Genomic DNA, 144,179 nt, shown 5'->3' on the forward strand with positions numbered 1-144,179 from the left:
ATTAAAGTAGGGAAAGGAGATGGGGGAAACGGGAAGCAAGTTCAGAGTTTTGCACAGATAGAAGGCAATGCAGTTCACTGATGCTGTCTCCCAGTACAGTGGGAGGGAGTGAGAGAGAACTCTTTTCACAGGGTGACAGGGGACCAGACCATAGTGGTTTGCTTCCATTCCATATTAACTCTCAGGGACTATGGTTAGAGGAGATCCTGACCCTCAGTCTCTCAGAGTGTAAGTGCAACAGAGGCCATGACTCCACATTGATCCCTTCACCCTTGGCAAGCACACAGGTTCATTCTCAGAGGGCCCCCAGGGAGACTTGAGATACCTTCCTAGGCCCAAAACACTTGAGGAGCCTGATAGGTTGGGACTGGTCTGCTGGTGCCAAGAATGTTGTTATTGTCCCCTACTACCCATAGCCCAGTGACAACTGGAGACACTCCAGGAATGGAAGTTAACCAAGTGTGATCTTCAAGAATCATAGCCTTGAAGGAGGTTCCTGCAGGGCATGGTGGACTTCCTGCTCAGGTCAGCTTCATCACTGCCTTGACAAATTCCTCCTCCTCACCTCTAATTCCACAGAAATGATCTCAATCTGTAGTCAGCTCCTTCCTTTAGATCAAGGATTGGAGACTTCTTTTGACTGTATACAGAGCCAGATGTGAAGTATTTTTGGCTTTGTGACAGAACTGTAGAACATGGCCATTGCAACATGGAAGTGGCCACATGCTAGTTTGAAATTAATGAATGTGCCTGGATTCAATATGGACATCAAAACCAGAACTTTACATAGTTTTTTATGAATTATAAAGGTTTTCTTCTTTTTGATTTTTTCCCCATGAACTGGAAAATGAACATTTAAAATATTTTAAAAGTGTGTGTGTGTGTGTTTGTGTTATGCAAGCTTGTGTAGTACCTGTGGAGGAGACCAGAAGAGGGCATGAGAAGTTGTGAGCTACCTTTCTGGGTGTCAGGAATCCAGCCTGGGTCCTCTGGAAGAGCAGAGTGCATGCTCAACTGCTGACACTTCTCCAGCCTCTAAAAGAACATCTTAAACTTTTGGGGTACAAAAGTGGTCCATGGACCATAATTCCTGTGAGAATAAGAATGGTGTACTACTATATCCCTAGTGCCTATAACACACCTGATATGTTTACTAGGGAAGGACACAGTAGATGTTTGCTGGAGGAGTGGATTTCACTTTCTTCAAAGGAAGCCACACCACAGTGAGCCAGTTCTCTCAGGTGTAGGGTGAGAACTCACACTGGTGTGGCTGTGGGACCACTGGAGAGCTGGGTAATTGTGGTTCTTCCATGATCCATCTTAAACTACAGTTTCAGCATCCCCAGATGTTGTACTCTGATGCCGTACAGCAGGTCAAAAGTTTTGGAAGTGGGGACTTCACTTGAGCGGTAAACTTTCTTATGGGGTAGATTTTGTGTTGTGATCTGTTAATGTGATTAACCTGTAGAAATATCACTTTAATTCGTTGAGTATTTTGTTAATTTGTCAAATGGGGACCATGGCATGCCCAGTCTACCTTAGTGGTCTGTGAAGAATAGAGGTAGAGGTTCTGCAAATACTAAGATCCTCCAGGGGACTGAATCATTTGGATATTCTTTAGATTGGATGCTTTCTTTTCTTTTCTCCCCTTCTTTCCTTTTTTATGTTGTTTTATATGGACAGATTAAACTCATGATCATTCTGCCTTAGGTTCCCAAATACTAGGCATTACAGGTAAGTACTACCACGGGTATTTTCTTGCAATTGAAATGAGTTCTACAAAAATGCTCTTTGGAAACTGACACTTAAGGCCATTTAAAAAAAAACAACAACAATAAATAAATAAATAAAAACCCTGGTTATCTTTCAAAAACAGCCTGTATCTCAGCCTGCCTCTGCCCACACCTACACTTGATTTCAGCTTAAGGCTCTGTGCTGATTGCTGTACCCTTTCCCACCTCTTGTGACTCATTCCCACACTCTGTTCTCATCTGGGGTCCAGCTCAACCTGTTCTTCAGGCTCTGTGGTTAACCACAAGCCACCCCACATAACCAGCAAGTTAACATGGGTTCTTCCTCTGGGCATCAGCACATGGGTTTCTCTTGAAGCCTTGAGCATTTGCAAAAGTGCATGTCTTAGGTTTTCTTGAGACTCTAGCTGAGACCTTGGCTTTGGGCCAACACCACTAGAGTTTCCCCTTGGGTCTTTGGGTGCTGTCCCAACAAGCAGCAGCAACATAGCCAGAGACTAGACCTACGCGTCCCAATGCTGCCAAAAGTTTGCCCTGCCCAAGAAGTGTGGAATGCCATGGGGTGGGCAGTTGACAAGGCCCCTGGAGAATTTCTTCAGAAAGCCTGTTAGTCAATGGGTCTTGGTTATTCTGATTCAGGAAGCTCAATTCATTAAAACATGTTGCTCTATTGATTCTTTTTTTAAATTTATTGTAATAAACAAAGTGGGACATTTAAAACCACTAGTAAGCATAGCAAAAGTAAAATCTTGAGTGGCCATTCCATTCAGTAGCTAAAACCAGCAAACATTTCAGAAAGCATTCTAAAGCCACTTTAGATCCATGGTTTTCTGAAAGTACAGCACATAGTATCTCAGCCTTGTTTCATCATCTGTTTTGATTTACATAGTGTGTCATGCACACATGGCAACACCATAAGGAAACTTTTGCAAGTGGCTTTTTTATATGGCTATACTGGATTTGATGGTTGTGTATACAGTCTGCTTAGTAAGCAGTGGGAGCTGGGCATCAGCCTCGTTTATGTGTTCCTGCTGAGATGAGCATCTCTGTTAAATGCGTGAGCATCTTGTTGCTTTTTTAGGTCATTGTTTTAAAGATGGAATTCATTAGGCCAAAGGCTTTGCACATTTTTAAAGGTCAGATTGTCTTCTAGAGATGATCCAATTTTGTTTCTATCAATAGGGCAAAAAGTCCCTGTTCCCAAGGACCCTTGTCAGCATATTATTAGATATTTAATGACTTTAATTTTGATTGATTAAAACATATTTGAAAGCTCAGGAGACTAAATGTTTCAGTGTGTTCTTCTAGCTACTTGTGTTTCTCATGTGATTTGCTCTTTGTAAGTATATATAAAGCTTTGTTTATGCCTTCTTTAATTACATGTTAGGCAGCTCACAGATTCAGATTTTGCCTACCTGGAGACAAGGTTTCTTGAGAAGAAGGAGGGCTGTGATGAAGTATGAGGCTGGGAGGAAGAGAGGGTAGAAGGAGACAGGGAGTGTATGAGATACAGGAGGCACTCAGAAAGGTGTGAGGCAGCAGGGGGCTCAGTCAAGGTGGGCATGAGTCATCTGGGGAGTCAGGGTGGGCATGGGTGGGGACAAAGCAGGAGGTGCTAGGGTGGGTATGAGGCACAGGGCGGATGTCAAAGTGGGCACAAGACAGTGGGGGTGTCAGGGTAGATGTGAGGCAGCAGGAGTGACAGAGCCTGAGGAGATGAACTCTAGAACCCAGGAAAGTCAAGTGGAGAAGTACTGGACCTTATGGGTGGGAGGGGGAGGAAGACCACTTTCTGAATGTCAGCAGTCCTCTGTAACCAGATGACAAGTCCCACTTCAAGTTCCTGGCTTGAAGTTGTGACAGCTACCCTGTGTTCATAGAATTCACTTTCAGACAGGAAAGGAGATGTTTACTTCACACCCTCTCTTTGTAACACACACACACACACACACACACACACACACACACACACACACACACACAAACGTAATGTTGTTCTGGGGTCACAGGGAGGCACAGCCACCTCCCAGCTTTCTTACCTAGGATCTGGGGATTTGAACTCAGACCCTCATGCTTTGTACAGAGCGCTCTTATCTGCTAAGCCATTGCTCCAGTTCCAGAATTCTTTCTTAATGATGGGCGGGGGGTCTTTCTTAGAAGGGTGACTTCTTGCATGTGAAGTTGGGTTGTATGTCTATTGCCAGGCCAATGACTCAAAGGGAAGTGGAATCATCCCGACTGGTTTAGACCAATCACTACTCAATCCCACAAAAACAAAACTCGTTCTGTTAGTGAGTGAAGTGGAAGAGGAGGATGGTTGTTTGGTGTTTGTGCCACCACTAGTGTCCGTCACAGAATGCTGGCACCCCATTTACTTTATTTAGTGGGTTTCAGGGCAAAGGAAAGAAGAACAAAGACAAAAACAGAATAAGTGGACCACACAGAGATGGGAGATGTTATTCTGTAAATATGTTTCTCTTATTGGTTAATGAATAAAGTCCCTTTGGCCAATAGGAAAGCAAGATAGGCGGGACTAGGAGAGGAGAATTCCAATTCTGGAGGAGGTAGGAGGAGATTCAACATGTAGAGACTTGAGGGAGAACAACTCCGGACCCTCTCTCTGGTAAGATAAGACCACATGGAAACACTTAGATTAATAGAAATGGGTTATTATTTGAGGCAGAGCTAGCCAATAAGAAACACTAGTACCAGGCCAACAGCATTATATCTAATTCAGTGTCTCTGTGTGTTATTTGGGGCTGGCAAGGCTATGGGACCAGGCTGGTGGAAAAACAACTCGTAACAACACAGCACTTTCAGGGATTTGCAGTCTAACAAGGGATGAGACCAACAAGGACATATACTCAAGGGTATGAACCATGCAGAGCAGGAACGTGGACACAACCTCTAAAGGAGGCTCAGAAAGGTGTGAGGCAGCAGGGGGCTCAGTCAAGGTGGGCATGAGTCATCCGGGGAGTCAGGGTGGGCATGGGTGGGGACAAAGCAGGAGGTGCTAGGGTGGGTATGAGGCACAGGGCGGATGTCAAAGAAGGGAAGTACAGTAAGCATAGGCTGGACATGTCAATGACTCTTTGAAGTGCCCTTAGCTATGTGATCTTACCAAGTTTACTTATCTCTAAGTCTATCTTCTGTGCAATGGAAACTGTTAGACTTTCCTTTTAGCAGGTGACAGTGGCACATACCTTTAATCCCAGCACTCAGGCAGGCAGATCTCTGAGTTTGAGGCCAGCCTGGTTTGCAGAGTGAATTCCAGGACAGCCAGGGCTATACAGAAAGCCCTCCCTGGAATTTCCTCTTCTGTTGTTAGTGGAAGAAACAGTCCATTAGTTCTATAATATAGTTAATATACAATAACTACATACATAAATTTCATAAATGTAGAGTTAACGTATAATCCAAGAATTCCACCCCCAGGAATCTACCCAAGAGAAATGAAAACATACATCTGCACAAAAACTTGTCCACAAATGCTTCAAGCTGCTTTTATAATATTCCCAAAGTAGAAACAACCCAAATGTCCATCAGTGGGCAGATGGATAAACAAAGTGTAGTATGTCTACACTACAGAACATGTTGTAGTAAAAAGAGATGAAATAGCTGCATTATACACTGCAATCACTGTGAATCTTGAAAACAATACTAGTGGAAAGAGTTCAGACATAAAGCACCACATACTATTTGATACCATATATGAAAACTGTCCAGAATAGGAAAATTTATAGAACCAGGAAATAGGTTAGTGGTTTGTGGGTCTGAGAGAACAGTCTGGTATTTCTTTTTGCAATAGTTTAAAAAAAATCCTGAACTTGATCATGGTGTGGTTGTGCAAGTCTGAATATAGAAAAAAAAAATCACCGAATTACACACATTAAGTAGATAAGTTGTATGGTATGTATATAGTAAAACTGTTTTGGAAAAAAAAAAAGAAATAGAAAGGAAGGAAGAAAAGGGAAGGGTGTAGAAAAATGTCAAGTCAAAGGGCTTCACAGGTGTCTAGGACACCTAAATCCACCTGTGAGGTCCACATTGCCATGCCTTACCATAGCTCAGCACTTGGGGAATGTCCCATCCAATCTCTGAGAACTCATTTCTCAGGAGAGAAGTTGGATACCTTCTTTCTCAGACTCCCTTGCTGCCAGAAAGCCTATAGCAGAGCCAGAGTTGGTAGGACACAGCTTCTAGACTCTTTAGTTGATTGCAGGAGAAGGAAGGACTCTGTGTAGGAGGGAGTGGCATCAGGTTACACCCCCTTTCTCTGGCAGCATGGTAGCATTCAGTAGCTCAGGCTGAGTGTTGATGGGGTGAACTGTAGTGTCTGAACCCAGGAGTGGTGAAGTGCTAGCTCTCTAGGACCACTTTTGTGCTAATTGCCTAGACTGAAGGCCTGCTCCTGAGGCTCTTTCAGGGATTTTGTGAACTACCCAGCATCCTACAATAGCCATCTCTTGTGCTTAAACTAAGCAGATTGAATTTCTATTGAAGTAAAGGTCACATGGCTCATACATAACAGGCCTTTCCACCTTGAGCCACCTCTCCCGTGGGAGCAATAAACCTGGATTTGTGAAAGCCACAGAAGAAAAGAAAACACAACAGACAGCATGGCTTTATCCTACCTAAAGAGACCATGGCTTTTCCTTGTCTAGGAGTGGCCCTCTCTTCCTGTGGAAGACACTGAGCTCAGCCTCCACTTTCAAAATTATGGTGACCGAGTACACACCTGTTCCAGGTGCTGGACTGAGTCAGACACAAATCCCTGCTGTTGATGGATGATTTTGTGTGTGTGTGTGTGTGTGTGTGTGTGTGTGTGTGCATGCACAAGCACACATATGTGTGCACATGTGGATGTCAAAGGACAGCTTGCAGGAGTCAGTTGTCACCTTCTACCAAGTGGGTCCTAGGGACCAAACTCAGGTAGTCAGGGTTGGTGACAAGTACCTTTGCTTGCTGAGTCATCTCACTGACCTCTCCTCTCCTCTCCTCTCCTCTCCTCTCCTCTCCTCTCCTCTCCTCTCCTCTCCTCTCCTCTCCTCTCCTCTCCTTCTCCTTCTCCTCTCCTCTCTTCTCCTCTTCTCTTCACTCTCTCCCTCCCGCTTGGATGCTACTCCTTAAGTGCTGCTTTTTAAATTATTTATTTTTTGAGATTATAATTATATTATTTTTCCTTCCCATCCCTTCCTCTAAACTTTGCCACATTACCTCTCATTGTCCTCTTTCAAATTCATGGTCTCTTTTTTTCAATAGTTGTTGTGGCTTCATATATATATGTATATACATATGTATTTCTAAATACATCAATACAACCTGGTGAATCTGTATAATGTTACTTGTATGTGTGTTTTCAGGGCTGACCATTTGATATTGGGTAACCAATCAGTACCTTCTTCTCTGGGAAAGATTTTTTTTTTTTAAAGACAGGTTTTCTAACTTGAACTAGAACTTGCCAATCCTAGGTTGCACTGGCTAGTGAGCTCATGGGATGTGCCTGTCCCTTCCTCCCCCACCATGCCTGCCGTCATGTGCCCCAAGTGCCATCATGTCTGAATTTTTTTATGTGAGTTTTAAGGACTGAATTTAGGCCCCTGTGCCTGTGCAAACACTTTACTGCCTTTGAAAATCTTCCAGTCTGGTAGAAAGAGATGATAGACACTAGCTATAAAATCCATCACATCACAGGTGACTTCTGTGGAGAAAGAGATAGGGAGTCTTGGGCAGGGGGTGGGGGATATGAAGCATTTCTCCAGAAGGCCACACTAAGAGGGTGAGGATGGAACAGGTTAGGGACTAGGTGAAAGGGATTACTATTCTTACACAGTTGTCTGGTCAGACACCAGCATAACTGTGGGGACTGTGGGTAAATCTGGGGCATGTGGAGGCTTCATGTTCTAATGACATGAGAGTTAATTTGTCCCTAAGGTGACTTGCACCTCCTAGCTATTCAGGGCTTCCTGGAGGAAATGACTTTCAAAGATGGCAAGGCCAAGCAGCCTGTATGCTCACTGGGCTGGCAAAACCTTATTTTCAGTCTTGAGGCAGATTCCCTCCTTAAGGAGGGGAAAAAGCCCCTTCCTGCACTAGAGACTTTCCCCAGTAGTAAGTCTGCTGATGGCATTGGAAAATGCCCTCTGCACTTACTGCTTTGTTAAACAAACACAGACAAATCCCCATTTTGTATTCTGTCTAGAATCCAGATTCTCTTTGGGCCACCATGAGCCAGGCTGGGCCTTTCTTTCTAAAAAGTAAAACCTCCTTGATTGGAATAACCTTCACCTCTTCATCCTCCTCCATGCTGTCATTATCACTATGATGTAAGAGCTCAGATAGGAGATAGGCACAAGGCATCCCCTAGGGTGCCAAGTAATGGCAACACAGATAATCCCTGCATTATTTGCAGATTTTTATTAGCAATGGGCTTTATGCCTCAGAAAGTTTATATTAGGTCTTTGCTGTTTTCAGGAGGCATAGCTCTATATCTGGTGCTGCTCTATACCTGGGGACATGGTCTGAACCAGCACATAGTTACACCCGGCAGTGACTGCTAATTGGCTTTTAATGTATAGTCTCTCATTATCCACGAGGAACTTCTCCTACCAGGGCTTGTTCAGTTGGTCTGTGCAGGAAGTCTGGTAGAAATCCAGGAGAGGGAGGTACTCATGATTGGCTCGTTTTTTACTACATCCCAGAGAATCATTTACTATCTTCCCAGCTAAAGTTCTTAATTTCTTTGCCTTCAGCTTGATTATTGCTGATGGCTTTGTGACTTGAAAGCCTTTCAAGAGGAACAGAAATGGGAGCATGGGAGAGGCAAATTGGTGCGATGTAATTTTTTTTTTTTTTTTTTTAGTGTCTTGCCGATGTCTTAGATGTTGTCTAACCCAGTCAGATAAAACACCATGAGCTCAGGATTTTGCATTTAATACCTCTCAGAGAACCTGGTGGAGGACAGGGGGAAAATGTTAGTAAATATTAAGCTTATGTCTCCCCAGCCTTGGACCATATATTTCCTGAGTTATGATACTGGTAACTCATATCATAACTCTAATACTAGTACTCATGTCCAGTTAGTCAGTAGAAAAAAAGTTCATGCACCAGAATGGTGGAATGTGTCTGTAGTCCCAGCACTCAGAAGATAGAGGCAGAAGGATTACACTTTTGAGATAAGCCTGGGATAAGCCAAGTCACAGTCATAGACAGAGGGAGTGGAGTGAAGGGAGTGCTTGCACAATTGTTTGAGAGTGCATGCCCATAATCTGTTTACAGATATTTATTGATTATTCATTGTATAGAAGGCATCTGCTGACCTCTGGATCATAAGTCATGGCTTCACTGAGCTTTACACTTTGGTGGGAACAGCAGGATGACAACTAAAAAAGAACAAAGTGCCAAGTACAGGAGAAAGAGGTAAAGGGTACTAGAAGAGGTTGGGTGTGTTCAGGGTGGCATGGCTGAACTAGACTAGATGGGGGATTTCAATAGGCAAAGTGGCTACCCTCATCTCTGTGGTAAAAGACAATGGATATCAAAGGAATGTGGTTTATACATTGTGCTACCCATTATATTTGATGTATAATTTAATAACACAAATTCATAAGTACATATTATTCAGAAAAAATTAAGTCATTTTTTCAGAATCACATTGTAAGTACAGAAGTGAGGAGTGTGTGTGTGTGTGTGTGTGTGTGTGTATTCAGGTCTGTGCCTGTGCTTGTGTATGTGCCTGTGTGTGCATATCTCAGGATGTTTATCTGTGTCTGTGTGTCTCTCTGTGTATACCTTTGTTTGTGTGATTATGTATCTCTGTGTCTTTTTGTTTTTTTTGAGACAGGGTTTCTTTGTGTAGCTCTAGCTGTCCTGGACCTAATTCTGTAGACTAGGCTGGCTTTGAACTCACTGAGATTTGCCCCTTGAGTGCTGAGATTAAAGGTGTGCACTACCATTGCCTGGATTATATATTTTTAGATTTATGTATTTTAACTTTGTGAGTGTTTTGCCTACATGCTTGTATGAGCGCCACACATATGCCTGGTGCCCTCAGTGTTCACAGGTAAAGCATGGAATACCCTGGAATGGTTGGTTGTGAACCATGGTGTAGGTGCTAGAAACCAAACCCAGGTTATCTGTAAGAGCAACCAGTGTTCTTAACCACTGAACAGTCTCTCCAGTCACCTTTTTTTTTTTTTTTTTTTTTTTTTTTTGTTTGAGACATTGTCTTTCACTGAATCTGGAACTGACTAGGCTGAACTGGGGATTCCCCTGTCTCTGCTCCCCTGATAGGAATTTCAGGTTCCTGCCACCTGAACTGGGGATCTGAACTCATGTTCTTATGCTTGCATGACAAGCACTTCCCAGCCCCAGAAGTGAGATTTATAACCAAATTCAAGGCCATACTATTTGTTTGTTTGTTTGTTTTATTTTTTTGAGACAGGGTTTGTCTGTGTAGCTTTGCAGACCAGGCTGGCCTCGAACTCACAGAGATCCACCTGTCTCTGCCTCCTAAAGCTCTGGAACTAAAGGTGTACACCACCACTGCCCAGCTCCAAGGCCATACTCTAAGGATTAGTACTTGGTGGCCTAACTCATCACTATCACACATTCAGTTGCAGTGGAGAGTAAACTGGTTTAGATAGTACTGTCCACTGACTGTCGGTCTCTGAAACTGCCCAGAACAGTGTTCCATGCCAGGGATCCAGGGCCAGAAGGCCTGGGGATTAGTATCAACTCTAAAGAAGAGGAATGGCAATGCCTAGTTAGTATTCTTGCTCTAAATAGAGTGACTCTTGAAGATGTCAGTATTTGCTCCAGCTTTTCTATGTTCCCAGGTAGGTATAGAAAGTGAGCTGTTTTGCAATAACTCTTCCAAGTCTCCCAGAGACAGCAACTTCCCTCATCTGAAGATGAGCCCAGCTGCCTGTGTTCTTCCTGTAAAGGCACAGCTGCAGGCGAGCTTCAGCTGCATTGGCTTAGAAACCTTGAAATGTGGGTCAAGATCGTCAGGCTTGTTATTTTCATGGTTGTTATTTTTGACCCCCTTCTGCAGGGAGGGGGTGGGTCATAGAGACTGCAGGTGCAGGCTTTGGACACATGAACAAGCCAACAGATGGTGGCACTGACGAATTGCAAACAGGATGTATGGGCTGAGGTGGCTGTCTGGGTTCTTGTGTGTACTCCAGCTCCATGATATGTATTTGTGCCAGGACAGCTGTGAAAGAATTTACCTCTGTTCTCTTGGGACGACACCCAGGGAAATAGGAAGTGAGGCCCAGAAAAATCTGAGGATACAAACGATTTGTGAGCTTTTTGTGAAAGCTGTCTCTAAGGTACACTGCCACACTTTATGATCAGTCTTGTATCCCTGAAAGAGTAAAGGACCTGGGATTTTCTATTTCTTCTTTTGTAGTCTTTTATTGTGTTCCTAGTACAAAGCAAAGTTCTAAGCATGCTGCCCAATTCAACCAAGTCAAGCCCATTTGGAAAATGGCCTTTGGTTTGATGGCTCTAGAGGTTCATTGAGGTAGTCCTGCATCCTTGACAACAAAACACCAGACATAAGTGGGTGTGTGTGTGGGGGGGGGCGGGGAGGTGTTTTAGGTCATGTTTTCAGGGGCTTCAGTCCATAGTCTTTGCCTTCATGGATTCTGGGCCTATAGTGAGACAAGAACATCATGGCAGTGGAAGCATGTGTCAAAGGCTAACCCATCCTATGGTGGACAGGAAGCAGGGTTAGGGGCTGGGACCAAGTAGAAACTCAAAAAGCAAGCACTCAGTAGCTCATTTTCTCCAACTAAGTTGTACCCCTTAAGTCTTCTACCCCCAAACAAACAGTACCATCAATTGGAGAACAAGTGTTCAAAACATGAGCCTATGTGGCAGAAGGGGGCATGGCATGAGTGGTGCCTAGAACAGAGTGTGGAGGCTGCTCTGGAGAGAGTTCCAAAGAGGGCTTAAAGTGGACATGGAATGGTCCAGAGTTAGAGTCTGTAAGGTCTTCATTGGGTGTAGGAAAAGTAGACAGCTAGAGAGACAGAGGTAAGAACCCTTTCTCAAATCCAAGTCTTCTTGGAAATGCAATTTGTAGACCAACATTACTTTTCACTGAAAACTCAAACGGTATTGAAGCCCCTGTCTGGCAATGCCGCCAAATGCAAGGCCTCGAGTAATAGAATATGACTTCTGATAATAGACTGAGATTGTGCAGCTGGATTGAGAAGACAATTTGGAGACTTCTCAGTTTTATCCTGGAGAGAACATGTCTACTCATGTGAGATTTGAGTGATGCAGAGATGGCAGGTGGGAGCTGTGTTTCATTCGGGACTGACTTCTTCAAACTCATCCTCAGCATGATTGCTTTCATTTCCTCAGCTACTTTAAAGGAGTAAGCTGCCCATCTATCCTAAAATTCTTCTAAGTAATTCAAAGCTCCCAGTCCATCTAGCCTAGAATCCCTCTGGGTAATTCAAAATGCCAGTGCCTCATAGGAAGAGCAATTTTCCTGGCTGGAGACCCCATTCTCTAGTAGCAGGATGGTTCTGAAGTATCTGGCCTGTGTTCCTTTTCCTCAGGCAAATGCCCCTGGAGTCTGGTTAAAGTCACAGGAGGAATCTTGTTTCAGGGGTGTGCTTTTTGGGTTCAGGAGAATGAATGCAGCTTTTTGGAAGATGTCTCTCTCTCTCTTTTCTTCTGTGTTCAAGGGCTCTTCCTGTACCCATTGTTTTAATTGTTTCATTGTCTCTTCCCTTGCTTTCTGCATCTCAACTATTCATAACCTTAGCAGGGATGTCTTCTTTGCCCCAGGGGAGGAAGAATTTGTAGACAGATTGCTCTAGCTACTGTTTCTCCTTTTTGGGAACGTTGCCCTCAAGCAGGCTCTGACTGCAGTGCCAGCTCTCTGCTTTGAGTTGAGGGTTCACTCTCAAGGTTTATTCTCCTAAGCTTGGCTCCCAGGGAGCAGGAAGGATTTCTCCAATCCATCTCATTCATGGCAAGGGAGCCAGTAGGCATTGCCGGGGCCTGAGAGTTTTTGCCCTTCTGAAATTCCCATTAATCTTGCAGCACTTTTTTCTTAAAACACTGGAAAAAATTGGAAGCCTTGGGAGTCAGGAGATAGTTCTTCATGTCAGGGTACTGTTGTATAAGTCTGCAGACCTGAATTCAAACCCCAGGACCCATGCATGTAAAAAGCCATGTATGGCCATGCCTGTGCTTACTGGCCACCAGCTTAGATAGCCCAATGAGAGAACCTGTCTCAAGGGAGTAGGATGGAGTATGGCAGAGTAGGACACTATCTGGAAACTTCCTCTGGTCTCCAGATTACATACCAACACACACACATTTGTATCACACATACAAATGCAGGCACACACACACCCATGCACTCACATACATGAATGAATGCACACACAAAGAAGGTGGTTTCCTGGGACGATTAACATGGTAACTGCCAGCTCTATCTGAAGATTATGAACTAATGAGAGAGCTTTCTTCCTAACACCCAGAGACCATCCAATGTTCTTACAGGAAGAGGGTATTGGAAGATATTTGTTACTTGAGAGAGGCAGGCCCAGGAGAGAGCCCAGTCCTGGGAAGAACATCCCAGATGGCACGATGATAAGCCCCCTGTATTCTTGACAGGACAAGCTCACTCCCACTTTCCATCCTCAGTTGTTTAAAAGCTGCTCTGAGAAAATGTCTCACATACAATTCTCAAATAGGGTTCAGCCATGTTATGGATTGATGGGTGTTCCATGTAGTCCGGCACTCCAGTTCAGATAACTCGGGTGTGGTTTCTCAGTGCTCTGGGTGATGCTAGATGGTTGATTCTGACTGCCCTGTCATGGGGGCAGGACTATAGAATCCATAAGCTTCATCATCATCGTTGCAGACATTTCTATAGCATCCATGAGTTCAGCCTCCAGCCTCAATTCACCAAACACTCTTCTTAAATATTTCTCCTATGTATTGAAATCTTCTGGGAGCTTAAGATGGACCTGGAAGATGGATGGGAAATTTGACAGAATGTCATTGGGTGGGATTACATGTGTAAAGCAAGAAATACTGATCACAAAGAACACTTTCCCAAATACTGACAGAGGAATATGGAAGTGCTGCTACGGGACAACCTAGGCCTGTAGGTGACATGGTCATCTTCCCAGGCCAGGTGACTTTCAGAAGAGTTTTGTGAAGAGATATTGCTTTCTCTGAAGGAAGGTTAGTATTCTCAAGGGGTGAGATGAGAACACAAAGGGTAACCCTGAGGCACTTCACTCCATCCTACATTAAAAAACTGAGTTGTAGGCTGAGGAGTATTTGTGTTTAGGCATATGGACCTGAGTTTGGATGCCCACACACCTATAAGAAATTGGGAATGGACATGTGTGTGTGTGTGTGTGTGTGTGTGTGTGAGTGTGTGTGTGTGTGTGTGTGTGTGTGTGCACGTATGCATGTGCGTGTGCATAAGTAGCCTGGATTTTTAAAGAAGTGGGTGTTGTTCAGTCCTGAATATATGCATAGAGAAAAGGAAGGCTGAGATCAGACTTTTTCACCCCTTGGCCAATCAACCACATGGTTCTATTAATCCCACCTACCAAATGCAATGACATAATTAGAAAGATGAGAATTTGGCCAGGCCTCTGCTTATAGTCTCTCTGGGTTCCCTCTGGCCTGGCTTCTCATCATTTTACTTTCCCTAATCAAATACTTTCCCTCCCTCCAGCTTTTTCCAACCATGTTCATTATTCATATCACCGTTAGGGCTGTTTTCCTAAACTATAGGTTTTACTTACACATTTTCCTCATAGCATTTCTCAGAGGTTGATACGATATGAAATGTCATATTTTGAGTGCTGGCTTCTGGTTCTTGACACTCTGTTTCCTGATGTGAACAGACAGTGCTGCATAGTCCTCCCCCCTTGTGCATTCCCACCATGATGAACTGAAAATGTAAAACCGTGAGACTAAATAAATCATTGCTCTTTCAAGTTGTTTCCTTCAGATATTTGGTCAGAAGGAACAAACAATAGTCATTTCAGGACCCCCCCATCCCCTCACACCCTTCAAATGGCTTTTAGAAAAGGCTTTCCGTGTCCCTCTCCTTGTTTAACTCTTGAGTATCCTCTGCTACCACCTTGCACTCTGCTTTACACAAATGAAACCACAAGCATGTCACGTGGCTTCATGTCCTTAGTTTCCTTCCCTTCTAAACCCTACAGTATCCTGTCTTTGCAGCAAATACCCATTCATCCTTTACAGGTGGACTCTAGTGTGCCTTCTTCAACCTTACACTTCAGGGTCAACTGCAGTAATACAAATTTATGTTTATTTTGTTCCTCTTTCACTCTACCATTGTAACCAGCTCTTGGAAGTATGCTCCTCAGATGGATACTGACAGCTTCAGATTATTGACTCTCTTCCAAATGTTACAATGCATTCCAACTTTGAATAAGGGGTTAGATATTCCTTTTGAATACCAGGGTACCTCTTCACAGGTGACAGAAATGGACTGTTGGTTGCTCAACCTCTTGTACTCTTCCTTGGGACCCATTCTCCTTCCTTCCTTTCCCACAAGGCTGGGAACTTTCTGCAAGTCAACCTTGCCAGAAGCAGAGCTAGTAGCTGGCAACCTCTGAGATGAGGGACTCAAGATTTCACACTGCTGAACTGGTGATATTGTGTCTAGTGCCAGGGGTTGGGTCTGTTTCAGATCATTGGAAATGATTTCTTTCAGTTCTTTCAGGAATGAATGGCTTGTCCATATTGCATTTACTTTTCAAAATATCATGTTGCTCATTTGAGATACATGTAGGGATGTATCATTCAAGTGTTAACAATCATTTTGTAAAAAAAAAAAAAAAAAACCAAATATAAACAGATAGTGCTTCTCATGCTCTTTGCTGGCCAGTCTGCTGGAGTGGGATTCTCATGGGGAGCCTTTACTGCTGTGATTTCAGGCTTCCCTGTTGGGTGTGAGGAGATTCCTTAGTGCTTAGTCAGTGAAGACATAAGCCTCTTGCAGCCCCTGAAAGCAGTTTGTGTCAAAAACCACATAATATGATTTAGTCATGGGTGAGTCCTTGCCCTACAGGAAAGAATAAAGGCAGGGCCCATTATGTCTCCATCTCCATTTGAAATAAATTGTACCAGCCTGTCTCTGCACTTACTTGGTGCCTTGCAAATAAAAGCTCTGACTTGTGCAGAAACAAGCCATTATCTTGCCATCTGTTGTTCTGGTTTCCATATAGCCATGATGAAATGCTAGGGTTTTCTTGAAAGCCTGACACTTTGGAAGCAGATGAGAACACCTTGCTTTGAGAGGCATTAAATTGGCTCTCTCACTTTAAATGCCATGAAATCCAGCCACTTGCTGAGGTTTCAATTTCCCACTGTGTTGGATGCTGCATAGTAACTAGGGGGAGCCAATATGATTCCCTTTTCTTTTTCAGTTATCTACCATGTGGGGAGATTTTTTACTTCCTCCCCCTGTTGCATGGTAGATCAAGCTTTGAGAACCTTGCCAAGCTCCCTTGGTGATTCCACTGTGGGATCAGGACTGTGAGCCACAAGGCAAAGCCCTGTGCAGCTCACTCTGCCCTTATTTGAGGAAAATCATCCATAGAGACTCAATCTTCTCTTATGAGTCTGGCTTTTCAAATCCAGCATTTATTGCACTGTTGTGAGTAACATCGTGTGGTGCCAAGATGCATGTATCCAGATCTTTTTCATCTAGAAATTATAGCATCCTTTTTGTTTTTGTGTCACTATGTAACTCAGGATAGGACAGCACTGAACTCTCTTTTGTGTGGTTTTTTGAGACAGGGTTTCTCTGTATTGCTTTGGAGCCTGTCCTAGAACTAGCTCTGTAGATCAGGCTGGCCTTGAACTCAGAGATCCTTCTGCTTCAGCCTACATTGGCACATAGATTTAGTTAGATTTTTTTTTTATAAACTAGTATTGGATTTTGTTCTTACAAAGCAATCAAATTCCCAAACAACAATATCCTGTTTCAATCAAATGAAAACATCCCTGTGTAATTATTTGGTGAAATTGCTTTAATATTTACTACAATTTGTATCTTAAAATGTCCCCAAAGGCTCTTGTGTTAAAAGTTCAATCCCTACTTGGCACTCTTGGAGGATGATGGAGTGAGGTGGGGCCTGGTGGGAGCTCTTCTGGTCACTGGGATGTGTCCTTAATCTTGATATTGTGACCTCAGCCCATTCACTTCCTGTGATTTGTTTGCTCTATTACAAACTCCTTCTGTGAGGACTGAGCAGTCTAAGGGACCTCAGACAGTGGAGCCAGGATGTATCCCTGGTGCACAAAAGGACTTTGCGAACACATCCCCCATGGAGGGATAACTGCCTTAATCTAGAGACAGGAGAGAAGCCTTAGTCCCTACTTCACATGACCTGTCAGATCTACATGATCCCACCTGGATGGCATTCCCCTACATATGGAATTGGGGTGGGGGGATGGGAGGGGAGGGTGGTTAGAGTGCATGTGAGAGGGCAGAGAGGGTAAAAGGGAGAGGAGGAGGGAGGGAGGGAAGGAGGGAGGGAGGGAGGGAGGGAAGGAGAGATGGAGGGAGGGAGGGAGGGAGAGGGAACTGGGATCGACATGTAAAATAATAAATTAAATTTAAAACAATTGCTTTGACTCCAAAATTTAAGTTGAAGGACAAGTTACTGGGGAAACGGATTTCTATTTTTGTTTCCACAGAAAATGAAAAGATGTGGATTCCTTCCAGACTAATGTGGTTTGATCAAGCCAGACTGCCTGAAACAGAGTACCAGGTGATCCTACATTCAAAACAGCTGGACAAAGCAGCCTTACAGACTACAGCCAGGATTTCTGAATCTTCTTCGAATCCCCCATGACAGCGCCACTTACCAGCAGGAAGTAGTTTGGAAAGAACGACGCTCAAATCCCAAATATTGTATATAAATGTTTGTTTTCATTTAAATGGACTTTGTTATATAAAATAAATTAAAAAAAAATTAAAAAAAAACTCCTTCTGTGATGTGCTGCCCCTCCTCAAGGCAGGAGGAGCATCTCCTCATGGGCCAGAACCCCCAACACTGTGATCCAAAATGAGTCTTTTTCTTCATAAGTTGGTCATCTAGTGCATTTGTCATTGTGTTAAAATGTGAACTATTTCTTCTCAAGAAGCTCTATTGTGGGAATTTATCCTGAAGACAAAAGTGTGCACACAAAGAGGATGCCACCAGAACATTGCATTTCCTATAGAAATGCTGGAAACTAGTAAAATGATAACACAAATGTACCTCAGAACACTAAGTATGATTTAAAAATACAGGGCAATTGTTTTTTAAATAGATATGGATAGAGTTCACAAAACACTAAGGAGAAAAAAATCAGATTGTAAAGCAATAGGTACAATATGATCACATTTTGAACTAAAAGGGTTCTTATATCTTTATAGAGGAAAAATAAAGTCCTTGATTGGGAAGCATGCCAGTGTTGACACAGTCTCTGGACCAAGGGAGCACAGCCTGAGGAAGAAGCTATAAAAGGAGGTCCTGGATGACTCTTGAAGGCTGGCCAATTTTAAGACTCAGAGAATTTTCCAGGGACAGTCAAATTAGAAAGGGTTGATGTAATTCAATTGGGAAGAATCGGGAGTTTTCTCAGAGTCACAACATTATTCTTGCTAGATTGGAGGTGGCTTACCCAGCTCTCCAGAGTGCTGATGTGTGATCACAGGCTGCCTTGAGATGTGGAGAAGGACTGCTGTGGAAAGCGTGGCCGCGGAATTTCCCACAGAAAGGCTTCAGAATGGAAAGAAAGTCAGGAAGGCTGAGAGCCTTATCTTGAGGGTGAAAACAGAGTAGAGCCTGGGGAGGAATAATTAACACTAAGGATATTTGAAAAATCTATATGAAAACCTACCATTCTATAGGCTTCCTGCAAATATATATGTATACTTTTTCTGCAAATATAAATAAATGAATTACCCTACACAGGGGATAATGCATCTCCCAGAAGTCATAGGTTACCAAATAAAAAGTTCAGTGCCAGATGTGGGATATCTTGTCTCAAGCTTTTGGTCAAGGGTATCCCAGAGATCACAAAACAATACAGGTTTGTTGGTAGAGAACTTGGCAGAGAATTTACCAGAACTTGATGGTAAGATCTTATTGTTTATTATTTTGGTCAGAGGATATGGAGGAGCATCCTTCCCATTGGCTAGTTTTCACAGTATTGGAAGGCCTTGTGCAGGATGTTGAGGAAAAAATTCATTAATTGTTATGAGTAATTTTTCCCTGCTGGTCTGGCCCCACCGCCATGCCAGCTTCAAATAACACACAGAGACTCTGTATTTGATATAATGCTGTTGGTCAGTTACTAGTTTCTTATCAGCTAGCTCTGTCTTAATTATTAACCCACTTCTATTATTCTAAGTACTTCCACGTGGTCTTATCATACCGGAGAGAGGGGCTGGCGTTCTGCTCTCTCCGTCCTCCATCTTGGATCCTCCCTACTACTTCCTCTCTCCTCCTAGCCTCCTAGTCTCACCTATCTTGCTTTCCTATTGGCCAACAGTGCTTTATTCATTAACCAATAAGAGAAACATATTTACAGAATAACATCTCTCATCATCTCCTCTTTTCTGTCTAAAATAAAAAGAAGGGTTTTAACCTCAGCATAGCAAGATATATCACACAACAGTTATCAAATAAGAACCACAGTCAACAATGTTTAGTCCATTAACATTTAGCAAGATTTAAAGAAAATATTCCACCATCAATCCTATCTTTGTGAGTCTAAAGTCCTATATGTAACTTATCTTTAATCCTAACTAAGGAAAACTATAACCATGACTATTTGTCTTTAACTCCTTCAAAGACCACAGAAGGTAACTCTAGAATGACAGAGACATCTCGCTACCTGGTCAGGCACCTCATCCAGAATACAGAAGAGGGTCTGGGGGTTCAACATTTTTCCTTTTTGTTACTACATATTGATAGAAAAGGGATTGTCCTTATTGTAAGTCAGTGGTGGGAAAAGATTCCAGAAGTGGCTCATCTAAAAACAGACAGTACCCTCCATCTTTTGACATACTGAGACATGATAGAGAAATTCTCCTTTTTCTAGATGGGACTGATAGCTAGAATTCAGGAACAAGACACTGACCCTCACTTGTTCTCACCAATTATAGCAGTTCCTCTTGATGGGGCTGTCACACCATGCTCCACCTCCATCTCCATCAAAGGGCTATTAAGAGAAACCATCCTGAGAGATTTCTTCTGAGGACTGAGCATGACAGACAAGCAGAGAGTGGAGCGGAGGTACTTTCTCTAATGACCAAGTAGTTAGGAGTTGTTGGTGACCAAGTTCCTACCACAGGAGAAAGTTAGACTTCAGAGAGCAGAAACTTGACCTCTTGTGTGGAGAAGCAGAGGCAGACAGAGATATGGCTCCTGGTTTGGCTACATTTGAAAGACAGTTGTATTCAGCCTTCCTCAAGACTGGACTCTTCACTAGTGCTTTGACTTTTTTCCTGCCTCTGATACCATCTCTGCTGAAGCTTGTTTTAGTTTGGCCCTAATTCATCAGCTTCATCCCATCGCCTCTGAAGAGGCATTGGATCTTAGTTTCAAAAGAAGAGTGATTTGTGGGAGGTAAGAGGTACCCACTAGGTATTAAATCCACCTCTCCATGGGCAACAATGAGTAAAGGCTCAGAGATGTCAAAAGGGACCTCTGTCACCAGGAGTATACACTTGCATGTGATCTGTTGGAAGCTATTTTTCAAAAGGCATATTTACCTTACTCAATGGTCTTTGTAGCCTTATTGGCACAATGGATTGGGCATTTCTGGTTTTCCATGTTGTAACTGGACATTTAAAGGGAAGTGGAATTAATTTGTAGTTAGCCAACTTTGGTCGTAACATCAAGTTATCGTCCATATTTGTCCAACTCCTCTATGTGTTAAGTAGAACTTGTGTGTGTGTGTGTGTGTGTGTTTGTGTGTAGGGGCAATGGACAGACAGACTGGCATCCTTATGTTGAGGCATGGCTGTAAGGGAGTTCTAGGCCCAGCACAAGCCCTGTGTTGATTGCCAAAAGCAAAGAAACAGAACTGAATATTCCTCCAGGGTCTAAGAATAAGACAGAAAGCCCAGAGGATCTCAAATAGACTAAACACTCAAATAGTGCAGAGCCAGAACCAAGGAAACTGTAGGCGGGCATTTTAAGACAGGGGCTCCTTATGGAATTGGCATATACAACACCCGTTTGTGTTTTCCTCTGACTTAGGCCTGTCTGGGAGTCATTTGAAATTAACCTTGCTTACAGGTGGCCAGCTCAAGCCTCTACTCAATGATTTTCTTTCCTAGCTTCTGATGAGCTATGGACTCGAGCATAGACCTGGTATTTACACATACTGAACCAAGAGAAGGGCACCAGATTAGATTCTTACACAAATCTCTAGTTCCAGCAACTCCTCTCCTTCTTGTGTTGTTCATGGAAGCCACGCCGCCATGGAATGGAGCATGACCCACTAGCATTCTAGTCCATGTCAATTTCTGTTGAAGCAACAGGTAGGAGATTTCATATACCATCTTTATTTATGCAAACATTTGTTGAGTGTGGATAAAGTTAACAAGCATTATCTGGGCTCTCTCTGGAAGCTCCCATGATGAAAATAGCTGTGGTTGCACCAAAGTGTGATTTTCCTCTGAACACTGTCTGGAGCTCACTAATCAAGCTGGTTAAATAAATAGGGCTTCTCTCTGGCACTTACTAACAAGCATAGTATCTGAATATCTGTCTCTTGTCATAGATCAAAAAAAATAGTTCCCCATCTAAGTATAGAATTCTCTTTTCCTTTTTGGCACCAAGGAGATTAAACCAAGGGCCTCACACATGTTGAGCACAAACTTTCTCCCACTGAGCTATAGCCCCACCCCCCTAGAAATAGTTGTTGAATCAACAAACCCAGGGACTCCATGTTCCTCTCTTGTAGAGATCTGAAGGAGTAAAGATGGAATTTGTAGGTTGAATTGAAACAGTGATGGAACCATGCTGACCTTTGGGAGAAGTGACCATCAAATGAAGGTCAAAGTGGGCTAGCAGAGAGGAAGAACTCTCCCAGAGAGCACCTCCTTCCCCTGGAAAGCAGCCACCTGTGGTTCACATCTTAGCTCTTTGTGTTTTGCTCTTGGCTGCAGAGAAAGCTGTTTATAAGTTGAATCAGAGGGAAGATTGGACCCTTTTTGCATTGCCTGGAAATTAAAAGATAATGTTTTGCTTTTGTGGCTGTGAGCTATGGAGAAATCCTGCCTGGCTGGAGGTAGCAGAGACTTACTGTAAGGAAGTCCTACTGCTAAGTGCTGTTCAGGTCACAGTGCCTTCAGGGCCCCTTCCCTTCTCATGGATAGGGACAGTTACTCAGCTGAGAGTATTGTCTTCAGATCCCTAATGAACAGACTTCCAGGGCCTGGGATTTAGGGATGAGTTTACATCAAAGCAGGCAGTTAACATCAACCTTTACATGGAGCAGTGCTTGGCTGCAGATCTCTGCATCTGTTTCCATCAATCATTGGATAAAGGCTCTCTGATGACAATTGGTGTAGTTACCAATCTGATTACAGGAGTTGGCCAATTGAGGCTACCTATCTGCTACTGCTAGGAGTCCTAGCTGGGGTCATTCTTGTAGATTCATGGGAATTTCCCTTGTACCAGGTTTCTACCGGATTCCAAAATGCTCCCTGCACAAACCCCTGTCAAGACATCTCTTTCATTATTCCTCGCCCCTGTCACTCTCCCTAACCCCCATCACTGCTAGCCCCTAGTCTAACCAGGAGACAGCTTCTATTTCCCCTTCCCAGGGAAATTCATGTGTGCCTGTTCCCCCTTGGGCATTAAGGCATTACCTAGCCTCTCTGGACTAGTGGACTGCAGCATGGGTGCACCACTGGTAGCCACACATCTTGTTCCCTACTCCTTTCCTGTCTTCTGCCTGGTAATCAGAGAGCTTGGCTGTAGCCTCTTGCTGTGAAACCATCCCTCCCTAGAGAGCTAAATGAAAAGGACCCTCCCCACTTCCTCTAGACTTCTGCCACATGGGCCCTGATTCTTTGAAGTCTTTTCCATATTGTCTGTCTCTGGTGCTGGAGCCCTGAACTCTCCCTGAGAGTCCACCCATGATCTCAGTGTCTTTCTTCAACCTGCATCTGAGACTTTTCCTCCATCTCTCTTCTCCTTTTGTCTAAAAGCAGGCTTTGGCTCATGTGGCAAGGAATGACTCAGTCTCCTGAAGGTCACACTCCTCCCTGGTAACAGTGCCACCCAACTGCTACACAGATCTTCCCACCCATCTGTCACCTCAGCACCCTTGTTACTATTCTTTAGGACTCCTTATCTGCTACAAGGTTTACACATACAGGTCTTGTTTTCAACTTTCTTCAGTGTTATGCCTTTTTCCCCTGCAGCCTCAAACCTCAGGTCCTATCTACAGATGGCTCTTATGTCACAGAAGAACCTTGCTTAGTAACCTGTATGCATGTTGTTCCTTGTCCCAATCCAGTTAACGAGGCCCATTATTTTAGCTTATTTCTACTGCTAAAACTTAATACTATGGACTGAATCATTTACAAAGAATAAAGATCCATTCAGCTCACAATTTTAATGTCTTAGAATGTCTAAAGTCAAGGAACCAGTTCTGTTTGGGATTCTCTATGGAGTTTTGAGGTGTCACGGGACATCACATGGATCTCCTTTTCTCTTTCTATAGAGCCACCAATCCATTCGTGGTTGGGGGCACTCTTATGATCTCATCTTCTATTACATCATTACCTTTGAGCCTGTCTTACATACAGTGTGTGCTCTTAGCAGAAGCTGGGTCTTAATTAATTTTGTATAGTGAGTGAGTGCATGCATGAGTGAGATTCAGAAACAGCATTAACTCTGAAAGGCACCGGTAGCTGCAGAAGGTGTGTGATGGCATATACCTATAATCTCAGTACTTGTAAAACCTGTCTAAGAGAGAGAGAGAGAGACAGAGAGACAGAGAGAGACACACACAGAGTTTTGAAAACATACCATGTCTCTGTGTCTTGTCTCTCTTTTTGTCTCCTCATTGATTCTCCCTAAGAATCCACCACGTGGTCCCCCTTAGTTCATCCTAAGTCCTTCTTATGTCAGAAATGGTTTATGCACCTAGGTTGACCATTAGAATCACTTGGGAAGTGTTGGAAACATACTAAAGTCTATTCCCCACTCCAGACCAATTGGACGTGTGTGTAACTGAGCTAAGGCCAACTTTCATCCCAGGGCACACACCTCCATATCTCATGGGTAACAGACTTTTCAACATCATTGTTTGCTATTTATAGCTCTTAGAGTCCACAACAGAAATATAAAGTCCTCAGGAGAGTAACAAAAAGCAGGAAGGAAGTGAAGAAAAAAAATCTTTACTGTTTGGATAAGAGCTTGGTCTGCTATTTTGGCCTGAGCAGCAGCTGTACTGGGAATAAATTCTAGGAGTATCAGATGTACTTCTTTGCCTTGGAACTTTGGTCTTGTTATGGTTGCCTAATCTTCCCTGAGCCTTTTGGTCACTATGTTCCAACTCATGACCAGCAAGTTTACAGCAGTTTACTTCGGACTTAGTACTCTCTGGGGCCCAGATTAGCCACTTGGTCAAACTTAGGCAACCTCTTGTTAACTGGCATTGGTATGCTCTTAGGAGAATTGTTCAAAGACATGTGCCCACTTCAGAGGTCAGCTGGATAATCCATCATGACTAGGGCAAGGCAACCATGCCCCGGGGCTGGGACCACTGACTTCTGAGTCTAAGAGTAATTCAATTTGGGCTTTCCCACTGCTGCAGTGGCATAAGAATGCAGTAATTTCTACTTGAAAACTTCCTCATTATCTCTGTCATTTTGGTCTATCTTTCTCCAACTACATCTGGAAGGAGGCCAAAAACTACATTAAAAACCTCTAACCTTATTTTTGGTCATTTTAACTGGACTGCTTGGGTCAGGTTCTGCCAAAAGAAGCGAAGATGAAAAAGCAGTTTCTTGTTATTTATTCTTCAGCATTGTTGAACAAGAGGGACACAGACATCATAGGTCAGAAATTTCCTCAGGCCTGGCCACCTATAACAACCACCTTCAGAGTTTGTTTTTTAGAACCCATGGTTAGGTAGACGTATTCAATCCCATTTCCAGAGGCAAGACTCCTCTCTGGAAATCATGTGCTGTCCCCTCATGAGCTAAGGTGTAGTCAAGACTACAAAGCATTCATTAGGTAAAATTCTTTCACTTTTATGTGATACCATTGGGACTGAGATGCTTGGGAACTCCAGGGTGTCTGCGAAGCCAGAACAATAAATCATGACCAGAAATAGTATGCATTTTTCATTCCAGAATAACTCCTCACTCACTGTCTTGCCTTTTCTGATTCTACTTTTTACATTCGGAAGGAAAAACCATCAGAGGGTCTAGATTTTTCTCTGAGTCCCCCGAGTCCTATTTTACCCATTCAATATATGAGCTAGAACAGAGGCACCTCTGCTCTGAGCCATTTTTGGTCCACATTAGCAGCCACCTCCACTAGGGTTGACTGTGAGGACTGTACTTATTCAGCCCCATTCTGAAGCTAGAATTTGGAATCCGGCACTATAGCAAGTGTAACTGAGAGGAAGACAATGTTTGGGTGTTTTCTTGGCTCCTACTCAGTCATTGTGTCAAGATGGGGCAGGGCAGTGGATGGGGAAGGACACTAGGCTAGGTTAGAGTAAGCAAAAGACCTAAGTGGTAAGGAGTGCATGCTCCTTTACAGGCTGCATTCTGGTTCCTCACTTGCCTCACTGGCTTGCAGGCAAGGCAAGGAAAATGTGTCTGGCTCCATAGGAGCTGAAGACCTAAATCTAGAACTGATCCAAGTTAAATATAGTATGGTGTCACATAATTTTTTAAAGTGTGTGTGTGTGTGTGTGTGTGTGTTCATGTATGTGTCTGGAAGAATTACAGGTGCACATGTATGTATACCTGTGTATGTAGAAGACGGAGGACAATATCCACTGTCAGACTCAGGAAGCAAGCCCATGCTCTTTGAGACAGTGCTTCTTAATGACACAGCTCTCAACCATTAGACTTGACTGGCTAGAGAATCCCAAGGATCTGCTAGTCTTCAACCCCAGCCCCCACACTGAGATTATAAGTGTGAGTCAAATGTGAGCTACCACACCCACATTTTTCTGTGGGTACGGGGGATCAAATTTAGGTCTTCATGCTTGCAAAGGAAGTGCTTTACCAATTAAACCACCCCTTCCATCCATAAATTGTCAAATGACCAGAGTCACCAGTCCATGGAGCCATCTCTTCTGGGGTGGGAGAGGTAATTATGCAGTAAGAGACAGCTGAAGTACCCACATTTTTCTGTGGGTACGGGGGATCAAATTTAGGTCTTCATGCTTGCAAAGGAAGTGCTTTACCAATTAAACCACCCCTTCCATCCATAAATTGTCAAATGACCAGAGTCACCAGTCCATGGAGCCATCTCTTCTGGGGTGGGAGAGGTAATTATGCAGTAAGAGACAGCTGAAGTGAGAAAGTGAGAAAGTGGCATCAAAAAGGAATTTTTACAGTCTGGTCTTGGTGTCACATGCTTGTAACGCATCATTTGAAAGGCTGAGGCAGGAGACTCAGAGGTTTAAGATCATCTTTGATACATAGTCAGTTCAACAGTCAGAGGCTGGCCTACAATACTGCTGAGACCTGCTCAAAAAAAAAAAAAAAAAAAAAAAAAAAAGGAAAAAGAAAAAGCAGTTTACACCGAAACCAGGTGAGAAGCATGTACTAGTTTTAAACATTTTGAAAATACAGAGGATAAAGAACCGTTTTTTTAAATCACTCATATCAATTTTTGGGATGAGACAGATTACTAATATCTTGGAATAGTTATTTACATGAAAATAACATGATGATGAAATGAAGTTTTGTGTACAATGTTACTACTTATTGTTTGGCACTAAATACTGTGGAAGGCACGGTTTGAGTGGCTACATAATATTTACCACATGTTTATTCTATGCTTTATGTTGCTGTTTCTTTGTATCATGAGATTTTTTTTTTCCTTTGGAAGTTCAATAAACATATTTTTGACCAAATGACTTAAAAATCTACTTCTTGTAGTGTGTGTGTTCTTCAGATATCTGAGGACTTTATTTCATGCAAAACAAAAATCCACCCACACATAATATTTGTGAAAATCTCACTTGTTTTCTTAAAAAGGTCTGGAGACTCTAACAAATACCTACAGCGTCCTTCTATTCATTTCATGTGCTTTGTCTAAAGATTTCATAATTCCATCCCCACCCTGGCTATTTCCTTGGGTTATAAGAAAAAGGATTTTTTTTGTAGGCCAGGAATCGTATGCATTCTTTTTGGCATGTTCCTGCCCCCAATTCTGTATACTTAAGGATCTGCATAAATAAATACTATAAATATAGATGCTGTGGGAGAGGCTTTTACTTGATGCTTTTCTGGGGCCTGGTAGCAGTTTTGCTCAGATGTTGAATAATTGAGGCTGGTTTGGGATTTAAAATACATGAAACACACACACATACAGACTACTGATTTTCACACATGACCCCTTTGGAAAACTTGAGGGTGAACATAGTAAAAGTAAAAGAGGAAAAGAGGGCAAATGGAAGGAGAAAATATCATAAGGGCCCTGAAACACGGTCCCTGAGGACAGGTTAAAATACAAGTCCAGATTTGGTAGCTATGGGGAGGGTCTGAGGTTCTACATTTCCAAGAAGTCTAGCTTTGAACATGGTGCTGCTCTTGGACCCCATGTGAGAAGCAGGGCCCTTACCTGGACTGCAGCCTTTTAGCAATAGAGCAAAGGCACATTCTATTCTATGTTCTGCCCTCTCCCATTCCCTCTTGGATTAAAGATGGTTTTTGCTTTGTACATGAAATGAAGACAGCTTTACAAGGCTTCTCACAGCATTGCATAGAGCTCATCTTTCCTCCCCTAACCCTTCCAGCAGTTTCTCCTTCCCCTTTATCATGAAATTTTATTTTTGAAGCTTTATTTTATTTTAGGTTAATTACTTTATGTGCATATCTGTCTTGCTGCGTGTATACTCACTGTGTGCATGCCTGATGCCCATGGATGTCAGAGAAGGATGCCAGATCTCCTGGAGTTACAGAGGACTGTGAGCCAACATGTGGGTGCTAGGAACCAAAGCTTGGTCCTCTCCAAGAACAAGTGTTCTTTACGCTCTACAGCCCTGATTTTGTAGTTCCTTCATCTCATTTCCAGCCTCTCCTTAGCTTCCATCACTTACTCAATCAGTTCTCCCCTCCTCACTCTACCCAAACTAGTTCCATTTCTTAAGAGACTGCAGCACAGCCTTTATAGTAGAAGCAAACCTCCAACCTTTCTTCCGCTTCTGTCCACGAACTAAACCATAAATGGGATCACAGAAAGGTGGACACTTTTAGGTACCTTGGATTTATTACTTCTGCTCAGCACTTCACTCTGTGAAGTATTGTTTCTTACAAGTAATGCTTTCAGGCAGTCTGCAGGAGCCCAGGCCTTCTCCCTCCAGTGTGGTTTTTGTGGTACTGAGCTAAACTGGGAATTTTCAGACTAGCAGTCTGTGGAAGCTTGTGCAGTTCTCTCTGGATGAGACCAATTCTCAAGGCTGTCCAGCAGCTGCAACTGAGGATCTTACAAGATTTACACACATCCAAATGTTTACTCTTTGGCCTAAAAATAGTGATTTGGGTGTGAGTCACTGACCACATACTGTAGTGCCACTATCTCTCCAAGCCCACTGAGGACCAGTAAACAGTGATTAAGCCAAGGGAGCTGAAGTGAACTTATTTAGCTCTTGGAGTTCACTTAGCTCATGAGTGCTGAAAACTGGTTGGTTGTGATGTCATTAAGTAATTCCATTCAAAACTGACACAGATCAGTAGAGTACTGGCCTAACATGAGCAAGGAAGGACCTGGACTTGGTTCTCTAGCACTGGGGAAGAAAAAGATAAAACACTAATAAGAGAGCTAGCTTATGTCTCATTCTCTCAGGTGAAGCTTTTAATTGACTCTTGTTTGCACAAACTTACTGCACAATGGTAAATGGTGCTTATCACGATGAGCCCGAAGCATTTGCTCTTTGGTGTTAAATATATTTTAAGTTTATTCTTGGGAAGTTAGTTTTCTATGCTTACTATGCCTCATGTGCTTGATTACATTCCAATTTACCTACAATTTTAAATGAGAAAACTTCACAGTCCATAGTTGGAAGTTCAGATGAGGTGAATTGCCCATGAGAAGTAGAAAACAGAAAAACCAGAGTAAGAATCCAGGCCTTCAGATTTCTTTGATGGCAATGTGTTACTTCATGAGCCAGAACACCTACTTCTCTTACCACCACCAATGTGTAAAGTTGACTGAATGTTATCCTAGGTATAATTTGACAATACATGATGGAGGCATAAATCTACATCCTAACAGTTTTCATATTCAACATTCATATAGAAGTGGTCCTTTATCTGAGAGAAAATATTCATCATTCACTTTTCTTCTCAGACCTTTTATGAATCAGTTAAGAAAAAGAAAATGGCTTGTAATAGAGTCATGGCCAGTTTTAATTCAACTTAATGTAACAGACATTGGGTAGGTAATTACATTTATGTTTATGCATAGTTCTGGTCATTGGAAATAAAGAGGCAGATAAGACATGAACATCTCCACCTGGGGTGATTTAGATTTGATAAATGTGGCTGAGATTACTGGAGCTACAAAGGAAGAAATGGAGGAGGCAGTGTGGTGGAGAAGAAACAACTTAAGGATAAAAAGGTGATTTCCCAGGCACATGAGTAGAAGGGATCATTTCAAAGCGAAGTACTCTGAGAAGTGAACCACAAGCTGATAGTCCAGAAGTTGTAATAAAAGACAGGGTTGAATCAAGCCCATTTGTCACGATAAAGAGCAATGGCCATTAGTGCTTCCCCATTAAGAGATTGAAACCTATGAAGAATTTTAAGTTGGAGAGTAACTGTGAGCTTAGTATATGGCAGTTCCAGCATCTGGCTGACCCTCTTTTTGCATTGGTTACCCTTGCTCTCTGATAAGAAATCTTTTCTGCTCTTTAGGTTACTAATTAGCCAGCATCAGCAAAGTTGCCTGGAGCCATCCTGATTAGGGTCTATGCATGGTCTCACCGAATAGATAATGTGATTTGAGGTCTCATATCATACTATGTATTGATGACTTTGTTTAACACAGCAGTTCTCAACCTTCCTAATGCCACAACCCTTTAATATGTTGTCATGTTGTGGTGACCCCAACCATAAAATTATTTTTGTTGCTGCTTCATAACAGTAATTTTGCTACTGCTATAATTGTAATGTAAATATATGTGTTTTCTAGTGGTCTTAGGCAACCCCTGTGAAAAGGTCATTGGACCCAAAGGGGTCATGACCCACAGGCTAAAGGGAACTCCGCTATCAGTCACTTGTAATCTTCTCCTGCCTGACCATAAAGGGAAACAGATATTTGCAAGCTGCTAAATGAGAAGCAGAACAATTGTTTGGCTTAATACCTGCTTTGTGCTTATTTGAAGATAACTTAGTAGATTAGTTAGGTTCTTTGGACGAAAAGACTGTCAGTGTGTGTGTGTATTTGTGTGTGTGTATGTGTGTGTACATGTGTATGCATATGTGTGTAAAGAGATGAAAGGAATTGGCTCATATGATTGCAGAGGTGGATGAATGCCAAAATCTGAAGAGTGTTTCAGCCAGCTGACAACTCTGGAGAATGGAGAGTAGAATTTCAGTTTAAATTTAAAGGTCTGAGAACTGGGTCTACTGATGTTGTAGTTCCGGCCTGAAGCTTTGTGGGTTTGATACCCAACAAAACCCCATTTGATGTCTTCATTTGAAGGCAAGTGGACAGGAGGAATTCTCCCTTCTACTCCAGGAAATGCTAACCTTCTCTTCAGTCTTTCATCTGATTGGATGGAGCTGCAGACACATTAGGTAGGGATCTCTGCTTTATTCTGTCTACCAAAAAACTGTTAAGCTTATCATTAAACACTCTCACAGCTGCATTAATACTATGTTTCTATTGCTTTCTTTAAGATAGGTTCTCTCTATAGGCAGATTCATTTTCACTAGGAACATGTGACCTTGGGCAAGAACTCTTCAGCTACCTCTCAACTGTAGGGGAGACTCCATGTACAACTCAAGCTTGGCCTTTCACTGCCTCAAGGACTGGGCAGAACAAGCCATCAGGGCTTGGGGAACCTTTTCTTCCCATTCCAAAGAGCTTTCCTTTCCATAGCTTTGACTCCATACTGCTACTATTGTCTCACCTTTACCATTGATAATTTCTGACTGACATGAGCATTTTCAGACATGTTGTCACAAATCTGATGGCAGAGTAGAAAAATGAGTAGAGGGTGAACAAGTATAGATGAGTAAAGGGAGGCCAAGTAACTCTACACAGGTCTAACCCTGAAGGAACATGAAGAATGTCAGGGAGTTGGTCTCTCCTTCAGATAGTTGTCTTGGATGGAGGTTGTGGTGTGAACTTCAAGACAAGGTGCTCTTGTGCAGTCAAGGTCAATTCTCTAGAGAAGAAACTAACTGTAAGCCCTTCAAAGCCACCTAAGAGGGACGGATACTAATAAGGTTCAGCTAGTATATGGGCTCAACACGGGCTATGGAAAAAAGTTGAAACCATAAGAGGCTGGCCTTATCCTGGCCTCCTAGAATGAAGGGGAATCAGTATTAGTAGGAGAGAGAACCATATTTTTTTAGGCTATCAAGCTTATTAAGAGTGGAAACTTCCCCTTTAAAATACAGGGCATAAAATTTGAATTCAAAATTAGGTTCATGCTTGTGCGCTTGGTAGGTCTTGAAGCTTAAGCTTTGTTAGCTTCATCTGTCTCTGGCATCTCAGCAACCTCATGTGGAAGAGAAAATTGTCTTCAGGGTAAAATTGCCCAAGGGCATCTGTGAAGGAAGCAGCTAGAGCTACACCAATCTATTTTTGGCTCATAGTTTAATGTCTGCTCTTTGATGATGCTAGGCACATGCACTCTAGTGTATGGAGAAGGTCAGTAGATAGTGAAGATGCACTGTGTCTGTAAGGCATTATTATTAAATGAGCAATCAATCTGTGAGGTGAAGTGTCTGTGGGAACTTAGCTAATTTGGTCAAAAGTAATATATTTTTATTTTTCCTCTCTTGGGTCTTTTTCACTCAGACTTGCTAGATTTGTACATTTTTTCTCTTTACTTCTTTTAATTTTCTCATTCTTTTGGTTTGACTCAAAGTTGCAAGTTTCAAATCTGGCACAAATAATTGATAAATCTCCCAGGCTGGCGGCTATTTAATTGAGCATGAGAACAGGAAATGAAGGGAGCAGGTTATTACTGAAAACTCGAGTCTGTGCCTTATCACTCCACCAGAGAGTATAGTATCCATGGCAGACACTAAGTGTTCTTCAGGGGCAAGGCTGAGGAGATAAGGGAAGGAAGGGAGTGTCTCTTGGCTTTACAGTGCAGAGCAACAACAGAGCTGGTTTCCCAAACTGTTGCCAATTGAGGCTGAAGTCCTGGATGCTGCAGGTGATATCCAACAGGTTTTCCTTATCCACATTTTCATCAGCCATGCATTCGAGGCATGTTGGCAGTTGGGATTTTGTTGACTTCTTGACTCTCTTCTTTACTGTGCACTTGCAAAGATCTGTGTTTCATCTTCCTCTTGTTACATCAAATAAGCATATCTGACCTATTTCTCCAACACTTAGCTCAGTGCATTATACATAATTGATGTGGGGGAAGCATTTGCTGGAGAAACGAGTGAGTGAATGAATGAAATACTTTGGGTTTTTTTTTTGTTTGTTTGTTTACAGTACAGCTTTATAAATGTGAAAAGATAATTACTGGGCTGGCTTCCCAACAGATTTGCTCTCCCCTTCCCCCCTACTCACATGAACTTGTCAGTGCCTCTTCCTCTAACATTACTATTAAGCTGTAGGCATGGAATACTTGTAATTACCTTGTGGTCACTACTAGCCTTCATCTTCTTTTTTTTTCTCTAAGACAACCTCATTGAGACTTCTTCCTAGTATTTCCATGGAAAAATAAGGTGCCGGAGTTTTATTCCCTTACCTGTCCCTCTTTGGGCAAAGGAGTATACCACCACACTGGATTGGAGTCAGACATTCTTGAATTCACCCTGGGACTCCACTATTTGCAGTTCTGCTTTGGGGAAATTTCTTACCTTTTCTTCATTTTAGATTCAGCATCTTTCTTTCTTCCTTCCTTCCTTCCTTCCTTCCTTCCTTCCTTTCTTTCTTCCTTTCTTCTTTTCTTCCTTCCTTCCTTCCTTCCTTCCTTCCTTCCTTCCTTCCTTTCTTTCTTTCTTTCTTTCTTTCTTTCTTTCTTTCTTTCTTTCCATTTTGTTTTTCGAGACAGAGTTTCTCTGTGGCTTTGGAGGCTGTCCTGGAACTAGCTCTTGTAGATCAGGCTGGCCTTGAACTCACAGAGATCTGCCTGCCTCCGCCTCCTGAGTGCTGGGACTAAAGGCATGTGACACCACTGCCCGGCTTCAGCATCTCTTTTTTCAAAAGGTTTCTTTTTATTATTTTTAATTATGTGTAGGTGTGTGTGTGTGTGTGTGTGTGTGTGTGTGTGTGTGTATGTGTGAGTGTGTGTGTGTGTGTGTGTGCATGTGGGTATGTGCGTGTGAGTGTGGAACTGTGGAGGCCAGAGATGTCAGGTCCCCTGGAGCTAGAGATAGATGGCTGTGAGCCACCTAACATGGGTACTGGGAATTGAACTCAGGTCCTCTGGGAGAACAGAAAGTGCTCTTACTGCCTAGCCATTTTTCAAGGACTTGATGCAGTATCTTTTAACTGGGTATAATTATAAACATTTTTATGAAGATTAAATGAAACCATAGAGGTAAAGTTCCTGACATGTCCTGATGTGACAACTATGATTATTCTTCATGCTAGATGATTGGGGTGATATGGGAGTCATTTAGATAGAGGCCAGACTCACAGTTAGATAACATGATAAATATGCTGAATACAGTGTCTCTCAGGACTTTGGATATGAAAAATAATCAAAATGTATTTTTTGTTCACAAAGCACTGGCTACTCTTCCAGAGGACCTGGCTCTGTTGATAGTATTTCTACTGGAAATATTAGGATTTAGGGTGATATACCTGGCTGTGGTTTCTATAGAATGCTAATCTTTCTTCTTATATCTCCATTTTTAACACCATTCAGACTGAAGTAGGTCATGTGGTCAAAATGCCCAAACAGAGAGATTCTCTTCTCAGAGATCTTTGGATAATAATAGAAGTAGTTGGAACTAGTGCTTACTGAGCATGTGTGGTGAGCAGGCACTGTCTTAACTGTTCTACCTATTTTATATTGCATATTTCTCACTAGAATCATCTGTGATACCAACACTGGCAAAGAAGTTGGGCCTCAGATATTGTCATACAGCTAATGAAATCATATTATTTTGCTTTCTCTAAAGTCTTTATTAGATTTCCTATTCACTCTCATTCATTTCTGCGGTATTGTATTATCTAGTTTTTTTTGTTTGTTTGTTTGTTTTTTGTTTTGTTTTTTTTTTTTTTGAGATGACAAATGCCCAAGAAAAATCAACTTAGGGAAGGAAAACCTTATTTTGATTTTAGAGATTTTAGCCTTGTTGTTTCTGGGGAGAAACAGGGGAGGAAGGGGAATAACAGTGGGTATACAGGACAAGGTACACTGTTCAGGGAAGACCCCCCCCCCAAGGCTTTACTTCCTCCAAGTAGGTATCCTATATTCCACACTCTTCTGATTGTTTATCCAAAATTTGGATTCATCAATGGATTATTGGTTAGGTCAGAACTCTTACAATCTAATCATCTTTGGAAATGTCCTGAAGATATATTCAGAGGTATTTCTTACTAATTTCCTAAGGTTCTCTCAATCCAATCACATTGATAATCAAGATTACCCCAACTCCACACAATGCACACAGTTTTAGATGTTGCATAATCATATTTATTTATGGGAAATGGTGTGGTTTTGGAACTTGGCTGCAACCATCAGACCAGTGTAACCGACATAACCCATCACCCCAAACACTTATCATTTGTTTATATCAAAAATTCTCTTTTAAAGTAGACAATTGTTATTACCCATGGTGATCCTTCTAATTTATGTGCTCCTGGGAGGCAAATTTCCCTGAGATTTCCACTTTGCTATCTGTTAAATTCATTAGCATATCTACAAATTCAAGCACATTCAATATGATAAATCTTATCAGACTGCAAACTCTGAGAGAATAAGGACTTTTGTCTCTTATGTTTATGGCTATTCTGGTTCTATAGTAGGAGACTTCTATAGATTTGTCATTGAACTCTTCAATTTTTTTGAACTTTTTAGTTTAGTTTAGTTCTGAGTACATTGTCAGAAACTTAGATTCAGGGATATGTTTTTGGGTTAGGAATCTAACCTTTTGAAGTCCTGAGTTTTCCATGGGAAATGTCTTCTGGGATCCAGGCAGTCAGTTCTTCACAGCCATCCAGAATATGTGGCTAGGTTCTGAAGATGGCTTGCAATAATGGTTTGCAAGAGTAGCATAATTGCTTAGGAGAAGTATGCCTTCTCTTGGTTGTAGAGACAGAGTGAACATTTTCCCTAGATCCTCATATAGACAGTCTTGCCTAATGAATCTACCATATCCTCAACACATCTGTGATGGGATGTTTGTTGGCATTATCCAATGGCTGCCCTCAGTAAAAAGTGAGTGTTGTTTTCTGAAGGCACAACCAAAAGTCATCAGACATACTTTTGATGTCACTGGAGAGGCAGCTCCCCATCTTTCTGTTTTAACCATCTCACCCCTCTATGAAATAATGTGCAGGGTTTTAAGAACAGCTGGGCACCCCAAGGAGGATTCATTCTTGGGTTATTCTGAAAGTAGCACTAGAAGTTTATTTAAAAAATTTTTTTTGAGAAAGAGTCTTGATATGAAAACTCTTCATATGAATCTTGATTTGAAGTCTTGATATATCTGGCCTCCATCTGTGATCCTCCTGCTTCAGCTTCCTGAGTACTGGGATTGCATGTGTGCAGCATTAGAAATTTAAATACATGCAGGCTGGCTCACATACACTTTGTGTTTTCTTTCAGACTCGTTGCTCACCCTGAAGACATTAGACTGAAAAGATCAATCTACTTGGAGAGAACCCAAAGGAATGAAAAATCTCTTGTTGTTTGCTGCAAATGCAAAGCAACTCAGCAATAGCCACCCACTTTGATTTTGGTGCTCTTTATTTTAATCTAAGTTTAAGACAAGGATGGCCTAATAAAGAGAAAGGGTCCATCTAGGCCTGGCCCCACAGAACTGCAAGTTCTCCTCCTTGGCCAGCTCTGTTGGTGTGGCAGGAAAAGAGAGAAAGCCTACACTTCTGCAGTTCTCAAGTCCATGAGATTCTTGCGGTTCTCTTTGGAGAAGTGAAATAAATTCTAAATCTACTGCTTTGTCATTTTTAAAGTCCCCCAAGTCTAGAGCCAGAATAATTAGGAATGCTGGCAGAGTTGCAGGAAAAACATCTCTCTCAAGGCTTTGTTCTGTTCCAGTGAGTGTGCCAGTTCTGTCTACCATCCAGCTAGGGATTGTGTAATCCCTGGGAGTGTACCAACCAAATAAGGAGACAGCCTCCTCCTCCAACCTGGCCCAGCAGGTCCCAAAAACAAAGAACCACTTCATTGCTCATAGAACCAACTTGGACCATGTTGGGCTGGATTTAAAGCTATGATCCTCCCAGGCACAGGTGGCTAAGAAGTCATCATGTCTGCAATTATTTAAGTCAGGAATTGTTGAGCTGTGTTTAGGTTTTATGTTTCCTTTCATCTCTACCAAAAGAGAAGACAAAGAGGGTATGGACTGTGCTGCATGGCCCTGCTGAGTGACAGCAGCACAGGCTGCAACCTCAAAGGACATTGTAAGAAATATGATTACATTAAAGAAGAGTGTCTCACCAGGGTGAGTTGTAGACACCAGGAGTGGACTCTGCTTCCTGACAGTAGGTTTGGGAGAGGGGGTGAAGGTTCTGATTTTCCCTTTAGGTACATCAGGTAGACTGGTTTTGTTTTCAGAGTTATAATCTAAAAGGGATCAAGAAAATCCTCTCCCCAAATCTTTTTCTTTAAAGTATACACAGGACTCTGTTGAGTCTTAAGAGTGTACTATTAAAATGTATTTATTTTGTGAAGAGATTTGCCTGAAACATGAGCTGTTTTCTAGTAGGGACAATGGCTAGCAGGGAAGAAAAAGCTACAGAAGAAAAACCATTGGGTGGGTGAAGACATGGACTGGATGGCAACTCCCTCCCTTTAAAACTATGTTATCTTTCTCTCCATGACTAGCTGTCTTAGGCTTTCCCTCTAGAAACAGTTGGACACCCTGAGGAGGCTTCATTTTTGGATTGTTCTAGAAGCAGCACTAGAAATGGCCTGGAAGAGAGGAAGAGGGTGTTTAAAGTGAAGGAAATACTTTGTCTACACTTTTTGTCTTCCCAGAGCCACTGTTACACAAAACACTGTTTACATTCTCTCTTGTGCCACCCCTGAGTTGAGGACAGAAGTGGGTTAGAGAGAGACCAGAGAGGGGAAAGAGAAAACAAAAAGGGAAAGGGGAGAAGGTTATGGGCAGGAAGTGGTGGGAATAGCTTCAGCAAGTTTGTTGGAGTGCTGTTCCTAGCTGTCCCCAGCAAAGGCTCCTAACTTGTTGTACAAGAGGTACAAGAGGAGAGGTGAAGCAAAAGTGACACTGGCTAGGGCTACAGGGGCTCAAGTCCTGTCTTGTTGCAATTTTCTCTGACCTTTGGAGTTTTTTAATCCATAATAAGACCAGGTTGGCCACATGGTCTCAAAGGTTGCTTCCAGCTGGAACAGTCCTTGAGTTGTGAAATGATGGTCTTAAAAGCCTTGTGACTTTACTCCCAGTACAGAGCCACACCTTACCAGGGAGGACAGTCTGTTGACACACAGGAATGGCTAGCTTATGAGGCTTCTGTCTCCCTTCCCTCCTAATGTTGGGTTTCACTGTTTGGTAGAAAGTTTATAGGAAAAATGTCTGGAAGCTGCTCATTGGCAAACACTCTTGTTTGGGTCTCAATTATGTAACTCACTTTCCCTAAAACTCTGCCTGACTCTTTGCTATTCTGTTTTTTAGCTGCCCTGGATCCTGCCTTGTATTTATGCTATTTTTTTTTCCTTCTGGTCCTTTTCAGATCCTGACAGTATAATCACATTGTTTTGTGTAGTCAACACTGAGACCAGTGCCACTGCCCAGGGTTGACAATGGCTTGTGGCTACTCTGGGAAAGCTTTGCTTCAGATTAATAAAAAGGCCTTAGGGGAACAAACTCCCTACAACCCAGATCTTCTCCCTGCACCCCCCTCCCAGCCCATACCCCTTCATCCTTCATCCTTGTTTGCTGAGCATCTCTAGGGATGAGAGTCATTCATATACTCCTTGGTGTAGTCGTCTTTCTCCCAACCCATTGTCCACCATTCTTCCACAAGATTAGCTGTAAAGGTCTTATTTGCTTACTCTCAACTTTACAGAGAGTAAGGATTCTATAGAAACAACATGTGCACAAAATATGGAACCACAAGAAGATGAGTGTGCTGCCAGTCGAGTTTTGTAACACAAGTTCTAATAGGTCTTACTAATAAAAACCTGGAGGGGAAAATGCTGAAAGATCAGAGAGAAGAAGGAGCAAGCCAAAGCCACCTTTATATCAGTAGCTTCCCAGTGGAAAAGGGAACAAGTTCCTGTTTCCTCCCACCTATATTCCTTTATCTGCCTAGCCATCCCACTTCCTGTCTGTCTGTATAGACCTCCAGACCTCTATGGTTAGCTAGTGGCACACTCCATCCTCTGATCTTAAGATACACTTTATTTGTACAAACAAGACATCACCACAGAGTTTTGCTGAGGTGTAGTGAGGGTGTTAGTAGAGGAAGGGAGAGAAGGAAGGAGAAGGCAAAAAAGGTTACCTGGGGTGTGTTGTGGAAAGTCTGGGCTCTGAGTCTTAGTAAGGGAGAAAGTAAGTAGGTGGTCTACAGCAGCCTTCATGCTAGGCCTTCTGGGTCTGATTGAGAAAGTACCCAAGGCAGCCATATTTATAAACCTTCAGGACTCAACTGGCTAATGAAGTTGTGATGACAGAAACCTGCTATATCATTTGAGTACATTAACACAGGGCAGGTTGATGAGCATTCCAAAGCAAAAAAAAAAAAAAAAAAAAAAAAAAAGTATACTTTACCTAAAGAATGTGGGGTATCTCCTAGGACTGAAATGTATTAGCTTTCTGGCAAAGCTGCCTCTGAAACTGGTGTGCAATGTTATCAATATGCTAAGCTTTATGTTCTCACAGGGAGAAAAGTCTTTCAATTTTTCAATTTTTTTCCTCTCTAAAAACATGGCTTAGCTCTGTTTTCACTTCACTGTCTAAATCCTCTTACCTCTATATCCACATATCCACTTGTTAACACAATATGCAGTGTCTTTTTTGGGAGGGTGTTCCTTTGTGTAGCCCTGGCTGTCCCTGAATTCAAGCTGTAGACCAGGCTGGCCTCGAACTCACAGAGGACCGTTTTGCCTCCTGATGGCTGGGATTAAAGGCATGCCCCACCACTTTTAACCAGGGCTCTCTGTTCCAGTCCCACCAGACTTCCTCTTGGTCCTGAGGAGGGAAGGCCCCTCCTGCCTCAGCACATTTGCTTGTTTCTAGAACACTCCACTGTTTCATGCTCACATCCAGGACACAGGTCATATTGCATCTTGTCTTCTCTGGTCACCCCATCTAGAAAAGCCAGTTGGTCACTCTGTGGTGTACTGTATTGCTTCATTTTCTTCACAGCAGTTTTTACTGTCTGTTTTCTCCCATCAGATGAGGGTTTTTTTTTTTTTTTTTTTAAACAACAGGGACTTTGTACTGTTTACTGTGGTTTGTCTTCCTCTCTGGGAATGGCTCACCTTGATACCTGCTTGCAAAGGAAACAGTTTACTGATAACATTCTTATAAAATCACAATATTTTATAGGAGTTCTGTGTTAGTTTTCAAAACCAGTTTCATAGGCACACTCTGACTTCTACCTCAAAACAACCCAATGAGGCAGGTAAACCTGGGCTTATGTTCCTCTGGAAAGGTAAATACAGTGAGAGGTGTTGCTAGAGAAGTAGAAGGACTTGTCTAAATTTCTTCAGCTTGTTAGTGCCAAAGCATGGTCTTTCCCCATCAAGATCAATTCTTTCCACATTCTATTTCCTATTCCCGAAGTCTTGTGATTTCTTTTAACTTCCCAGAACTGAAGAAAATCTATCCTTGTGGGAAACAAGAAAGTACCCTGAGATGGAAGGTGAAGTATGCCTGGCTTCCTCAAGAATATTTGGACTAAGAGCCCAAATTTCACCCAGGGCTTCAGCAGAGTGTCAGACTGATTGATAGGGTGGTAACCACTAAGTTTGGATGCCAGTGCTTCTCTCATTGCAGAGGATTATGCTACTTTTACACAAAAATGGTGAGGGTCTTGAACTTTCATTTTTAATTAATATCAAAAGCATCAGCTGTGACCCAATATCACATATTTTTGCCTTTAAGGCAAACATATTTGATGATTAATGAAAAATGAAAGTCAACATCACTGTTCTTCTAGAATAGATGTAACACAAAAAATATTTTTCTTTTCTGTCATAACAATTTAATTTATGTGTGTGGTATATGTGTACATGCATGTGTCCACATGTGTACAGAGATCCAGAGGTTTATGGTGGGCATCTTCCTCTGTCACTTATACCTTGTGTTTTTTGGGGTTTTTTTTGTTTTTGTTTGTTTGTTTGTTTTTTGAGACAAGGTTTCTGTGTAGTTCTGGCTGTCCTGGAACTCACTCTGTAGACCAGGCTGGCCTTGAATTTAGAGACCCGTTTGTCTCTGCCTCCTTGAGTGCTGGGATTAAAGGTGTGTACCACCATTACCTGGTTATACCTTGTGTTTTTATGACAGGGTCTCTCACTGAAACTGGAGCTTGCATTTTGTCTAGACTGACTGACTAGCTAGATCCAGAGGTCCCTTGTCTCCATATCTTCCTGTGCCCTGTTTTTCACATGGGTACTGGAGTCTGAACTCAGTCTTCATGCTTACACAGCAAATATTTTATTTCTTGAGCATCTTCCAGGCCCACAAGCTTTTCTAAAATTACCTGGAGCAGAGGTTCTCAACCTTCCTAATGATGTGACCTTTTAATACAGTTCCTCGTAGTGTTGTGACCCCAACCATAAAATTATTTTTGTTGCTACTTCATAACTGTAATTTTATTACTGTTATGAATCACAATGTAAATATCTTTGTTTTCTGATGGTCTTAGGAAACCCCTCTGAAAAGGTCATTGGGCCTCCAAAGGGGTGTGACCCACAGTTGGGAACCATTGACCTAGAAGGTCTGGCAAGATGCCTCACTGATTAAGGATTTATTCTTGCAGTGGATCTAGGTTCAATTCCATTCCCCACATGGTGTTTCACAACCACATATAACTATAGTTCTAGGGATTCTGATACCCTGTTATTATGTTCCACATCATATATATATATATATATATATATATATATACACACATATATATGTGTGTGTGTGTGTGCAAAACACTCACATGTTAAATACAATGAATACATTTAATAAAAATTATCAATAAAAAATAAAGTTACCTAGAAAATCAGTTACAGAGTAAACACATCAGAAGCTCAGAAGGTCAAAATAGCTGGTCTCATGCAAAGATCATCAGAAGTGAATTTCTACAGCTTCTCTGGGCTCCAATTCTCCATCAATAAAAAATATTTTAAGAAGTGTTGATGTGTTTATAAGATCTGAATATGACCCTTTATGACATTTTTATGTTTTTGGTTGTGAGCCTAGCCTTTAATGGTTGAGCCATCTCTTCAGCCCCCTTTATGGCATTTTTATTGACAAATAACACATTAAAACAAAACAAAACAAAACATGTATGAGCTAGAGAGATGGTTAAGCAGATTAAAGCACTTCCCACAGAGCCTGAGGACCTCAGTGGAGTTTCCAGGATTCTTGCAAATTGTCCTCTCATCCCTGCCCATGTGTGCTCTAAACAAACGAGAATGTAAAAAAGCATGCAAATCTTATATTCACAATGTGAACTCACTCATATAACCAGCCCTGAATCAAGACATCAGTCCCTAACAGCACACTTGCCTCAACCCAGTGGCTAGCATTCCCAAACAAAGGTAAGCACTCTAAATTTAATCATGCACTATGGCTTAGTTTCATTTACATTTGGGCTTTTTTTTTTTAATTTTATTTTTTATCAATAGAACCATCCAGAACATAGATGGCTGTCTGTTCATCTGGCTTCAGATCATTTTGTGATACCCACCCATATTGTTGCTTATCAGTATAGTTTGTTTATTGCCACTACCTGTAGTGTATTACTGCTTATGCATCTACTCTTTGTGGTATTTGGGTTGTTTGTTAGAGCTATTATAAATAGTGTTTTAGTGAGCATTCTTGTATGTATATTTTGATGAAAACATGTATGAATTTCTGGTAGAAAAGTGGATCATAGAACATACAGACACTATTTTGCCTCTATGGAAATTGATTCCCAGACACCAAAACCTGATGATGCTCAAACTCTTGATATAAAATGGTATAGTACTTCATATCATATATCTCCTTCTTCCCTCCTTCCTTTTTTTCTCTTTCTCTTTCCATCCCTTCTTTGGTTTTCCTGTTTAGATAGGGTTGTTCTTTCTAGCCTTGAGTAGTTTTCAAGTCACAGCATAGTCTAGGATGGCCTCAAACACCTGACAGTATTGCTGCCTCCACCTCCTGAGTGCTGGAATTACAGGTGTGAGTCACCATGCCTGGCTTTTTCCTTATACATTACTTACGTACCTAATACAATGCAAATATTATATATTGGAGATTATTATTGTTTAGTCAGTAATAACAAGAAAGAAAGTCTGCAACATGTTAAGTACCAATGCAATAATTGCTCAAACATTTCCCATCTGTGGTGGGCTGAATCCCTGGGTGTAGAAGTTGCACATTCAATGAGCCTACTGTCCATATATTCATAAATAATGCCAGTTTCCCAATGTCATTTCACTAGCTTATCCTTCTGTCATTGATGCATAAGAGATCTAGTTGTGACACGTTATTATCAACACTTGGAATTATCTGTTTCCTCATTTTGGCTGCACTGGAATATAACCTATGCTAGATTCTGATATATTTAAATTATTATTAATTTAATTTGTTGTAATAAGTAAATATATCTGTGGGATAGTATATAAGAAAATCAAAATCACAAAGATACATGACCAATGTTGATAATCATTACACTCTATCATTATTCTTTGTTTTCTTCATATGGATAATTTTAGCCAACTAGCATGATGCAATATTCTTGAGGTCAAGAGTTCGCCATAGATGTATTTGATAGTTTATAAAGTCCTTAGCACACTGCTGGGCATATCATAACTGCTTAAAAATTTCTAATTGTATTGGGCTGACCTAAATGATAGCAGCAATTGAGTTAAGATCTATGGAATATTTCAATGTCTCCATTCCCTGACTAATAACCCCCTTCAGGTACATCTTAGGGTAATGATGACAAGACAAGGAGAGAGGTATTCTAGACAATGCCCAACTCCTTTGTGTTTCCTCAGAGCCTGCACTCCGAATGTTTGTGGGTAGAATGAACTTTCCTGAAGCATGTATGTCACACAACCACGAAGTCACCTGGATGCCAGGAAGGAGAATTGGTCAGATTCTATTGCGCTTGAAGGGGCTTTGAACTCAAAACGTTTGTTCTCAGTACACTGACCTGATTTCCCTACAGCCAAATCCAGTCTGATAGAAACGCCTCCAAAGGCCACAGTGATCTCTAGGAAATGTAATTCCCCATTTTGCTAATCTGTAAAAATAAGTCATAATTTTAAAACTTTATTTCACTCATCTTATAAAGGCTCTTTACTCAGTTGGCCAAGTTAATGTACAATATTGTGTCATGCTATGTACATTAAATTTTTTTCCTCTGTGTTAGTATATTGTGTGTGTGTGTGTGTGTGAATGTGAGTGTATGTATGCCTGGAATTCATGTGGCAGTCAGAGGACAGCCTTCTAATTTGTTTGAGACAAGGTCTCTCTTGCTCACTGCTATGTATGCTGTGATAGTTGACATGGGAGCTTCCAGAGACTTCTGTCTCCATCTCCCACTTCCCTTAGGAGTGTTGGGCTTGCAGATGTCCACTACCTTGCCTGGTTCTTAAATGGGTCAGGCATTTGAGACAAATGTTTTATCCCCTGAGACTTCTCCCCTACCCCTATGAACATTCTTATTTATTTTGAATACGAACCATTTCTGGATTGCAATCCTGAAAAGTTATCATTTTGGTGCTAATTTGGCCAGCCACCTACTGAAATAACTGACAAAAATACCCTTTTTGGCCTTGCCTGTCTTATACCTTGACCTTCAGAAAGAAAGATGAGTTCTAGTAGGCATAATCATGAATGTGGAGTTTACAAAAGGAAGGAAATGTAGACATGAGAAATGTAAAAATCTGAAAACCCTAATCTCCTGGAGGCAGTGTTCAGAGTTCGCCTTCGGCTACCTGCCATCAGGCCTATCAAGATAGGATAAGTATTCCCGTGTTTAAGGGATGGTGGACAAAGTAAGAAGTTCCTAGAAAGAGTGTTGTGGTAAGAACCAACAAGCAGAACAGATAGTAACTATATACTCTCACTAGTGGGAACTGGGTTGTTCTGCAAGCTGAAAGCATGATCAGCAGGTAATCAGACCCAGTGTTCTGGGCCTCTTGAGACACAGCGATTATTGTACACTAGACCAAGAAACGGGGGGGGGGGCTTAATTCTCTCTTCTTTCTCTCCTATCAGGGTTGGCTGGCTTCCCAAGACACATGGGGAGAGGGAGCAGGCTGTGAATTACAGGATGCTTTTCCTTTGGGGATGGGCTTTAGGCCTCTGGTCCTTTGATGATTTTTTTCTTCTAGCTACATATTTCCTTCTCGATGTCAGATTGAACCATCCTGACTCTTGAGTTTATTTTATTCAGGTCCATTGAACAGCCATGTGGATATTTTTGATTAGTTGGCAGCAAGGCTGAACTCACTTATTTAGGGGTGGCCCAGGCAAATGGCCAAATTCAAAATGGGGTTTGTGGCAAGCTGACCATAGGAGGCCCCATTACTCTATAGAAGATATCACTGTATAGGTGGGGAGGCCCAGTTGGTCTAACCTGAATTTTCAAGAAAAGACAGACATTTATATTTTTAAAAATATCTATCATTTCTTATTTTTTAGGTGTTACTTCAAAGATTTTGTAAGCCAGTTATTATTTGAGCACTAAATAAAACAATCTTTGACTCATCTAGCATCTCCATCCTGGCTGGATGCTGTAGATCAGGAAGCAAATAGACTTTAGGGTGGAAGGGAAGCTGGCATTAAGCCTCAAAGGGTGACCCACTTTTGCCATCCCTGACTCTATCCTTGGAGGTTCCACAACCTCTCCCCAAGCCTTACCAGCTGGGTGGCAAGTGTCTAAACACAAGTGTCAGTGGGCAGGGTGGGAAAGAGGAACAATTTCATATTCAAATCACAGGATGGAGGAACCTGCTCAAGGCTTAAAAGTGTTAACCAAGTTCTCACCAGCAAAGGAGAAGAGATCTTGTGTTTGTGCCTGGGTGGACACATGTGTGTCAAATGTGTGCAGGAAGAGGACATAGGATCTCAGGAAACTGGAGTTACTGACAGTTGTGAGTTGCCACATGGATGCTGGGAACTAAAGTTGATCCTCTGGAAGAGCAGCAAGTGTTCCTTACTGCTGAGCTATCTCCCTAGCCTCTAGAGCAGCAGTTTCTCAACCTGTGGGTTGTGACTCCTCTGGGATGGCATAGCAGATGTTTACATTATGATTTATAGCAGTAAAAAAATTACAATTTTGAAATAGCAACAAAAATAATTTTATGATTGGGGTAAGCACAGTAGGAGAAACTGTAGTAAAGGGTCGCACGTTAGGAAGGTTAGGAAGGTTGAGAGCCGCTGTCCTAAGGTTTTAAAAACAATACTGCAAAGTTCTGTGATGAGATATAACCTGCCTCTCCTTTAAAGCACACGTTCCCCACGTTCCCTATATACAATCATGGAACTTCCATAGTGTGTCTTCATTGCCCTGCATTTTATAAGTTCTCTCAGTTACCATCCATGAAGGACAGGATAAAAGAAAGCAAAATTGCTCACGTGGAGAGAGCCCCAACATCGGGAGCTGGTCTTGACCTTCAGATTTAAACGTGGCCCTAACTGAGAACTAAGAACACCAGCATCTCATATAGACATGGTTACTTTTATTCCTATATAACACAGGAGTAAGAGGAAAATATTTTATTCACATTGAAATTCTTACATATAATTATTTTAGCTATCTGGCTGGGACAAATGTTTAATGAATATATCTAGTAAGGACAGTGTTTTCTTTCAAGCCCATTTTGGCATTTGCTCACTCTTCCTAGTAGTATCTATTTGCAGCCATTGTTGTCACTCATCTACACAGTTTGGTACCAAGTTGATTAAACATCCAACACCCTTGGGTAAGAACAGGTAGGATGAGGAGGAGGTGAATGGTGAAGAAGACACACAGTTTTTCTCTAATGCTCACTTGCTAGGAGTGAGAGCCATCTGGTTAGAGGAACTGGCTACCTAAGACTTTGAGGCATCCCCAGCTGGGAGTTGAGAATAGAAGCTCTAGAACTAATCACAAGGACCAGATTCCTTAGACAAACAGAAACGCTTAGAAACAAAATGTGGCTCTGCGTGTAATTCTTATCATCTGTGGTACCCAGTGGACCAGAGACTTGGAGGGGATCAGCAATCTTGGTGTAACCTGTCTCGCTCCATGAGCATGGTGTCAGCAGCAGCACTGGAGTTATGGCTCTGTCTCCAAGAGATTGGAGGAAACACTCTGACAGGAGGAGAGTAGTGGAGGGGCTGAACTGACAAGGCAGAGGCACATTTCACGAATGCTTTCTCAAGCAAAAAGTGCACTTGAAGATTCTACATGAAAGAGAATTATTATGAGACATAATTTAAAAAACAAAGCATTGTTATAGTAATATGAATTTCATAGGAAGCAATGAATGTAATTAAAAGAATTAATGGAAGTTTTCAAGGAGTTTCCCTTATGGTTTGTAAATCTGGTTCTGGTACATTGAGAGACATTCTGGAGCACCAGCTAAAGGAACATTGCTTCAGACATGCTTCCTTGTGTGACTACTTGGCAAGGGAGGATTCTGAGATGGAGGTCTGGTTTCAGTGTTCTTGTCTGGCCTTCCCTTGTGAAGTACTTGCCCACTGTTTTGCTGGTGGAGGTCAGGACTGAGTCCTGCTCTGCTTCCTGGCTTGGATTAGACACTGTTATCACTACCATGACCTCAATTCTTAATTCTGCTGCTTTTCCTGGTCCTTGATAGAGTGTATGATACCCTCTGGGCCCTAGATAGTTTCAGGAGTGATAACGGAGGACCATTCCCTCTAACTATCATTTACCATCACTTTTAATCTGCTTTTTCTTTTTCTTTCTCTCTCTCTCTCTCTTTTAATAGAGAAAGACTATATTTTGTGGCCCTGAATTCCTTCCCTGAGTTTCACACAGAAGAAAGGGACACATATTTGCCTTGCTTTCTGTTTTCCCCCTAATCTATTTAACAACACCTTCTAGGATGCAAGTCTAACAAGGGAAAACCAGACCATAAGGGTCATTTGTCCTTCAGTGCCTTTGTTTTTGGACTCAAAGGCAATAGGAACATGTGTAAGTCCAGAGGCTAAAAGTATCTTACAATGCCCAGCTCCAGAAGTTATGTGTGTGTGGAGTAGAAAATAGTATTGTAAATATATGAAACAAAAGCAATCTATAAGAAATTCTTTCCATCATCACATGAGTAAAATTGTAAAAAGAAGATTTTGTCTTTATCTAGGATTAAAAATGAAATTTCTCTCCTATTGGTAATATTCTTAAAATCAACAGTATATACAACTATGAATATCTCATACATCTCAACCCAAAACATATTTTAAGTTTGTCACTAAAAGAAAATTTGTTATGTCCTGACATCTGAAGCTTCTAAATGAAAGAGCCCTTAAGAGATGTCTCCCCAAGTTTGACAGTTTATACTGCACTAACAATAAAATGTTATGAAGTTCAGAGTTCTAAGGGACCAATAAGTGAAAACTCATGGATTATACCACAGGATAAAATAAATTATTTCTACTTTCTTTTCAGAAAAATGATATCTCCATATTGGTATGGAATGAGGAGCTGATGGAAGATTCTACAGCCAAGAAGTCAGGGAAATGTTTAGGAAAACAATTCATGAAGTGAATCAGCTGAAAGATTATTTTTTGGAGTATATTTGTGATATCTGTGATATGTACTGGCTCCATGGAATTTGTGGTAGGATTTCTTTTTTAAAACTATTAAATTTTATAACCTTACTTGAAGAGATGCTTCATGTTTGTGGATGCTTAAAATTCTGGATTGTTCCTACTGGGAGCTGCCTGGCTCATATTCCAATTGACAATGGTCACCCAAATGCACATCTGTGGGACTGTGTTCTGCAGGTGAATGTTATATATTACTACTAGTCGTCAAACAAAACAAAAGTTAAGAAATGCTCCTAGAAGTGGCTCCGTTCCATCTTGAGTTAAGGTCAGAGAGTTTGAGCCTATTATTGCTCCTTCAAGGTTATACCATAGAATGTTTGGCCAAAGGTGTGGCTATTGTATGTTTTCTGTAGACATACAATAGGCTATCTAGTTTAGGGTGTGGTTACATGATGTTTTGGGTATTGAGTGTTGTGATTATGTTTGCTTGTTCCTTGTATCATGGTAAGGAAGTCTTTTGCCATCCTTTCTTTTGATTAGGGTATATGAGAGCTTGGAGCAATAAAGTTGGGGCTGATCACAGTATTTACTGGATGCCCTCCTGACTCTTATCTTCTGTTTCTTGTCTATTTCCTCAATCAACACTCCTCTGAATAACATGGATAAGTTGGCTGGACTGGACAGCTTTGTTGTGTTTTGTGACAAGGTTTCCCTATGTAATGTAGGTGGGCTATATACGTGGTTCTGTCTAGGCCTTTTGAGTACTCTGACTGTATGTGTACATCACCATGCCTCACAGAACCATTGCTCTCTAAAGCAGAAACTAACCAAGTGATTGCCAGTACCTGAACCCAGTGTTTATTGTTATGATGCATTTACTTGTAAGCGTACATCATTTTTATTTATAGATTGGTTTTATACTGTATATTTGTTATCTATTGCTGTATGAAAAACCACATCAAATTATCTATTGCTGTATGAAAAACCACATCAAAATGTCTTAAAACACTAACATTTCATTGTATTTTACTAAATCTTTCTTTTTGGGGTGATCAGGACAAGACTGAAAGGTATCTATTTCCTGAATCTATCAGCAGGTAGTGGCATTACATGACACTGTCTTTGATTAAGGAAAGAACTGTTGCAGAAAATGGAAAGAAGGTATTTATACTCTAATCTACTACAGTTGAAGACAGATCTCAAGGATATTGGGCAAGAGGGGACACAGCATTAAACTGGGGAAAGGTATTGTGGTTTAGGTGAGATTTAGCCACTAAGAAACAGTAATGGTTCTTTAGTGGGAGTGAAACCAAGAATTAAATAGGCTGTAAGGACATCGTGGAGGTGGAGTGGTTCTGCTGCCAGCAAGCCAGTAAGTTTTTAAGAGTTAATTAACACTTGGGTTTGAGATAGGAAGGTTTGGCTGTTCTGCAGTTATGAAGTATGCTGGTTATAATAATATGGATGTAGACATCATCTCAATGATAAGAGACACAATCTGTAGCTCCTCTGAGAAATCTGAGTTTCCTGCTAACTTCAAAGTTATTTATGGGCAGGCAGGCTGTGGAAACATGTTAGGCATTGTCAGCATGGGCAGTCTGAAGTAGAGACCATTCAATATCCTGTCTTATAGGAGCTAAAATCACATGAAAATGTTTATTTCATGCCAGAAGTACCATATTCTGTGTTACAGTGGCCATTTCCACTCCTTCATTATGTTTGGAAAAAAAAAAAAAAGTGCTACAGAGTGTGATATAGTTCCTAGAAAGTCTTGCCAGTGATATTTTGTATGAAAACCATTACTTAAAAACCATTCTGATCTCCAAAATATACAAAGAACTCAAGAAACTAGTCAACAAAACTCCAAATAACCCTATTTAAAAATGGGGTACAGAACTGAAGAAAGAATTCTCAATAGAGGAAATCAAAAAGGCTGAAAGACACTTAAGAAAGTGCTCCACATCCTTAGCTATCAGGGAAATGCAAATCAAAACAACTTTGAGATACCATCTTACCCCTGCCAGAATGGCTAAAATTAGAAACACCAGTGATGACTCATGTTGGAGAGGATGTGGAGAAAGGGGAACACTCCTCCACTGCTGGTGGGAGTGCAAACTCATACAGCCATTTTGGAGATCAGTATGGTGGTTACTCAGGAAAATGGGAATTAGTTTACCACAGGACCGGGCAATCCCCCTCTTAGGCATATACCCAAAGGATTCACATCCATGCAACAAAGACATCTGTTCAACTATGTTCATAGCAGCACTATTTGTAATAGCAAGAACCTAGAAGCAACCTAGATGCCCCTCAATTGTAGAATGGTTAATGAAGATGTGGCACATCTACACAATGGAATTCTACTCTGCAGAAAAAAATAATGGTATCTTGAAATTCGCAGGCAAGTGGATGGCACTTGAAGAAACCATCCTGAATGAGGTAACCCAGTCACAAAAAGAGGAACACAGTATGTACTCACTCATATATGGATTTTAGACCTAGAGCAAAGGATCACCAGCCTATAATTCACATCATCAGAGGAACTAGGATACAAGGTGTATTCTAAGAGATTCATACAAATTTCCTCACAGAACTGGTAAGGGACAAGTCCCCCAGAGCTCATGTGAAGTGGGGCGGGGGCAGCGAATGGAGAGAGAAGTAGGAGAAAATGAGGGGGAGGAAAGGAAAACATGTGCGACCAGGAAGATTGGGCCTGGTTAGGGATAGAAGATAGGAAAGAGAGAGAGAGAGAAAGAGAGAGGAAGAGAGAGAGAGAGAGACAGAGACAGAGAGATACAGAGACAGAGAGACAGAGAGAGAAACATAAAAGAGGGAGCCAATATTGGTTTGAAGATAAAATTGAACACAAAGAAAAGTCTAGAGAACTACAAGACTGCTCCCAACTAACAATTTGAGCTTCTGTGGAAAGGCTATCATAAATGCCCTTCCCGGAGAGTGAGATCAACAACTAACTTATCCATGGAGCCCTCAACTAATGCCTGTTGAAAACAGGATCAAACACCCATACATAAACACTGAGTCGAACTAGAACCCAGATGCAGATGGAGAGAACAAGACCATGTGGCAGAAACACATAGAGACAGCTTACCTGAACAAGGAGGAGCTAACGGGCCACCAGACTGATAGCTGGGAAGCCAGCATGGGACTGACTCAGGCCCCCCTGAATATGGGTCTCAGCCAGAAGGACTGAGCAGTCTAAGAGACTTCAGACAGTGGAGCCAGGTTGTATCCCTGGTGTACAAAAGGACTTTGCGAACATATCCCCCATGGAGGGATAACTGCCTTAATCTAGAGACAGGAGAGAAGCCTTAGTCCCTACTTCACATGACATGTCAGATCTGCATGATCCCAACTGGATGGCATTCCCCTACACATGGAATTGGGGTGGGGGGATGGGAGGGGAGGGTGGTTAGAGTGCATGTGAGAGGGCAGAGAGGGTAAAAGGGAGGGAAGGAGGGAAGGAGAGATGGAGGGAGGGAGGGAGGGAGAGGGAACTGGGATTGACATGTAAAATAATAAATTAAATTAAAAAAATGCTTTGACTCCAAAATTTAAGTTGAAGGACAAGTTACTGGGGAAAAGGATTTCTATTTTTGTTTCCACAGAAAATGAAAAGATGTGGATTCCTTCCAGACTAATGTGGTTTGATCAAGCCAGACCGCCTGAAACAGAGTACAAGCTGATCCTACATTCAAAACAGTTGGACAAAGCAGCCTTACAGACTACAGCCAGGATTTCTGAATCTTCTTCGAATCCCCCATGACAGCGCCACTTACCAGCAGGAAGTAGTTTGGAAAGAACGACGCCCAAATCCCAAATATTGTATATAAATGTTTGTTTTCATTTAATTGGACTTGGTTATATAAAATAAAATAAATTAAAAAAAAAACCATTCTGTGGTTAATGAAGATGTGGCACATCTACACAATGGAATACTACTCTGCAGAAAAAAATAATGGTATCTTGAAATTCGCAGGCAAGTGGATGGCACTTGAAGAAACCATCCTGAATGAGGTAACCCAGTCACAAAAAGAGGAACACAGTATGTACTCACTCATATATGGATTTTAGACCTAGATCAAATGATCACCAGCCTATAATTCACATCACCAGAGGAACTAGGATACAAGTTGTATTCTAAGAGATTCATATAAAGTCCCTCACAGAACTGGGAAGGGACAAGTCCCCCAGACCTCAGGTATAGTGGGGGAGGACAGCTAATGGAGAGAGAAGTAGGAGAAAATGAGAGGGAGGAGAGGAAGTCATGTGTGACCAGGAGGATTGAGCCTGGTTAGGAATGGAAAATAGGTAAAAGAGAGAGAGAGACAGAGACAGAGAGAGAGAACATAAAAGAGGGAGCCAATATTGGTTTGAAGATAAAGTTGAACACAAAGAAAGGTCGAGGGAACTACAAGACTGCTCCCAACTAACAATCTCAGCTTCCGTGGAAAGGCTATCATAAATACCCTTCCCGGAGAGTGAGATCAACAACTAACTTCTCCATGGAGTCCTCAACTAATGCCTGTTGAAAACAGGAGCAAACACCCATACATAAACACTGAGTCAAACTAGAACCCAGAAGCAGATGGAGAGGACAAGACCATGCGGTAGAAGTACATAGAGACAGCTTACCTGAACAAGGAGGAGCTAAGGGCCACTAGACTGATAGCTGGGAAGCCAACAGGGGACTGACTCGGACCCCCCTGAATATGGGTCTCAGCCAGAAGGTCTGAGCAGTCTAAGAGACCTCAGACAGTGGAGCCAGGATGTATCCCTGGTGCACAAAAGGACTTTGCAAACGTATCCCCCAAGGAGGGAATGCCTTATTCTAGAGATAGGAGAGAAGCCTTAGTCCCTACTTCACAGGACCTGTCAGATCTACATGACCCCAACTGGATGGCATTCCCCTACATATTGTATTGTGGTGGGGGGTTGGGAGGGGAGGGTGTTTAGAGTGCATGGGAGAGGGTAGAGAGGGCAAAAGGGTGGGAAGGAGGGAGGGAAGGCTTGGGGGGAGGGAGGGAGGGAGGGAGAGGGAACTGGGATCGACATGTAAAATAATAATAAAAACAAAACAAACAAAAAAAAAAAAAAACGCTTTGACTCCAAAATTTAAGTTGAAGAACAAGTTACTGGGGAAAAGTATTTCTATTTTTGTTTCCACAGAAAATGAAAAGATGTGGATTCCTTCCAGACTAATGTGGTTTGATCACACCAGACCGCCTGAAACAGAGTACAAGCTGATCCTACATTCCAAACAGCTGGACAAAACAGCCCTACAGACTACAGCTAGGATATCTGAATCTTCTTCGAATCCCCCAAGACAGCGCCCCTTACCAGCAGGAAGTAGTTTGGAAAGAACGACGCCCAAATTCCCAAATATTTTGTATAAATGTTTGTTTTCATTTAATTGGACTTTGTTATATAAAATTAAATAAAAAATACTCTATATGCATAAAAAAAAAATAAAAAATTTATTCTGAAAAAAAAAAAACCATTCTGGTATGTATTCTTCTGAAAATACTCAAGCAGTTCTAATGGATGGATTTGGATTTTTGCTGTTATCTCTACTAAACTGTAATACTTAAAGATTTAAAGCATTAACTATGTGTTGTGTGTCCTGTGGTACTTATGTGCAGGTCAGCAACAGCTTTTCAGAGTTAGTTCTCTCCTTTCCTTCTATCATGGGTTTTGGGGACTGAATTCAAGAGTTTAGGTCTGTGTGGCAAGCATTGTTACCCCTTAAGCAAACTGCTAGCCCCAAACTGCAATACTTTAGTGACTACAAGATCCTTTAGGATTCTGTAGAAGTCATTTGTTTGAGAGATGATCCCCATTCCATCTGGAAGAATGGTTCCCATAGAAACCTTTGGTCTGGGCTTCATTTACTCCAGCTGTCTGAAACATTCTTGTAGACATCTATTACCCATGCAACCAGCTGTCTAGGGCCCTGAATGAATGGCTGTTATGATTATAGACTTTTCAGTCTATGTTATTTAGAGATCATGGCATGTTTAAAGACATGGGCAATCCAAACAGACAGAAACAGGTTGGATCTCAGCTCCCCAGGTTACTAGAAACATGGACCAACCCTTTAAGGTTCAATGTTTTTTTTTCATAAAGGGTTATGAGTATGATGCCAGTAGTTCTTGTCCCATGGGATTATTTTTGCAGGAAAAATAATCATGATGGCTCTCACTTATTGAAGTGAGTCAGCTTTATTTATACTACCTGTGATCACAGTGAAAACTGCTGGGTAGAGACCTTCCTAGCAGAGGAACTGAAGAAGGTTAATTGTCTTTCAAGTGCATGAAACTAAGTGACAGAGCTGGTGTTCTTTTCACTTTTCACTTTTCAGGGCAAGTTCTAATCAGGTCCTTTACCCTCATCTCCCTAAGAAATGGCAAGGAAAGGTTTTATTTAGGAACAATGGCCCCTTTTGGTGGACAGTTCATATATAAAAATAATACAGGCTATTATTTAGAGATAGGGTTCCAGGTGGATCTTAAACTACTGCTATTCTTGCCTCCATATTTCAAATGTTGGATTATAGATTACAGACATGAGCCACTATGCCCGGTTTTGTTCACATATACATATATACTTAAAGGGGTTTGGGGTTCAAAATAAGTGGAATAGCAAATAGATTCTTAAATAGAATAGGGAAGGAAAAAAGGAAAAAAAAAAGGGAGATGCAGGGAGTGGTGTGGAGGGGTAAAAGGAACGGGGTGGGGGGAAGAAAACACAAGGGGTTGCAGAAGCCTGGATTAGTGGGATTAGACTCCTTAGTTAAGAGTGAGAAGGAAACCCATACAGGCTCTTATTATACTGGATGTCTGTATCTTTCAAGAAAGTTTACACTGAGCAGCAGAAGGTGAACTGACATGAATGAAATTACAGATTAGAATGTACTCTGATAGCTATGTGTTGCTAACTGTATCAATTTCAATTTAGCAAAAACTATGGTTTTATTTTGACATTAGAACTGCTTCCTAAAAGTTGGGATTTTTAACTATTCTATGCACCTCTCATTTAACCAGTAATTAACAGTACATAGAGCATTTTGGAACCATCCTTTCAAGGACCCCCCTCTGCTTTCTCTGCCTTTTTTTTTTTTTTTTTTTGAAAAGCATCATGTTCTTGAGGATAATAACATCCTGATAAAGGGAACTCTCCAAGTTGTACAGCACAAAGAGAGAGTATCACAGCTTCACAAGTGGGCAAAGAGCCTGACATAAAGGAGAGGGAATGTTAATTGCCCTTTGGATTATGTTGGTGGTTCAGATGTCAGAATAAGAACCTGAGTTATTTCTCAAATAATGCCAGGAGCATGAGTATATCTCTGTGTAACCCTATTATTTCCTTTTACCTTTAATGTTTCTCTTTCCACGTTTTCTTTTTTCTTTTCCTTTAATTTATTAGAAAGATAACATTTTGCTGTGTAAAATAAACAGCTACATTCTTTGTACTTTGAATAGTTGTGTTTGTCTACATGTATTCAGGTGTACTTGCCCATGAGGACATATGTGGAGGCCAGAGGTGGGTATTGGATTCCTCAGTTGTTTCATCATCTACTGTTTTGGAGAGACCCCAGAGATAGACTGGTTGATCAGAAGGCTCCAGTATCTGCCTGTCCCTCCCTCATCCTTCAGCTCTGCTGACAAGGTTATGTACATGTGTGCATCTGTGGGGGGTGGAGCATAAAGATGTCATCTTGTAAGAGTTTAAAACTGTCCTTAATAAATCAAAAGACTTAAAGATCTAAGTCTTGGCTTCTGCAGGATGTTTCAGCCTTGGTAGTGGATAGCTTAGCTAAATAGCAGACTTAGGCTCAGGTGTGTTTACTTTTGACCCTCAAGGCTGGATAAGAGTTGTGGTTACCAAATGCTTGGAGGATTAAGGGGGAAAAGTATGTTTACTCCTTATATATGATAATAGAAATCTTCTGGCTTGTCCCTCTTTTGGTTGGGGTACTTAAGAATGTTGAAGAATAAACTTGGGGCGTTCATTATTCACTGGATTGCCCTGTTTTTCTGTCTTCTTTGCATCTTTACCTGCCCTTTCTCAATCCATACTCCCTTTCTCAGGTACTGTAAGGATGGAAAAATACAGCCTAACTCTCCAATGACCCCAGGAAGCTAGAAGTTTAAAAATACTAAATATCTTAAATTCTAGACCCTGCCCTCAGCCAGTAAATAGGCGAAAGGTCACACTCCTTGCAGCTTACCTGACTTTGTAAACTGCTTGTGAAACCCCTGCCCCAATGATCTAACCTAACTACCATTTGTCACCCCACCTAGGAGCCCATGCAAATGCAGACCTCCAGGGCTATAGAAAACTGATTGGTTTATAAAATGCGGGCTTGGATGGTTTAAATTGATTGGTCTGCACCTCTTGGGCTCTGGATGCTATGAGATGATTGGTTTACAATGTGCGGGCTTTGTTGTAACCCTATAAAAAGCTGTCTCAATTCTGTACTCAGGGTCCTCAGTTCTTTACCCCTGTGTGACACATGACTGTGGACCCCAGTGCACTTGGAATTAAAAGTCTTCGTTCTTTTACATCAAGACCGCTTCTCGTGAGTGATTTGGGGTGTCACCTTTCCTGAATGGGAGCATGAAGGTCCACGCTCTGTGGGTCTTTTAGTAGGCTGGTTCCCACGTGCACCACAACACACAGCTTATTTTCATGGGTGCTGGAATCTTAATGCAGGTCTTCACACTTGTATAACAGGCACTTTACCCATGGAACCATCTCCTCAATTTTACTTTATCAAAAATAAATAACCCAGAACTGGAGAGGTGGTTCAGCAGTTGAGTGTATACTGATTTTACAAAAGCCCTGATTCTGCTTTCAGTATCCACATTGTTGGATGGATTACAACCAGCTGTAACTTTAGCTCCAGGGGATCTTCTGTATGTTGTAGAAATATGTGCGTTTTGTTATTTCAGCATATTGAATTTTCTGTAACCCCCCCCCCCCAATGTAAGAATTTCTTTTGAAAATCACTCCAGATCAATTCATAGGGATCTTCATTTTTTTCCCCCCTTAGGAGCATCATCCATAATGATGATTTATCATAGTTTCTCTAGCTTGAACATTTAGCTAGAGATGCAGCTGCAAGAGCTATGGCAATGGGCAACCTTGGGCTTAACATTCTGTGCTGTAGGGAGTTACAGTCTTAACAGCTTGTACTGAAATGGCATTGGTGCCTTGGTGGGAAAGCCATACAGGTTTCATGGACGATACAAATTCTTTCTTTAGGGTCACACCATTTTGTATTCTCATCAGCAATACATGAGAATAGTGTTCTCCACATTTGCCAGCATAGTGTAATCATAAACTTTTGAATTTTTGCCAAGTTGTGTGTGAAGTAGCTTCTATTTGTCATTTTAATCTGTTTCTCATATGAATAAAAAGGACATTTTTATATGTTTGAGGTCCATTTTTAGAAAATTTAAGGGGGTTTGTGGATGTCTTCTGCCCAGTTTTTCAATCCTATGGAGTTAAAAATCTCAAGTTGCCTATATAGCAGTATATCTTTTGATCTGACTTACACTAATTGGAGGCAGAACAATATAATTCTTGTGGATTAGCCATGAGTTGCACCCTGTAGACTCTCTTAGTCTGTAAGCAGGGCACTGGGACAATGACAACGGTTGTAGGAGGTGTTCTGTTTACCTTTCAATACTACACCTGCCACTTAGGCAGATCAGTTCACTCTTGCTGCACTGAAAGGGCCATTCACAGGAAGACAGCAGTGACAGCATTTACCTTTCAAGATTATTGTACAGATTCAATGACAACTTGTAAAGTACTTTAAACAGTGCCAGGAACAGCAAGTATTCCATGAATGTTTGTGTTTACAGTCAAAATCATATTCTCAGTGTGTTGATTTGATCCCATGAAGATGCTTAAGTCTAGCATCCTGGAACCTGGAAGTTTACATGCATTAGGAGACTCAGTAGGAGACTCAGAATTTTATTTAATTCGTTCATTAATGAACTCATTTGATCATTAATTCATTAATCATTTGGTCATTCCATGAACATTTATGAATCTGCTATTCGCTATGCACAGGTTTAGATGCTGGAGACACCACTAGACTGACTTTGAGCTCTTGCCACGTACTCTTTTGTGATAGAGGAGATGTTCTTCTATTTTATTATTTGCATCTTCAGTACCCCAGAGCAAGATTAATGCACAGATCAAAGAAGGAAGGAATGAGTGACTCATGGGAGAATGAAGCAGAGAAATAAGAAGAAAAATGGCAGAGTCCAGACTGTAACAGGCCCTGTAATACAGCTTAGACTTGATTCTGAGTAGAGAAATTGTGTGATCCTATTTTATTTATTTATTTATTTATTTATTTATTTATTTAGTGTGATCCTATTTATATACAAGAAACCTCAAACCTGTGGCTGGGTGAATAATCCACAGGAGAAGGAAAAACCTGTTACAATGGGACTAGGGAGAGATGACAAGGGTCTGAATGAAGCATGAGGCTGGCAGTGTGCTGGAGTTAGGGAGATATTCAGTAGTCACAACTGGCAATATGAGATGGGTTGGGTGGAAAGGGTTTGAAATTGAAGAGAGATAACTAAAGGCAAGTGGCTTTTTAAACTTGGATTTGAGGTGACCCTGGGTCAGTGTCCATTCTTTTGACCACCTGCATTAAATTTTTCTCTGTTCACTGGAGTCAGACGTTATGGGTCTATCTGGGGTGATATAGATTTCAGTGTCTGATAGTAATGCTCCCTTGAAGACCAATTGGCAAACAGTATAGCTTTGGGAATAACTAACTTTTCTGGGATATCTGATAGGGCAACTCAGTGCCATATAACTGCTAGCAGTAAATGCCCAAAGTAGACTGGATAAGCAGAGTATACAGTGTTAAACAGTCACCACATAGGGAGAATTATGAAAGCAAATCCAAAGCTGAGCATGGAATCTCAACACTGGCAGGAAGAGGCAGGCAGTATCTACAAAGTGGGTTCCAGGACAGCTAGGGCTGTTACACACAGAAACACTGTCTCAGAAAAAACAAAAACCAAACAAACAACAATAACAACAAAAACCAGAACAAACAAACAAAAACAAAAAAGAAAAACAAAACAAAAAAACCAAAACCAAAAATCTCAAAACAAGACAAAAAAGAAAAAAATCAAAACAACAAGAAAATCAACCAACCCCCCCCCCCAACCCCCAGCAAATCTTCAAGTAAGAAAGCAGCTGCATAGGCTGCTCAGGGAACATGGAACCAGGATACAGGGATTTAGTATAGAAGGAGTTTACAATCTGTTTCTCCAAAGACATAGAACAGGTGATTTAATAATCTCCAGACAGCCAGGAGGTGGTTGGTAGCACTTGCCTTTAATCCCAGGATTCGCGAGGCCAAGGCAGGTGGATCTCTACAATCCAGGTCAGTCTAGTCAACACAGTGAGTACCAGGATAGCCAGGGCTTCACAGAGAAACCCTGTCTTGACAGGGGCAGTATCCCCAGACAGTCTAACAAAAGCCCATCTGAAATGATGCCCTGAAATGTTTGATGACAATTAATGTTTTTGTAGAGATCTCATGGAATTAAAGGTTGTGATGTTTAGGCTTAAGAGATCGGGACAAGACAGCCATCTGGACACGTGGGCTCCCATCTTTACCAGAGAAAAGGAATTTCTAATGCCACTGTGGATGTGGTGAAAAGCCACGAGTTTAGGAACCATGTTCCACTGATGCCTCCACAGGATGGCATTTCTGTTATAAAGTTTACAGGACTTCCTACATGATGTCACTGGATCCCCACAATTAGGAAAGGACTTGTTAGGATCCATTTTCTAATCAGAGTCCTCCCCTGTCCCCCAGGCATGTATCGTTAAGAGGGCAAAGTAGGCTCTCAGAAGAAATGGCGAGCTAATGCAAACAAATTATAGGATAGTGGTGGGAAAAGAAATGCAGGGGAAAGAAAATACCAAGAGAAGCTATGTACTGGCGGCAGTTGGCAGGGGAGAGGGCTGGGGATAAGGAGAAGGGAAAGCATGGGAATGCAACCTCACGTGCAGGGCATGAGTCCACATCAGAGATGCGAAGAGAATTGGGGAAGGAGGGATTTGGTTCTCCGAATCTGCCTTCTCAGCCCTGAGGCAAGGGGGTGTGGTACCGAGCCCGGGAAGGTGGGGGCGGGAGCCAGTGGCACAGGCCGCAGTGGGTCCCCCAGTTTTTCCTAGAGGCTTGGAACAGCAGAGCGGGGCAGCAGGCTGGCTGGGCGGAGGCGGAGCTAGGGCGCGGATGGGCGTGGCGGGGGCGGGAAGGGCGGCTCAGTCTGAGGGCGGCGCTAGGACCCGCAGGCCGCTCCTCCGGCTCCCGGCAGGTTGATAAAGCGGCGGCGGCGTTTGACGTCAGTGGGGAGTTAATTTTAAATCGGTACAAGATGGCGGAGGGGGACGAGGCAACGCGAAGGCAGCCGCCGCAACAGGGGCTGAGGCGCCGGCGGCAGACTAGCGACACGAGCGTTGGGGTTAACCACGTCTCGTCCACGACCTCCCTAGGTACGGGCCGGCAGAGCCGAGGCCGCGGGGGCCAGAAGTCGGGACGCGGCCGCTTGAGCTGGAGAGCACTGGCCGCCCTGCGGGGTCCAAGTCAACGGCTGGCTGGGCTCGATTCTCGGCGCCGCGGCCGCTCGCAGGGCCTAGCCTCAGCCGCGCCCCGCGCTCCCTCGCACGGCCTCAGAGGGCGGCCCGCGGGCCTCAGCTCTCACAGCTGGCGGATAAACGGACGGCCCGGCCTCCTGCCCGCCGCCGCCGCGTGGCTGCTGCCGTGCCCGCCCCGACCCAAGGGGGCGGCCTCGAGCCGATTCTCCGGGCCGGGAAGTGCGCCGAGGTGGGCGGCGGTGTAGACTGGGTCACCCGGCGGGCACTTGCTGCTTTCGGTGCCTCGCGCGGGCCGGGAAGGGAGGGGAGAGCGGGACGCCCTGGGCCCCGCGGCGGTGGCGGAGGACGCGGGAACCGCTGGCACCTGGTTGCTAGGTCTCAGAGCTCTCCACACACACACCCTTCCCGTTGGGAGCCGCAGTCCTCAGGCCAGGGCTGTGGCCCGGGCTCAGGTTCCCGAGCATACCGATCCGCCAGACCCGTTCGCAGTAGTTGTGCTTGGCTGGGGTTCCAAGTGTTTGCTTAGGTTGTCAAACTGGGGTAAGGAGCCCTGGGGCTGCTGAAGTCATTCGCTTTAGGCTGAAAGTATCTGGTGTGAAATCACCTGATCTGTCGCGCCCCAGGTTTTGCTGAATGTGAGCGCCTACTGTTTGTGTATATGGCGACCCTGCCCCCTGGAAGACGCTGTTGCGCTGCCAGCATGGTGTTGTGTGTTGCTCTCACTCTCAGCGCCCTTACTTTTACGAGTTTAGCATTTGACCTTATTGAGAATTGTGGTGGTGGCTGATGTCATAAAGTTTTTAGAAGGCGTATAAATTAGTAAAGCCTACGATTAGATATGTGAAATCAAGATTAGAGTGTAGTAAACACACTGAGTATGAGATTGCTTTCATATTTCCTTTCCCACAATCTGATAAAGGTTTTACTCGGTGAAATTTAAAACATTTTGATTAAATATTAACCCCAGAATATCTTATAGAAAACTTTAGATTGCATTTCATCACATGGTAGCTCGTGGATGTATGTCAGAGGTGAGAATAGGTTAGACTTTTCTATGAGAAAAAGAAATGTTACCCATCGGTTAAAAACACTTGTCGGGTAGCCTTCTGCCCTTGAAAAATACTCCCAGAGGGGTGTTCACTTATTTAGTTGGCTGATGGTTGAATTTAAGTAATTATTTGTTCTAGAATGCTGGTGTGTGTGTGTGTTGTGTGTGTGAATAGTTTGAGATGTAGTGTCAAAAATACTTTATGTATTCATTAGGAAAAGCTTACATTTGATTCAGTCATGGTTAAGAGCATGTTTTTATGCCGTTGGATAGTGAGAAGAGATGGGATTCTTGGGACTGTTGATAAATAGTACTTGCCCAACATTTATGAAGTGTTCCTGTCTGCTACTCATAGATTCTGGCCTTTCTTGTGGTGTGGAAGACTTTCACTTAATAGCCATTCCTATCACATGACTTCCTAAGACAGCTCCTGCACCTGCTCATTTGCTTCTGAGTCACCTACCTATTAGTGTGCTCCAGAAATAAACTTACTAGGATTTGTGTCGAAGGTATGAACAGATAGACTGTGAATTCCTAGGAATTCCTCTATTTTGATGTTCCCAACTCTTCCTCCTCCTTGTGCTTTTTAGAGCAGTAGAGTTGAAGAATTGAGTTTGAAAGTAATAAAGTTAAAAAGTGAGTTGGGGTGAGCCAGATGTCACTTTAGTGACACAGACTTGGGAAGTTGCCCTGTGCCTCTAAGAGAAAAGTTTAAGTTGTTAGGAGTTTAGGATCTCTAGAAAACACGTTTCTTAGAAAATTGAGGATCGTTTTAGTATTTATTCACCATGAAATATAAATTTAGGGATTTCTTAAAGTTCACAGACAATTAAAATAAAATTTTATGTACAAGGAACCGAATATTTGCAAGGTTTCTGTTTTCATGGTCTCATATCTCACTTAGATGAAGACAGGAACCTGTGCTATGTTAAGCACACAGTAAGCAACCAGTGGAGTCACAGCTACTGTTTTGAAATTATTAGACCATTTCTGAGATCATGCCTTTTTTGCAGATGGTACCAGAGTGAGAGGAAGTCGTCCAGGGTGATGGTGCTGTAGTTGAAGACACTTTTTTAAAATGAGAGGCATATTTACAAATTCTTGTTTATGGAAGATCTGTTTGACATACAAATGTGAGCAAAGCTATATTTCAGGCAAGCTCTCAAAGTTAAAAGCCAAACATACTGGACAGAAATAGACTTACTTTTTTTTTTTTTTTTAATGTTCATTTAAGGACTTTATAAGGAGTGTTTTCTCTGGGAAAGGTACAGAGAAATAATTTCTCTTTTCCTCCTCCTTAAATGCAGTGGTATTCTGATATTTTTGTAGCCATTTGAGGTTTTTAAAGCCCATGTGTGTTACATCATAAAAATTGGCATTTCTTTTTTAACCTTAAGGAAGATAGATGTGACTAAAGAATAACTGAACTTGATCTCACAATAAATTCATTTCTGAAGTTTTGTCTTATCTCTTAGTCTCTTTTGCCACCAAGAAATGAAACAATGGAAGGCTTTCTCTGTTGTTTTAAAAGTGGTAGAAAAAACACTAACCTGAACATTTGATGACAACCAGGTACTATTTGGTGCTTAACAAAGCAGTTTAACCCCCCTGCATTTTATTTCTTAAAGCCCCTCCCCCCTTTTGGGGAGGAAGTTTAGCCACTATTCCCATGGGGGAGAGTGTGTGCTGTTTCTCTAGTTACAGGAACTTCGAAGGTACTTAATCCATTCCTCCCCACATTTAGAGGAGATAGGGTTCCTTCACTGGATTGCCCCATGTGATTAGAGATGACTGAATAAATGAAGTTTAAAATGCTAACTGGGAAGGTGTATATAAGGCAGTATACGAGGGAAAGTGTGGACAATTTAGTGTGCTGGACTGTTTTTGTTTACTTTTCATGTGATAAGTACTTAAGGTGAAGGCAGGTTCTTGCCCACAGAGGCAAGTGTTTGTCATGGAACTGTATTAGTTATACTACCCTAGCTAGATTTGAAATTAAAAGAAGGTGGTGAAAGGTAGATGCTGTAGAAAGTAGAAAAATCAATGAAGCAGAACAGTGCTAGTATTAGAGGGTCAAAGTGTTCAGATGTTAGGAGCTTTCAAGTGATTGTTACATATGTATATATCTGTGTGTTTGTGTGCACAGATAGAACTCGTAGTGAATTAGTGATTTGAACTACTTACTCTGGGATAAATGCCTATACAGTAGTTGGTTTGATGGGCATATATGATGGCTTCTAGAAATGACATTTAAGTCAGGGAAGACTAGTAATCTGTCACTTTCCCATTGAGATAATATGCACTTTTGACTAAGTTGTACATGGTTTTTTTTTGGGGGGGTAGGGGGTTTACTTTCTTACTTTAGTTTAATGAAGATTATTTTAAAAAAAAAAAAAAAAAACTTATCTTTGTGACAGATACTAGTGTTACCAGTTAGTGGCAGCCCACATAGCTTATTGCCAGAACTCTAGCTGGAGATACCTATCTGATGAAAGATGGTTATCTAGAAGCATCTAGTACATTTCACCTTTTTTTTTTTTCAAAATGTCCAGTTTTGACCATGGGCTTTAATCATAGAGGATAGTGATGTAGGGAAGAAGGGTTCAATAGACTGTGACTTCACCTAAGTTTTGAAGCTGCCATTCGTAGTATTGGGAAGCAGATAGCAGAGTATGTGTTTGTAACCTTTTAAAACTTATTTGTGTGTGTCTTAGTTTGCTTTCTATTGCTGGGTTATAACACAGATCAAAAGCAGTTAGGGGAGAAAGGGTTTATCTGGCTAACATGTCCTGATCACAGCCCATCATTGAGGGATGCCAAGGCAGGAACTCCAGCAGAGACTTGTCTACTGCCTTGTTCACTATGGCTTGCTCAGCCCGTTTATTTTTAATTTTAATTTTTTTTATTTATACCACCCAGGACCATTTTTTAGGAATGTCACCACCTCCAGTAGGCCCGGCCCTCCCACACCAATCATTAATCAAGAAAATGCTACACAGACATGCCTATAGGCAATATGAGGGAGGCATTTTCTCAATTGAGGTTTCCTCTTCCCAGATGATTCTAGCTTCCCAGGTGATTGAAGGTGATAAAGTAAGTAGCACTGTACATGTACATACATTCCTACTGGCAAAGAACCATTTGCAGTGAGTTGCTTCTCTCCTACCATGTAGGGTCTCAACAGGATTGAACTCAAGTTCTTCAGGCTTGGTGGCAAGGCATCTCCCCAGTCCTAGTGTGGGTTATATTAGGCTTTGAAGATTGGGTGGGTCATAGATAGGCTGTGTGTTGTTTAATCCTTCTACAAAATAATTTAAGCACTCTAGAAAATTTATAGTGTTCTTGAAATTCTTTATTTCTAAGAATTTTCAATCTAAAAGAGGCTTAAAAGTATTTAAAAGCAACTGGAGGCTACTGGGAAATCCAGTGGTATTAAGCATGTTTAATAGCAAAAGAATATCGGCTATTTTTCTGTAACTAAGTGGGACAAAGAATTGACCTCAAACAACTGAATAATTTTTAGAGAAACTCAGTAGCCCAAAAGTGGCTCACGAACTCTGGAGCAGTCTTCTCCCTTGTTTTTGAGCAAGTGTATTTATTTACCACATAGAATCCTGACATGAACCCTAAAATTGTCTTGGAACAAAAGAAAGAGTAGAGTGGGAAACTGACTAGTTGGTTTTAGTTGTTTGAGGCAGGAATTCTTTGTGTAGCCATTGGCTGTGCTTGAACTCACTCTGGCTAGCCTTGAACTCAGATATTGCCTGCTCCTGCCTCTCGAGTGCTGGGATCTAAGTAGGTGTGCCACCACACCTGGCTAAGGGGAAACTGATTTTTTAAAATCCTGTTTTTTTTTCCCCCCAGATTAGTTACATTTTATCTAGTTTGAAGGATAGTTATTTGAGGGACATTTCTTTCTTTTTATAATCAGCTTCATATGATTTGCTAGTATTGAGACAAAATTGAGCTTTGAGTATGTTCAGTTTTTGAACTGCTGCTGTAATAGACACACACACACAGACACACACGGGGTGGGGGGGTGTAAGGGGGGTTGGGGAGAAGAAAAGTACAAAATGGAATTCTGTGTCTTAAATTTTTTTAAGATTTGAGAGTTGTCATAACTCAGTTCTGAATTTAAGCCCAAGTCTCTTGTATGTGTGTACTCTGTATGTGTATGAGAGCACATGCATGCATATGTGTGTATGCACATATGAACACGAGAGCCTGCTCTGGCAAGTGCACACAAGAGATACTCTTGCTAAATGGTTATTACAGATTTGTTACTCTTTAACTACCAACTACCACAAAGTTGCTTTTTGGGCCAAACAGGGAAACTTTTCTGTTTTTTTATTTATTATTCCTGACTGTTATAAAAACATATAGACTCTCTACCAGTATTGGTTTTGGAAGTGAAAATAATGTGCATTGCCTTTATTAAGAAAGGCTTTTATGAAAACATAGTGCCCCTTATAAAAATATGGAATAATTTTAATGTTGACTCATTGTCTAGGTCAGAGAAGGGCATTGATGAACTGTGCTTGTATGTGTCTTTGCCCATTTTTATTGTCACCTTGGCTTTGGGCTTCTTGCCATAGATCAAGCTCCTCTGATTGCCTTCTGCCTGATCTCTCTGGTTTTAACTCTTTTACAGTTCTCATTCACTCATCACTTACAGTTTATCTCAGCATACCTTTGATCTTGTCAGTCCTCTGCTCCAAATTTTTTTGTGGCTTCCCTTAGGGATAATGCCCTATATTCTTAGCCTTCAGTTTTAAGGTTAGCCTTCACTTGCCCTCTCTGGAGACAGAGAGATGTCCTTATCTCTAGGATGTCTTTATTGACAACCTGATTTTTTTTTTTTTTCTTTTTTTGGTTTGGTTGTGAGGCCAACTTTTTTTTTTTTTTTCTTATTTTACATATTGATCCCAGTTCCCTTTCTGTCCCTCCCTCCCTCCCTCTCTTTCACCCTCCCATGCCCCCCAACAACCCTCCCACCCCCTCCCCCCTCCCCACTCCACATGTAGGGCCATGCCTTCCTGGAGGGATCATCTAAATCTGTCAAGTCATTTGGAGTAGGGACTAGGCCCTCCCTCCTGCCTTTAGACAACCTGATTTTTTAAAAACTTTATTTATTCAATGTGTCTTTCACATCATTCATCTTGATCTCATTCATTTGTCCATCCTTTTGCATCCACCCCCTGTGCCTGTTACCCCCTCACACCAAATAAAACAAAATTTAAGAGGAACAAAAAAATAAAGGAAAAAATTGTTTTGTAAGCTGCAGTGTGACACTGAGTCACACAGTAAACCCCTTTGTTCATATATCTTTACTTGCAAGCATTTGTTGCAGTTATTGGTCTGGTTCTGAGGCCTCTGGTTTCTGCTACACTATTGATGCTGGACCCTCACTGGGATTCTTCTTTGTTATCCTGTTGTTGACCTGTGTTGTGGAGATCCTGCAGCTTTGGGTCTGTGGGTCAGGCCCCTTCATGTGCTCCAGCAGATTGCAGATGGGGTGGATGACAATCTGATTTTAAATAATTCAAAATAGTGCTGCCACCACATCCAGGAACTTAAGTATATTTTTAAATCATAAATTCATCTAATACTTGTCTGTTGTTTAAAAAATTGGTCAGTATTACATGGCAGTCTTTGGAAAAGATAATTTGTGTCCACACATAATCTGTTTTACATTTTTCTTCATCTAGTTCCATAAATGCATAAAAGGATTTTATGCCAGTGTTCTTTAAGTGGGAACAGAAAAAAAAAGTATGGCATCAGTGCTGGTTGCTTTGGAAACAGGCTAGCTTTCAAATGGAAGATAATATGTGAATCTTATAGAAAAAACAACTCTTTGTTTCCTGGGTTGAGTATAGCGAAGGAGATAAACTATATTATATACTTCCCAGAGCATTTTAAAGGTCTTTAGGGTACTTATCCCTGACTATGGAGCCATACTAGTGGGGGAAAGTATATGATAATTGACATGCTAATCCTTTTTTGGTGTCTGAACCCCCCACTCCCCTTCATCTCCTGTTTACATTATAGTTCTAGTTTTCTATAGAAAAAATTAACTACAAATTCCTACTGGTATTTTTTTGTTGGAGTAAATAATGAATTAAAATGCTTTCCAATGCCCAATTGGCTAATAGCTGCTTGTCTCCTTCAATAAAGCATTTAGTTTAAGGTCAGGTTTGTGTGCTTGTATTCCCATTGCAGCCTGCACCAGGCTGGGAGGCAAGTCCCAGCACTACCATAGACGCTCATTAAGTGACTGATCACTGGAGCAGTTGTTTTTAGTCCTGGCTACAACATGTTGACATTTTAAAGTACTCTTTCCATCTTTTTTTTTTTTTCTTTCTTTTTTTTTTTTTTAAAGTAGAAGTTGTTTTAGTTTTTTGTCTCTTGTGCTTCTTATAGACTCAATAGTTTGACTCTGGTTGAATAAGTATCAGCAGCCTCCAGGAAGAATAGAACTTATGGCTCAACCTGAAAAGTCCCCCTTCTTTGAATACTTTGTTTGAACATTATTAGAGACTAACTGACATAATATAAATGCATTTATAATACTAAACTCCAGGAAAAATATTATGATCTTTGTTATCCACATGTTTTTAGGATTATAGTGTTGGCTTCATCTTGAAGTTAATTGCAAACTCAGTTTTTCAACCTCCACTTTATATTTAAGGAGTCAGAATATGCATTTTTAACAAGATACTTAGATTTGTATTAAAATTTTGAGAATGGGGCTGGAGAGATGACTCAGCAGTTAAGAGCACTGGCTCTTCAGAAGGCTTGATAATGGGATCTGATGCCCTCTTCTGGCATGCAGGTGTATATGCAGATAGAGCACAGCATATGGAAAATAATCTTAGAAAAAGAAATAAAACAAATATATATAAATTTTGAGAATGTTGTGGAAGACATAAGTCATGATCTAGTCTCCTGCCTACAACATTAATCATGTAGTTTTAGAATAAGTGAATTGGACTACACAGTCTATGAAGTCCTTGGTATTTAAGTGTAGAGGCTAGTTTTTAAGTGTATGTATGACCTATATGCCATGTCTTCTAGAGATTATATGTGTAGTTTATTGATGCTTAAGACAATCTTAAGACTAGGAAAATGCTCCTTCTTTCCTAATAAGAAAGGCTTAAGGAATTCTTTAAGAAATTAAGTATGAGTAACTTAGAATTAAATAACTTATTTTTTAGGTTTCTTTTTTTTTTTTAAAGTAGGTAAGAGATTTCTTAATTGTCACCACCAGAAACTTGAAAACTATATTTTCAAGATCCTGTAATTACTTCATAAGGAAATATTTTAAATTGAGGAGTGTTAGAATTGATGGACAGCTCCAGTTTTAAAATATTTATTTTTGTGTGTGTATGTGTATCTGTGTTCTGTCTCTGTGTCTGGGAGGGCTAGAGGCCTTGTATCCTGTTACTGGTGGAGTTCCTGGTGGGATTGTGAGCTGCTTGCATGGGTCCTAGTCAGCTCAGGTCCTCTCCAGTGGCAGTTTGTGCTTTCAAGCTCTGAGCCGTTTCTTCAGCTCCAGGTTTTAATCATACTGGTATAGTTTTGTGAAGTTGCCATAGAAGTGGACAATACTGATTAGATTGTTTTTGTTCTGCAGAATAATTTTTAAATTGGTAGCATTGATTCTATTAAGAAATGAAAATGCTAAGAGAAATTAGGCAGAATCTGATTTTAAAAAATATGGCTTGCTGAGATAATTTACATAAAATTCCATGATTTGGTAATATATTTGGATAATTATACATTTCGATAAATGTATAATTTATAATCTGAAATCGTGATGCAAAACAATACCTCAAAAGTTTTAAAAAAAGTTTTGTTTTAGTTAATGCATTTGTTCTATTTATCTTTATATAATTATATAATGATACACACACATATATATACATATATATGTATAAATCATATTATTATATAGTCAGTATGTTTATTCCCAGCTCCTGGTAAGAACTAATCTGTGATTGTGGTTTTGCTTAATTCAAGAATTTTATAAAATGAAATCATACAGTACAATAATGTATGTATGGCATCTTTCACTTAGCATATAAAATGCTGTTTAGGCTTAACTGTGTTTTTATGTGTATATTCATATACATATATGTGTGTGAATGTATTTGTATGATCCATTTCTTACATTGCCAAGTAGCAGTTTGTTTTATGAATTTAACACATTTTATTTACTTTCTAATATATGAACAAATATTTGTGTTATTTCCAGATTTTGGATATTATGAATAAATCTGCTATAAAACATTTGTGTTTTAAGTCTTGTCATATGTTCTCACTTCTCTAGCTACTTAGGGGTATAATTGCTGACAGGTATTTAGCTGTATAAAGGCATTGCTGTTGGTCTGGTAATGTGCAGTAGTATTTTGCTCTGGTGTTAATTTATACTTCTGTAATACCTAATAGTGTTGTGTGTCAATAGCATTGTCTGTCAGTTTATTATTTGTGTCTCTTTGAATTGTGTGGTAGAAATGTCTTGTATATTTAAAAATAATTCTTAGTTAAGTAAGAGTTTCTGTGTATTCTGAGTATTAGATTTTGATGTCTACTTATGAGTGATATGATATATACTTTTGTTTTCTAATGTCTTTGTCTGGTTTTGATATCAGAAATAGTTTTGGCTTCATGAAGTGTATTGACAAGAATTCCTTTTCCTTCTCTCCTAGAAGAGTCTATAGAATTGGTTTTATTTTTTTCTTTAAAGTGTGGCATAATTAACTGAAGCCATCTGTACCTATCTTGTTCTTTGAAGGCATTCAGTGGGTTTGATTTTAAAGCTGATTCTGTTCAGTCTTTCATACTAGTGAGTACCTTCTTTTAGTCAGCCAACTGTTAGTGAATTTCATTTTTTTTTCTTAAAAAAAAAAAATCTTTGCTTTTATGTGTATGGATGTTTTGTCTGAATGTGTGTCCTTGCATTACTTTTGTACCTGATGTCCGTGGAAGCCAGGAAGGGTGTCATTGGGTCACTGGAACTGGAGTTACAGATGGTTTTGAGCCACCTGGTTGGAACTCTAACCTGGCTCCTCTGACAGAGCAGCTAGTGCTCAGACCTGCAAGCCATCTCTCTAGCCCCTCTGCTAACAAATAACAGGCTTAAGTCTCATTGTCAATTCCTGTAAATGTATTGTTTCTAGATGGGATTCTTTTAGTAAATCTGTTTTGTTCTGTGTTACATGTGATTTAATTTGAAAATGATTATTGGAAAAGTATTGGCAGGCATTTACTAAAAAGAAAGCATATTGAATAATGATTACAGTTTTAGTACTAATACCTTTAGTCCTAGCACTTGGGAGGCAGAGGCAGGCTGATCTCTGGAGTTTGAGACCAGCCTACTTGGTCTACAAGAGCCAGTTCCAGGACAAGCTCCAAAGCTACACAGAGAAACCCTCTCTTGAAAGACTTAAAAAAGAAGAGAAGAGAAAAGAAAAGAAAAAGCAATAGAATGAACTCTTGAATACTTATGTGACATCCTTATTTGAACATGGAACAGACTTAAAACAACTTTAATAAAGTAAGGCTGACTAACCCTGCTTAATTCATTGAAAATTTAGTTATCTGACAAAAGTAAGTACTTTTAACTTTGTGTTTGAAATTTGAATAATCTAAAAGATACTTGCATTGTCTCTGAAAAGAGTACTCTGTTCTCTTTCTGTAATTTAGTTTTGGGTTGGTATAATATAGCTAACATTAGGAATATTTTATTGTAATACAGATTGGGAACATTTTGTATTGCCTTATAATTACAATTAAAGTTTGGTGATGCAGATAGGTAATTTCTGAAGTAATACATTTGGCTATTGGAATCCATGGTGAATAGTTATATTTGGTAGACTTAAGAGTAAAAAGATAGGTATCTTTTAAAGTAGATTTTATTTCTTAGAGTGATTTTAAGTTTAAGCAAAACTGAGTAGAAAGTAGTTTCTAAATGCCCCCCCCCACTTTATTACCAACATCCTGTGTTAGAGTAATTCACTTATTATATTAACCTTCACTGATGTATCCAGGATGGATACTTCACATTAGAATCCACTTCTGTTTTTAAAGTTAACTTGTAAATATGTAATGAGTTATTCACAATTATATTATATTGTTTCACATTCCTGTGCTCTGCCTATTTCTTTCCTTGCTCTGAATCTCTTGCAGCCATTTTTTAAAAAATTAAATAAGATAAGTGTTTTGTGTGTGTGTGTGTGTGTGTGTGTGTGTGTGTGTGTGTGTGTACACATGTGTGTACGTGTACGAACTTGTGCTAGGAATCAGTCTCAGGTGTCATCTGCCTCATTTTTTGAGAGGGTTCTCACTGGCTTGGGGCTTGTGCATTAAGCAAAGTTGACTGTTGAGTGTACCTCCAGAATCTGCCCATCTCCACCTCCCCAGATCAGTGGTTGCTACAAGCACACACCACTCCCTGCTTTTTAGCAGAGGTTCTGGCAGTAGAATTCAGGTGCTTTAGTGACTGAAATGTCTTCTCCAGCTAGGACAAGTCTCTTTGTAAGTCTTGTGGTAAATAGACCATTAGATGTATTTAGTGTTCAGCGGTGGAGAGAGATTTGAGAAGCAGGTGGTCATCTGTAGGCATTCTTTTAGCTTTGGCTTTGAAAATTCCACTTGGGAGCTAGGGGTGGAGAACTGACTCAGGACTGAGGGATCACGGAGAATATTTGTGAACTGAAATATCTCCTCCAGTATTTTGGCATAAAAGAATGATAATATCTATTTTATACACAGGATTTAATTTTCATTTTAAAATCTTGGAGTAATACTAAACCAAAAAAGACTGGATCATGATGATATAATTTAACCACTCTTCAGTATGATGTTTTCCCCCTAAAGTTGGAACAAATGCAGATAAAGTATTTCAAACAAATACTAACAAACAAATGAATAAAAGAAAGTTCATTTATAATTTTTTACTAAAATACTTGTTCAGGTTAATAGTTTGTGATTATTTACAATAGAAAGTCTTTTGCTGGTAGAACTATAATAATTTTTATTGTAATTTTTGAGTAAGTGTGCTTTCTTCCGAGCTGGTGTGTGTGTGTGTGTGTGTGTGTGTGAGAGAGAGAGAGAGAGAGAGAGAGAGAGAGAGAGAGAGAGAGAGAGAGAGAGAGAGAGAGAGAGAGAATGCTAGCTTGAGCTCACACAGTAACCTTTGCTTGCATGTGGAAGTCAGAAGAACTTTGGGGAAGTTGGCTTGTGCTTGCTTCTGTGAGTTCCTGGGGTTGAACTCAGGCTGTCAGGCTTGTGCACCAAGTGCTTTTACTCATTGAATCACCTTGTTGGCCTCACATCTGGTGTCAGGCACTCTCCTAGGTGTTAGGAGACAGCTAGTCAACAGGATGAGTGGTGATGCACTCTTTCCCTGGAGGGGGAGACAGGAGGTACACATGCAAATGTTACTTTAGAAAAGGAGTGAGTGAGTGTCCACAGAAAGACCACACTAAGGAGACAGCTGTTAAACTGACACCTGGAAGAAGGACGTGATGATGTGTAAATTTCTAAGGTCAGCATTTTATACAGAGGGAACTTCTGTACAGGATAGGATTCTAAGGTGGGAAGCAGGTCTGTTTGCTGAAGGGACACCAGTAAGGCCAGATGGCCAGGCCTTTGGGGATGGATAGGAATGTTGCAGGATGGATGAGAGGGGGAGGCAGAAGCTTGATCTAAGCTAAGCACTCTGGTGTCTATGGCAGGGAAACTAAGAATTTTCTTTTTTTATTGTTTTAAGTATTCTTTAGTTAAAGTACAGTGAAAGTTTTATCAGTATTTTAGCTGTTTAGGAGGGGATACATATAGTAAATATTCAAAAGATATATGAAAATTAACAGAGTATAGGAACATTAAATTTGTTTAGGAGCCTTAGGGAATTTTTTATTCTTGGGAAATGATATTTAAGTTGAAACTTGGGGACTATGAATTAATTAGGGGTTAACATGGGGAAGAGTGTATGATATTCCATGCAGAGGAGTATCATGAGTCAGAAAGACCCTTACTGTGTGAAGTCTGAAGGAAAACTGGCTTGGTTTACAGAGGGGAGAGCTGCATCAAATGACAATAGAGAGATGGGTAGGGAGGAGAGTGTAAGACAAATTTTAATGAGAGTAATGAGCAGATTTAGAGATGTGTTTAGTTGTCTCATGAAGGTTGGGTTAGTTTTGGGGAGGGGAGTAAGTGTGTTTCTGATGACCAATATGGTATAAATACATTATACATGAGATAGAAGATGGTGAGAGGGACACGTCTGATTAAAGGCTGGAAGAAAAGGATATATGTAAGGATGGACTCAGATTTGTGCCTTAGCAACAAGTATGTAGTGATGTTAGTGTGTAGCCACTGGTTGAGTGAACCAATAGTGTTTTGGCATTTCAGAGTATAAAAATTCCCTGTTAGAACATTTTAAATTATTTTTACCTTAGTAGCAAACACCTATAGAGCTTACTGTGTACCGTACTAAAACTCATTTAATGCTGATGACAACCGTATGAGGGAGACATGTAGTTGCCATTTACAAATGAGAATAGGCACAAGGGAAGCTCTCAAGTCGATATGGAAATTCTATTTTCTCCTGCTGGTGTTAACCTCTGATTAAGTTTGGAAACTTAATCACACACTTTGCATACTGTTTTAGCACTTATCTGGTCTTTCCTAATGATTTCTTGGGATTTTTAGCTGTCTGTACCTGTCCTGTAAAGCTAACTTTTTTGAATTCAAATATCCTAATGGGCTGTAGCCAGATGTTATTGAAAAAGGAAATGATAATGCCCTCTTTAATTAAATGTTGTTTGCTTTTACTTCCAAAAGTTCTGCACATTTTGAAATGATGGTGATTTGGCTGTACAGTGTTAAAGGTGCCTTTTGATATGGCAGGGGAGGCAAATCAGATAAGCAGATGTTTCCTTCTGTTAAAAAGTCCTTAACATAGATAGAATTGCTGATCTGCGGGTGGTGTTTATGTGGTAAATGTGTTGTTTCATTGTTGACTAATATGTTCTACTAAGTAGATTGGCCCTTCTCATGAGAGAATGGAAATGGAGAATGGAGAGTCATTACATGGAACACAGTAGGTATCAGGTCTTCTTAGAGTAGAAATTAACAGTGGACAGGTTCAAGGGAGTGTGGTTTATAATTTTTGATGTAGGAATGTTGATAGGGTCCCAATGTTAACTAGATTGCTACATGGCATCAGGAGGTTGGTAGAGAAACTGAGCAAGGTCCATATAAAGAGTTATTAGATACTTTCAGTATTTATTTTAAAGAACTGAAAACTGGGCAGTTGTCTCCATTACATTTTCTGTAGTTATTTTTTTTTTCTGCAAAAATTACCTTATGGTGTGTGGTAGTAAACAAAGGAACAGTCCAGTTGTTCATAGAACCTACATATTCTTAAAGTTGTAGCTGTGGTGTTTGAGAAAAAGCTCACTGGTATCGCAGTGGCTGTTTTTCTCCACTAAAACAGTCCTGTGTATTTTGCTTTGGCAAGGGAGTTTATGTAAGCCTTACTTGGAAAATTTGGGACTTGTTAGCTTTATTGGGTCATATTTGGACTCTCCCTAGAGCCCTAACTTTACTTGTGTAATTCCAGAATGAAAATCACTACAGTCTATCTGCTTTAGTCTTTGTGCTGTGGAGTAATTTTCTAGGTGATGAATACAAGGAGAGTTGAGCTCTAAAGAACATATGAGGTGAAGCTAATTTTTGTTCATGTCTGTGCCTAGCTGTGGTGTTCATTCCTAAAGTACTGAAAGGTGTTTGCAGAGTGCTGCAGTGCTAGAGAGCAGCTGTTGCACACAGTTAGTGGGTCAGTCAGTTCATCGGAGATGAGGACCTAGTGTAGATGCTTCTGGATCTCCGTATAAAATGGGAAATTTGACTGATAGTGTTTGCCCTGTTATAGAAGGATTGCAAAATGCAAAGGAGCTTATATATGTATGTCCTCAAACATTCTACAGAGAGAATTTCAAATTTTGCTTTAGGTGAGGTCCTTCAGGAAAAGTTGGTAATGTAGGGATTAAAGTAACATGTTCCTTTGTTTTTAAATTCTAGGTGAGGATTTTGAAGATGATGACCTAGTAAACTCAGATGAGGTTATGAAGAAACCATGCCCAGTGCAGATTGTTCTTGCTCATGAAGATGACCATAACTTTGAGCTTGATGAAGAGGCCTTGGAGCAGATACTGCTACAGGAGCACATACGGGATCTTAACATAGTCGTGGTCTCTGTGGCAGGAGCTTTTCGTAAAGGGAAATCATTTCTCCTGGACTTTATGCTTAGATATATGTATAACAAGGTGAATAGCATCTTTTAAATTGACCCTAACAAATACAAAAAAAAAAAATTGTCAACCAACTTAAAAGAAAAAAGACAGATGCCAAAATTATATTTTTAATTTCTAGTTATGTCCAAAATATCTGAGTATACCTTGAAAGATAACTGAGGTACTGTGCACCTCCTGCCTTTGTTGTTTCTTTATATATTTTCCTTTTTGGCCACGCACAGTAAGTACAGTAGATGATTAGAGACCTTTGTATAAGTATATCTGTATTCTTCAAATTGTTACTTGTGATAAAATTCAGTTCTTCAGAGTGTCTTCCGTGTTGTCTGAGCCCCATCTCTTCCTGTACGTAAAATATAATACTATAGTTTTTGTTTGTTGGTTGGTTTTGAAGAGTATGCCATGCTGTTTCACAAATGTTGTCATATTTGTGACTGATCTTTTCATAAGAAGCCTTCCTTTGCTTCTGAGGCTTCCCTACTTTGATGGTTCACATATTTTTATTAATAATGTTTTTTAGTTGTTTTTTTTTTTTTTTTTTTTAGCTGAGTCACTCTCTCAGGAAAGGTGCCCCCCCTTTTTATTACATATCATTAGCTTCTACCAAAAATGTTTTTAGTAGACATATTTTAATAGGTGCATTTCCCTCCTCTATACATTCTCACTATTAGACAGTATGAGAGTTTTTGTTTTTTTTTCTCACTGCCTTTGACGTTTTTCCCCTGAGGAAAAGTGGATGGAATGATTCATTTTAACCAGAATGCTTTTCTAAATAGCTAAAAGTTTAGCAGAGGGAAGGAGAATTTGACAGGAAGCAAGAAGAAGGTATTGGGAAATTTTAGAGTAGGACACTAAGATGGAATTGCTTTGCAGGGAAAAAGCTATATTCAGAAGCTACTAGAAATAGCACCTACCTGAATTATTTAATTATCTAAACACCTGTCTGACTACTTACTTATTTACTTACTTACTTCATCTGTCTTGAAAAAGAGAGAAGCTAAACATTCTCATTGGTTTTTCCTGAAAGCATTGCAGTAAATTCTTTTCATAGGAATCCTAAATGTACCTTAGTATCAAGATTGAAGTTCATATTAGTGAACAGTATTTTATGTGTTTAGGCTCTTCCATTGTTTTGGGTTTCCTTAAAACTTTACTTTTTGAAGATTGTTTTTTCATTTCACCATTTCCTCTGTGGTTTAGAAGTTTTTTGAGACAGGGTTTCTTTGTATTTCTTTGGAACCTGTTCTGAAACTAGCACTGTAGATCAGGCTGGTCTTGAACTCACAGAGATCTGCCTGCCTCTGCCTCTGCCTCCTGAGTACTGGGATTAAAGGCTTGCACCATCAATGCCCATCAATTTAGAAGCTTTTTAATTTCACACAATCCCAGTCATCTGTCCTTGGTATTCTTTCCTATCATTAGAATTTTTATGGTGACTATATCAAGTCTGGTGGTTATTGAATTTCACTGTCTTATGCTAATCTCTGAGCAGGATTTTTCTGTCTCCTAATATCTTCAATTTCTTCATTGTTTAAAAGTTTTTATTGTAGAGGTATTTTACTTTTAGATTTATTCTTAAGTATTTTTTTTAAATATGCTGATTGCTTCTCAGCATATTTGTCATTGTATGAAAAGCTACTTATGTTGATTATTGCATCAGGCTACTTTGCTGAAGGTGTTCATCAGTACTAAGAGTTTCCTGGTAGTCTTCAGGGTCTTTCATGTACAAGAGCATATCGTCTACAAGTGGGAATAACTGGACTTCTTCCTTTTCATCTGTGCCCCTTTCTCTTACAGATTTATCTTACTGGTCAAGGGCTGTATTGAATAAGAAAGGAGGTAGGGGACACTTGGCCAATTTTGATTTTAGAAGAAATGCTTTACATTTCATAATTTAGTATAATATTGGCTACAGGTTTATTTTATGTGGGCTTAGTCACACAGTTTTTCTTTCTATTTCTGGGTTCTTTGAGGCTCTTATCATGAACGGATATAGGCCTTTGTCAAAGGCCTTTTTGGTACCTTTTGAAATGATGAGGCTATGACCTTCATTAATTTGTTTATCATTTTATTTATTTTAAATTTTTTGAGATAGGGTCTTCCTATATACTCCACTGTGGCCTTGAATGTTCATTGATTCTCCTATTCCAGTCTCCTAAGTACTAGGATTACAGTGTCCTTCACTTCTTATCCCCCACTTCCACTCTGTACCCTAGACAAGAGGATAGAGGGGCCTGAAATTGCCTGATTGCACCTTCCCAGTTGCACATAAATCTCTGCTATCTCTGTCACAAGGACTGTTCTGGTGTATGTAATTGAAAACAATCATTTCCCCTCTAGTAATTTAAAAATGTCTTTTTTCTTCAACTGTGTCTTGAGAACTTTGGAGTTCTTTGAGCAAAGCCTACAAGTATGGTGTCTGCCTCTAGGCTTCCTAGATCAGTCTAGGTCTGTTCCTGCTAGGGAACTCAGCTGTGGGCAGTTCTTGGCCTCTCTGATTTTGGGGTGGTGTTTTGCTTGGAAACTCAGTTTTTTGTCCAAGGAAAAAGTAATAATTTTGAGTTTGACCTTTTTTCTTATAAGGATTTGTAAAGACTTAGGCTTTTACAAATGAAGCTGAAACTGAAAGTCCATTGCAAGATGGAAGTAAATCCCCATGTCAGACATCAACTCAGTTACTGGAACTCTTTCCCCGTTTCATTCTAGCAGCCCTTGGGATTCCCTCCCTCCCTCCCTCCCTCCCTCCCTCCCTCCCTTCCCACTGTGTTAACCATTTTCAAGTGAACAGTTCAATGGCATTAAGTTCAGTCACATAGTTTGTAGCAGTTGCCATCTTTCTGGTTTGCAGCTTAGAAACTTTGAGATATTAACTCATTTCCTTGTCTTGTAGACTCTGGAAGCCAGTGTTCGTCCGTCCTTCCTTCCTTCCTTCCTTCCTTCCTTCCTTCCTTCCTTCCTTCCTTCCTTCTTTCCTTCCTTCCTTCCTTCCGATTGATTTGTTTATGTATTTTATGTCTACAGAGTGCTCTACTTGTATATTTGCCTGCAGGCCAGAAGAGGGCACCAGGTCTTATTATGATGGTTGTGAGCTACTGTGTCAGGACCTGTGGAAGAGAAGCTGAACTCAGGGCCTCTGGAAGAGAAGCCAGTGCTCTTAACCACTAAGCCATCTCTTCAGCCCCAAATTCTTCTTTTCTTGACAACTCTGTGCTCTGTTTAGAAGTAGGGATCGTAGTTGCGTGTCTTCATGGTCATAGGTGCTCTTCATGATGAGCTTTTAAAAACAGATTGACTTAAATTCCTCTTTACCACGTAATCAGGTCATCAGAATTATCTCATATCTTGAGTTTCTAACCTGGGTCATTCATAATTTCTATTTGTCGAACCCCAGAATAGAGGAGTTGGACATGGGTGCACAGGTAACAAGCAGTTTTAAACTGTTTGAAATATTTATAATTTCTTCCAGTACTTCGTGTTCTCACATAGTCACTGGGCAATACTACACTACAGTAGGCAAATAAAGTGTGCACACTACGTGTTCTGTCTGCTATCTTGGGATTTTTATAGATTAAGATTTTTGCTTGTGATTATTTTTTTGGGAAATGCTCTGTAGTGAGGGAACATTTTCTTCCATCTCCTTTGTCTCTTTAATTGCTAAGTGTGATGAGTTATGGCTCTTAGACCATCATGAAAGGAGTAAGTGTGCTGGCCAAGGCAAGCTGGGGTGCTGTGAAGTTCACTTAGCTGCTATTCTGGTTTTTGTAGGAGAAAATATGAATTTCCTACTCTTTAGGTAGAGTTTGTTGCTGATAAATTGTATTATGTAGCTAAGTGTTTTGGGTAAGAGCTGTATCAATTGTTTGACAACACTTAAAAGTTCAGATGACTTTAGGTCCCATTTGTAGTTGAGATTCACTGTAGAGAGCTTGCTTCCTTCCATGAGGTGCAATGGTGGGAATTGGGGTTTTGAGATCCTTTGTCTCTGTAGTAGCAAACACTACCAGATTAGTGCTTTCTGAGTTTCTAGGTTGGCTTTCAATAAGTTTTGGGATGAAATAGGCTCTGTTAAAATAGCAAGACAGCTTCTAGAACCCACTAGAATGCTCTTCGAGCTGTTTTTGTTTATTTAGAGAACTCTAAACTTATAACAGTGTTCAGAATTTGGTAGAAGGTCAGTAAATATTTGTTGACTGAATTAATAACTATTTTTTGAAAGCCTTCAATATTCAGTATGCTAGAGAAATAATAGATTTTATATGTTTGATAATTTTCTTATCTAGGACTCCTGATTGATTTTTCTTAATCTTTTTACTAGATAATTAATTTAACATTTTAAAAGTATTTGCTAAGAAGATAAATTTCTGTGGGACACTTAATTCATTTAGTTTCTTTGAAAATGGGGGTTTATAAGCATCTTATAGGTCTATTATTTTTGCCTTTTTGTTTGCTTGTTTTCTTTTATAGACCAGGCTGGCCTCAAACTACAGAGATCCGCCTGCCTCTGCCTCCCGAGTGCTAGGATTAAAGGCGTACACTACCACTGCCTGGCTTATTTTTGTCATCTTTTAAATTTTAATTTTTAACTGCCTTTGCCTTTATTTCTAGGAATAGAACAATTGTTAGTGCTTCCTTATAAGCCAGGCAGAATGAAGCAAAACTTCAGTTTTCATGAACTTAAATTCTCATATAGGAGAGAGATAGAGAAATTGGATAACATCGAATAAAGGCAGATTCTCTGAGAATAGTCTTTTAACTTAATCTGTGTAGGTTAGATATTGGAAAAAAGAACCTATCCAATACCAGATATTGACTTTGACATTGTGGGAAAATGAACAATAGTTTCTTACATAATTTTATTTCTCCACAATGCCAAAAAGTTTTTGAGTTTAGGCAGGAAAAGGCATAGATGAGATAAACAATATATATGTAGGGTTTACCTGATCATGTTGGTGTGTTACAGACAGGAAGGTATATATATTGTTTGTGTTGGGATCTGTGGAATATTGGGAATAGGGATTGGACAAGTGAAAGATGTGTTAGGCAGCAAATCTCTAGATGGCCTTACAGGTAGTATGGAAGCCATAGATAGCTTTTCAAAAGATAAAGACATTTCTTGTGAAAATAAGTGACATGGACAAAGTGATACAAAGGGTCCAACTTGAAATATCTGAACTGTAGTTGTCTAGGGGCATCCTTGAGTTTCTAACCCTATGAAGGGAGCTTTGTGAATCTTAGAATGTATATCATTGGTAGCATATTGGGAGTGGAGCTTTTTGGAACAGTACCAGATTGATTCAAGTTCCAGGCTGTTTTTCTCAGTTGATAATGTTTAGGTATTGCTGTGTTTGTCTTCCTTGTGTGTGCCTTCATAAATTACATCATCCCTCATTGATCTTCTCTTAAATATATCTCTACTTCTAATTTGGATCTTGTAGTTCATTTTGGATTAGAGATTTATTAAAAATATTTCTGAGCTGGGCGATAGTGATGCATTCCCAGCACTCCAGCACTTGAGAGTCCGAGGCAGGAGAATCTCTGGGTTTGAGGCCAGCCTGGCCTACAGAACTAGTTCCAGGACAGCCAGGGCTACACAGAGAAACCCTGTGTCCAAAAAAAAAAAAAAAAATCTGAAACAAAGATTTTCTTTGAGATGTAAATAAAGGATATGTAAACTTTAAAATGTAGACATCTTGACATATGGTAGAATTGGTCATTTATATCAAATATTTAACAATCTCAACATATTGCATTGTGGCATACTAATTGTATTTATAATATTTATTTAGGGTGGAGGACTTTGAACCTAGGTAAGGCCTTATGTATATAGGCAAGTGCTCTCTCATTGGACTATATTCCAGTTCCATACTATATACATAATTATAGTAATCGTAGGCCTGCAACTTGACTTAAAAGATATTACCCACTCACCCACCCACACCCACATACCCCTACACCCCCCTATACTTCCCTTATCCCCACACATCCACCAGTGATGAAGATCAAATCCAGGGCCTTAGGCTTATTAGGTAGATGTTTTACTATTAAGCTAAAATCCCACCCCCCTCAAATAATAAATTTGAGAATTTATTATAGAAAAATTCTCAAAACATACCTCAATATAAAAAGAATAATATTATGAACCCAAGTGTCCTGTAGACATTGGTGGTGGTGTTTTATCTATTTCCTTTGTGTGTTTCCTAGACAGTTTTAAAACAGTTGCCAGGAAGACACACTCTTTTATCACTGACATTTAGGCATCTAATAGATAAAGAGTCAATTCTATTTTCCTTGCACACAAAATGTCTTTCTGCTGCTTTCTTGTTTTCTTTTTTAAATTATAGTTTGTGTTCACCTGTTTATTATTTTTTAAAGAGAGAAAGAAGGCATAGAGTCAGATGGGTAGGGAGGTAGAGAGGATATGGAAGATTGGAAAGGAGAAACTATGATCAGAATATAGTGTATTGAAAAATATTTTAAGTAAAAGAAAAATGTTTATGCCCATTTAACACTATCTTATAGGGAGAATAATTTGGGCTCAAATACCTGTTTGTTTCATAAAAAGCCCCCACCCCCAACCAGATTGCTAGAATCAGGTTCCAAATAAGTCTTGGTTATTTTTAAAGGACAGTCCCAGCAGTGTGAAATGTTTTGTATATACTATTTTAGGAGAGGGCTGCTGTTTTGACAGCTCTGCTATCTGGAGCTTGGTTTTACTGTTCTGTACAAGATACTAAAAGAGCCCGTCCCTATATTTTTATGATCTGCAAACACAGAAGAGCTTCTCCAAAGGGGAAGAGTGGGTGTGTGTAATCCTACTCACCTAGAAGTCCAGAGTGGAAGCTCAGAGTTTGACAAGGCAATTGGAGGAGGCTAGCATTCCACACAGGACTGAACTATTTTCATGATGCTAGACCAGGTGTTTTATCTCTTTGGACATAGGGTCGTCCTCTGTAAAATATGGAATGAGTGACATAAAGATTGCAAGTCCTGATTTTGTTGTGTTTATTTTACATTTATCCTTGATTTTAACAGGATTCTCAAGGTTGGATTGGTGGAAACAATGAACCATTGACTGGTTTTACGTGGCGAGGTGGTTGTGAAAGAGAAACAACAGGCATACAAGTTTGGAATGAAGTATTTGTGATTGACAGACCTAATGGAACAAAAGTAAAATTCCACTTATACTTTGCTATTTTCTCCTGTATTTTTTCATGAGCAAAATTTCTGGTACTAAAATTTAAGACAACACAAAACTATTTATGTCAGGTACTTTAATGATTAGTATGTTAAAATGTATACTATATAAATACTTTTCTTGATTTAATTACTGTTTTGAACTTTATTATTCAATGCATAATTTTAAAAGGCATTTTTGGTGATCATTTTACTAAGTATTTTAAACTTACAAATTCCTAGGTGGCTGTGCTGCTAATGGATACCCAGGGTGCCTTTGATAGCCAGTCAACCATTAAAGACTGTGCGACAGTGTTTGCTCTGAGCACTATGACTAGCTCTGTCCAGGTGAGAGTGTGTGCTGTGATAAGTTCATCCAGTCCTACCTTTGCACAATATCCACAAAATGCTTTTGATTGAAGAAAACTGAGTGAGATGTTAGAGAGAGCTAGTTGTACTTCTTGTTAGTTATTTACATTTCTGTGTGTGCTTTTCTGGATCATGGTGTAAAATACTTGACATAGATAGAAAGGGTAAAGTAAGTCATCTGTGCTTTATTTTTTTATCATCATAGAATCAAATTTTTTTATTAATTTTTTGACAATTTCAGTGTATTTTGATCAGTTTACTCCCCTTCTCCCAACTCCCCACCTTCCTACCAACTTTGTCTTCATTAAAAAAAAAAAAAAATCTACAAACCATTAAATCCAGTTTGTGCTGCTGGTATATTGTGGTATGTGTTCATTTACTGCAGGTTGGCTTATCTGTCAGAGGCCACACCCTTAAACAGAACTGACTCTTCCCTCTCCCAGTAGCTAGCTGTTAATTGTCAGTAACCCTTCAGCTAGAGGCAGGATTTCCTACCTAGTTCCCCTCACTGTGCTGGGATTTTGTCTGGTTTGAGCTTGGGTAGTTCTCTTTTTGATGGAAAAGTTCTGTTTTGGCCTCCGTGGGCACCTGGTGTGCATGTGGTATACATACATTCATTCAGGCAAACACTTTTACATATAAATAAAAATAAACCTTTAGAGGAAAAGTTATTAGATAATATTTGTAATTAACAAAAACCAAACCAGAACAAACCAAAACAAAATAAAACACCAAATAATTAAGTAGCAACCTAGCTTTCTATTTGGTATCTTTAACAGTTTTTGGTTATTTGAATTAAAGGAAATAAAAATGTAAGAATCAATATTTATTTTTTTAATTTAGGTCTCGAGATAGGGTTTCTTTGTGTAGCTCCAGCTGTTCTCACTTTGTGTATCAGACTGGCCTTGAACTTAAGAGATATTCCTGCCTTTGTCTCCTGAGTGCTGGGATCAAAGGTGTGTACCACCACTGCCCAGCAAGAATTAATATTTAATTTAGACACCCAAGTGATAGTTATGAATTTATTGCACTGGTTTGGTGTAGAAAGGGACATTGTCCCATGTGTCACTCACTTTAATTGTACAAGTTCCCCTTCAACTAGATTATCTTTGTGTAATCAAGAGAGTTAAGTTGACATACACCATTTTTAGTCCTTTTCTTTTTTGGGATTATTTGTGGTCGATGACTCTGTGGCTCAAATATAAATGATTGAAGTGTGGTCTCTCAAATCCTGCCGGTGATAGTATATCAGGAAGGTACCATCATACCTGGAAGCGACAACTTATTTAAGGAAGAAAACACCCTTCCAAGGCCTGTAGAAAGTAATACTGAATGGGAATGTAGCTCAGTTAGAGAGCAAATTTAATCCCTATTACCATGCCCCTCACAAAAGTATATATATTATATGCATCATCTCATTTAGATTTCATCTCTTATATAATACACAACTACATATGAAATAGGCAGGATAAGTAAAATCCTAATTTTATAGTCAAGAAAATGTCTGGGTATAAGTTGTCCAAAACCAAATCTCCTGTCATCAAAAACTTATATAAACAGGGATAGAAACAAAGTTTAGGATAGAGAGCTCCTTCATTATAATTTATGAAAGGCAAGCCCTAGCATTAGATAACTAAAATGAGGAGCTAAAATATGAACTACAACTAGAAAAAGATGGCTTCTGCCACCTCTCAGGATCTACTGTCATGCTATTTTGCAGTGAAAAAAAGAATAAAAACTAAGGATTTCTGAAGGTCCTCAAGAGTATGGCTTAATGAGTGGAGACAGAGATCCTTGGCTATAACAGGAACTAAGCTGAAAAGAACTCTTTGCACACAGATACCCAGTCTTCTTCCCACTCAGATGCTTCAAGTTTTGGAAAAGGAGGAAGGAACTAAATGAGACTGCTTATGTTTCAGACATTACTAGAAATCATCACAGAAGTTTTAAGATATTCTGACAGTATTGCGTCTGAACTACCACTAGTAATGACAGTGTTATCATGTTCAGGGTACCCTTCTGTAACCTTAGCACTTGGTGAGCTGAGTTAGGAGCTTGTGAGCTACATAACAAGAGTTAGTTAGAGGCTATCCTGGGCTACCTCGCAAGAGATGAAAACATTTTTTTGGGGCTGATAGACAGATGACAAATTGCTTGTTTACTTTTTCAACAGATTCTTAGGATTTACTTAGTACAAGGCAGTATACTAAGACCCAATGTTCTAAGATAACAAGTGCCAATCTTTGTTCTTACAGTCTACCCCTTACAGAAAAGGATCTACACTAGTGTTCTAAAAGTTAAGATCCACATGAATAAGAATAAATTGGTTATGTTGTTAGCTTTTTATATATTTTAGATATTTCATTGGGATTAACCAGTGACTAAGCATCCCCTTTTGGTATTTACTCTTGACCAATAAAGTTTACCTAGATTGTCACCTATTTGTTGTTAGAACAAATTGTTCTCTCTGGAATGACTGCTTTTACTGATACTGAGTTCTGTCATGAAAGCACCAATTTGTCCTCTCTGAGAACAGAGTGCAGACACTATTAGTTGTGCTCTATGTCTTGGAAAGCCTTCAAAAAAAATTCTAAAAAGGCCAATGATGCCACCTACTGTTCCTTTTACTAGTTTCTATGGCCTGGTAAAAATTTCATGTTTTTTAGGCTCATGAATTAAAGTAAAAAGAGACCATGCTGTGTGTGAGGATGCATGCCAATAATTGCAGCACTCTGAAATCTTAGCTCATGGGAGGAAGAGGCAGGAGAATTATAAAGTTCGAGGTCAGTCTAGGCTAAGTAGGGAAATCCTTTTTAAAAATTCAAAACAGAACCAAACAACCAACATACGCATGTGCGCGCGCGCACACACACACACATACACACACACACACAGTACTAAGAAGAAATATATTTTTCTAAAATTTTTTTCCTTCACATTCACCAACTTAGACAGTAAGTGAAATAACCTTCACCACCCTGTACTCCACTCCCAAACTCACTGTGTAGCTTAGGGTGGCCCTTGACTCTATCTGATTCTTTTGCCCCTACCTCCCAAATATTGGAATTTGAGGAGTACATTATCCCTGCTGCTTTTAGCTTGTCTTTTTAAAATGACCATGACAAAACATTAAAAAGACCAAGAAAGAGGAAAAGAAAGTATTTAATACACTTAGGCCCCGAGTATGTATACACTCATGAATTTACTGCTTCCTTTTTAATAAGAAATGTTTTCCATATACCACTGGTTAAAATAGTGGCTAAGTGATTAATTTATGCTGAGGTCTAAAATAACCCTCCTGATTAGAAGGGATTTTTTTATTCATTAAAACATTGATAAAAACAACAAATTTTATTTTAACAGGTATATAATTTATCCCAGAATATTCAAGAAGATGATCTTCAACACTTACAAGTATGTCTTAGAGAATATATGCCAAAGTATTAAAACGTAATTCTTTATTGTAACTTCATGTTTAGAAGTCTATAATATTTTTGAATTTTGTATGGCTTTAAATGTTTTGTATGTTGATTGCTTAACTAGAGGACATTTCTAATATGCTTGATTCATTAGCTAATGAAACATCTGATTTTCAGCTAAGAATAAAGACTGACATCTACTAGTCTGATACAGATAGTTTTATTGACATCTGCTACTCTCATATAGACAGTGTTATAAATGACTTCTTTCAGGCTCCTTGGCAGCATTGTTTTAAGTAACTTGGTTTGGTAGTTATTTACAGAGTATGGAAGACTTGCAATGGAAGAGATCTATCAGAAGCCATTTCAGGTAAGTGTTTTAACACTTTAAAAACCTACCATGAGAAACTTCAAAACCCAAGGACATAACAAACTCAATTTGTGCCAGAGTCAAAAGAAACTATTGACATATTATCATCAACTTACTAATAGTTGAAGCCCAACAGGATAGGAAACAAAAGGAATGACAAGATTAGTTTGCCATAGTTGTACTTGGTGAAGGATGTGTCTCTTAATTGGATGTTATTTAATTCCAGAACTTAAGACAGTAGAGAATTTAAGACAGTATGTCAGATTTATTTTACACCTGGTAATAAACTGTTAGAAACTTTTATAGTTTGCTGTTTTTGTGATGAACTACTAGTTGAAGTCATATTTCATATGGAAAAGTTTGGGTGGTTTATTTTTTTTGAAGCAGCTAGTTTGCAAGCTACTACCCATACTGTTGGCTGCAGTGAGTGGGAGAGAACAATTACTGTGTTTGCCTGTTGGTGTGTAGGGTTCTTCCTATGTGATGGCTTTGATAGTGATTATAATTAATATTAGTGGGTTTACATTAATTTTGCCTCATTTTTACCTGGCACTTCTGTTTTAGGCAATCACTTTTATGAAACTATTGGACAGATCATGGCTTCCATATATATATATATATATATGTTAAATAATATTTGTATTATATCATTTTTTTCTAATATAGAATAACTTACCCACCTAGGAGACATTTGCCAGTATCTGGGGATATTTTTGATTGTCACAGTTTTGAGGGGAGGTTAATACTACTGTCATGTAATGTAGAGGCCAGAAATACTTTACTATATAATGCAAAGGGCAGTCATATACAAGTAATTGTCTGGATCAAATTGTTAGTAGTGCCAAGAAATTAAACCTTGTATGGATAAAACATTTGGGAAAATGGTCTCTTTAATACTAAATCTATAGCCAATGTAGAATTAGCCAGCTAGAAGTAATTGTTCTGGTTATACAGGTTGATTTAAAATTATGATCTAAATTCTCTGATGTACCTATTGTTCAGTTTTGGTTTTAGGTATTATTGCTCCCATGAGTCATGATGTGTAGTGAGGTTCTCAAGTGTAGGTGATTGGTTGGTACGAGGGTTGGGCAGTTGCTTTAGGTGGGCCATTGTTTATAACCATTTGGTTACTGTAAGTTACTGTAACCATTTTTGTTTTTAAATTTTTGGTGCTGGGAATTGGACTGTGGACTTCAAGAACAACAGTATTCTACCCACTGAGCTACTCACTATAAAGATTATTTGTAGAAGGAAGTTTTCAGTAAACTTAAAATTTCGTAAGAAGTGATTTGTATTTTTTTCTGTATGTAGACGTTAATGTTTTTGATTCGAGATTGGAGTTATCCTTATGAACATTCGTATGGTTTGGAAGGTGGAAAACAATTCCTTGAAAAGCGATTACAGGTAAGCCCCATTTCCTGGAGAAGAAAGCATATGCCTTAGGTCAAGCAAAGGGGTGGGCTTCCTGGACTGCCCTGACACTACCAGTTGCTGTCATGGGAATAAATAAATGAATTGTTCCAGCATAGTCAAGTGTTGCTGGGTAAGTGGTGAACATTTGCCAAAGAAGACACTCTTAAATAAAAATTAAGGAACAGTGATTCCTCTTGAGAGTTATCTATAAATATTCAAAGACTGATGACTTGAAAGAGACTATATTATTATTATTACTGTGTGTCTAGTTGTGTACCTGTCATAACATGCCTAAGACAACTTTGTGTAATTGATTCTCTCCTTCTACCTTTACATGGATTCTTGATATCATATAGAGGTCATCAGGCTTGCATGGCAACCAGTTTACCTGCTAAGCCATCTAGGCCTTTTAAAAAGAATCCAGATAGCTTCATTCCTATACAGTATGTTTCACGAAAGCATTCCTGGAAAATGACCTCATGAACAAGGTCGTGACTCTTTGTCCCTAAAGACACTTTCCTGTGAGAATACTTGGGTATTTCCAGACTCCAGAAGACAGTGGAGAAAAGTCTGTTTATTATGTGTTTATTGTGATAAAATAAGAATTATTATGTATAGTAAAACGATAAATATTTTATTATTATGATCCTTTGTTGTCTGTGGCATGATATATTTCATTTCTCAACTGCATTCAAACAGAAGAAAGCAACACATAAACATATTATACTAACTGAATTCTGAAGGATATAATTCAAAGACATGGTCTTAAAGTTCTTACAGTGATACATCCAGTCACATAGATGTGTAACTTGTGCCAGAAGCACCCAATTCCATATGCTTACCCTCCTTAAAACCTCTGTCTATCACTTTTTTTTTCCTGGGTTTTTCGAGACAGGGTTTCTCTGTATTGATTTGGAGCCTGTCTTGGAACTCTGTAGACCAGGCTGGCCTCGAACTCACAGAAATTCATCCACCTCTGCCTCCAGAGTGTTGGGATTAAAGGCATGCAAAACCAGCGTTCGGCTCTATCACTCTTAACAGATTTTGTTTTTATACTTCATATGAAGTACAGAAAGGCTCGCATAGCTCTGCCTGCCTCTGTTTGCATCACCATTCCTAGCTCAAAATATATTCTTTTGTCTTGTTTGTTCAATATTTTGTTCCTGAGAAAAAACTATATTGTTACTTATAGTTTATTAATTCATTCTTGTTACTACTATAAAGTATTATACTGGCAACAACTGCCTTTCATTCTGTTGATGGAGATTTAGGTAGTTTCCATGTTTTAGTTATGATCAGTACATGTTTTGTTGAATGGCCTTCTAGTAGAATATTTGGGAGAATGCATGAATTATTTAATATCTAAGCATGCAGGCAGAGAGTGGTGGTGTACACTTCTAATTCCAGCACTAAGGAGGAAGAGGCAGGTGGATCACTTATGAGTTCAAGGTCAGTTTGGTCTATGTAGAAGGTTCTAGACCATCCAGGGTTACATAGTAGACCCTGTCTAAAACAACGTCCAAATCTAGACATGGTAGTAATTATTTAATTTTTCTTTTAAAGGTTAGGGCTTACTTTTAATGGAGGAAGGAGAGAACAATTCTTGAAGGTTGACATCTGCATGTGTGCCTTAGCATGCACATGCTCTCCCCTTTCCTATATGTGGGTGCACACATAAAATAAAAAATGTAATAAAAATATTTCCAAAAGAATGTTCTTAAAGAAAATACATAGCAGTCTCAAAGATCCAGTGACTGACATAAATGATAGATAATTATGTAGAGAAAGCATTGAATTCTTAATTCTGTTTGTTTAGACATCACTGGAGCTATTTTTAAAGAAATTATGTGTAAGTTTTTATGTCTGTGTCAGTATGTGCATGTGAGTGCAATGCTCTTAGAGGCCAGAAGTGTTGGTAACCCTGGAGGTGATGGGAATCAAACTGGCTCTCAGCAATAGCGGTGTGTGCTTTTGGCCACTGAGACACCTCCAGCCCCAAACCAATTTTTTTTATTTTTTATTGTTTATGTTTGCTCAGTGGCTATCTTTTAATTTTAGGCTAATTAGTATTTTGCTTTCTTGGCTTCAGTTTGTTTAGTGTAATTTTGACATAAGTACTTTAAAGGCAAATCCTTTATTAGTTTCTAAGTCATAATCACAACTTGTCAAGTAGTAGATATTATAATTAACTGTATGTTTTGGAACATCAGACAGCTTTTTCTAAGAAAAATATCAAGTTGATAAAAGTGACCAGAAATAAACTTTTAGTAGTAGTAAACAAAATGTCCCCTCTAGAGTAGCCTGAGTGTTTGTATGTATGTATGTGGATAGTATGTGTGTCCTTTTTTAAAATTAAAAAAGAAAAATCTCTTTACTATTCCACTCCATTTTTTTCTTTCAGGTAAAACTAAACCAGCATGAAGAACTACAGAATGTCAGGAAGCACATCCACAATTGTTTCTCAAATCTGGGTTGCTTCCTTTTACCACATCCTGGTCTTAAAGTTGCCACAAATCCTAGTTTTGATGGACGACTGAAAGGTGAGGATCTCCATACATGCTAAAAGTATTTATTACTGGTTAGCAGCTTATATTATATTTTGTTTTCATTTCTGAGATTATAATGTGATTACAACATTTCTTCATTCCCTCTCCTCCTTCAAACCCTCCATACACCCTTCCTTGCTCTCTTTCAAATTCATCTCTTTTTTCATTAATTGTTGTTATGTGCATATGTATGTATGTACGTACGTATGTATGTACATGTCTATTTCTATATATAACTGCTCAGTCTGTATAATGTTAACTCATATGTGTGTTTTCAGGTTATCCCATTTAGAATGGGATAACTAGTTGGTTTGCTCCTCCTTGGGGAAGATTAGTTCACTTACTCTCAGCATCCCTTAGTTGCCTGTAAATGCTTCCTTAAATTTAGGGATAACCATGTGATTGCTGTGTCCTTTTGTGTTGGTTCTAGCCTGCCTTGGTTGCTTTGTCACCCTTTAGCATACTGATTAGCTAGTCCAGTTTATAATGTAGTCTTGCTGAGGACTTATGTCTTGCAGTTTCTGAAGGCTGAGATTATTTTACAATTTCCTCTGATTGTGATCTGCTAAAAAAAATAGTCTCATTGTCTTATTGATGAGCTCAGAATTGTGTGTGTGTGTGTGTGTGTGTGTGTGTGTGTGTGTGTGTGTGTGTGAGAGAGAGAGAGAGAGAGAGAGATTGAGATTTCAGGATTATCCTAAGTGTGATGGCAAAGGTGTTGAGATTGATATTATTTATACTATAGCTAAAAAAAAAAAAAACAGTCTTAATACAGACATTTAATAGAATATCCTGTATGACTTGTTCATTTTGAAAAAGATATTTTAATTACTGTAAAATTTTTTTGAAAGTCCACCATTTGAGATGGAAGAATTACGGGAAAATGGGATGAATTGGAAAGTAGAGTAATGCTTTTTTTTTCCCCTATAGAAGACATGGCATATTTAGATGAACGTTTTAGAAAAAAGGATACTTAAATAATAGATGCTGTGTACTCTTTATAAACAAGATTTCATGATTCCACCAGTGAGAACTTGTTGGTGTTTTTGAACTAATATGTTGGCTAATTTCATGTCTATCAGATATTGATGAAGAATTTAAACGGGAGCTTCAAAATCTGGTTCCATTACTTCTTGCTCCTGAAAATCTGGTTGAGAAAGAGATAAGTGGATCTAAAGTCACTTGTAGAGATCTTGTAGAGTATTTTAAGGTAGGTGAACTCTAAGCTAAACAGCTCTGTCTAAAAAAGAAATGTAGTTAACTTTTAAAACATCTTCATGTAGAAGAAATTTACTTTCAAGCAAAAAAACATATATTTTTCTGTCTTGAATCCATTATATCAACCTATAGCAGAGTCTGGAGAGATGGTTCAGTTGTTAATTGTACTTCTGTAATCATGAGGACCAGAGTTCACATCCTAGACACATGTAATGAGCTGGGCATCTCATGTTTGTGACCAGCTTCGAGAGGACAGAGAAAGTAGGATGGTTAGGGTTTGCTCACTGAGAAAATATGATCCCCAAGTTTAGAGGAAGACATGAATCAGAGGAATATCAAGGTGTGAGAAGATCACATGTAACTCTTTCTGGTCTGTGCATGTTAGCGTAAATTGTGTATGTATACATCCAGACTCACATGCCCATAAAACATACTTCTGTATGTGCTCAGGTAAATCTTTTGTTTTTTCTTTTTAAGAGGTTACAGTACTCCGTGTCTTCGTTTAGTGATACTCTGTTCTCAGACAGAACTATCTTTTCTGCATTTCTGATGTGGAGAGGAGAGCCATTCTTCAGATTGTAACACAGCTCTGCCATTTTGAGTGACACCTGGAAGTGGCTGCATAATTCTGTATCTCAGAATCTCACAAAAATCTTCCCTTAGAGCTCTGAGAATTAGAGTAGCTGAAAGTATCTACTGGTTTGTGAGTTCAAATAAGCTACTTGTGGGATTTTTTTTTTCCTGTTAGAACAAGTTGATTATACAAAGCTGTATAGTTATAGAGAGATGGGTAGGAAATAGAGCTAGTGAAATTAATGTGTTTTGCTTACCTGTAGATACTCCATGCAATTACTGTCTAATTATGAAATAAGTTTGAGTTAGTAGAAAGTTGAAGACTCCTGTTTGAATGCCATAAACTTGTCCTCCTTACTCTTTTTCCTCTTTTGTTGTTTGATAATTTTATACTTTTGTATAATGTGTATTGATTAAATCTGTACTCCATTCCCTCACTACAACTCATTCCCTAGCCCCAACCCCCACTTTTCTCTTGAAAAATTGTTTTTTAAACCCAGAGTCTATTTCTTATGCTTTGACTACAAATTAGGATTTCTTTTTCCTTTGAGTTAAAATATTTAAAATAAAATAATGGGTTAAAGTGCTTTCTAACATATTTATTTGAAACATTGACAGTAGGCGAGATTTTCTTTTTTTTTTTTATAAAATGGATGATATTTTGCACACAAAACTCTTAAATATGAGGTACAACTTTAGATAGTTTGGAATTATACTTAGAAATATTTCTATAGTTTTTATTAGGCAGCCTTCCTGTGTGATAATATTCAGAACAAGATTAACTTTGTTCTAAGGCCTAGAACTTCATTTTGGTGGGGTGAACTATTATGTTTAATATGTCTTTGGGGACATAGTATAAATTATGTTTTATACCAATACAGTGAATCTTCTATCTTTTTAGGCATACATTAAAATATATCAAGGAGAGGAACTACCACATCCAAAGTCTATGCTTCAGGTAAGAGTAAGAAAGTGTGTGGGGGGTGGTGGGGTTGTATATGTTTGAGGGAGAATTAAAATCATGACTTTAGAGGGATACAGAAAATGGAGGGATATGAGCTTTATAGCATATAAATAAATTATTACATGTAGTAGATGAACTCTTAAGGTTTGTATAAGGTTTTTGTTTGTTTTTAACTGCAAATGGTAGACCCTGATCATGTATTGACTATTAGAAATGTGAGCCTTGCTACTTTATCTTCAGATACTGAAAGTATACAAAAATTCTTTTGCACAAGGTGTTTTAATATAGGCCCCTCTGAAAGAACTAAGTGCTTTTGCTCTCAGTCTTTCATGAAGGATTGTTGCTTGATCTAAGAATTAATTTCATTTGCTAGTCATGAACTGCTTCTAGTACAGGTAGACTTTCTCTGTGTGTTCTTTTGGGGTACTGTTATTTTTATATACTTTTCTATATTTTAAAATTTACCACTTTGGGCAATTCCTTAGTTTTATAAGTGGATTACTCCAGCTTTGTGTGTTTAAAAAAAATGACTCTTGTGTAAATCTGGTTGTTCATACAAGAATTTTTGATTCCGAGGACTCAGCACATTTTGGGATTGTGTCTGTTTATCTCTGTTCTTTCCTAAGTGCATGTGATATATTGGCTACAAATCTGTTTTTAGCATAACCCCTCTTGGTTCAAAATTAGACAGGGAGTCAGTCCTATTTCCCATCATCTCTGTAAGATCCTTTATATCGATACACATTTCCAAAGGAAAGTAAAATTAGAGGTTGATATTTTTCTGTTCATTTTCAGAAATATTTGTTGCATATAATCTGTTAATAGGAATTTACAGCCATAGGGTACTTTTCCCCCTATCGATAATTGATAATGGTGTATTTAATTTTATCTTTTAGGCAACAGCTGAGGCTAATAACCTTGCTGCAGTAGCAGGAGCAAGAGACATCTACTGTAAAAGTATGGAGCAGGTTTGTAACTAATGTTAAGCGTTATGCTATATAAGAGTAGAGGTTGTTTTATATTTAAAGTAATTGAACTAATTTGTACTCCTTACATATTGTCATGCTACATTATCCTGTAATTGTCTTTTTGTGATCTCTGCTGGAATAAACTATTAGAAAGGAAGTCACATGGCCAGCTAGTGTGCAGGATACATGAACTGCACTGCTGTGTTTTCTGACATAACTTAGAATGCTACTATTAGCCCATGATGGGAGTACCATTAGCTTAAGACCAGTAGCAGTTTCTGCACTAAGCTTGCTCAGTTTTAAAATATGTGTAATGTGTTCTTTAATCTAGTCTCCTACTAGTAATCTGTTGTGCTGCTTTGGTGCTTTTCTAGTGGGTAAAGAGAAGTCAGAGGGCATTGTAAATGCTGCATCATCAGTTTTGTTGCTTTAACCACATTTGGAAGGTTACTTGATTGATGCAGTTAAACATGAAAAATAGGATTTGATTACTTATTAGGTTTTTTTTTTATTTTATATAACCAAGTCCATTTAAATGAAAACAAACATTTATACACAATATTTGGGATTTGGGCGTCGTTCTTTCCAAACTACTTCCTGCTGGTAAGGGGCGCTGTCATGGCGGATTCTAAAAAGATTCAGAAATCCTGGCTATAGTCTGTAAGGCTGCTTTGTCCAGCTGTTTTGAATGTAGGATCACCTGGTATTCTGTTTCAGGCGGTCTGGCTTGATCAAACCACATTAGTCTGGAAGGAATCCACATCTTTTCATTTTCTGTGGAAACAAAAATAGAAATCCTTTTCCCCAGTAACTTGTCCTTCAACTTAAATTTTGGAGTCAAAGCATTTTTTTTTATTTAATTTATTATTTTACATGTCGATCCCAGTTCCCTCTCCCTCCCTCCCTCCCTCCATCTCTCCTTCCCTCCTTCCCTCCTTTTTACCCTCTCTGCCCTATCACATGCACTCTAACCACCCTCCCCTCCCATCCCCCCACCCCAATTCCATATGTAGGGGAATGCCATCCAGTTGGGATCATGTAGATCTGACATGTCATGTGAACTAGGGACTAGGGCTTCTCTCCTGTCTCTAGATTAAGGCAGTTATCCCTCCATGGGGGATATGTTCGCAAAGTCCTTTTGTGCACCAGGGATACATCCTGGCTCCACTATCTGAGGTCCCTTAGACTGCTCAGTCCTTCTGGCTGAGACCCATATTCAGGGGGGACTGAGTCAGTCCTGTGTTGGCTTCCCAGCTATCAGTCTGGTGGCCCGTTAGCTCCTCCTTGTTCAGGTAAGCTGTCTCTATGTGTTTCTGCCACCTGGTCTTGTCCACTCCATCTGCATCTGAGTTCTAGTTCGACTCAGTGATTATGTATCCGGGTTTGCTCCTGTTTCCAACAGGCATTAGTTGAGGGCTCCATGGATGAGTTAGCTGTTGATCTCACTTTCCAGAAGGACATTTATGGTAGCCTTTCCACGGAAGCTCAAATTGTTATTTGACAGCAGTCTTGTAGTTCTCTAGACCTTTCTTTGTGTTCAATTTTATCTTCAAACCAATATTGGCTCCCTCTTTTATGTTCTCTCTCTCTCTGTCTCTGTCTCTCTCTCTCTCTTTCCTGTCTTCTATTCCTAACCAGGCTCAATCTTCCTGATCGCACATGTTTTCCTTTCCTCCCCCCTCGTTTTCTCCTACTACTCTCTCCATTCGCTGCCCCCCCACTTCCCCTTTGCTCTGGGGGGACTTGTCCCTTACCAGTTCTGTGAGGGACCTTATATGAATCTCTTAGAATATACCTTGTATCCTAGTTCCTCTGGTGGTGTGAATTATAGGCTGGTGATCCTTTGCTCTAGGTCTAAACTCCATATATAAGTGAGTACATACTGTGTTCCTCTTTTTGTGATTGCGTTACCTCATTCAGGATGGTTTCTTCAAGTGCCATCCACTTGCCTGCGAATTTCAAGATACCATTATTTTTTTCTGCAGAGGAGTATTCCATTGTGTAGATGTGCCACATCTTCATTAACCATTCTTCAGTTGAGGGGCATCTAGGTTGCTTCCAGGTTCTTGCTATTACAAATAGTGCTGCTATGAACATAGTTGAACAGATGTCTTTGATGCATGGATGTAGATCATTTGGGTATATGCCTAAGAGGGGGATTGCCCGGTCCTGTGGTAAACTAATTCCTATTTTCCTGAGTAATCACCATACTGATCTCCAAAATGGCTGTATGAGTTTGCACTCCCACCAGCAGTGGAGGAGTGTTCCCCTTTCTCCACATCCTCTCCAGCATGAGTCATCATTGGTGTTTCTAATTTTAGCCATTCTGGCAGGAGTAAGATGGTATCTCAAACTTGTTTTGATTTGCATTTCCCTGATAGCTAAGGATGTGGAGCACTTTCTTAAGTGTCTTTCAGCCTTTTTGATTTCCTCTATTGAGAATTCTTTCTTCAGTTCTGTACCCCATTTATAAATAGGGTTATTTGGAGTTTTGTTGACTAGTTTCTTGAGTTCTTTGTATATTTTGGAGATCAGCCCTTTGTCGGATATAGGATTGGTGAAAATCTTTTCCCAGTGTGTGGGCTCCCATTTGGTCTTGTCCACCGTGCCCTTTGCCTTACAGAAGCTTCTAAGTTTGAAGAGGTCCCATTTATTAATTGTTTCTCTCAGTGTCTGTGCCCCGGGAGTTAAATTCAGGAAGCAGTCTCCTATACCAATTTGTTCAAGGGTACCTCCTACTTTCTCTTCTAAGAGGTTCAATGTGGCTGGATTGATGTTGAGGTCTTTGATCCATTTGGACTTGAGTTTTGTGCATGGTGACAGACATGGGTCTATCTGCAGTCTTCTACACACCCTCATCCAATTATGCCAGCACCATTTGTTGAAGATGCTGTCCTTGCCCCATTGTATAATTTTAGCTGCTTTGTCGAAAATCAGGTGTTCATAGGTGTGTGGGTTAATATCAGGATTTTCAATTCGATTCTATTGGTCTACCTGTCTACTTTTGTGCCAATACCAGGCTGTTTTCAGAACTATAGCTCTGTAGTAGAGCTTAAAGTCAGGAATGGTGATGCCTCCTGAAGTTCTTTTATTGTATAGGGTTGTTTTGGCTATCCTGGGTCTTTTGTTTTTCCATATAATGTTGATTATTATCCTTTCAAGGTCAGTGAAGAATTGTGGGATTTTAATGGGGATTGCATTGAATCTCTGTAAGTTGCTTTTGGCAAGATTGCCATGTTTACTATGTTTATCCTACCTATCCAAGAGCATGGGAGATCTTTCCATTTTCTGATATCTTCTTTAATTTCTTTCTTTAGAGCCACAAAGTTCTTATTATATAGGTCTTTTACTTCTTTGGTAAGCGTTACACCAAGATAGTGTATGTTGCTTGTGGCTGTTGTAAAGGGTGATGTTTCTCTGATTTCTTTCTCTGTCTCTTTGTCGTCTGAAAAAAGTAGGGCTACTGATTTTTTTGAGTTTATCTTGTATCCTGCTAGTTTGCTGAAGGTGTTTATCAGCTGTAGGAGTTCCCTGGTAGAGTTTATTGGGTCGCTTATGTAAACTATCATATCATCTGCAAATAGAGACAGTTTGACTTCTTCCTTTCCAATTTGGATCCCCTTGATCTCCTTTTGTTGTGTTATAGCATTAGCTAGAACTTCCAGAACGATATTGAAGAGACAGAGAGAGAGAGGGCAGCCTTGTCTTGTTCCTGATTTTAGAGGAATTGGCTTAAGTTTCTCTCCATTCAGTTTGATGTTGGCAGTTGGTTAGCTGTATATTGCTCTTATTATGTTTAGGTATGTTCCTGTTATCCCTGACCTCTCCAAGACCTTTATTAATGAAAGGGTGTTGAATTTTGTCAAAGGCTTTTTCAGCATATAGGGAGATAATCATATGGTTTTTCTTTTTCTGTTTGTTTATATGGTGCATTGCGTTGATAGATTTTCGTATGTTAAACCATCCCTGCATTCCAGGGATGAAGCCTACTTGGTCATGGTGGATGATTTCTCTGATGTATTCTTGAATCCGGTTTGCCAGTATTTTATTCAGTATTTTTGCATCGATGTTCATCAAGGATATTGGTCTGTAGTTTTCTTTCTTAGTTGTGTCTTTGTTAGGCTTGGGTACCAAGGTTATTGTGGCCAAACAAAAGAGTTTGGCAATGAACCTCCTGTTTCTATCTTGTGGAACAGTGTGAGGAGTATTGGTATTAGGTCTTCCTTGAATGTCTGGTAGAATTCTGCATTGAATCCATCTGGCCCTGGACTTCTTTTGGTTGGAAGGCTTTCGATGACTGCTTCTATTTCATTGCGGGTTATATGTCTATTTAAGTTGTTTGTCTGTTCTTGATTTAATTTTGGTAAGTGATAGTTATCCAGAAATTTGTCCATTTCCTTTGAATTTTCAATTTTTGTGGAATACAGATTTTCAAAGTATGACCTGAAAATTGACTGGATTTCCTCTGTGTCTGTTGTTATGTTCCCCTTTTCATTTCTGATTTTGTTAATTTGCATGTTCTGTCTCTGCTTTTTCGTTAATTTGGATAAAGGTTTGTCTATCTTGTTGATTTTCTCAAAAAACCAACTCTTCGTTGCATTGATTTTTTTTTGTATTGTTTTCCTGGTTTCTATGTAGTTGATTTCAGCCCTCAAGTTGATTATTTCCTGGTGTCTACTCCTGCAGGGTGAATTCGCTTCTCTCTGTTCTAAGGCTTTCAGTTGCACTGTTAATTCTCTTATGTGACTATCCTCTGTTTTCTTCATATGGGCACTTAGTGCAATGAACTTCCCTCATAGCACTGCTTTCAAGGTGTGCCATAAGTTCGGGTATGTTGTGTCCTCATTCTCGTTGAATATTAGAAAGTCCTTAATTTCTTTCTTTATTTCTTCTTTGACCCAGGTGTGGTGCAATTGCACATTGTTCAGTTTCCATGAGTTTGCAGGTTTTCTGCTATTTGTGTTGTTTTTGAGTTCCAATTTTAAAGCATGGTGGTCTGATAAGATACAGGGGACTATTCCTATTCTCTTGTATCTGTTGAGGTTTGTTATGCCACCTAGTATGTGGTTGATTTTAGAGAAGGTTCCAGTGGAGCAGAGAAGAAGGTATATTCTTTTGTGTTTGGATGGAATGTTCTATAGATGTCTGTTAGTCCCAGTTGAGACATAACTTCTGTTAGTTCTTTTGTTTCTTTTTGAGTTTCTGATTCGTGGTCCTATCTAGTGTTGAGAGTGGAGTATTGAAGTCTCCCACTATAAGTATGTGAGGTTTTATATGAGCTTTCAGTTTTAGTAGTGTTTCTTTTATGAATGTGGGTGACTTTGTATTGGGGGCATAGATGTTCAGAACTGAGACTTTTTGTTGATGGATTTCTCCTGCGATGAATATGAAATGACCGTCTTCATCTCTTTTGATTAAATTTGGTTTGAAGTCTAACTTCTTAGATATTAGGATAGCTATGCCTGCTTGCTTCTTATTTCCATTTGATTGGAAAATCTTTTCCCAACCCTTTACCCTGAGGTAATGTCTATCTTTGAAGCTTAGATGTGTTTCTTGTATGCAGCAGAAGGATGGATTCTGTCATCGTATCCATCCTGTTAGCCTGTGTCTTTTTATAGGTGAGTTAAGACCATTAATGTTGAGGGTGAGTAAGGACCATTGATTGTTGATGGTTGTTTGATTTAGGTTTGTTACTGGCAGTGGTATTGTGAATATATTAGTTCTGCTTTACCGTTGGTTTCTGGTGTAGTTGGATTATCTGTTGCCTACATTTTTGTGGGCGTGGTTACCTTCCTTGGGTTGGAGTTTTCCTTCCAATAATTTCTGTAGGGCCGGATTTGTAGATATGTATTGGGAAATTCTGGCTTTGTCATTAAATATCTTGTTTTCTCCATCTATAGTGATTGATAGTTTTGCTGGATATAGTAGCCTAGGGTGGCATCCGTGTTCTCTTAATCCTTGTAGGACACCTATCCAGGACCTTCTGGCCTTGAGGGTTTCCATGAAGAAGTCAGGTGTAATTTTGATAGGTTTGCCTTTATATGTTACCTGTCCTTTTTCCTTTGCTGATCTTAATATTCTTTCTTTATTCTGTATGCTAGGTGTTTTGATTATTATATGTCGAGGGGTCTTTTTTCTTTGGTCCAGCCTATTTGGTTTTCGGTATGCTTCTTGTACTTTCATGGGCATGTCCTTCTTCAGATTGGGAAAGTTTTCCTCTATGATTTTGTTGAATATGCTTTCGGCACCTTTGAGCTGGGCTTCCTCACCTTCCAATCTATGCCTATTATTCTTAGGTTTGGCCTTTTCATGGTGTCCCACATTTCCTGGATGGTTTGTGTTAAGGATTTGTTGGATTTATGATTTTCTTTGGTTGGTGAATCTATTTTTTTCTAGTTTAGCTTCTGCGCCTGAGATTCTCTCTTCCATCTCTTGAATTCTCTTGGTTATGCTTGCGTCCGTAGTTCCCGAGTTTTTGCCCAGTTTTTCTATTTCCAGCATTCCTTTGGTTTGTGTTACCTTTATTTTCTCTATTTCAGTTTTCAAGTCTTGAACCGTTTCCTTCACCTGCTTAATTGTTTTTTTCTTGGCTTTCTGTACTTTACTTAAGGAATTTGTTCATTTCTTCCACTTTTTTTTCCTCCATTTCTTTAAGGGATTTTCTCACATCTTCTTTGAGGGCCTCTGTCATTTTTATGATTGTAATTTTTAAGTAGTTCCCTTTTGATTCCTCTCCTTCGTTGTTGTGTTCCATTCTAGTTGGTGTAGATTCCCTAAATTCTGGTGGTGTCGTGCTTGTCTTTTTGTTGTTAGGTGTTTTCTTGTATTGCCTTCTTCCCATAGCTTCTTCCAGTAGGTGTTGGTGGGGTCTCCCCTTCTGTCTATGGTACTTCCCCAGTGGTAGTGGTCCTGCAGAGTAGGCGGACCTCTGGGAGTAGCCCGATTTCTGGGAGTAGCCCGGCACTCTAGCAGAGGATTGGAAGTGTGGGGGTCAGTGACCAAGCAGGTGGAAATTACGGGTGGTCCTGCGTGGATAGACAGGTCTCCTTTGGTCAGAGTTGATCTGAGAAGTCTCCGAAGTAGAGTGTACTGTTGGCTCCATCCTCTGTCCCAGTGCTCAACCAGAGCGGCAGGACCGTGGGCAGGGTAGGGGGGGGCAGGCTTGTGGTGGGGATGGGTGGGGGTGTATCAGAGCTCCAAGGGTGCTCTCGATGGGAACTGGACACAGGAGCAGCAGGATCAGGGGCCAACCCAGGGAGTTCGGGGTGGGGGAGAGGTTTTAGGGGAGAGGCAGCCCTGATTGGGCCCAGACTCACCTCTGGCCAATAGCTGGCGGAAGAGGATAAAGGCCAGTGAAACTTGGGAAGGTTTTGCAGGATTGTCAGATCTCACTGGAAACTGGAACTCTCCAGCTGAGGCCTCTTTCTTTAGCAGAGGCCTGGATTTGGGGGGTCAAGGATCTTGCGGGCAGGAGCTCAGAGTCTGATTACTTATTAGTTATTATGCTCAAGTTTAAAACTGAGCCATGTAGGTCCTTTAATTTTATGAGACTAAAATTTAGGAGCAGGGATACCTTTCCAGTATTACTTCTAGCATGTAACCTCTCATTTTAATTTGGCTTGTGCAGGTATGTGGTGGTGATAAGCCTTACATTGCACCTTCAGATTTGGAGCGAAAACACCTGGATCTCAAGGAAGTGGCACTTAAGCAGTTCCGTTCTGTGAAGAAAATGGGTGGAGATGAATTCTGCCGTCGGTATCAGGACCAGCTTGAAGCTGAAATTGAAGAAACCTATGCAAATTTTATAAAGCACAACGATGGCAAAAATATCTTCTATGCTGCTCGTACCCCTGCCACACTGTTTGCAGTCATGTTTGCTATGTATATAATCTCAGGACTGACTGGCTTCATTGGCCTAAACTCTATAGCCGTCTTATGTAACCTTGTCATGGGGCTGGCACTGACGTCCCTTTGTACATGGGCATATGTTAAGTACTCTGGGGAGTTCAGAGAAATTGGAACAATGATTGATCAGATTGCTGAAACACTCTGGGAACAGGTTGGTATCTATCTTTTGGGTTTTTTTAAGTGACTAATCTCACTTCTGTGTGATTTCCAGCACTCATTTCCTACCTTATTTGTACTTCTTTTCCTTTACATGAGGCATGACAAGAGGATGGGCTTTGGTTTTGGATGTTGTTTTGATTTTGTTTTAAATTTAGAATCTAATTTGCTTAAAAATTTGTTTTTTTATTTATAATTATATTTTACTTTGATTAGTTTCAATCTCCCAATATTTTTGGTTCATTTTTTAGTTACAAGTCTAATGATTATGCCAGACAGTGGGCAGGGCTTAGATTTACTAATATATTTTCTTTAAGAAAAGAAAATACTGTCAGTGTGAAATTTTAAAGGTAAGGAAAAGAAGTTTGGAAGAACACTCAGTGCTTTGGGGAGAAAAATGAGATTTCTCCTAACCACTATTAACAAGAAACAATATAAGAGAAATATTGCATGTTAGGTTTTCATATCTTCTGTGATGATGGTGGCAGTTTATTGCAGCACTCCAGGAATAATGCCACAGATTTTTCAGAGATAGAGAGAGAAAGAGAGAGAGAGAGAGTGTGTGTGTGTGTGTGTGTGAACAGAGCAGAGCACCACTGACAGGCCAACTTCAGTTGCTGTCTTTCACATAAGCCAGTGAGAGCTCTTGCTCAGCAGTTATCTATTGAGGAGAGCTCGTTTTTCCACCTGGTTACTTGAGTATAGGTAATTATTCTTGTGGTTAAATATGCCCATTAAGACATCACCTCATTGTCCTGAGAAGCAGAATGAAAACTCAGGTTATTACTGATGAACAGTAGAAGAAGTGTGCTCCATGTTGTTTCTGTGTCAGTGAAGTATCTGGCTAGGATGTGCATGTTCATCTCAGCTTTCTGTTCAAAGACCAAAGAGTTCACTATTTTTTTTCTGAACAAAGATGATTAGGTATTAATTTTTCTTATAATTATTATGACTGTATAAACCCATGGTTCTCAACCTCCCCAATGCTGCAGTTCTTTAATACAGATTCTCATGTTATGCTGACCCTTAACCATAAACTTAACTTTCATTGCTACTTCATAACTGTAATTTTGCTACTGTTACAAATAGTAATTAAATATTTTTTACATAGAGGTTTGCAGTGCGGATTGTGGCCCACAGGTTGAGAATCACTGATATAAACTAACACATTCTATTAATTTGAACTTCTTTCTTTCAGAAATTACTCTTATGTATTAAGATTTTCTTTGGAGCTTGTGTTTTAACATTTTGTTAAGTTCAAATTTTCACCTCTTAAAATCAATCTTACTGCTTTGTTGTCTTTTGATATTTTCTAATAGAAGATGGATTAAGAATTAATCATCACTGCTTTAAAAGTGATCTAACTTTAAATTTTTGAACCAGTACTGTTCTTCTACCACCTGGGTTTTGAAATGCTTTCTGTTAACATTGATTCTAGGACTTTAGAGGTGCCGCTTTTATAGAACAGTTTCACGTGAGTCTCAGGTGTGTAAAGTTATTTTCAGAGTAGTAGAGTAAGGTAAGAGCCACAGTCAGGATCCCCAGTCAGAGAAGACTTGAGCTGTGTTCAACAGGCCTTGTCTAAAATGTCTTTGCATTTCTCTTTTCCTTTGCTTCAGAGGAGTCCCAGGAAGGTGAGAAACCTACAGAGTCTGAAATTCTTCTAGTCTTTAACTCTAGCTTCAAGGCACTCTGAGTCACTTTCCTAACACATCACTCCATGTTTTAGGTGTTTTCCAAACTGTTTGAAGTTACTAGACGTCGAATGGTTCATCGTGCTCTTTCACCAGCACAGCGACAGAGACTGTCATCCAACAATAACAAGAAGAAAAATTAGACAGTATTTTTAACTTTTTTCTTTATCTGAAGTGTTCACACTTATACATGTAGGACAATAAGACCGACTGGGCCGGTCTGCATAAATGCTGTATACATACCAGATTTGATGCTGCATATAGGGTATGGATTGCACATCCATCTCATAGGATTTGTAAATGGTTTGAGTAAGAGGAAAGTAATTTTGTTGCATTATAAAATGTCTAACTGCATTGTTTGTTGCATCATAACTTTTTGTTTGTATTTTTGGGAGAAGCATCCTTTTATTTCTCACATTCCTGGTTATTTGTGTCATTGATTTGAATTGAATTTTTTGTATCTGTTTTTATATGTACTCTTTTTTTTTTTTATCTCATGTTTTTGTTTGTTTTGCACATTTCTCATACCACAGGTATTGAAGCCCCTGGGTGATAATTTGATGGAGGAAAACATAAGGCAGTCTGTAACAAACTCTATCAAAGCAGGCCTGACTGACCAGGTGTCTCATCATGCCCGATTAAAGACAGACTGACAGTTCATCTCCTCATGGACTCCACTCTCCCTTTTTCATGCTTGCTGTACAATGAGAACTCAAAAATAAACCAAAGTTTACAATCAACTGTAGAAGTAGTTTAGTGTAACTGGCTTCACAGATGGCTGCCACAGAGTGTGAACATTGTTGGTTTCTAGCCTTCTTCTGATGTCTCCTTAGACCTGGATATGGCTGAGGAGCATTAGTTTATCATGCACATTTGTGTCATGTTTAATTCTTTTCTTTTTACTGAATCTAATGTAGTGAAATTTGTCTTATGTAAAAGGATATTTCAGGGAAATACTTTAAGAAATCTATTTAGAGTCTCTTTAATATAGTATCCCATTGAAATTTTAATTTTTAGAGAATTTATGAATCACTGTATCAAGAATCAGATCAGAATGACAATGAAGCCTTTATTGAGCCACGACATTAAAAGTGTATATTGCTTTACTGCCTTCCATGCCAGTATTACATAAATGCATGTATCAGAAATGTCACAGAAATCACATGACAACTCTTAGAGCTGAGAAGGTAACTCTGAGGTGTACAATTGTCTTGCCTTTTAAAATTTGTAAACCTGCCCTGAAAGGAGATGCATATCTGGGAAACCTAACTGTCTTTTTGCAGTTTAGCCTTCATGTACATAAAATATGCCGTTAATTTTATTGGGGGAGAAATTCCATCCAAAAATGTTGCCTACAGCTATGAGTTAAGAGTGTCTGTACAGTGTGTAGCTTTTATTTTCTAAAAATCACAGGTAGGGCATGTATATGAATTATAAATATATAAATACAATTTTGTATTAAAAGTTTTGTAGTTTATGGAAAAATCTGGTTCTGTGGTAGGCTAATGAGTACAGTCCCTGTGAAAGGAATGTTTGTGGCTCATGTCAGTGTGAATGCATAGACAATTTGAAGTTTTGATATATTTGTGATATTTATCTTCCTTGAGCATTGCAATCTCACCCCAAGGGAATTCAATGGGAATGTTTTATTGTGACTTGTCCTCTGTTGCATTTTAAAGTTATTTCCTGTAATTTATTTTCAGTACATAATTAAAAATTTGTTGTATATATAAAATGAAACTTGTGATTCTTTTTAAAGGAATTTCTCAAGTCTGTACCTCATCATATAACTAATATTTGTTCATGCTGAACAGAGTGTAGGTTAGGGTGCACCCAAGTTAGAGCTCAAGGCATTGTACTTCAAAACTAAGCTTGGGAAAGTTATTTTTCTGTGTCTGTAGATGTAAGGACTATTTGTTGTGAGAGCCTATCTGCGATTGATAAATTTTTCATTTTCTTCTTGCCCATAACTCTACGCACTCCCATCTTGTGAGTTTGTGTGTTTAAGAGGGAGTGTGTGTTATGTAAAGCTACTTTTTCCAATATTTTTATAACCTCCTTTACGAAGACCTATTAAAGCAACCCTGTTTGGTTTTTAAGTAAAGAGAATTTAAATGTTGAGTTGCATGCATGAAAGGTTTGCTAAATTTACTTTGATTGTTATATCTTCCTCCGGCTCCCATTCCAGTCCTGGTTTTATATGGCTGTGTTTGTTTCCATCTGTAGTGACTGCTGCCCACTTATCCATCTGTTCTTAACAAAAGAATCATCTAACAAGGCTCTTTTTACTTCTCTGACCATTTTGTTTTATGAATGCTGTAAGTTGTTTTTATGAATGAAAAATAAAGTTTGTTGTATACTAGCAATTGTTCTGAAATCAAAAACTTACACAGTTTTTTTTTTTTTTTTTTTTTTTAAGTGATTGTCTTGACATTGTACTCCATAGTATTTCTCACTAAAATAGTGTTGTCCCTCAAGAATTCTCTGCAGGACTCCAAGAAAGCACTTTAGTTTCATCTGGAAGGCTCTGCACAAGAAGAAGAAGCAGTGAGAACAAAAAAACGATGGACTAAAGACAAAACATTGAAATAACAACTTCAGTATTGTTCTATTTTCTGTGGCTTTTTAAAATTAAAAGATGGTTTCTTTCAGTGACATAATTTATCTTTTTAAGACATCTTTTGTGAAAGGAGCAACCATTTGGGACTTTGCTGTTGAGTATGTCTTTTCATGACTATAGATTGCTAGTCATCCTTCTATAAAACATTTTATTTGTAAAATTAAATAGTGCTATTTCACATTTGAGGCTTATGTTTTCTTTAAATTTGAATTTTAAAGTTGTGTATTTGTGTATCTGTGTGTGGATATATGTGTACCTGAGTGTAGATGCCCATGGAGGCCAGAAGAGGAGGACATTGGATTCCTTTAACTGGGGGAGGTTGTGAGTTGCCTGATACGGGTGTTGGGAACAGAACTTGGATCCTCTGGAGGAGCAATGAGTGCTGTTAGTCACAACTTAAGTTTTTAAGCAGTGATCAGGGTTGGATTTACTTGTAGAATTGAACCAGGCAGGCTAAGACTTCACCTCTGGCAATACTGCTTGCTATAGTTACATTTCATTATTATGTACTTTTAAACATTTGGTTTTAGCTTGGTTAAAGACCTTTGAAAACATACTTTGAAATGAGGGGTTTAATTTTGGTTCCTTGGGCAAATTACCTATAATGGGACCATGGCTGTGGGGTTAGTGCTTGCTGTGCAAGCATTAAGGGTGGGGTTTGTATCCCCAGAACTTAACTAAAGCTGGAGTTTAGGGCTCCTATGGCAAGAATGGTGGACAGAGACAGGAGAATGCCTGCAAGTTCAGGCCAGATAGCTTGATGTATGCAATAGTGTCTAAGAACCTACCTCAAGGTAAAAGACAATGATCCATACCTGAAATCCTGACTGTCAGCATTCACACATGGAAGCACATATACATTACACAAATCATTCATATACCCCCCTCCCTGCTGTGCCCTCTGTGATACCAATTTTTAGCCAAGTAATAAATTGGCAGTTGGATTCACTGCTTAGTTACAAGTGCGGTGTATATCCATTGCATACTTTCAGGCCTTGGCTTGAACATTCCATGACCCTAATTCTTTCCTGCTAGCCTGTTAACGAGCAGTTTTCTCCCCAGCCTGGTCCCAGAGTAGTGTTCAGTCCTAAATAACACACAGAGACACTGTATTAGATGTAAAGCTGTTGGCCTGTTACTAGTGTTTCTTATAGGCTAGCTCTATCTTTAATATTAATTCATTTCTATTAATCTAAGTGCTTCCACAGTCTTATTTTACCAGAGAAAGTGTCCTGACCTCCTCCCCTCAAGTCCCTACATCTTGACTCTCCTCTACTACATCTCCCAGAATCCTTGTCTCTTAGTCCCACCTATCTTGTTTCCTATTGGCCAACAGGGTTTTATTCATTAACCAATAAGAGAAACATTTACAGAATGACATCTCCCATCATCTCTCTTCTGTCTAAAATAGAAGGGTTTTAATTTTAACATAGTAAAATATTTAACAACAGTTATCAAATAAGAACTATAATTAACAATATTTAGTTCTTTAACATTTAGCAAGATTTAAAGAAAATATTCCATCCTATCTTTGTAAGTCTAAAGTCTTATATGTAACTTATCTTTAATCCTAACTAAGATAAACTACACTATAACCATAACTATCTGTCTTTAACTTCCTCAAAGGCCACAGAAGGATAATTTATAAACTCTAGAAATGACAGAGACAACCTAACTGCCTGGCCAGTCACCCAAAGTTCTTCTGTAATGTTCCATCTTCAGCCCATAGGCCATAGTGTGTCTGGCAGACTTCTCAGCAAAGCAGGAAATTTCAAACTGTCCCACCTGTGTTGGCAGTTTGCCAGTCACCTTTCTTTGCAGAATGTCTGGCAGACTCTTCCATGAAGCGGAAACCCTGTAACAATGTCCATCTTGTATCAGCAGTCACTTTCCTGTGGGTCCTGCATATCCAGTTTATACAGTATAAAGTCAAACAGTCTAGACAAGAGCAGTTTCTTGCCCAAATGGCTAGTCTTCCCATATTGGGAGTAAATGTCATAACAAGTTTCTTCAATGTCCATCTTTTGTGACACACGTGTTGTCAGGAGTAGTTACGTCTCACTGTTAAGAAAAACCCTAAACTGTTTAAAATGCCATATTCTGTAGAGGTCTTTGAGGGGTTTGAAGAATATTTATCCATCTCAAATATATCTCTGTATATCTAGAAATCCTAACATAGCTATAAGTTTTAACTATTATAGGTAACTATAATCTGCACTAAATTATACATTACATTTTTAAATGAGCTATATAAATACAATACCTAAACAAGAGAAGAAATATGTCACAAAATTGATCTTAAATTGTATAAATAAATGAAAATCCTTTTCAAAATAAAGTATTCAATTCTATACCATTAAAAAGAGATTGGTTGTGATCATTAGCCATTTATAACCAACCCTATTTAAATGAAAACAAACATTTATGAACAATATTTGGGAATTTGGGCATCATTCTCTCTAAACTGCTTCCTGCTGGTAGGGGTCGCTGTCATGGTGATCCCAAGAAGACACAGAAATCCTGGTCGGCAAAGCTGCCTTTTCCCAGCTGTTTTGAATGTTGGATCACCTAGGACACTGCTTCAGGGGGGTCTTGCTTGATCATACCCTGTTAGTCTGGAAGGAATGCACAGCTTTTTATTTTCTGTGGAAATAAAAATAGAAATTCTTTTCCCCAGTAGCTTGTCCTTAGACTTAAATTTGGAAGTCAAAGCATTTTAAAAATATGTAAATTGGATTAATCCAGCAGCATTTCTTTTAACTGTTGTTGCCATTTCCTCAGCAGTCAAACAATACAAAGACAACACAATAGCATACAGTATCCATACTCTTTGTGTATTTTCTATTTTTACGTGGCTTTTTTTATTACTCTATTTCTTTTACTTCTATTTTTTTCATTTATTGAGACAGGGCTTCTCTGTGTACTTTTGTCTGTCTTGGAATTCACTCTGTATACCAGGTTCACCTTGAAATTACAGAAATTTGTTTGCCTCTACCTCCAGAGTACTAGAATTAAAGGTGTGTGCCACCACACTCAGCTACTCTCTTTCTACTTTTTTTTAAACCACTTTATCCTGTTTCTTTTTCTCTCCCAAGCCTATGTGTATTTTAAAACACACTGTAAACCTTTAGAGGTTTTTCTTTATCTGAAATCTGTCTTTACTGTAAATCTTTATCTTTTTCTGGCCACCAGCCTTTTATCTGCTAAGCAACATTGCTTTCCAAGATGGCCGGGGTAAGTTTACCACCAGCACTGAGAGCTGTGCTCACTGCCTTGGTCTACATTGCCATCAAGCAGCATACTGCCAGCCTGGAGATGTGGTCATTGCCAGCACTCACATACATCATTAAGTTGTTAGGAGGGTTTGCTGCTTATGCGTAGTCAGGATACCTCCTTTAAAGGAGCAGTGCAAATCTCTGCTTGTTTCTAGGAAAACAGAACCCAATTGAGAAAAATGCTGCTACCAAAAAGCCTTGCTTGTCTCTGTTCTTTTGTTTTTAAAATCCCTTTTTTAAGCTTTTGTCAAGTTTTAAGTGGAAGTTCTTAGTACCCACGTTGTAGGTGCCATTTTGTCCCACCCACAATAGTTCAACAGGGCTTTATTCATTAACCAATAAGAGAAATATATTTACAGAAAGACATCTCCCATCACTAGCTGACTGAGCTGACCTATGTATACATACTGTTTTTTTTTTTTCCATTCTTGGATTGATGAAAATCATCTTAGAGAGTTGATGATGTATTCTGCCATCTATCTTTCCTCTTGGCTACACAAGTCAAATGACTTGCTTGGGTTCTGTCTGCAACCTCTGCCTGTAAAAGATGGTGTTGGAATTTTCAGCGCTTGACTTGTAGTGAAAGCCAATTGGAGCGTCCTGAAACAGCACAAAATTCCTGTCTACCCCCTACTTAAGTCTTTACTGGACCCTAGTGACTTTGTTGGATCTACATTGGAGCTGTTCTTAATATACTGCAACTGAAAGGATGAAAATACAGCCTAACTCTCTAATGACCACTAAAAGTTAGAAATTTAAAAATATCTACCAGAATATATTTAAAAATCACCCTAGCTGCATGCAAAGCTCAGGAAAAAGAAAACACATGAAATAGCTTGGTCACAACGACTGGTTTCTAGAAATTATTATTATTCATAACCACCTAGTTTCTGAGGAATTATTCTCAACAACAGTCTGGGAATTGTTATGGGTCATCCTGTCTACAAAGAAAATAACTAAAAGAGACGGGACTCATGGCAAGAAGGGGAAACTAGAAAGAACAAGTGCCTCTGCCAATAGATATAGATAACTCCCTGACTGGCAAGTACATCCTCCCTGCCTCCCATTATCTTAAGGTCAAGGCCACTGAGCCCACTGGTCTTAGAGAAAGAAAACCCCCTAACCATGCAGGTGCGCTAAACAATCCTGCCTTGTAAAAACTGTGTACTCTATGAAATCTCTGTGACCTGGGAAACCATCCAAGTTTTAAACTGTCCCCATGACCTTACTTTTAGGCCTAGTGAAAATAACAGGCTAGCTTTGAAACTGGCCTTGTTAGCTTTGATGTAAATCGTATAAAAGCTATCTCAATTCTGCCCTTGAGGTCCTCAATCCTCTACTCCTGCATGGTGTATGATTGTGGACTTCAATGCACTTGAAATAAAAATTCCTCATGCTATTTGCATTGAGACTGCTTCTCGTGAGTGATTTGGGGTGTCATCTTTCCTGAGTGGGAGCGTGAAGGTCCACGCTCTGCAATTCTTTCACAACAAAATACAATGTCCATGGTTTCTGCAGTCTGACTTCAGGTGCTTTTCAGAGTCACGGATCTAGATCAAAAGTCCCTAAAGAATCTAGAGACAGGAAAGAAGCCCTAGTCCCTACTTCAAATGACCTGTCAGATCTACATGACCCCAACTGGATGGCATTGCCCTACATATGGAATTGGGGTGGGGGGTTGGGAGGGGAGGGTGGTCAGGGCAGAGAGGGTAAAAGGGAGGGAGGGAGGGAGTGGGAACTGGGATCCACATGTAAAATAATTAAATTAAAAAAATAAAATTTTGCTTATAATTTACATTTAAAAAAAGTGCTGGGGAAGGGTAACATAGTACCAGCTCAATAAAACATTTCCACAAGGCTTGTAAAATTGAAGGGAAATCACTCCATCAAAAAAAAGTCTCAGCAGGGCGTGGTGGTGTACATCTTTGATTTTAGGGCAGATGTAGGAGGATTGAGTTCCAGGCCAGCATTCAAGAAGCTTAAAGCACCAGGTGGTGATGACCACACCTTTAATCCCAGCCCTCGGGAGGCAGAGGCAGTGTATCTCTGTGAGTTTGAGGCCAGTCTAATCTACAAGAGTTCCAGGGCAGCTTCCAAAGCCACAGAGAAACCCTGTCTTGAAAATAAAAAACAAACAAACCAAACCAAAACGACAACTACAACCCAAACAAAAAACCAAGAGGCTTAACGCAGGAAAATTGAAAATTCAAGGCTAGCCTGGGATACATAGTGATATCCATCCAGTCCGTCTAAAAAACAGAAGAAAAGAAATCTGATTAGAATGAAGCTTGAGATACAGTGGTATGATAGTCCTAGCTAGATACATGCTGTTTGGCCACATTCTGAAAAGTGCTAAAAGTAGAGGAAAGGTTTTGTTAATACCAAAGCAAATTGTGTGTTTGTGTGTGTGTGGTGTATGGGTGCTTTGGCAACATGTAGATCTGTATCACCTTCTACACTTGTTTTTATTTGACATGAAACCAGGATTAGGCTATACATGATAGAAAGATCTGTCTTTTGTTCTCTCTCTCTCTCTCTCTCTCTCTTTAAATTTGAGACAGGGTTTCACTATGTAACTCTGGCTAGCAGGCTAGCCTTGGATTCCTAGCTACCTGCCTCTACCTCCTAAGTACTGGGATTCAAAGAGTGTATCACCATATTTGGCCCAGGAGTTTTCTTATGAAAGTTCTCTTATCACAGAATGAGGATGAGAACAAATTAATGATCTGTGGAAGGTGTTTGCTGTGTAGGTATAGAAAACTACCCTCTCAATTTTGTGTTAAGCCTCTGACCTGCTGATGTCTTGACCAACTGTATAATATACTTATTGTGATTTGTGATTTTTTTTTTTTTTTTTACCTCCAGTGATGCTGAGATTGGGACTTGGAACCTTTTTTTTTTTAATATTTTAAAATTATTTAATTTATTATTTTACAAGTTGATCCCAGTTCCTTCTCCCTTCCTCCTTCCCTCCCTCACTTTTACCCTCTCTGCCTTCTCACATGCACACTAACCACCCTCCCCTCCCATCCCCCCACCCCAATTCCATATGTAGGAGAATGCCATCCAGGTGGGGTCAGGTAGATCTGACAGGTCATGTGAAGTAGGGACTAGGGCTTCTCTCCTATCTCTAGGTTAAGGCAGTTATCCTTCCATGGGGGATGTGTTCACAAGGTCCTTTTGTGCACCAGGGATACATCCAGGTTCCACTGTCTGAGATCCCTTAGACTGCTCAGTCCTTCTGGCTGAGACCCATATTCAGGGGGGACTGAGTCAGTCCCATGCTGGCTTCCCAGCTATCAGTCTGGAGGCCCATTAGCTCCTCCTTGTTCAGGTCAGCTGCCTCTATGTGTTTCTGCAGCCTGGTCTTGACCTCTCTGTCTGCAACTGGGTTCTAGTTTGACTCAGTGTTTATGTATAAGTGTTTGCTCCTATTACCAACAGGTATTAGATGAGGATTCCATGGATAAGTTAGTTGTTGATCTTGCTATCCAAGAAGGGCATTTATGGTAGTCTTCCACGGAAGCTCAAATTGTTAGTCTTGTATTTCTCTAGACGTTTCTATGTTCAATTTTCTCTTCAAACCAATATTGGCTCCTTCTTTTATGTTCTCTCTCTCTCTCTCTCTCTCTCTCTCTCTCTCTCTCTCTCTCTCTCTCTCTCTCTCCTGTCTTCTATTCCTACCCGGACTCAATCTTCCTAGTCGCACGTGTTTTCATCTCCTCTCCCTCGCTTTATCCTACTTCTCTCTTGATTCACTGCCCCCCCCCACTTCCCCCTTGCTCTGGGGAACTTGTCCCTTCCCGGTTCTGTGAGGGACCTTATATGAATCTCTTAGAATGCACCTTGTATCCTAGTTCCTCTGGTGGTGTGAATTATAGGCTGGTGATCCTTTGCTCTAGGTCTAAACTCCATATATAAGTGAGTACATACTGTGTTCCTCTTTTTGTGATTGCGTTACCTCATTCAGGATGGTTTCTTCAAGTGCCATCCACTTGCCTGCGAATTTCAAGATACCATTATTTTTTTCTGCAGAGGAGTATTCCATTGTGTAGATGTGCCACATCTTCATTAACCATTCTTCAGTTGAGGGGCATCTAGGTTGCTTCCAGGTTCTTGCTATTACAAATAGTGCTGCTATGAACATAGTTGAACAGATGTCTTTGATGCATGGATGTAGATCATTTGGGTATATGCCTAAGAGGGGGATTGCCCGGTCCTGTGGTAAACTAATTCCTATTTTCCTGAGTAACCACCATACTGATCTCCAAAATGGCTGTATGAGTTTGCACTCCCACCAGCAGTGGAGGAGTGTTCCCCTTTCTCCACATCCTCTCCAGCATGAGTCATCATTGGTGTTTCTAATTTTAGCCATTCTGGCAGGAGTAAGATGGTATCTCAAACTTGTTTTGATTTGCATTTCCCTGATAGCTAAGGATGTGGAGCACTTTCTTAAGTGTCTTTCAGCCTTTTTGATTTCCTCTATTGAGAATTCTTTCTTCAGTTCTGTACCCCATTTATAAATAGGGTTATTTGGAGTTTTGTTGACTAGTTTCTTGAGTTCTTTGTATATTTTGGAGATCAGCCCTTTGTCGGATATAGGATTGGTGAAAATCTTTTCCCAGTGTGTGGGCTCCCATTTGGTCTTGTCCACCGTGCCCTTTGCCTTACAGAAGCTTCTAAGTTTGAAGAGGTCCCATTTATTAATTGTTTCTCTCAGTGTCTGTGCCCCGGGAGTTAAATTCAGGAAGCAGTCTCCTATACCAATTTGTTCAAGGGTACCTCCTACTTTCTCTTCTAAGAGGTTCAATGTGGCTGGATTGATGTTGAGGTCTTTGATCCATTTGGACTTGAGTTTTGTGCATGGTGACAGACATGGGTCTATCTGCAGTCTTCTACACACCCTCATCCAATTATGCCAGCACCATTTGTTGAAGATGCTGTCCTTGCCCCATTGTATAATTTTAGCTGCTTTGTCGAAAATCAGGTGTTCATAGGTGTGTGGGTTAATATCAGGATTTTCAATTCGATTCTATTGGTCTACCTGTCTACTTTTGTGCCAATACCAGGCTGTTTTCAGAACTATAGCTCTGTAGTAGAGCTTAAAGTCAGGAATGGTGATGCCTCCTGAAGTTCTTTTATTGTATAGGGTTGTTTTGGCTATCCTGGGTCTTTTGTTTTTCCATATAATGTTGATTATTATCCTTTCAAGGTCAGTGAAGAATTGTGGGATTTTAATGGGGATTGCATTGAATCTCTGTAAGTTGCTTTTGGCAAGATTGCCATGTTTACTATGTTTATCCTACCTATCCAAGAGCATGGGAGATCTTTCCATTTTCTGATATCTTCTTTAATTTCTTTCTTTAGAGCCACAAAGTTCTTATTATATAGGTCTTTTACTTCTTTGGTAAGCGTTACACCAAGATAGTGTATGTTGCTTGTGGCTGTTGTAAAGGGTGATGTTTCTCTGATTTCTTTCTCTGTCTCTTTGTCGTCTGAAAAAAGTAGGGCTACTGATTTTTTTGAGTTTATCTTGTATCCTGCTAGTTTGCTGAAGGTGTTTATCAGCTGTAGGAGTTCCCTGGTAGAGTTTATTGGGTCGCTTATGTAAACTATCATATCATCTGCAAATAGAGACAGTTTGACTTCTTCCTTTCCAATTTGGATCCCCTTGATCTCCTTTTGTTGTGTTATAGCATTAGCTAGAACTTCCAGAACGATATTGAAGAGACAGAGAGAGAGAGGGCAGCCTTGTCTTGTTCCTGATTTTAGAGGAATTGGCTTAAGTTTCTCTCCATTCAGTTTGATGTTGGCAGTTGGTTAGCTGTATATTGCTCTTATTATGTTTAGGTATGTTCCTGTTATCCCTGACCTCTCCAAGACCTTTATTAATGAAAGGGTGTTGAATTTTGTCAAAGGCTTTTTCAGCATATAGGGAGATAATCATATGGTTTTTCTTTTTCTGTTTGTTTATATGGTGCATTGCGTTGATAGATTTTCGTATGTTAAACCATCCCTGCATTCCAGGGATGAAGCCTACTTGGTCATGGTGGATGATTTCTCTGATGTATTCTTGAATCCGGTTTGCCAGTATTTTATTCAGTATTTTTGCATCGATGTTCATCAAGGATATTGGTTGTAGAGGAAGAGATGAGACCTGGGCCAGGGGATGAAGGGCTTTGTGGATCATGTGAAGGATAGATGTTTGCATGTTATAGATGCATGTATGAATTTTTAAAAAATAGAATCGTTAAACAACTCCAATACACTAAGGTTGTATTAAATGTTCACTTCCAATTTTAGTCTTATTCAAATCACACGGAGCATTTGTAGATGCACATCCTCAGACTCCACTCATATGCATATGAATATGAACTATTTCAGACCAGATCCTAGCTGGATCTAGTGCTAGGATCTAGAAACTTTCTGCAATAGTCACCTGAAATGGTCTTATGTTCTGTTATTTCCCTGTGGGAGGGGTGGAGCCTGTTTGAGGAAGGACAAGTATAATTAGTCTCTTCTGTTTAATAGTCAATATTATCTCCCATATTATCAAGCTGTTCTCAACTTTAGATGCTATTTCATGGCTGTGGCAACTTCACCCTTCACAAGCACTGGGCTGGATCTCTCCCATAAATGCTTCTTTAAGAAATGAATGGCACAGCTTATCATCACAATCTTACATATTTAGAGAAGTGTTCAAAAATGATGTAAGACTTTTTATAATGTTCTGTGTTCTTTCATCATTGTTGAATGCAGAGAAAAGGGCACTAGGTACATTGTATAAATCAACAGAGATTCAGGCTGCCATGGAATACAGCCTTCAAAAGAGGATTGTCCTACAAAACACCTCATAAACCTACCAAAATTTATCCAATTCCTTAATGAGGAATACAATAAGATGGCAAGGCAGGTTCAGAGAATTGGAAAACAGGAAGGCTGCAGTCCACCCTGAAGGGTATTTTGCAACAAATGTGTTGAGTTGTCTGAGCCCTCAATAGTAAAAGGCAAAGAAAAACAAACAAACAAACAAACAAACAAAAAACCAACCAGTCTCAGACTTTTAAGCTGTAAAATACATTGTTTTTTTCATATACATAGCAATTATTACAGTCAACAGTCAACCAAATGACTGTTCCATGTGTGTGTGTGTATGATGGTCAGGGTGCTTAAAATTAACTCAGCAAATTTCCAGCACATTGTGTTTTCATTTATTTGCTGTGTGTGTGTCTGAGTGTGTGCCTGTGGGAACATGTGGCACAGTGAATATGTGGAGACCAAAGGGCAACCAGCAGGAGGCAGTTCTCTTCTACCATGTGGCTATGGATAACGGAAATCTGCTCTTGGGCTTGTTGGCAAGCACCTATACTCACAGAGCCATCTTGCCAACCCTTAATGCAATATGAACTCTATACTTTCTCTCTCTGCAGTTATTATATACCTTTCAGTATGGCGGTCTTTAAAATCAGGGCTTGTCTCTGTTCACAGTCATTTTTCTAGCCCATAGAACAGTGTCTGGCATAACTGAGACCATAATGCACAAATATTAACCTTTGAGTCTTTCAAATGTATCAGTTTTTAAACATATATTTATTTCAGCAGTAGAGGCTATTAGATGAAATGACTGTTGGCCGCAACAAACATGAACACTTGTGTTGTGGGAGGTATAGAAATCCTTGTTCTCACAGATAAGCACTAGAGGAACAAGGAATGTTAAACACACAGGGTTGTCACTTCAAAGGCAAGGTTGTATAACCTGTTTTTCACCCGGAAGGCTGGGAGTGGACATGGTTAATAGCATGGTGATTTGGGGTTCTCTGTGTGGCCAAGAACATACCAGATCCTCCTCCAGACCCTTATTGTGAACTTGTTAATTTATAGAGGGAGCCCATCTTTATGGAGGATGTCACACTTACTTTGTAAAAAGTTTTTGTTTAGTCATATCTTATGCTCTATTATGCAAAGGGGATTGAATTATCACTAGAAAAATTTTCAGCAAATTGTGCTATGCTTAAATATACCTAAAGTAAACTACTCAGTATCAGATGTAGACAGATGTTTCTGTTCTCCCTGGTCCCACGGTCATTTAGTACCAAATAAATACACAGAATCTTATATTAATTATAAACTGTTTAGCTGATAGCTTAGGCCTCTAATTGACTAGCTCTCTCTTAATTATTAACCCATTTATTTCCACATGGTCTTGGATTACCAGAGAATGCCGAGACCTGTTATTCCTTCTGTGGCTACATGGCATCTCTCTGGTGGCTCTTCTCTCCTTCCCCTCCCTAGAATTCTCCTCGTCTGGTAGCCACGCCGATACTTCCTGCTTGGGTACAGGACAATCAGTATTTTATTCATCAACCAATAAGAGAAACATATATACAGAAGGACATCCCCCATCAGTCAGACTCTTGAAGTTTGAACTAACACTGGCTATTATTCAGTTGGGTTGAAGTGAACTGCCTTCTTGCCTCATGTGAATTGTTATTCTACTGCCTGTCCTAGTCACAGAGACCCCCATAGTGTGTAGCTGCCCATGAAGAACAGAGACAGAGGATTCAGGCAAACTTGGGTCTGCTGCAAGAGTAGAGTGAGCCCTTAACTGTAGAACTATCCTTCCAGTCCCTTCTTTCAAATCTTTTTATGGGTACTGTAGATTAAACTAATAGAGAAGAGTGGTAAAGTAGAGGCCTTGAGAATTGAAAAAAGACAGGGTTCTGAACCATTTTACATCAGTTTGCCTCTGGTAGTATTGCCCAATAAAGTTGGCTCTTAGATGTGGCAAGTGGTAATGTTGAACAAATGCCAGGTTTTATGTCGGTTGGGCTGTTGTGTGTGTGCCTGTGGATTATTATATTTTTTCCTGATTGAAAAATAGTGGTGCTAAGTATGAGATATCAGATGAGACATTAGTGAAGACTTTCATAAAGGGATGAAAGACATTTTATGAAAAATTCCAAACATAACAGAGTAGTATAATTCCCCTTGGTTCATCACTGGGCTTAAATGGCATACCACACAGCCCAATTGCTGTCACATGTGCACTTCCATTCATCTCACAGTAGACTTACTTTGAAGGCAACCTCAGCTATTATATCATTTCAATCATAAATGTTTCCATATGTATCATAAAAACAAGACCATAATTTCAGCAATCATGGTATCCTTGTCATTCCTCAAAGAAAAATGATTATTAATATCTAATATCCATTCCTCATCTAAAATTTCTCTGTTGCCTCATAAATACTTTTGTGTTGTCTCATAAATATATTTCTAAAGTCCCTGACCTGCTGCAAGAGACTAAGTTCAGTATTCAGTATTGCCCTGTTGTATGTCACAGGCTCCACACATCACTCATAGCCTCCAAGATTAAAGGGGATCCATCTATCTGACCACTTACCTAAGTGTTACACATCTACAATGAACCACTCTAGATTTTATTAATCAGGGAATGCTTTAAATATGAACGAATGAAAAACCTCAATACCATTTCCCCCCACTGTCCTCTTGCATTTCAAAAATAAATTTTCATTTCATGTAATTCTAGATGAAACCCAAGGAAACATTATGCTATTCAACTCACTAACTTCCTGCTTTCTGGCTCACTTCCTGTCCAGGCAGAATGTTTCAAGATAACTTCAAAGAACCAAGAAAGAGGCTACTGCAGTAGCATTAGTTTGTGGCAGTAGTAGTAATGGTTGTGGTAGGAATAATAATAAAGCTGTTATAGAAACACTATTAATTTACTCATTCAATTCAATCATTCCACAAAACTTAATTTGTAGCATGTCATACATAAATACCTGTATAGTAGTGTCATCCAGATGGGCCAAGGAAGAAGGCTATTAAGGGAGATTATAGCAATTGTGGAAATATTTTTTTCGGTTGGTTGGTTTATTCATTCCACAATTATTTATTGGGTGGTAGTTACAGGCATGAGTGGCCGGAAGGTGGTTTCACATGCTTTTAATTCCAGCATTTGGGAGGCAGAGGCATGAGGATTTATTTGAGTTTGAGGCCAGCCTTCTCTACACAGCAAGTTCCAGGACAGGTTCCCAAGCTGCACAGAAACCCTGCCCCAACCCTCCTCCAGGGAAAAAAAAGTGTAGGCATGTCAGTGAGCAAAAGAGGAAAGGATGTCTCTGTAGGAAAGTCAGACAGCCACAAATGGAACAGCAAACTTTATGGTTTGTTAGAATGTGATAGCTGGGGAGAGTGTTCTAGAAATGGGATGGAGAATGGGCTTCACCAGAAGGGGTTAAATGAGCAAAGAGAGAAAGGCAAAGGAATGTACACTGATGATTTTGCTGGTGCTAATGCTGTGTGTGGGTATCATTTTCAAGGCAGTTATGAGTGGGAATAGGGTGGATGAGGGGTAGAATAGTAGGAGATGGTTAGAAACCCAGGCCATGTAGGTCTTTCTGGTTGTTGAATCTGCGTAGGAGAACTGGGAGACATTAGAGTATAGGGAGCAGAAAGTGATAAGAACTGTTTATATTTTAACTGGGTTATTTTGACTATGGTAATGAGAATGGATTTGAGGAGGAAAGTATAGAAAGTTCATTTTGACTGAAACCAACCTGGCCAGCAGTAATGACCTTGAATTGAATGGAAAGAAGCAGATTTAGGAAACTTGTTCTTGGAAGAAGTTATGTTAAGTGCCTTTTCTAGGTATGTACATATTTTTAATCTTTACCACCATGCTTATAAAAATATTCAAAGATGGGGAAGCCGAGGCTCAGAGAGTCAAGACCAATCGCCCCCTACTGCCTTGTTTCCAAATAAACCAGGCTTCCTAGTTCTAAGAGCAGAATTCACTTTAGGCCATTTAAGTAAAAGACAGGAATCATAAAGGCCATAGAAGCTTGCAGATTTCTTAGGAAGCTCAGCTGGTCTTCTTGGAACAGCCCTGAACCATACCTCAGAACCAAGTATGCTAGCAACCAGAACATGATGCAGCCTCTGTGCATGATGGGAACAGCCTTCAGTACGACTGACTTCATTATGTTTCCTTGAAACACTCACTTGTAAAATAATGTCTTGATTTGAAAGAAAATGGCCCCCATAGGGAGCGGCACCAGTAGAAGGTGTGCCCTTGTTGGAGTAGGTGTAGTCTTGTTGGAGGAAGTGAGTCACTGTGGATGCATGCTTTGAAGTCTCATATGCTCAAAATACAACCCAGTGTTTCAGACCACTCCCTGTTGCATGCAAGTGATATAGGACATTCAAATACTTCTCCAGCACAATGCCTGTCTGCACACCACCAAGCCACACCACAGTAATGGACTAAACATCTGAAGATGTAAGCCACCCAAATTAAACGTTTTCCCTTCATAAGAGTTGCCATGATTATGGTGTCTCTTCTCAGAAATAGAAATCTTAACTATGATCGATCTAGAGATCTGATTGGTGGAAATGAATGCACCTGTTAGTATCCTAACCTTAAAATCTCACTGTATTTTAAAAATTATTCTATGTGAGAAAGGGTAGATTTATACTTGGGGGATTACCAAAGTCTGGGGTAGTATCAAACAAAGTTGTGGTTCACCTTCTGATTGTCCAGCACCAGCATACCTCTTCTTCCAATGTCTACAACAGACTGTTACAGCTCTCCCTTGTATGAGATATGGCATTCCCTCCTAAAAAGAGGATCCCCAATTTAAAACCTGTTCCTAGTTTCCTGTGTTACACACACATACTTATATCCCCTTTGGAATTGTTCTGCATATGAATGTCATGCTGACTTCTCAAATAAATCCCAGTTCTCTTGAATAGCTAGTTACTCAGTTGTATGAAGTGCTAACACCATAGCCCTAGTAAGAATTATTTCATATTTAATGAATGGTACCCTAAAGATGGTGCCTGTGTCTCCATATTCACCTTCACTACCCCTTGTAAGACATATCACTAGAGGGCTGACTGCAATGAAATCACCCAGGGCGAGGGATGGAAGATGACACAGAGAACTCTATGTGATTTTTTCCAGAAGTTCTGTTGTCTTGGAGGAAATTCTTTGGCTTTACTCTACTCCATGGGTTTTAGATGCTAGACTCAAAGAAGTAATTTCTTGGCAAGCAGTCATATTTAGCAGTAATTTATATCTTTAAAGTCTTGAAAGTTTGTTTGACCTCCAGGAATTATTCAAAGATTGCTCTGGATTGGTGCCCAAATGGCAGTGCATGCCTGGTAGGCATCAAGTTATTTTCAAGCAGGTATGAATAGAATATTGTAAAATATTTGCAATTTGGGCTCATGACTCTTGGAATCACCATGCCTGCTCAGAGCTGTAAGTATGGCTTTTATACTTGCCTATTCATTCTTCCAGCACATATGTTAAGTGTATTTCAGATGCCATGCTGTATTCTGGAATACAGTGGTGAGCCACACATCCACGACTCCTCTCAGGGCCTTTGCTCAGGGAACATTTAGGAGGCAGGTAACCTCCCAAACACCATCTATCCTTTCTGGTTGATGGGAAGGCATGTAGTTCACCTGATGCCCAGCAGGGGACAGATGAAGCCTATTTATCATTCAGGGTAGCCCAGCATTCTCCATATAGCAGTTTAATACCTTATTTTGCTCAGCTCTTGAGAGAAACTAGAATTGTGTTTGTTATGGTTTGACTTTAGTTGATATAACATCATATCAGAAACCAGGTACATCTCATTGTCCAAAGTAGATTTTCCTGGCATGGTTGCTGGAGGAGTTCTTTAAATCAAGGGATCCCATTCTACTATGATTCCTCTTAAAAATAAAGTGTTAAGTGGATTTCATTTAAAAATTTCCATAAATATGACATTTTGTTCAGGTGTTTCCTTATGTTAACTGTGACCATATTTTTATTGTTTCTGAGAGGGTGCCATTAGCTGATCTTGGTGGCACTGAAAAATTGAAGAGATCAAAATGTGATGGCTGCTGGCATGGTTTATTTGGTGAGTGAGTGTATACATGTATGACTTCCAAGTATGTTTCTAGTTCATGTGTGTGGACGATGAGATACAAAGGCAGCAGGAATAGCTAAGGACCTCAGTGAAAGGCCTTCATATCTGAACATTCAATATTGTGTATAGATTATAAGAATTAGAACGGCCCTACCTGTCCAAATAAGGAATTCTTTAGTATCCCAAAGAAGTCCATATTTTGTTGTAACATTTAAATCTTGAGGAAATTATTCCATTTCTACAAGGTCGTACTTTCCTTTTCCTTTTGGCTGGGAGCAGAAAATATTGTAATGATATCTGTGTAGCTATTGTCTAAGAATGGACAGGTTCTAACAGTTCATAATTTTGAGAGTGGCTTTCTGCTGGCTTCTCATCTTCTTGGGTATGTGCAAGTGCAGTGCTGGCTGGCCCTTGTTTTGGACTGCCTTTTCAAGAATGTTTAGAAACAGTCTTGGAAGATGCTATTTTCTTTTTAAAGTAAAAGGCACATTTGCTTATAGCTTTTAGAGCTGTATTGTCTCTCTTAGGATCAATGAGCAAGCTTTCCCACTCTGACTCCATCAATGAGCTCCTGGTTCAGTGGAAGACCCTGTCTTAAAAATTAAGGTACAGATAGTTGTTGTTTTGCTGCAGTTGTGGGCGATGAAACACAAACCACAAAAACTCAACAAAACCCCTGTGGAGTTTATTGGGGAAAGGGAGCAAAGCAAGCACATGGGGTAGGGGTGTTGGGCAACTGGGAACATAGCTGGAAGGGAAAGGAGAAGGGGAAGAGGGGGGAACAGAGATAGCAGTCGTAGGGGAAAGATGAAAAGGGGTGAACAGGTGGGAGCCTCTCGCTTAAAAGGGAAAGTTCACACATGCATACAGAGTCCTTACACAGCCACATAACATGTAGCCATGCAGCAGAGAGCCCTTTGTACTGTCTAAGTATCTCCCTAAATGCTGGTGAGAGTATCCTGCCCATTGTCTGGGGGATGGGGTTAGCATAATGCCTGAATCCTTATAGAAGTCAAGATGGCTGAGTAGAAGGAACATGTTGGGAAAGCCCGAGTTTGACTCCTGGAGTATCCATATACAGGTGGGAGGAAGGAGCCAACTCTACAAAGTTGTTCTCTTCCTTCATAACTGTGCTGTGGCATGCACACAGGCACATGGTTTTGAGTAAATGCTCATTTCTTTCTATCATTTTCAGTTTTCAAGTTGGAAAAAATAACAAGGTTAGATGTGTGGAAGTCACCATTGTAGAAATATCTACTCTATGCATAGGATGAAACACAGCCTGGGAATGCCTGTTTCAAATCTTTTGCTTCAAGTGCTGTGCAGAAATCAGAGAGCTTTTAACAATGGCAAAGACAATTGATGACTCTGCCTCTTACAGAAGGAAACCATAAACACAGGATCCTCTGAGGCAGGCAAATTAGAACCACAAAATTCCAGGGTTTTACAGTCTTGTAACAAGCACCATCACAACTACTTTCCAGTCCTGGATGGGAATTCTTTTCTTCCAAGTGGCTGCGCCTCTGGTTGGTGGTATCTCGTTTCTCCTACTATGTCCTTTGCTCATGTGACTGGTTTGTATTTTGGCTTGCTGTGAGCATGACCATCTACTGGCTTGGTAGACTACCCAGCCCTCCAGAGCCAGCCAGTCTCTACAGAGGACCGGGAGGCCTCCTGGACTGGCCACTAATGGTTGGCCCTCAGCTCCAGCTGTAACATGCCAGCCAGCTAAGGGTTACTTCTTGGAAAACTTGGCAGCTTTCTACTCACCCAGTGTAGGATCTTTGTATGTTTATCCCTGTCTGGGAGGGCACCTGCCATGATCAATTCAGAGTGTGCTGTGGGACCGAGGAGAGTCTTTGTTTCTATTCTTATATTAGCAAGAGTCTCAGCCCTTATGGGTGCTTTCTCCCCTTCCCTGTGCTATGCTTGTCTATCCTATTTTTCAGTGTCTCTATGAAAGATTTGTGGAAGGAACAGACACCCTAAGCCCTACCCTACTCCAGGTTAAGTGAAGAATGCCTAGGAGCAATCTTTAGATGTCCAAGGACAAGACAAAGATTGGGGAACTGGAAGTGTTATTGGACTTGGTTATCCTCTCAAGTTCTGAGGCCTAAATGATCTCTGCTGAGTTTTTCTTTCCAGCTCTGTTGGATTCTGGTCCTTGAAATGGACCAGGATGGCCATCCCAGTTCTGACCCCACATGTTTCAACTTAGACATTTTCATCTTCTAACTTGTTATCTGTATGATAGTTTATGGGGGGGGGACTGTTAACAACTTGTTAGTCAATTGATAAGCAGATTTGGTCAGGTGTCTTCAACTTCTGCTCCAGTCATCTTTGGCTAGAGGGCAGGATCAGGTTTGAGACACAAGCCACAGGCCGGAGCAATTTCTTTGAGAAGGCAGCTGATCTGGACAAGTTAGATAGACAGGAATTAGCTACCACTCTCCTCTGGCCCTTCACACATGTACAGCCTGGCAGTTTATGAGCATGTTCACATACAGTTTGTTTACCTGCTTGGTTCTTTGTGTTCATTCAACACTTGTGGGCATGCCCTGCCCACATCAAGTACCATAGCAAGGAACATTCTACTGGGCCTCATGTTTACATAGGAGTGTGTCCTTAATGCACTTCTGTCAGGAGTAGGAGTGTGGTGTGACCAGCAAGTGAAAACATGATGTAAGCACAGCAGAGAGCAAGCTGAGGCTCCATGACAGAAGAGAAGAGCTTGTGGGAGAAGAGAACAAGTGAGGCACTATGCTGTCTTGGTCATCACAGAAACCAGGAAATGGGTAAGGAGGCATCAGATATGACTGCTAATAAAGAGCAATTAGGTAGTTGCCTGGTAACAACAACATTGGAACCAGGACCACCAGATCTCCTCCACCCCCCCCCCCCGCCAACCCCCCGCCTGTGCCCTCCACTTCTCTGGTCCAGAACTCTTATCATCAGTTGAAACAATCACATTAGTGGGGCGCTTGGAAATGTGCTATGGCCACCTCAATGCTTGTGAGGATCCTAAAGATAGGGTACTAGGGAAGTGTGGTAAAAAGGAGGAAGTGGGGGCTATTATTACTGTCTGAGAAGAGGAGAGTGAGGTGTAGAATTCTGATCTCTATGTCAGGGGATTCTAGATTCTGAGACAGCATGGTCTATGAGCCTGTAATCTCTGCAGGAGAATCACTTGAGCCTTGTCAGACCAGTCTGGACAATATATGACAAAATACTATCTTCACACAAAATAAGGGAAGGAGTGATGTAGGGAGGGAGGGTAGAAGACAGACAAGGTTCACAAGGGAAGAGGAGACGCCACAAAGGCTCTCCCTATGCCTCATGCATGCTTCTCAGTTGGGATTTGTGGTACTGAAGATCCTTGTTTAGGCTAGGAAGAACTATGTGGCCCTCAGTGAGTGGCTGTGCCCCAGAAGGTGACATGGAGAGCTTAGGAAGGGTCTTAGGGGGAAGCAAGGTGAGGGGGCATTTTCACTGTCTTATTCCTTCATTTATTTACTTTCTTCTTAGCCAGCACCCCCTGTGTTATGACCCTTCATTCTGTTTCCAAATATAAGTGAAGGACATTCTCTATTGACTCAAAGGCAGTTCTTAGGGCACCTTCATACCATTCCACATCACTAGGAAAACGAAGTCCCTTGAGACTCAGCTGTCACATCTTATGCTCTTCCATCATTTTTGTTAACCCAGGAGATCATCTAATTCATGTTCAATTGTGAAAGCAGTATGACAGACTTATAGAAAATTCTACTTCAGCAGAACACCTTGGGCCAGATCCATGGCAGCTGATGCTGAGCCTTGGTGCTGGGGACACCATAGGTAGGACCCACAGAGGATGTGCTCAATCCTCTAAAGGAGCCACCTACTTCTCAGCATCCTCCTGTGTGTGTGTGTGTGTGTGTGTGTGTGTGTGTGTGTGTGTTTGTCTAAAGAATGTAGAAACCTGAATTGGAAAAAATCATCACAAAATCAGCATATGACATTATTAAAAACAGGCTGGAACAGTCTAAGTGGGATTTGATTTTAAGGCAAGTTGGTAACTTCTGAGCCACCCACTTTCTAAAAATGATCTATTCCAGGTACCTCTTCCTGAAAAAAACTCACAGTCCTAGCCTGTGACAGCATCAGGACCAAACCAACTGGGGAATGCTCTACCAAATACTGGACCAGTGCCCTTTAAAATCAGAAGACTGTGGCAAATGGGGAAAGTCAGACAGAGTCACAGCTTGGCAGAGATTAAGGAGATTAAGATCTGGGGGGCATCAACGGGAAACCTGAGGAGTAGCAATAACATCCATGCCAACATCTACTTTTCCATTCTGACAAAGGAAGTGAAGGTTGTGAACATCAGCAGAATAGAGGGGTACAAGATTTCTCTGAACTGCATCAGCAACCTTCTGGCCAATCTCAAATAATTCTGAAGGAAAAATCTCATTAAAGAGAAAAACTCCCTTCCAAGCCTTTGGTTGTTAGGCTTTCAAAAGAAAGATAGGTTTCCAGCATCCAAACAAATGCTGTCTTGCTTTATTCTGACCTGTGGGACATCCATCACAGTGATGAGATGTATGGTTATTTCCTTTGGAGCAGCTTGTGCCAAAGTCTCCTGAAAAGGGACCAGAAGCATATGGCTGTTCATACAAAATGCTGTCTTCCTTCTGTTACAGAAGAGTATTTGGTACCTTCTCTCCACTCTAACATGCCTCACAGTGACTGGAATGAATTCAAAATTCATAGGCAGAGGGTTGGGGAGATGGCTTAGTTGGTAAAGCATTTGCCTTACAAGTTGAAGACTTGAATTCAGATCTCTAGAATCCAGGTATGGTGTGTACCTGTGGTCCCAGTGTTGTGACATAGGGTCCCTGGGAGCTTGAAAGCCAGCTAGCCTGATTCATGTGGAGTTCCAGGCCAGTGAGAGACAAAAGGTGGAAGGCACCTAAGGACCAACAGAGAGGTTGTCATGCCATGCACACCAAACCCCAACATGGATATCAACCCACTCCCACCACAGCACACATCACATGAGCTTATGTACAGTCTGAAGACTGACATTTTGCTTAAGGTTATGTGGTTTGACCTGCTAAGCTGTGATTTTGGGTTTTGTGTGACAGGACTCAAAAAGACCCCCCTCTCTTCTCTGTACAAACATTCCCAGTGTCAGGAAAATTGATGTTCCCTCTAACAGGATTGAAGAATTCCCAGGCAATTATACCCCTTTGCAAGGAAATAGGTTCTCCTTTTGGGGCCCAATCCAGCAACCACAAATCAAAGATATCTTGGCTGTGTTCCACTAATAGCACAGAAAGCCATTATTAGCTGGAGTCGTCTGAAAAGGGAAGTGGCTTTGCTATCTGTGGGTCTCACAAGGAAAACTGTAGGTCAGATTGCAGTTGTCAAGAGGCTCAGTGGAGTCAAGCATCACATTTCTCATAGTGAGAGGTTATTTATTACCCATGGAACCAACTGACTTCCCCTTGCTCCTTTGCATAAGATCAAGAGTCTTATGCAAAGTTGAATGAGCCTAAAAGGAGAAGCAATGCATAGAAATGCCTGGTTTCCAGTTCCAGTTGTTTAGGGAGGAAAAGGAGGTTGCACTCTCCATGGTGGCCTGCAGACTCTGCAAGGTTCTCCTGTTCTCAGTCTTAATTCATGAAGTTGGATTCACTAGAAATATTCCTTTGACAGCCTCTGCTCAAACGAGATCTTGTACCAATCACCATCATTAACAGAAACACCTATTTTGCTAGGGAATGGGGAACTACTACTTCCTAGTCCCTTTCTTTGTGATTATGAAGGGGCTGCAAACTCTGTAACTGTATGGCTTTGCCCATAGGTGGACATTGTACCCATTCTTTTTGTTGGTTGGTTCAGGATTGGACATGGGACAAAATCCTGGCTAATTGGACACCTTTCTCAATTTTGTTCTAAGAATTCCAGTGATGAAAGTATCTTGTGAGGGAATGGGAGTCTGGTGGTGGTGAGAGGATTTACTAGAAGAAATTCATCTAAACTGAAGAAAATGAAAGAGACAGAAAGGAGTGTCCTTGTGGCATTGAGAGAGCCACAAAGAGGGGGGTGGGGTGGAGGGAGAGTTTGAGAGTTTTCCAGAATCTATTAAAGCCCCATTTTGATTAAGCTTGTTTGTATTGTGCTTCTGCCTGGAGGGAGCAATAAAAGAACACCCTGATCCTGGTTTTTCTTTCCATTAACATCCTTCCTGAATGGGCAGGAGAGGACCTACCTGCTGGCCTGCCTCTGCTAGGTCCAGGAGCCTCACTACCACCATATCTGGGCCCAGATTAGTCAGGAACCTTTACCTGTCAGAAAACAGTAAATTGAAATGTTCCTTTCTCCAAGAGAAGGGAAACCAGAGAGTTTGGTAGTTGGGGGAGGTAAAGGTAGGCATAGGCTCTTCCTGGCTTTTGCTGTTTTTGTTTGGTTTTTCAACAAGGTTTCTTTTCAAGGTCTCAAAATATTTTATTTAATTATTTATGTATTTATTTATCCAGCTAAGAAGATCTTTGCCTGCCTCCTCAGGGAAAACCTCCATCGGTCCACTTTCTTGTCATGGAGAGTCCCCAGAGTTGGTCCTGTCTGCACTATGGGTTGGCTCAGCCAAGACTAGGGAAGAGGAGGAAGCATCATGCAGCTAGAAGCAGAAGTAGGCCCACACCAGGGAATCCAGTGGTCTTGGAGTTCCTGTCTCACACGTGTAAGACCTTGCTGAGCATAAGCCTGGGATAGATAAGTCAGCCATGATCTGCCTCAGCAGGGTCATTCTTTGATGTTGCACTGTGGTCAGCGGGCATGCAGATGGTCTACAATTTGCTGCAATTCTCTGGTTCAGTGGGAAGGTGGCTGTCTGCCTAGCATAGGTGCTCTGGGGTTGAGGACCGGAAAGGCCTGCTGGGAGTGTGGCAGTGTGTCAGATTGGAGCAGAAGCACTTGGGGATGGAGAATAATAAACCCCTTTTGTAATTTTCAATTATAAATAATCCCAGGATTTGTTTGGAGCTCAGTCACAGCTGCTGGTGCCCCCGGTTCCCAGGCTTTCTGAGTGACAGAAGAGTAGTTCTGGAAACATGGCTGAAACATTCATCCAACTTAATTAAGTCAAAGGTTTAACCACATTCACTTCCTGCATTGTTCAGGGATGTTAGAAGGAATGCTGTTCTTGCCATGACCGTGTGTGTGTGTGTGTGTGTGTGTGTGTGTGTGTGTGTGTGTATGTGTGTGAGCATGCTCGTGTGCACACCACTCCAGCCCAGGCACTATGGAAAGAAGGGGAGACATGGCAAATACATATTGTTTCTGAGTTCCAGCTGGGTTGGAGAGGCAGGCACAAGAATCACCTGGGTTGCTAGGTTCGAAGTACTGTTCACATGTTCTAGGAAGGCTACAGAACAATTTGGTGCCTGTGATGGGTTACCTTGAAAGCATTAGGAATGTCAGAGAGGAAGACTGAGGTCAGAGCACTGGAGAAAAAGTGTAGGAAGCAATTGAGAATTTCACAGTAGTAAAGGGACTGTGTAGAAGGGTATAGGGCTGGAGGGTGAGGGTAGCACCAGCAACTGCCTGTAGGGAGGAAACAAGGAGGGGGATGAGGTGGTCCACTGCTTTTCACTTAAAAAAAAACCCACTTCTGGTGACCTGGATTGTGTCTCCCCAAGAAACCTCTGGCACCCTGACAGCTGGAGAAGGTGAGTGGACCTTGAGTGAGAGGCCCTGCTCCCCTATCTTGCAGATCTTTTGTGGACACCACCGTCAGTTGTGGTTTGTGCTAGGGACACGGTCTTTGTGATTCCAACAGGAATATTTTCCAGGCAGTATGAAGAAGTCTCAGAAGATGTATCATTCCAAGAAAATGTCCTTCTGGTGCTTTAGTATGGGTGAAGGGAAGATGGGGTAGACTGGAGTGGAGCTGGGAACATGGTGTCCTTTCAAAACTGCACACGTAGCTATGCTGTGCTTAGGGAAGGCCCTGGGCAACAGAGAGTGGTAAAATGATCTCTCTGTGATTTGCGAAGAGTATACTTTCTTCTCTTTCCTTTCAGAAGTAAAAATAAATTGTGTGTGTATGTATGTGCACATGCATGCATATGTTAGTGTGTCTTCGTTCGTACATGTGCTGTGTGTGTGTGTGTGTGCTGAGTGTGTGCATGTGATGTAAAAATCATTTTCTACAGGGAAAAGTGATGAACAAAGGGGTCAAGACCAGGCTGGAGAAACCCATAGAAACTGCTGACCTCAACAAAGGGGATCTCATGGATCCCAGACTGATAGCTGGGAAACCAGCATAAGACAGACCCAGACCTCCTGAATGTGGGTCTCAGTTAGGAGGCCTGGGAAGTCTATGCTATATCTGACAATGGATCCAGGATGTATCCTTAGAGCAGGAACAGAATACTGGAGCACATTCCCCATGGAGGGATACTCCCTTAGCCTAGAGATATGGGGGAGGGCCTAGGCCCTACCCCAAATGACTTGACAAACTTTGATGATCCCTCATGGAAGGCCTCACACTCCCTGGAGAGAGGATGGGGGGCATCTCTGGGGAGGAATAGGAGGATGGGAGGGAGAGGGAACTGGGATAGATATGTAAATAAATTTAAAATAAAATTAGAAAGAAAAATAAAGAGGATGCCAGTGTTGACTAATTAAAAAAAAAATGTTCTCTGCAAGGGTGAGAGACAAGGGGTATAGAGCCCTGTCTGATCTGAAACCCACTTTGAGCCCTACAATTTGTCTAAACGCATCCCTGTGGCAGCTTACAAGGGCTGACACCCACGAAGGCAGGAGAGCTGCAGCACACTGGGAGTCTTTGGAAGTGAATTAAGCCCTTGGGTGAGACTGTCTCACAATGGCTTTCTATCACAGCTATAACTGTCCCCAAAGCAGAGTGCTGTGAGAATTCAGATTGTTTTCACTTTCATAATGATTGGCTGACATGTTGGGGTGTCTTGACCCTCCTGGGGGTGGAGAGATACTGCCTTGCGCAGTACCTGTTGTTTATACATTGTTGTTCATTCATGTTGTGTGCCCTGTGCTCTTTTTTTTTCCCTTTACTTGGTCAATTTTTTTAATGACTAAATTTTGATCTTTGACAATTTCATATATGTATTTAACACTTCTGATTACTCCCTTTGAACCTCTTTTGTCTCTCTCCCATCCTTAATAGGTCTTGCATTCTTTCTAATGTCTCTCTGCAGGGCTATGTGGAGGAAAAACACTTTGGTAATTGCTTGAGTCTAAATATAAACTCCTAAACACAAGTGACTTTGTACACAGTGGTAAAATAAATTGCTTTTGAAGCACATAAGCAACTTGCCAGTCAATTAACTGTTTTATTTTCATGGAACTCTGTGTGTGTGTGTGTGTGTGTGTGTGTGTGTGTGTGTACGCGCGCGCGCACACGTGCGTAGGCACATGTGGAGGAGACATATCAGATATCTCCCTCAGCTGCTCTGACTTTTTTTCTTTCTTTCTTTTTTTTTTCTTTCTTTTCTTTTCTTTTTTTTTTTTTTTTTTTGCCATAAGGGCTCTCTCTCTGCACCTTGAACTTGCTGATTCAGCTAGAGTGGCATCTTTCATCTCCAACCCCAGTGCTAGTATTACAAGTGCAGGTCATTGCATGCAGCATTTCGTAAAATCTGGGTTCTGGAGGGTTGAATTCGGGTCCTCATGCCTGAATGGCAAGCACTTAACCACTGAACCAGCTCCCCCGCCCTACCCTAGCTTTTTGTTCATTTGATTTAGGAGTAAATTAGAATATACATTTTTTGCTTTTTGCTTACAAATTTTATCCCTCAGAACAGATAATGAAGAATAAGTCGGTATATTAGAAATATTTATTAGACAACCTATGTTGAGTATGTATTTAAGGCTCATCCACTTAGGCCACAGTCTTGGGGGAATGTTCCTGTATGAGCTGGCCATGTCGCTGCCACTAAAGGTAACTTTAACTAAACCTCTATCACTCTATTTATAAATAAGACTCGAGATTCAAAGGCTGGGGTAAAAACCTGTGAGCTCAGAGAGGCTTAGTCTTTGCTGGCAGCTCTGAAAAAGTCCATCCTTCTCTAGTCTTCTAGCAGCTGATAGCATTCTAAACTTGATTTCTGTGAGTCCTTGGTATTAAAATAACATAGGAGGAGCTTCTCCTAGCAGTATAGAATTATATAAATCATGTGCACATACACAAGAGTGCCTTTAGGGTAGGGTTGCTAGGCAACAAGTATATGAATATTCAACTTCTGGTTGGAAAATTAACAGTATCTGAAAATTCCAGTTGACTCACAACTGCATCAAACCTTTGATGCTATCATACAACTTGATTTTTGCCAATTCAGTGGGCAAAAAATGACATTCATTGGTGTTTTACTTACTGTCTCTCTGTTGCTAATGGGCCTGAATATTGCTTGTGTCTGAACAACCATTTCATGCTCTGTGCACCTTCTGTCTCTTTCTCTATTTCCTATTTCTTTTTTGGATAGTTTGGCTTTGTACTTACTTATTTGTTGGAGTTAGAAGATATTTTTCAGAAAGTAACATTCTATAGGCAGGTTATACGTTTTATGTATATTGCAACTATCTTCTGGGTGATGGTTTTCTCAACCACTTCCCCCCCACCCCCAGACAGGGTTTCTCTGTATTGCTTTGGAAACTGTCCTGGAACTAGCTCTGTAACCAGGTTGGCCTCGAACTCACAGAGATCCACCTGCCTCTGCCTCCCGAGTGCTGGGATTAAAGGTGTACACCATCAATGGCCCAGTTTTTTTCATGGAGTCTGCTGTTAAACAAATTGTCAGGGCTGGAGAGATAGCTCAATTGTTACGAGCACTCCCTGCTCTTACAGAGGATTGACCTAGGTTTGGTTCTCAGCACCCATACAGCTGCTTATGACTAACTGTAATTCCAGTTCTGGGAGATCAGATGCCCTCTTCTGGCCACTGCAGGTACCAGTCATGCAATGGTGTGCATACATACACACAGGTAAACTCACACATGAAAATCAACATAAATAAATCTTTCAAAACAAATAAAATTCTCAATTTGAATGAATGTAGCCACTTTTTTTTCATGTTTAGCAGTTGTGTCTCTTTAAGAAACTTACCATCTTGAGGTTCTCCTGAATAATCTTAAATAGTTTTGTTTCTTATGTCTAAGTGCTAAAGGTTAAGGGGAAAGGATTTGAATTTCCTGTGTGGTGTGAAGCAGGGCTTAATTTAGTCATATTTTGTCCATGTAGTGACCAATGGCCCCACTGCATTTTTGGGGACTTCTTGTTTTCTTAGTTACCTACAGAGTGGTTCTCTGTTACCCTCACATGCTTCTGCCTCTCTTTCTTGGATTTCTAGTTATTTAGTTTGCCTGTTGTGCAAAAGCCTCTTCATTATTTTCATTTTATGCTATTTTTTGATTTTTATCCCTTTCTAAGAGTGCTTATTGTAAAGTCTTTGCTCTTTGTGTAAATTTGAGAACCACTGACCAATTTCCTCAGTTATTCTGTGTAGCTTTTCATTGGAACTGAATCCAAACTTTTGGGGAAGAGAAGGGACATTTGTGAAATATCTTTGAAATATTGTCATGCTTCTGGAGTAATTGATGATCTAGAGGAAAGACAAACCCAGTTACATTGCTACATCATATGATGGATAGTTTTAACATGAAACCCAAGGAAACGGGGAAGATGTTACATGGAGAGATCTTGTGGGAAGATTCTCAGTGAATATAGATTACAACTCTGGCTTGAAATGTCCCAAATTGTCTATACCATTTTTTTTTTCAGAACACTTGGGGTTGGAGATAATCACAGGGCTATCGTTGTTGATGCCCAAGGGAACATTCCAGAATGATAATGATGGTTCTGCAGCTGGATCATTCCCTCTAGATCTGGATAACCAAACCATGTGACCATCCATTCTTTTCCATTATCCAAATTTGTAAATAAACACATGGAGATTCTTCTAGTGTTCTGTTTACCCCAAACTCTGAGTGTTTTCAGCACTTAAGACGTCTGTCTTGTCTTTCTCTGATAGACCCATTTAGCATCTCTTTAATGTCTTGTGAAAACTATTTGTACCAATGTTGCAAGCTCAGTTTTTGATAATTTTACCTCCAGAATTTTATTCAATCCTGAACCACTATCTTCTGGTCATACTCCAACAGTCAATTAGAATACAACAAACTGTCATACATGATTCTTCATTTTACACAGTTACAGGGTTTGGCCTGAGTCTAAGTCTTGACTTCGTTTACTATGTAGACTATGTAGGTAGCAAGTACTACTACATCATTCATTTAATCTTTCTGGTTATATGATTTTTCATGTAGCACAGAGAGGAATAAGTGCTAGCTTCAGAATCCAGCATGGAATAAGACAGCTTGCTTCTCAACCTAGATGCCCCTCAACTGAAGAATGGATAACGAAGATGTGGTAATCTACACAATGGAATACAACTATGCAGAAAAAAATAATGGAATCTTGAAATTCACAGGCAAGTAGAACTTGAAGAAACCATCCTGAATGAGGTAACCCAGTCACAAAAAGAGGAACATGGTATGCCCTCGCTCATATACAGATTTTAGACCTAGAGCAAAGGATCACCAGCTATACTTCACACTACCAGAGGAACTAGGATACAAGGTGTATTCTAAGAGATTCATATAAGGTCCCTCACAAAAGGGGGAAGGGACGAGATCTCCTGAGCATATCGGAAGGGGGGGGCAGTGAATGGAGAAAGAACTAGGAGAAAGAGAAGGGGAGGAGAGGAAAGCACGTGCGACTAGGAAGATTGAGTCAGGGTAGGAATAGAAGACAGGAGAGAGAGAGAGAGAGAGAGAGAGAGAGAGAGAAAGAGAGAGAGAGAGAGAGAGAGAGAGAGAGCATAAAAGAGGGAGCCATTATAGGGTTGAAGAGAACACTGAACCTAAAGAAAGGTCTAGAGACCTATAAGACGTACTCAAACTAACAATTTGAGCAACATTGGAAAGGCTACCATGAATGCCCTTCCCTGATAGTGAGATCAACAACTAACTTATCCACTATCATGGAGCCCTTACCTAGTACCTGTTGGAAACAGAAGCAAACACCTATACATAAACACTGAGTCCAACTAGAACCCAGATGCAGAGAGAGAGAGGACAAGACCAGGTTGCAGAAACACATAGAGACAGCTGACCTGAACAAGGAGGAGCTAATGGGCCCCCAAGACTGATAGCTGGGAATCCAGCATGGGATTGACTCAGACCCCCTGAATATGGGTCTCCGCTAGAAGGACTGAGCAGTCTAAGGGACCTCAGACAGTGGAACCTGGATGTATCCCTGGTACACAAAAGGACTTTGCAGTCCCATGGAGGGACACTCCCTTAACCTAGAGACAGGAGAGAAGTCCTAGTCCCTACTTCAAATGACTTGACAGATTTAGATGAGCACTCCTGGATGGCATAGCCCTACATGTGGAATGGGGGTGGGAGGATGGGAGGGGAGGGTAGTCAGGGTGCATGTGAGGGGGAAGAAAGGGTAAGAGACAGGGAGGGAGAGAGGGAGGGAGAGGGAACTGGGATCGATATGTAAAATAAAAAATAATAAAAAAATAAAAAATAATAAAATAATTAAAAAAAGACAGCTTGTGTTTGAGGTTTTTTTTTTTTTTTTTTTTTTTTTTTATTCACAAAGGACATGTTTTAGGAGACAAACTTATGCTTATATAGAAAAAAAATTCTGGCCCAAAAGGAACCCAAGACATGTTGCAAAACTAGGTCAATTAAAGCAGATGTGGATGGACCAAGCAAAGCAAGATGAAGAGATGGACAGCTGGAGTGGGAGTGAGGAAGAACAGCCTATGTCACACACTGGCTTCCTGGGGGCCTTAAATTTAAATACTGCAACTTTCCAGAAATATTGATGTCAATGGTAGATATTAAAAAGAGATTCACATGGTCAATGAGGACAACAGGCTCAAGGGGACAGCTCTTTAGAAATGAGGGGCTTTGTTTTCTATATAGAGTGAGACCATGCACAGCCTAGGCACAGGGATATGGGGGTAGAGAGGTGCCTTGGTCCTCCCTCAACTAGATGATGGGACAGACTCAATAGACTTCCTAGAGTAGGCCTTACCCTCTTTGTAAAGCAGATGGGAGGATGGGAGGAGTTGGCGGGAGTGGGAGGAGAGGAGGAAGGGGGAACTGGGATTGGAATGTAAAATATAAATTAATAAAAAATATAAAAAATGAGGGGCTTTAAACAAGGTTTTGAATGGTATAAGACTAACTTTTGGCATGCAGGCAAAAAACAGGTAAACAAAGAGACGAGAGATAGTTTTGCTTTCCAGAAATTATCTATGGGGAGACTATACTTTCGGGAGGCTTGAGGTCTTTACTGTCAGCGTTCTTGCAGAAGAGACCCATGCCCAGGGAGAGCACAAGCTGACAGCTTTTACATTGGGGGAGATAGTTCTGCCCTAAACAGCTCAACATTCTCCTCCATTTATTAGAATTTAGCTTTGGAGAATGCTGTCATGCATGTTTCTCCTGATGTGGCCCACATCTGGCTGTGTGTTTCACAAATGCAAAACATTTAGAAAACTCATGCAGCATTAATGCCCAATAACTTCTGCCTTAAACACAGTGAGGCAAACTACAAACTTAGAAATGGCCCATATCCCTCTGGAGAGATGGAACCCACATTCCCTGAATGTTCTGAGAAATCTCTTCTCATTGTTGTCTGGCTGTTTGGACAATGTCATGGATATCGGTGGCTGGGGGCTGTAGAAATAAGAGGAACCTAATCAACTTTCACTTGCAATTTTATTTCCATGGAAGTATGAAGTTTTAGAGTTTTTCAAACAGCTCCATATTTAGACAGATTCTCTGGGACATACAGCATATACAGTTTCCTTTAGATATTTTGTAGCCTGTGGCTATCACAACCCATTGGAGTATTTCTATTTTAAATTTAGACTTGCATTTCTTCATTGCTGTGCTTTGAGAGGCTGGGAAATTTGGCTATTCCTTAGAAGAAATGTGGTTGATAGTTCCCAGTTGTTGGCAGGTTCTAACTTGCGCCTTGGAATAATCCAGGAAAATATCTGAAAGAGCATGGACTTTCTCAGTTCAAGATTCATCCCTCATTTAAGAAGCCCAAAACTTTGTATATGAATGTTTATTGCAACATTATGCAGCATAACCAAGCCAGAAACAACTCAAACACCGGTTAACTGATGAGTGTATAAACAGCATATAGTAGAGGTGTATTCATTAGACTGAATGTTAGGCTGCAATAAGAAGAAATGCAATAGTGACAAAACTTTAAAATGTAAAAGATAGGAGCCAGGAAGACTCATATACTTGTACATGTATTTCAATTAATATAAAATACCTAGGACATGCAAATCTGTGCAAAGATAAAGTGAGTGGCTGGGTGTGAGGAGGGGGAAGAATGATCTGCTGGTGAGTGTGGCCTATGCTTAAGGGTGACACAGTTCTAATGGTCATCCTGGCAGTAGTTGCATAGTGGTGTGAAAATTCTCAAACACTGGTTGCGAACTTTCAACAGTGAATTCCAGAGTATGTGCTCTATGTTACTGAAGTTATTTTGTAAAAAGGCAACTGTTATGATCAGTAGCCCCCACACAACAGTAGTGGTTACATGCTCTATCAGTACTTTCCTCTCTCTGCTACATTCTTCTCGTTGCAGTGTCTTTGGGGTGCTGTAAGGGGAATCATATTTACTAGATGACAAAGTAGGTTTTTTTCTTGGAGAGGTCCATTAGGTATTCAGGTCTCTAGGCAACTCATTCTAGACATCTGACAGACATATGTGTTCTACAGATCCTCTCCAGGGTGTACTGTTGGGCTGAGACAGAGGCACTAGTATGATATGGGCAAGTGATGTGTTCTGCCTCTTCCTTGGGATCATTAGCTGCATTGGTCCATGATGGAGAAGGAAGCAGAAGTGGAGAACGGGGTTCAGACATCTGTAGGTACCATGGGAATAGCACTCTGGGAAATGACTTCAGTGAATCAGCTCAGCTTTATTCCAGAGTATACGGAATCTGTAGGATTGGGAGGCCTGGGAACAAACCCTAACTTGCATTAAGTGGCATAGTCCTATCATAAGACTGGATTAGTGGCAACATGGTCCAATAGCAAAGCTTCTAAGTACAAGTTTTAGTTACCATATGTACCATATGTACAGGGGATAGGCTTCTAGCAGGAAACTGTGCCAATGTCACACTAGAGATAAATCAGGCATCCATCCAGGCTTAGAGACAGCTTTGAGATCAGGTCAGTCCTTTGGACCTAGAGACATTTTCCTGAAAAGGCAGGTAGAGGATAGGAAGTCTCACTGGGGGTGCGGGATGAGATGTCCTCATGTTTCAGAGCTTAGAGAAAGTTGCCTGGCTAAGGTAGACTACAGCATCTGACCAGCAGGGCCTCTCAACAGTGGAGTTGTTTATCAGGCCAAGCTCTGGCTTCCTATTTTGTTTATGTGAAGGCACTTCAAAGTTTAAATCAACACTCTGAGTCATGCATACATTTGTTTGAAAGGAGGGTGTCCCTACCCAAATTCACTATCCTCAGACTTGTGGACTCATGGTTTTCTGATTGCAAGGGCAATGCACTTGACACTTGGTCTGACCTACTGACATTTCTTCAGAGAAACGTGCACATCTCAAATGAACAAACAAAATGCTAACTTGGGCTGCCAGGCTCTTGCTGTTTTGGTGTTGGTATATGGCTGTGGAATGCATCTGTATATAATATATACATTTACATCACTAATTACCAAGGTTCGAGTGAGAAAGATTTGCTGCCTGTCGAAATGGATTTCATTGAAAGAAAACAACACGTAAGTGTTTATGAAAAGGTCAGGGGCCAGTGTCACTCAAAAATTGTACAAGATGCCCTGGTCTTCAGAAATGCCCCCTTTTGCACCCAAGCCTGATTGTAGGAGACCTAGCTTTGTTGATATGTTGTCTTAGCAAAGAATGCAGTCTGTGCCACACAAGGAGTTAAACGATTCCATTTCTCATTCTTCAAGGTTTTCTGTGTAGACACAGAGCTGGGAATCTCTTGAAGTGGTTGTAGCTGACTGCTCTCTGAGGCCTTGTTTCTTAAACATCACAGTTTGCTGGTTTCTTGTGTGTTTTCAAAGGGCCAATAAGCTGTTTGTCCATCCTCACTATAAGGCCCAGGAAACAAAAGCCAGAGCCCCTGGAGCCTGTGGTGAAGGCTGAGATGACCTTTGATCCCCATTAGTGAGGCTGGGTGGAAAAGAAATAGGGTCTAGCTTCAGTCACATTTAATGACAGATCTTGTTAGGGTTAAAAAAACAGCACTGGATTCCAGCTGGGACTTCATCCGAGGAGGCACTCAGACTGTCTTAGGCAACAACCATCCAGGCTTCACACACAGCAGTGACTGCTAACCAATCATCCTGAGATTGATGGGGACCGAAGTCCCCTCTCTACCTCAGCCTAAGTCCACAGGTGCTGTTTCCCCTCCTGTCATCAGAAAGGTTCACTCTTCCTGATGCTCCCACAAAAATCTAACAGAGACAAGGCACTGATGTAGAATTTTCATTCATAAAACAGAATCACTGCAAAGTGGTACCAGAGGGCCGGGGAGATGGCTCAGCAGCAAGCAGTACTGATTGGTTTCTATCCCTAGAATTCATGTAAAAAGTCAATGGTGGGTAGACAATCCTGGTGCTGGGGAGGCAGAGACAGCCATGTGGATCTGTTATGCCATTGCTCTTGGTGATAAGTGGTACTCAGTTTGATTTTCTCTTTTAGCACCCTGACGGGGTGGGGGGAGGGATTTGAGGAGTCTTGACCCAGGCTGGGAGTTGAGGCTTTACTTAACTCTTGCTAATGTGAGTGAGAGTGGGTCATGTTTTTTCAGTGCTGTTGGCTGGAACTAAGGGCTGTAGTCCAAGTCAGTGGTTCTCAACCTTCCTAATGCTGCCACCCTTTAATACAGTTCTTCATGTTGTGGTGACCCCAACCATAATCTTAATTGCTTCATAACTGTAAATTAGCTACTGTTATGAATTGTAATGTAAATATCTGACATGTGGGATGGTCTTAGGTGAAAGGGTTGTTTGACTCCCAAGGGGTCAAGACCCATAGGTTGAACAAATGCTATCAAATGTTATCAAAGACTTTTATCTTTCTAGCTTTCCCCTTCCTGGTGCTTATGCCTGTTAGGAGGAATTTGTTGGGGATATCTTTAAAACAATTTTTTTTTGAGACACTGTCATACTATATGTCTCTGGCCTAGAGTTCATGGGAATCTGCTCAACTCTGCTTCTCAAGGGCTGAGATTAAAGGCATAAATCACCATGACTGTGTCTGGTTTTGAAAGACCCGCGGAGTGCGTGGACCCTCACACCCCGACTCAGGAAAGGCGCTCCCCCCTAATCACTCACAAGAAACGGTCTTGATGCAAAAGCATGAGGTCTTTTATATTCCAGTGCACTGGGGTCCGCAGCCATACTCCACGTGGGGTAGAGGACTGGGAACCCTGGGTACAGGGTTAGACAGCTTTTATAGGGTTACAACAAAGCCCGTGCATCATAAACCAGTCATCTCATAGCATCCAGGGCAAACCAATTAATTTGCACTATCCAAGCCAGTCTGCTTCTGGGTGGTGTGACAAGGCTCATTTCCTGTGTTCATTCACTCACAGGTGCTGTTGTAAACAGCCCTGTTGTAAACAGTCAAGAATGTGACCTTTTGCCTACTCCTGGGGTCAGTGGAGAGTTAGGATAATTCTTCCATCCTTACAGTTTTGTTTTTGTTTTTTGTCTGTGGCTGTTGGTATTTGGGGGGTGGTTGGCTTCTTCAGTCCCATGACTGAAATATATGAAGCAAAGAGGAAAATCCTTGCAGCTCACCATGAAGTCATCCCATGGATTTCCAGGTGGCTATGCCTTCTCTCTCTTTCTTCTCCTCCTTGTGTTTTATGTAAAATGCTCAAGGTTTACACTTTTACTGAGCAGGAGAGATGGGGAAAAGTGCGTGTCTTCTGTCTATATAGAAGCCGTCTTGGAACACGTTTGAGAGAGGGCAACATATCTGCTTGTAATTTCACCCCTACATAACCTTTGCTTCCCTGTGTTCATTTTGATTTCTTGTCAATGTGCAGATGATATTTTGCTGGGCAATAATAAATACGTAAAAGTTTTAATATCCTCTTTATATAAAACATTCTTTGTATTTATAGATTTCACAATTAACATTTTAATAGTCACTGATATTTAATGCTATTAACATCTCTACATAAGAAAGCATTTTTTCCCCATTTTCTTTGCTTTTAGTACTGAAAACACTAGACGATTCCTATACATTTCCTAGGCGTGACTTTCTAAGACAGATTTTTTTTTAAAGGCCAAATGATGTTTTAAAAATTATTTTTATTTGTATGTATATTGGTGTCTTGCTGTCTTGCTTGCATGTATGTCTGTGTGAGGCTGCTGGATCCCCTGGAACTAGAGTTATAGACTGTTATAAGCTGCCATGTGGCTGCTGGGAATTGAACCTGGGTCCTCTGGGAGAGCAGTCAGTGTTCTTAACCATTGACCCATCTCTTTTGCCCCTCCTCCCGCAAGATGGCATTTTAAAAAATGAATTTTGTAATATATTGCTCTGATGCTCACTGGAAGAAATTTGGAATTTTACGAAGTGCTCTGCAGAACAATTTATTCACATTTTAAATCTCTCTACATTCTATATATACATCCTACATTTACACTCTGTCTGTAGCTCTGGGTTGTCCAAGCTCTCTAGGAGGTCTCTCTTCCAGTAGGGGCCTCTGGCAGAGACCTGGCAATGCGGATCAAAGATCAGGTAGGCAGGGACTCAAGGTGGTCCCACATGGATAGGTGGGTCTCTGTCAATGGGGGCTCCTGTGAAATTCTTTACTTTTCCTAATTTCTAAACTCCAAAATCATTTTATAGTATTTGATAGGTAAATTTTAAATTTTACATAGTATAGAAGATCAAAATTTCATGATGCCCATCTGTGTAGTGATCAATTTTACTACCATAGTAAGATAATCAGGTGAATGACTGTGTAACAGAAATAGGATCATTAGATCAAAACATATATCTATATTCATATTTATTGCTGCAACATTCACAACAGCTATGATAGGTTCAAACAAGGTGTCCATTCAAAGATGAATGGATAAAGAAGATGTGAATACACTCCATTGGATATTATACAGACATAAAAAAGAACTAAACCCC

At 40.3% G+C, this 144,179-nt stretch overlaps 1 protein-coding gene across 3 annotated transcripts; it reads left to right on the forward strand.

The window, feature by feature from the left end:
• Window positions 1-60,670: 60,670 nt before the first annotated feature.
• Window positions 60,671-107,435, forward strand: Atl2 (atlastin GTPase 2). 3 transcript variants are annotated; one of them, XM_051177870.1, is made up of 15 exons: window positions 60,671-60,834; window positions 76,073-76,317; window positions 83,335-83,469; window positions 83,719-83,823; window positions 87,208-87,258; window positions 87,577-87,633; window positions 88,945-89,037; window positions 91,448-91,586; window positions 92,675-92,802; window positions 94,285-94,341; window positions 95,244-95,315; window positions 102,943-103,374; window positions 104,999-105,013; window positions 105,109-105,219; window positions 105,607-107,435. In XM_051177870.1, exons 1-14 carry the CDS (start codon window positions 60,717-60,719, stop codon window positions 105,214-105,216), a joined length of 1,755 nt encoding a protein of 584 aa, XP_051033827.1. In that variant the 5' UTR covers window positions 60,671-60,716; the 3' UTR covers window positions 105,217-105,219; window positions 105,607-107,435. The 3 variants fall into 3 exon arrangements, with proteins under 3 accessions (XP_051033827.1, XP_051033829.1, XP_051033828.1); XM_051177872.1 differs by lacking the exon at window positions 104,999-105,013; XM_051177871.1 differs by lacking the exons at window positions 104,999-105,013; window positions 105,109-105,219.
• The last annotated feature ends 36,744 nt before the right edge of the window (window positions 107,436-144,179 follow it).

Source organism: Phodopus roborovskii, unplaced genomic scaffold, assembly GCF_943737965.1.
Source record: "Phodopus roborovskii unplaced genomic scaffold, PHOROB, whole genome shotgun sequence".
Classification (NCBI taxonomy): Eukaryota; Metazoa; Chordata; class Mammalia; order Rodentia; family Cricetidae; genus Phodopus; species Phodopus roborovskii.

Coding starts and splice junctions, on each gene's coding strand:
- Atl2 (XM_051177870.1), top strand. CDS start 60,717: ATGGCGGAGGGGGACGAGGCAACGCGAAGGCAGCCGCCGCAACAGGGG. Junction 83,470..83,718: donor ACAGACCTAATGGAACAAAA/GTAAAATTCCAC, acceptor ACAAATTCCTAG/GTGGCTGTGCTGCTAATGGA. Junction 95,316..102,942: donor ACTGTAAAAGTATGGAGCAG/GTTTGTAACTAA, acceptor TGGCTTGTGCAG/GTATGTGGTGGTGATAAGCC.